Source organism: Oncorhynchus keta, chromosome 6 (assembly GCF_023373465.1).
Source record: "Oncorhynchus keta strain PuntledgeMale-10-30-2019 chromosome 6, Oket_V2, whole genome shotgun sequence".
NCBI lineage: Eukaryota > Metazoa > Chordata > Actinopteri > Salmoniformes > Salmonidae > Oncorhynchus > Oncorhynchus keta.
Window position 1 is genome coordinate 14490517 of NC_068426.1, and position 121896 is coordinate 14612412.

The 121896-nt window shown below is 42.9% G+C and overlaps 3 protein-coding genes across 5 annotated transcripts; 1 reads left to right on the forward strand and 2 right to left on the reverse strand.

Moving 5' to 3' along the window:
- Positions 1–57060: 57060 nt before the first annotated feature.
- On the forward strand, positions 57061–75757 carry LOC118385007 (uncharacterized). 3 transcript variants are annotated; one of them, XM_052520816.1, is made up of 2 exons: positions 57061–57148; positions 71207–75757. In XM_052520816.1, the coding sequence occupies exon 2, from the start codon at positions 71215–71217 to the stop codon at positions 73315–73317; it is 2103 nt and encodes a 700-aa protein (XP_052376776.1). In that variant the 5' UTR covers positions 57061–57148; positions 71207–71214; the 3' UTR covers positions 73318–75757. The 3 variants fall into 3 exon arrangements, with proteins under 3 accessions (XP_052376776.1, XP_035627672.1, XP_052376777.1); XM_035771779.2 differs by lacking the exon at positions 57061–57148 and adding an exon at positions 63759–63846; XM_052520817.1 differs by lacking the exon at positions 57061–57148 and adding an exon at positions 70559–70704.
- Positions 75758–82008: 6251 nt separating this feature from the next.
- LOC118385008 (GDNF family receptor alpha-4-like) lies at positions 82009–112239 on the reverse strand. The gene is made up of 8 exons (XM_035771780.2): positions 111668–112239; positions 100579–100842; positions 100384–100476; positions 99809–100160; positions 96535–96644; positions 96094–96228; positions 92289–92446; positions 82009–87627 (listed from the first exon to the last, which is right to left on the reverse strand). Exons 1-8 carry the CDS (start codon positions 111717–111719, stop codon positions 87430–87432), a joined length of 1362 nt encoding a protein of 453 aa, XP_035627673.1. The 5' UTR covers positions 111720–112239; the 3' UTR covers positions 82009–87429.
- Positions 112240–115136: 2897 nt separating this feature from the next.
- LOC118385009 (M-phase inducer phosphatase 1-B-like) lies at positions 115137–121085 on the reverse strand. Its single transcript, XM_035771781.2, has 15 exons — positions 120647–121085; positions 120259–120375; positions 119930–120015; positions 119538–119580; positions 119190–119217; positions 119028–119093; positions 118167–118355; positions 117823–117906; positions 117527–117733; positions 116861–116956; positions 116719–116781; positions 116526–116624; positions 116280–116413; positions 116031–116142; positions 115137–115940 (listed from the first exon to the last, which is right to left on the reverse strand). Exons 1-15 carry the CDS (start codon positions 120721–120723, stop codon positions 115800–115802), a joined length of 1542 nt encoding a protein of 513 aa, XP_035627674.1. The 5' UTR covers positions 120724–121085; the 3' UTR covers positions 115137–115799.
- Positions 121086–121896: the final 811 nt, after the last annotated feature.

The following is a 121896-nucleotide window of genomic DNA, read 5'->3' on the forward strand; positions in this document are numbered from 1 at the left end:
CAGTGATTTAGCAGATGCTCTTATCCAGAGCAACTTACAGTAAGTAGTGTGTGCATACATTTTCATACTCATCCCTCGTGGGAATCAAACCCACAACCCTGGCATTGCAAGTGCTATGCTCTACCAACTGAGCCACACAGGAATGCATATCTTCAAGAAGATAGAGGATTACCCGGTGGCACAGTCCTAATCTAATCCACATTTTGATCTCATGGGCCTAAAGTTTTCAGCTGTATTTGAATGATATGCAGAAACAACAAGGGTAGGAGTGGTTTTATCTATTTAGCCTATTTCTGGCACAAAGGCAGTAGTTAATTACTGTACCTTAAGCAGGTTAGTCCAGGAGGACCGTGAACACCTGACCACATCTACAGCAGGCAGCCCTGGAGACATGCTGGGAGGATCTCAATGAACTTCATAATGGACATAAGCTTTCTGGTCCAGTGGTTTAACCACTGGTATTGACCACTAGTCCGTTGTGTAGTTGGGTACTTCAGATGAAAGGTATAAGGTCATCAGACCTCAGATAATGACACCAGCGCTGAGCTCCACTCTCTTCTGCCATCGACTTGAGAACATTTTTCTGCTTCTCCTAATCCTTTTGTGCCCCTCCATGCGAAAGTGCAAGATGCTAATGGACAGTGTAGCAGTGTAACACGTGTGTGTGTGTGTGTGTGTGTGTGTGTGTGTGTGTGTGTGTGTGTGTGTGTGTGTGTGTGTGTGTGTGTGTGTGTGTGTGTGTGTGTGTGTGTGTGTACGTGTGTGTAAGAGAGACAGCGAGACAGACTTCTCGGCAGGATTACGTCTCTAAAGCCCCTGGCTCCATCTTTACCCCTGAGATACCCCATCTCCCCTCCTCCTTCCTCTCTCTCTCTCCCTTGCTTGCATCCCTTCATCCCCCTGCAACTCTCTATAATCCCCAAAAATGCGGTGCTTTCTCTCCATCTCAACAGAGAAGCACAGAGACGGGTCTATTCAATTGTTGAATTTACCCACAAAGCAAAAAGTCTCAATTCCATTCAATTGAGTGCATTTCACTACTGTAAATGTGCTTTTGTGCACCACTTACCAAGCTAGGCAGGAAGATTTAAGGTGTAGCATTAAGGCCAACCCTCAGACATGGAAGCCAAATCCCCACCCGGCCACTCACCCCATCTTCACAGAGTACGTAATGCTCACACAGAGATGAAATCACTTATGGCCCAAGTTTGGCACAAATTGATTTCACAATAGAAAATCACGGGGTGTACAATAGCAACATATCCTTAGAGCAGTATAAGGAAAGTGTGTGTGTGTGCGCCTGTGTGTGTGTAGCACATGGGGCTGTGTGAAACTCCTCAGCCTGAAATCTCCCCACTTCCGCCATCAAATTATAGATTTTTGCGCGGTGCCAACTGATAAGACGCTTCAGGAGGGCAGTTACGTGTGCTAGCAAGGCAACGGTCCTGGGTTCGAGCCTTGGTGTGAGCCAAATCAGTGGTCCTCGCTTAACAAGCCATACCATGATGTCCTTTACATATGTATACTCTAGTATAGTGGCGTGAAATCTTTGGTGACAGGATGACGCTGACGTTCCTGTGAAACACATTCCAATAGAACCAAGTGCACCATCACACTGGCCTTTAACCATACCATCACTCACACTGGCCTTTAACCATACCATCACTCACACAGGCCTTTAACCATACCATCACTCACACTGGCCTTTAACCATACCACCACTCACACTGGCCTTTAACCATACCATCACTCACACTGGCCTTTAACCATACCATCACTCACACTGGCCTTTAACCATACCATCCCTCACACTGGCCTTTAACCATACCATCACTCACACTGGCCTTAACCATACCATCCCTCACACTGGCCTTAACCATACCATCACTCACACTGGCCTTAACCATACCATCACTCACACTGGCCTTTAACCATACCATCACTCACACTGGCCTTTAACCATACCATCACTCACACTGGTTTTTAACCATACCAACACTCACACTGGCCTTAACCATACCATCACTCACACTGGCCTTTAACCATACCATCACTCACACTGGCCTTTAACCATACCAACACTCACACTGGCCTTAACCATACCATCACTCACACTGGCCTTTAACCATACCATCACTCACACTGGCCTTTAACCATACCATCACTCACACTGGCCTTTAACCATACCATCACTCACACTGGCCTTTAACCATACCATCACTCACACTGGCCTTTAACCATACCAACACTCACACTGGCCTTAACCATACCATCACTCACACTGGCCTTTAACCATACCATCACTCACACTGGCCTTTAACCATACCATCACTCACACTGGCCTTAACCATACCATCACTCACACAGGCCTTTAACCATACCATCACTCACACTGGCCTTTAACCATACCATCACTCACACTGGCCTTTAACCATACCATCACTCACACTGGCCTTTAACCATACCATCACTCACACTGGCCTTTAACCATACCATCACTCACACTGGCCTTTAACCATACCATCACTCACACTGGCCTTTAACCATACCATCACTCACACTGGCCTTTAACCATACCATCACTCACACTGGCCTTTAACCATACCATCACTCACACTGGCCTTTAACCATACCATCCCTCACACTGGCCTTTAACCATACCATCACTCACACTCACTCACACTTTAACCATACCATCACTCACACTGGCCTTTAACCATACCATCACTCACACTGGCCTTTAACCATACCATCACTCACACTGGCCTTTAACCATACCATCACTCACACTGGCCTTTAACCATACCATCACTCACACTGGCCTTTAACCATACCATCACTCACACTGGCCTTTAACCATATCCATCACTCACACTGGCCTTTAACCATACCATCACTCACACTGGCCTTTAACCATACCATCACTCACACTGGCCTTTAACCATACCATCACTCACACTGGCCTTTAACCATACCATCACTCACACTGGCCTTTAACCATACCATCACTCACACTGGCCTTTAACCATACCATCACTCACACTGGCCTTTAACCATACCATCACTCACACTGGCCTTTAACCATACCATCACTCACACTGGCCTTTAACCATACCATCACTCACACTGGCCTTTAACCATACCATCACTCACACTGGCTTTAACCATACCATCACTCACACTGGCCTTTAACCATACCATCACTCACACTGGCCTTTAACCATACCATCACTCACACTGGCCTTTAACCATACCATCACTCACACTGGCCTTTAACCATACCATCACTCACACTGGCCTTTAACCATACCATCACTCACACTGGTTTTTTAACCATACCATCACTCACACTGGCCTTTAACCATACCATCACTCACACTGGCTTTAACCATACCATCACTCACACTGGTTTTTAACCATACCATCACTCACACTGGTTTTTAACCATACCATCACTCACACTGGTTTTAACCATACCATCACTCACACTGGCCTTTAACCATACCATCACTCACACTGGCCTTTAACCATACCATCACTCACACTGGCTTTAACCATACCATCACTCACACTGGCCTTTAACCATACCATCACTCACACTGGCCTTTAACCATACCATCACTCACACTGGCCTTTAACCATACCATCACTCACACTGGCCTTTAACCATACCATCACTCACACTGGCCTTTAACCATACCATCACTCACACTGGCCTTTAACCATACCATCACTCACACTGGCCTTTAACCATACCATCACTCACACTGGCCTTTAACCATACCATCACTCACACTGGTTTTTAACCATACCATCACTCACACTGGCCTTTAACCATACCATCACTCACACTGGCCTTTAACCATACCATCACTCACACTGGCCTTTAACCATACCATCACTCACACTGGTGTATTAACCATACCATCACTCACACTGGCCTTTAACCATACCATCACTCACACTGGCCTTTAACCATACCATCACTCACACTGGCCTTTAACCATACCATCACTCACACTGGCCTTTAACCATACCATCACTCACACTGGCCTTTAACCATACCATCACTCACACTGGCCTTTAACCATACCATCACTCACACTGGCCTTTAACCATACCATCACTCACACTGGCCTTTAACCATACCATCACTCACACTGGCCTTTAACCATACCATCACTCACACTGGCCTTTAACCATACCATCATCACACTGGCCTTTAACCATACCATCACTCACACTGGCCTTTAACCATACCATCACTCACACTGGCCTTTAACCATACCATCACTCACACTGGCCTTTAACCATACCATCACTCACACTGGCCTTTAACCATACCATCACTCACACTGGCCTTTAACCATACCATCACTCACACTGGTTTTTAACCATACCATCACTCACACTGGCCTTTAACCATACCATCACTCACACTGGCCTTAACCATACCATCACTCACACTGGCCTTTAACCATACCATCACTCACACTGGCCTTTAACCATACCATCACTCACACTGGCCTTTAACCATACCATCACTCACACTGGCCTTAACCATACCATCACTCACACAGGCCTTTAACCATACCATCACTCACACTGGCCTTAACCATACCATCACTCACACTGGCCTTTAACCATACCATCACTCACACTGGCCTTTAACCATACCATCACTCACACTGGCCTTAACCATACCATCACTCACACTGGCCTTTAACCATACCATCACTCACACTGGTTTTTAACCATACCATCACTCACACTGGCCTTTAACCATACCATCACTCACACTGGCCTTTAACCATACCATCACTCACACTGGCCTTTAACCATACCATCACTCACACTGGCCTTTAACCATACCATCACTCACACTGGCCTTTAACCATACCATCACTCACACTGGCCTTTAACCATACCATCACTCACACTGGCCTTTAACCATACCATCACTCACACTGGCCTTTAACCATACCATCACTCACACTGGTTTTTAACCATACCATCACTCACACTGGCCTTTAACCATACCATCACTCACACTGGCCTTAACCATACCATCACTCACACTGGTGTATTAACCATACCATCCCTCACACTGGCCTTCAACCATACCATCACTCACACAGGCCTTTAACCATACCATCACTCACACTGGTGTATTAACCATACCATCACTCACACTGGCCTTTAACCATACCATCACTCACACTGGCCTTTAACCATACCATCACTCACACTGGCCTTAACCATACCATCACTCACACAGGCCTTTAACCATACCATCACTCACACTGGCGTATTAACCATACCATCACTCACACTGGCCTTAACCATACCATCACTCACACTGGCCTTAACCATACCATCACTCACACTGGCCTTAACCATACCATCACTCACACTGGCCTTTAACCATGCCATCACTCACACTGGTGTATTAACCATACCATCACTCACACTGGCCTTTAACCATACCATCACTCACACAGGCCTTTAACCATACCATCACTCACACTGGCGTATTAACCATACCATCACTCACACTGGTGTATTAACCATACCATCACTCACACTGGCCTTTAACCATACCATCACTCACACAGGCCTTTAACCATACCATCACTCACACTGGCGTATTAACCATACCATCACTCACACTGGTGTATTAACCATACCATCACTCACACTGGACTTTAACCAAACCATCACTCACACTGGCCTTTAACCATACCATCACTCACACTGGTGTATTAACCATACCATCACTCACACTGGCCTTTAACCATACCATCACTCACACAGGCCTTTAACCATACCATCACTCACACTGGTGTATTAACCATACCATCACTCACACTGGCCTTAACCATACCATCACTCACACTGGCCTTTAACCATACCATCACTCACACTGGCCTTTAACCATACCATCACTCACACAGGCCTTTAACCATACCATCACTCACACTGGCGTATTAACCATACCATCACTCACACTGGTGTATTAACCATACCATCACTCACACTGGCCTTTAACCATACCATCACTCACACAGGCCTTTAACCATACCATCACTCACACTGGCGTATTAACCATACCATCACTCACACTGGTGTATTAACCATACCATCACTCACACTGGACTTTAACCAAACCATCACTCACACTGGCCTTTAACCATACCATCACTCACACTGGTGTATTAACCATACCATCCCTCACACTGGCCTTCAACCATACCATCACTCACACTGGCGTATTAACCATACCATCACTCACACTGGACTTTAACCAAACCATCACTCACACTGGCCTTTAACCATACCATCACTCACACTGGCGTATTAACCATACCATCACTCACACTGGCGTATTAACCATACCATCACTCACACTGGTGTATTAACCATACCATCACTCACACTGGCCTTTAACCATACCATCACTCACACTGGCGTATTAACCATACCATCCCTCACACTGGCGTATTAACCATACCATCACTCACACTGGCGTATTAACCATACCATCACTCACACTGGTGTATTAACCATACCATCACTCACACTGGTGTATTAACCATACCATCACTCACACTGGCGTATTAACCATACCATCACTCACACTGGTGTATTAACCATACCATCACTCACACTGGTGTATTAAACATACCATCACTCACACTGGCCTTTAACCATACCATCACTCACACTGGTGTATTAACCATACCATCACTGACACTGGCCTTAACCATACCATCACTCACACTGGTGTATTAACCATACCATCACTCACACTGGTGTATTAACCATACCATCACTCACACTGGCGTATTAACCATACCATCACTCACACTGGTGTATTAACCATATCATCACTCACACTGGCCTTTAACCATACCACCACTCACACTGGCTTATTAACCATACCATCACTCACACTGGTGTATTCACCATACCATCACTCACACTGGACTTTAACCAAACCATCACTCACACTGGCCTTTAACCATACCATCACTCACACTGGCGTATTAACCATACCATCACACACACTGGCGTATTAACCATACCATCACTCACACTGGTGTATTAACCATACCATCACTCACACTGGCCTTTAACCATACCATCACTCACACTGGTGTATTAACCATACCATCACTCACACTGGCCTTAACCATACCATCACTCACACTGGCATATTAACCATACCATCACTCACACTGGCCTTAAACCATACCATCACTCACACTGGCCTTTAACCATACCATCACTCACACTGGCCTTAACCATACCATCACTCACACTCGCGTATTAACCATACCATCACTCACACTGGCCTTAACCATACCATCACTCACACTGGCCTTTAACCATGCCATCACTCACACTGGCCTTAACCATACCATCACTCACACTGGCCTTTAACCATACCATCACTCACACTGGCCTTAACCATACCATCACTCACACTGGCCTAAACCATACCATCACTCACACTGGCCTTAACCATACCATCACTCACACTGGCCTTTAACCATGCCATCACTCACACTGGCCTTAACCATACCATCACTCACACTGGCCTTTAACCATACCATCACTCACACTGGTGTATCAACCATACCATCACTCACACTGGCATATTAACCATACCATCACTCACACTGGTGTATTAACCATACCATCACTCACACTGGTGTATTAACCATATCATCACTCACACTGGCCTTTAACCATACCATCACTCACACTGGCGTATTAATCATACCATCACTCACACTGGCCTTAACCATACCATCACTCACACTGGTGTATTAACCATATCATCACTCACACTGGCCTTTAACCATACCATCACTCACACTGGTGTATTAACCATACCATCACTCACACTGGCCTTTAACCAAACCATCACTCACACTGGCGTATTAACCATACCATCACTCACACTGGTGTATTAACCATACCATCACTCACACTGGACTTTAACCAAACCATCACTCACACTGGCCTTTAACCATACCATCACTCACACTGGCGTATTAACCATACCATCACTCACACCGGTGTATTAACCATAACATCACTCACACTGGTGTATTAACCATACCATCACTCACACTGGCCTTTAACCATACCATCACTCACACTGGCCTTTAACCATACCATCACTCACACTGGCCTTTAACCATACCATCACTCACACTGGCCTTTAACCATACCATCACTCACACTGGCCTTTAACCATACCATCACTCACACTGGCCTTTAACCATACCATCACTCACACTGGCCTTTAACCATACCATCACTCACACTGGCCTTTAACCATACCATCACTCACACTGGCCTTTAACCATACCATCACTCACACTGGCCTTTAACCATACCATCACTCACACTGGCCTTTAACCATACCATCACTCACACTGGCCTTAACCATACCATCACTCACACTGGCCTTTAACCATACCATCACTCACACTGGCCTTTAACCATACCATCACTCACACTGGCCTTTAACCATACCATCACTCACACTGGCCTTTAACCATACCATCACTCACACTGGCCTTTAACCATACCATCACTCACACTGGCCTTTAACCATACCATCACTCACACTGGCCTTTAACCATACCATCACTCACACTGGCCTTTAACCATACCATCACTCACACTGGCCTTTAACCATACCATCACTCACACTGGCCTTTAACCATACCATCACTCACACTGGCCTTTAACCATACCATCACTCACACTGGCCTTTAACCATACCATCACTCACACTGGCCTTTAACCATACCATCACTCACACTGGCCTTTAACCATACCATCACTCACACTGGCCTTTAACCATACCATCACTCACACTGGCCTTTAACCATACCATCACTCACACTGGCCTTTAACCATACCATCACTCACACTGGCCTTTAACCATACCATCACTCACACTGGCCTTTAACCATACCATCACTCACACTGGTTTTTAACCATACCATCACTCACACTGGCCTTTAACCATACCATCACTCACACTGGCCTTTAACCATACCATCACTCACACTGGCCTTTAACCATACCATCACTCACACTGGCCTTTAACCATACCATCACTCACACTGGCCTTTAAACCATACCATCACTCACACTGGCCTTTAACCATACCATCACTCACACTGGCCTTTAACCATACCATCACTCACACTGGCCTTTAACCATACCATCACTCACACTGGCCTTTAACCATACCATCACTCACACTGGCCTTTAACCATACCATCACTCACACTGGCCTTTAACCATACCATCACTCACACTGGCCTTTAACCATACCATCACTCACACTGGCCTTTAACCATACCATCACTCACACTGGCCTTTAACCATACCATCACTCACACTGGCCTTTAACCATACCATCACTCACACTGGCCTTAACCATACCATCACTCACACTGGCCTTTAACCATACCATCACTCACACTGGCCTTTAACCATACCATCACTCACACTGGCCTTAACCATACCATCACTCACACTGGCCTTAACCATACCATAACTCACACTGGCCTTTAACCATACCATCACTCACACTGGCCTTAACCATACCATCACTCACACTGGCCTTTAACCATACCATCACTCACACTGGCCTTTAACCATACCATCACTCACACTGGCCTTAACCATACCATCACTCACACTGGCCTTTAACCATACCATCACTCACACTGGCCTTTAACCATACCATCACTCACACTGGCCTTTAACCATACCATCACTCACACTGGCCTTTAACCATACCATCACTCACACTGGCCTTTAACCATACCATCACTCACACTGGCCTTTAACCATACCATCACTCACACTGGCCTTTAACCATACCATCACTCACACTGGCCTTTAACCATACCATCACTCACACTGGCCTTTAACCATACCATCACTCACACTGGCCTTTAACCATACCATCACTCACACTGGCCTTTAACCATACCATCACTCACACTGGCCTTTAACCATACCATCACTCACACTGGCCTTTAACCATACCATCACTCACACTGGCCTTTAACCATACCATCACTCACACTGGCCTTTAACCATACCATCACTCACACTGGCCTTTAACCATACCATCACTCACACTGGCCTTAACCATACCATCACTCACACAGGCCTTTAACCATACCATCACTCACACTGGCCTTTAACCATACCATCACTCACACTGGCCTTAACCATACCATCACTCACACAGGCCTTTAACCATACCATCACTCACACTGGCGTATTAACCATACCATCACTCACACTGGCCTTAACCATACCATCACTCACACTGGCCTTAACCATACCATCACTCACACTGGCCTTAACCATACCATCACTCACACTGGCCTTTAACCATGCCATCACTCACACTGGTGTATTAACCATACCATCACTCACACTGGCCTTTAACCATACCATCACTCACACAGGCCTTTAACCATACCATCACTCACACTGGCGTATTAACCATACCATCACTCACACTGGTGTATTAACCATACCATCACTCACACTGGCCTTTAACCATACCATCACTCACACAGGCCTTTAACCAAACCATCACTCACACTGGCGTATTAACCATACCATCACTCACACTGGTGTATTAACCATACCATCACTCACACTGGACTTTAACCAAACCATCACTCACACTGGCCTTTAACCATACCATCACTCACACTGGTGTATTAACCATACCATCACTCACACTGGTGTATTAACCATACCATCACTCACACTGGCCTTTAACCATACCATCACTCACACAGGCCTTTAACCATACCATCACTCACACTGGCGTATTAACCATACCATCACTCACACTGGCCTTAACCATACCATCACTCACACTGGCCTTAACCATACCATCACTCACACTGGCCTTTAACCATACCATCACTCACACAGGCCTTTAACCATACCATCACTCACACTGGCGTATTAACCATACCATCACTCACACTGGTGTATTAACCATACCATCACTCACACTGGCCTTTAACCATACCATCACTCACACAGGCCTTTAACCATACCATCACTCACACTGGCGTATTAACCATACCATCACTCACACTGGTGTATTAACCATACCATCACTCACACTGGACTTTAACCAAACCATCACTCACACTGGCCTTTAACCATACCATCACTCACACTGGTGTATTAACCATACCATCACTCACACTGGTGTATTAACCATACCATCCCTCACACTGGCCTTCAACCATACCATCACTCACACTGGCGTATTAACCATACCATCACTCACACTGGACTTTAACCAAACCATCACTCACACTGGCCTTTAACCATACCATCACTCACACTGGCGTATTAACCATACCATCACTCACACTGGCGTATTAACCATACCATCACTCACACTGGTGTATTAACCATACCATCACTCACACTGGCCTTTAACCATACCATCACTCACACTGGCGTATTAACCATACCATCCCTCACACTGGCGTATTAACCATACCATCACTCACACTGGCGTATTAACCATACCATCACTCACACTGGTGTATTAACCATACCATCACTCATACTGGTGTATTAACAATACCATCACTCACAAGGGGCGTATTAACCATACCATCACTCACACTGGTGTATTAACCATACCATCACTCACACTGGTGTATTAAACATACCATCACTCACACTGGCCTTTAACCATACCATCACTCACACTGGTGTATTAACCATACCATCACTGACACTGGCCTTAACCATACCATCACTCACACTGGTGTATTAACCATACCATCACTCACACTGGTGTATTAACCATACCATCACTCACACTGGCGTATTAACCATACCATCACTCACACTGGTGTATTAACCATATCATCACTCACACTGGCCTTTAACCATACCACCACTCACACTGGCTTATTAACCATACCATCACTCACACTGGTGTATTCACCATACCATCACTCACACTGGACTTTAACCAAACCATCACTCACACTGGCCTTTAACCATACCATCACTCACACTGGCGTATTAACCATACCATCACACACACTGGCGTATTAACCATACCATCACTCACACTGGTGTATTAACCATACCATCACTCACACTGGCCTTTAACCATACCATCACTCACACTGGTGTATTAACCATACCATCACTCACACTGGCCTTAACCATACCATCACTCACACTGGCATATTAACCATACCATCACTCACACTGGCCTTAAACCATACCATCACTCACACTGGCCTTTAACCATACCATCACTCACACTGGCCTTAACCATACCATCACTCACACTCGCGTATTAACCATACCATCACTCACACTGGCCTTAACCATACCATCACTCACACTGGCCTTTAACCATGCCATCACTCACACTGGCCTTAACCATACCATCACTCACACTGGCCTTTAACCATACCATCACTCACACTGGCCTTAACCATACCATCACTCACACTGGCCTAAACCATACCATCACTCACACTGGCCTTAACCATACCATCACTCACACTGGCCTTTAACCATGCCATCACTCACACTGGCCTTAACCATACCATCACTCACACTGGCCTTTAACCATACCATCACTCACACTGGTGTATCAACCATACCATCACTCACACTGGCATATTAACCATACCATCACTCACACTGGTGTATTAACCATACCATCACTCACACTGGTGTATTAACCATATCATCACTCACACTGGCCTTTAACCATACCATCACTCACACTGGCGTATTAACCATACCATCACTCACACTGGCCTTAACCATACCATCACTCACACTGGTGTATTAACCATATCATCACTCACACTGGCCTTTAACCAAACCATCACTCACACTGTCCTTTAACCATATCATCACTCACACTGGCATATTAACCATACCATCACTCACACTGGTGTATTAACCATAACATCACTCACACTGGTGTATTAACCATACCATCACTCACACTGGCCTTTAACCATACCATCACTCACACCAGTGTATTAACCATAACATCACTCACACTGGTGTATTAACCATACCATCACTCACACTGGCCTTTAACCATACCATCACTCACACTGGCGTATTAACCATACCATCCCTCACACTGGCGTATTAACCATACCATCACTCAGACTGGCGTATTAACCATACCATCACTCACACTGGCATTAACCATACCATCACTCACACTGGTGTATTAACCATACCATCACTCACACTGGCCTATTAACCATACCATCACTCACACTGGTGTATTAACCATATCATCACTCACACTGGCCTTTAACCATACCATCACTCACACTGGTGTATTAACCATATCATCACTCACACTGGCCTTTAACCATACCATCACTCACACTGGTGTATTAACCATACCATCACTCACACTGGCGTATTAACCATACCACCACTCACACTGGTGTATTAACCATACCATCACTCACACTGGCCTTTAACCATACCATCACTCACACAGGCCTTTAACCATACCATCACTCACACTGGCGTATTAACCATACCATCCCTCACACTGGCCTTCAACCATACCATCACTCACACTGGCGTATTAACCATACCATCACTCACACTGGACTTTAACCAAACCATCACTCACACTGGCCTTTAACCATACCATCACTCACACTGGCGTATTAACCATACCATCACTCACACTGGCGTATTAACCATACCATCACTCACACTGGTGTATTAACCATACCATCACTCACACTGGCCTTTAACCATACCATCACTCACACTGGTGTATTAACCATATCATCACTCACACTGGCCTTTAACCATACCATCACTCACACTGGTGTATTAACCATATCATCACTCACACTGGCCTTTAACCATATCATCACTCACACTGGTGTATTAACCATATCATCACTCACACTGGCCTTTAACCATACCATCACTCACACTGGCGTATTAACCATACCATCACTCACACTGGCGTATTAACCATACCATCACTCACACTGGTGTATTAACCATACCATCACTCACACTGGACTTTAACCAAACCATCACTCACACTGGCCTTTAACCATACCATCACTCACACTGGTGTATTAACCATACCATCACTCACACTGGTGTATTAACCATACCATCACTCACACTGGCCTTTAACCATACCATCACTCACACTGGTGTATTAACCATACCATCACTCACACTGGCCTTTAACCATACCATCACTCACACAGGCCTTTAACCATACCATCACTCACACTGGCGTATTAACCATACCATCCCTCACACTGGCGTATTAACCATACCATCACTCACACTGGCGTATTAACCATACCATCACTCACACTGGTGTATTAACCATACCATCACTCATACTGGTGTATTAACAATACCATCACTCACAAGGGGCGTATTAACCATACCATCACTCACACTGGTGTATTAACCATACCATCACTCACACTGGTGTATTAAACATACCATCACTCACACTGGCCTTTAACCATACCATCACTCACACTGGTGTATTAACCATACCATCACTGACACTGGGCTTAACCATACCATCACTCACACTGGTGTATTAACCATACCATCACTCACACTGGACTTTAACCAAACCATCACTCACACTGGCCTTTAACCATACCATCACTCACACTGGCGTATTAACCATACCATCACTCACACTGGCGTATTAACCATACCATCACTCATACTGGTGTATTAACAATACCATCACTCACACTGGCGTATTAACCATACCATCACTCACACTGGTGTATTAACCATACCATCACTCACACTGGTGTATTCACCATACCATCACTCACACTGGACTTTAACCACACCATCACTCACACTGGCCTTTAACCATACCATCACTCACACTGGCGTATTAACCATACCATCACACACACTGGCGTATTAACCATACCATCACTCACACTGGTGTATTAACCATACCATCACTCACACTGGCCTTTAACCATACCATCACTCACACTGGCGTATTAACCATACCATCACTCACACTGGCCTTAACCATACCATCACTCACACTGGCATATTAACCATACCATCACTCACACTGGCCTTAAACCATACCATCACTCACACTGGCCTTTAACCATGCCATCACTCACACTGGCCTTTAACCATGCCATCACTCACACTGGCCTTAACCATACCATCACTCACACTGGCCTTTAACCATACCATCACTCACACTGGCCTTAACCATACCATCACTCACACTGGCCTAAACCATACCATCACTCACACTGGCCTTAACCATACCATCACTCACACTGGCCTTTAACCATGCCATCACTCACACTGGCCTTAACCATACCATCACTCACTGTAGTGGCTTCCTTTCGTCTTTACCATAGCCACTGCCCAAGCCTGAAGCGGGGTTGTTTGGTACGCATACAGTCCACACTCAAGGTTTCCAAACGGCCAAACATTCCATGACATCCAGGGATATGGTGCAACAAAAATGTTTATTCTTCTTATATCTAACAAATAAATGATTCTCCAATCAACTTAAAGCACAAAATACTTGATATGGAAAATACATATTATGACATGTCTGTATGTCTGTATGTCTGTATGTCTGTATGGTCAAAAAACTATACCGCTCCCGCATCTAGCAAGGACTCCCTCTCCCGAAGGCCCAACTTCCTGCCTTTATCCTAACACACTTACCACAATACAATGAATAGGCAAGAGGGGGGGCCAAAAACTAAGTTACACTAACAACAAATGAATATATCTCAATCAGGTAAATATAAATCATAAAGGTACGTACCTAATATTTAATCATTTACATTAATATTTAATATATTTACACAAATATACATGGAGCTCCATATGTTCGGTCTTTTATACAAATATGTCCAAATCGGCTCTAACACTCACACTGGCCTTTAACCATACCATCACTCACACTGGCATATTAACCATACCATCACTCACACTGGCCTTAACCATACCATCACTCACACTGGTGTATTAACCATACCATCACTCACACTGGTGTATTAACCATATCATCACTCACACTGGCCTTTAACCATACCATCACTCACACTGGCGTATTAATCATACCATCACTCACACTGGCCTTAACCATACCATCACTCACACTGGTGTATTAACCATATCATCACTCACACTGGCCTTTAACCATACCATCACTCACACTGGTGTATTAACCATATCATCACTCACACGGGCCTTTAACCATACCATCACTCACACTGGCGTATTAACCATACCATCACTCACACTGGTGTATTAACCATACCATCACTCACACTGGTGTTTTAACCATACCATCACTCACACTGGCCTTAACCATACCATCACTCACACTGGTGTATTAACCATACCATCACTCACACTGGCCTTTAACCAAACCATCACTCACACTGGCGTATTAACCATACCATCACTCACACTGGCGTATTAACCATACCATCACTCACACTGGTGTATTAACCATACCATCACTCACACTGGCCTTTAACCATACCATCACTCACACTGGCGTATTAACCATACCATCCCTCACACTGGCGTATTAACCATACCATCACTCACACTGGCGTATTTACCATACCATCACTCACACTGGCGTATTAACCATACCATCACTCACACTGGCGTATTAACCATACCATCACTCACACTGGCGTATTAACCATACCATCCCTCACACTGGCGTATTAACCATACCATCACTCACACTGGCGTATTAACCATACCATCACTCACACTGGCCTTAAACCATACCATCACTCACACTGGCCTTTAACCATACCATCACTCACACTGGCCTTAACCATACCATCACTCACACTCGCGTATTAACCATACCATCACTCACACTGGCCTTAACCATACCATCACTCACACTGGCCTTTAACCATGCCATCACTCACACTGGCCTTAACCATACCATCACTCACACTGGCCTTTAACCATACCATCACTCACACTGGCCTTAACCATACCATCACTCACACTGGCCTAAACCATACCATCACTCACACTGGCCTTAACCATACCATCACTCACACTGGCCTTTAACCATGCCATCACTCACACTGGCCTTAACCATACCATCACTCACACTGGCCTTTAACCATACCATCACTCACACTGGTGTATCAACCATACCATCACTCACACTGGCATATTAACCATACCATCACTCACACTGGTGTATTAACCATACCATCACTCACACTGGTGTATTAACCATATCATCACTCACACTGGCCTTTAACCATACCATCACTCACACTGGCGTATTAACCATACCATCACTCACACTGGCCTTAACCATACCATCACTCACACTGGTGTATTAACCATATCATCACTCACACTGGCCTTTAACCATACCATCACTCACACTGGTGTATTAACCATATCATCACTCACACTGGCCTTTAACCATACCATCACTCACACTGGCGTATTAACCATACCATCACTCACACTGGTGTATTAACCATACCATCACTCACACTGGACTTTAACCAAACCATCACTCACACTGGCCTTTAACCATACCATCACTCACACTGGCGTATTAACCATACCATCACTCACACCGGTGTATTAACCATAACATCACTCACACTGGTGTATTAACCATACCATCACTCACACTGGCCTTTAACCATACCATCACTCACACTGGCGTATTAACCATACCATCCCTCACACTGGCGTATTAACCATACCATCACTCACACTGGCCTTAACCATACCATCACTCACACTGGCGTATTAACCATACCATCACTCACACTGGCCTTAACCATACCATCACTCACACTGGTGTATTAACCATATCATCACTCACACTGGCCTTTAACCATACCATCACTCACACTGGTGTATTAACCATACCATCACTCACACTGGACTTTAACCAAACCATCACTCACACTGGCGTATTAACCATACCATCACTCACACTGGTGTATTAACCATACCATCACTCACACTGGACTTTAACCAAACCATCACTCACACTGGCCTTTAACCATACCATCACTCACACTGGCGTATTAACCATACCATCCCTCACACTGGCGTATTAACCATACCATCACTCACACTGGCGTATTAACCATACCATCACTCACACTGGTGTATTAACCATACCATCACTCACACTGGTGTATTAACCATACCATCACTCACACTGGCCTTTAACCATACCATCACTCACACTGGTGTATTAACCATACCATCACTCACACTGGCCTTTAACCATACCATCACTCACACTGGCGTATTAACCATACCATCACTCACACTGGCCTTTAACCATACCATCACTCACACTGGTGTATTAACCATACCATCACTCACACTGGCCTTTAACCATACCATCACTCACACTGGCGTATTAACCATACCATCACTCACACTGGTGTATTAACCATACCATCACTCACACTGGACTTTAACCATACCATCACTCACACTGGTGTATTAACCATACCATCACTCACACTGGCGTATTAACCATACCATCACTCACACTGGTGTATTAACCATACCATCACTCACACTGGTGTTTTAACCATACCATCACTCACACTGGCCTTAACCATACCATCACTCACACTGGTGTATTAACCATACCATCACTCACACTGGCCTTTAACCAAACCATCACTCACACTGGCGTATTAACCATACCATCACTCACACTGGTGTATTAACCATACCATCACTCACACTGGTGTATTAACCATACCATCACTCACACTGGCCTTTAACCATACCATCACTCACACTGGCGTATTAACCATACCATCCCTCACACTGGCGTATTAACCATACCATCACTCACACTGGCGTATTTACCATACCATCACTCACACTGGTGTATTAACCATACCATCCCTCACACTGGCGTATTAACCATACCATCACTCACACTGGCGTATTAACCATACCATCACTCACACTGGTGTATTAACCATACCATCCCTCACACTGGCGTATTAACCATACCATCACTCACACTGGCCTTTAACCATACCATCACTCACACTGGCGTATTTACCATACCATCACTCTCACTGGCATATTAACCATACCATCACTCACACTGGCCTTTAACCATACCATCACTCACACTGGCCTTTAACCATACCATCACTCACACTGGCCTTTAACCATACCATCACTCACACTGGCCTTTAACCATACCATCCCTCACACTGGCGTATTAACCATACCATCACTCACACTGGCGTATTTACCATACCATCACTCACACTGGTGTATTAACCATACCATCACTCACACTGGCCTTTAACCATACCATCACTCACACTGGCCTTTAACCATACCATCACTCACACTGGCGTATTTACCATACCATCACTCTCACTGGCATATTAACCATACCATCACTCACACTGGCCTTTAACCATACCATCACTCACACTGGCCTTTAACCATACCATCACTCACACTGGCCTTTAACCATACCATCACTCACACTGGCCTTTAACCATACCATCACTCACACTGGACTTAACCATACCATCGCTGTCCGTGGTATGGGTGTTCTTGTACACGTAAGTGTTGTGAAAGTTACCATAACAACAGAAAGTGCGGTGAAGAAAAACAATGGATAGGCATGAGGAGTGATGCAATTATTAAATAGAGGAGATGAGGAAACTGGCTGATTACATCTTCATCCAGGACTCTCTACAAAAAGACTACACACTGTTTTTCTAGTCAGGATGCGTCAAGGTAAGATCATGAATAATGTAGTTAAATTACATTTTGAATTCACATCATTAGTCTTCAACTTCGACCCAAAATAGAGTTGAAGTTGGAAGTTTACATACACCTTCGTCAAAGACGTTTTTCACAATTGCTGACATTTAATCCTTGTAAAAATCCCTGTCAGTCAGGATCACCACTTTATTTTAAGAATGTGAAATGTCAGAATAATAGTAGAGAGGATGATTTATTTCAGCTTTCATTTCTTTCATCACATTCCCAGTGGGTCAGAAGTTTACATACACTCAATTAGTATTTGGTAGCATTGCCTTTAAATTGTTTAACTTGGGCCAAAATAAGTTGGGTGAATTTTGACCTCCTGACAGAGCTGGTGTAACTGAGTCAGGTTTGTAGGCCTCCTTGCTCACACACGCTTTTTCAGTTCTTTACAAAAATGTTCTATAGTATTGAGGTCAGGGCTTTGTGATGGCCACTCCAATACCTTGACTTTGTTGTCCTTAAGCCATTTTTCCATGACTTTGGAAGTATGCTTGTGGTCATTGTCCATTTGGAAGACCCATTTGCGACCAAGCTTAAACTTCTTTTTTATGGCGGTTTTGGAGTAGTGGCTTCTTCCTTGCTGAGCGGCCTTTCAGGCTATGTTGATATAGGACTTGTTTTACTATGAATATAAATACTTTTGTACCTGTTTCCTCCAGGTCCTTTGCTGTTGTTCTGAGATTTGCACTTTTCACACCAAAGTATGTTCATCTCTAGGAGACAGAACACGTCTCCTTCCTGAGCGGTATGACGGCTGCATGATCCCATGGTGTTTATACTTGCCTACTATTGTTTGTACAGATGAACGTGGTACCTTCAGGTGTTTGGAAATTGCTCCCAAGGATGAACCAGACTTGTGGAGGTCTACAATTTTTTTTTCTGAGGCCTTGGCTGATTTCTTTTGATTTTGATGTCAAGCAAAGAGGCACTGAGTTTGAAGATAAACCTTAAAATACATCCACAGGAACACATCCAATTGACTCAAATTATGTCAATTAGCCTATCAGAAGCTTCTAAAGCCATGACATCATTTTCTGGAATTTTCCAAGCTGTTTAAAGGCAGAGTCATCTTAGTGTATGTAAACTGCTGACCCACTAGAATTGTGATACAGTGAATTATAAGTGAAATAATCTGTCTGTAAACAATTGTTGGAAAGATTACTTGTGTCATGCACAAAGTAGATGTCCTAACCGACTTGCCAAAACTATAGTTTGTTAACAAGAAATTTGTGGAGTGGTTGAAAAACTAGTTTTAATGACCCCAACCTAAGTGTCTGTAAACTTCCGACTTCAACTGTATATTATGACCAAGGCCAAGATCTACTATATGTCATAAATCGGCAGGTTTTATTAGGCTTTATTTTGATGAAAAGAAGTGAATAATTAAAAGCAAACTTCCTATCTGAACAGCGTGACATTATTCTACTGACTCGGCAGGAGACCCAGACTGCTGAAGAGGATGATAGGTAGAAGTGGAGACCCAGACCCCAACAACACTGCTGTCTGTGGTAGAAGTAGAGACACAGACTCCAACAACGCTGCTGTCTGTGGTAGAAGTAGAGGCCCAGACCCCAACAACACTGCTGTCTGTGGTAGAAGTAGAGACCCAGACTCCAACAACGCTGCTGTCTGTGGTAGAAGTAGAGGCCCAGACCCCAACAACACTACTGTCTGTGGTAGAAGTAGAAGCCCTGACTCCAACAGCACTGCTGTCTGTGGTAGAAGTAGAGGCCCTGACTGCAACAACACTGCTGTTGTTGAAGTCACTATTGTTATTTACTGCTGCTCTTTAATTATTAGTTTTTCTTATCTCTTACTTTTTTTTGTACTTTTATTTTGTTGGCATTTACTTAAAACTGCATTGTTGGTTTAGGGCTTGTAAGTAAGCATTTCACTGTAAGGTCTACTACACCTGTTGTATTCGGCACATGTGACAAATACAATTTGATTTGATTTGTCTGTGGTAGAAATAGAGGCCCTGACTCCACCAACACTGCTGTCTGTGGTAGAAGTAGAGGCCCTGACTCCAACAACACTGCTGTCTGTGGTAGAAGTCAGAGGGGTTCCAGGGTTGGGAGTCCTGGACGCAGGGCAGGCACAGAGAAGCCTGCATTCCAAACGCAGCTGCCCACTGAATAAGTCAGGCCACCCAGAGGATAAGAGCAGCAAAACATTTCCACATATTATATTAAAGCAACAGCATGAGAGAGAAGGAGTGGGAGGGAAATAAAAATCCTTCTCTGTTTCTCAGACATTCATCAATGCAGTACATTGCCTCTGCATATACAGGTCGCCAAAGGTACAGATGTACCTAGTGAAAGACTAGCAGGAAGAGTTAATGAGACACGAGAGAGAGAGGGAGAGAAAGAAGTGATAGCGTGAGAGGAGTGAGAGACATGAGGTGACAGATGGAGTGAAACCAGCCAGAGGGCTGACAGAGAGGTGACTCTCCAGAGAGAAAGCAAAGGAGGGAGAGAGATTAAAGGAGTGAGCGAGAAAGAGAGAAAGAGAGAGCGAGAGAGTAAAGAAGAAAGAGAGAGAATGAGTAAAGGAGTGAGAGATTAAAGGAGTGAGTGAGAAAGAGAGAAAGAGAGAGCGAGAGAGTAAAGAAGAGAGAGAGAGAATGAGTAAAGGAGAGAGAGATTAAAGGAGTGAGTGAGAAAGAGAGAAAGAGAGAGAGAGAGTAAAGAAGAGAGAGAGCGAGTAAAGGAGAGAGAGAGTAAAGGAGAGAGAGAGATTAAGACCTAGATGTAGAATTATACAGAAAGGGAGAAGTCACAGCAGGTGAGGCAGTGAAACAGATCAGGTGTTTGAGTAGCGGAGAGAAAGAGACTAAATCATAAATGTCCTAAATTGTTAGGATAGATTTGTTTCACCTTATTACACACACCAGAGGAAACGAGCTTATTAAGAGAAAACAGAGCTGGTGGAACGCGTGGGAGACGAAGTATGTTTGTTTTAGAGACGACAGATGTTATAAACAAACACTTGAGAGATAACAGGGGTTAGCAAACACTCCAGAATTTACAATCTTAATAAAAAAATACCTGTCACGATAGGTGAGTTGTAATGATGGGGAACAATCCAAAACATCTGCAAATTGACAACTCGACTCCTGTTCCTATGGAGTGACTTGCCTCTACTCTTGTGCTGATACATTTATGAGTCATATATCTAGACACCTAGCAAACGAGTTGTTTATGTTGATGCCAGTATTGCAATGATATTACTATAACAATATCATTAGAAGCTACTCTGAGCTTGTATTAATAAACGGTTATGGCAGTAAAGTAGTAGTACTATAATGGATGTGTTGTAATCAGATTAATAGATTCATAATAAAGTAGGCTAGTCTTTATATTAAGCAAGTGACAGACAGCAATCGCATAGCTCTACAACTCATGTAATCCAAAAATTGCTAAAATGCAGAAAGCACCATTGGGTAAATACTGCAAGAGCAGAGCCTGGTGTAGCAGTGATGGCGTCATCTGAGGGGAGGGAACTCAGGTCTGGACTGGAAGTCATCACCCTCTAATTGAAAAATATATTCCATTCCAACCCAAGTCTTCTTTTGTGGGGGATTTGTATCTTGTCCAGGCAAGACGGTAATCTGAATGTGTAAAACATGGTTTTCTCCTGTTCACTGGTATTCACATGTTTAATCTCCCCTGGTTGAGTTTACAACACTCCAAAATAGGAATCAATATTATGGAAGTTGGAAAAGAACTGAGTCAGAGGTAAAGAGTTCATTCCAACTAGCAAGAGGTGAAGAAACTGCTTGCTTTTCATGGTTGTAGACATGACTTTTAGCTCTTGGCCAGTGGAGAGTTATATTGAGTTTTAGTATCAGGCATCCACTCAGAAAAGCAGTAGCGGAATCAGAAATGGTCATCGCTGTAGCTGTACTCAAATTTCATAAGATGTATCAAGTGATAGACAGAAAAACTGACCAAAAGCATGGGAACCAAGTAAGTGGCTGTTACAGCCCATCAAAACAGAACTGTGCTCTGTTGGGTATTACACATCCAGAGTAATGTGTGGCTAATTCAGTGTTGTCCCCATAGGAGAACCATTTGAAGAAGAGGGTTCAACATGGAACCCAAAATGGTTCTACCTGGAACCAAAAAGGTTCTCCTATGGGGACAGTCGAAAAACCCTTTTGGAACCCTTTTTTCTAAGAGTAGCACAGCATAGGAGCCACTCGGCTACCATGAACCAGCACCCAAAGGGTTACACCTCATCCTTCATATCGCTTTCTCCAGGCCCTAGTGGCTCTCTGTACTCCCCTCACCCCTCGCCCCTCACCCAGCTCCCTCTCTGAAGTAAGTTATTCGTTCACTTATTTATCTTTTTCTGCTTGCTCCAGCAGGTAAATTTAATTTCTTTACATTTTATCAATTTTGTTTTCTTCTGAGAATTTGTAAGGGTTTCACTTGGCGACTGCAAGGATAGATAACTCAAACCCTTTCACGTACACACTTGCAGGGCACATACTCACACACATGCCACACACACATGAACACATACACACACACACGTGCCACACACACACACACACACACACACACACACACACACACACACACACACACACACACACACACACACACACACACACACACACACACACACACACACACACACACACACACACACACACACAAACACACCCACACACACAGTTCCCCACACGTGCCACACACACATGAACACATACACACACACACGAACACACCAACACACAGTTCCCCTTGCTTTCTCCCTGGGACATGCATTTCCTGGTGGGAGTCGGTCTGTCTCTCCTGAGGTGATACAAAACATGTGCAGTTAGAAAACTTCATAAGACATTCACATGGTACTACTCAATTTAAGTTAAAGTGGAAACAACCCACTGGGCACACACTGATTGAATCGATGTTCTTTCCATGTCATTTCAATGAAATGACTTTGAAACAACATGGAATAGACGTTGAATTGATGTCTGTGCCCAGTGGGAATCTTTTACACGTGTGCCTCCCAGCCATTTCTGCCTGCCGTCATGAACAAGGGCTATGATCACACTACCCTCATCCTTTAACCTTCTTATTTTTTCCCGATTCCACTTTTAGTCTTTTCTGCATCCTGAATTAGCTTAAACAAAAATGACGATGTGAGCACTCATCCAAAAGGATACTTTGGAAGCTATGATTTGTATAGAATAGATATGCTCACCTATATTCTCATTGAAATGGGGGGGGAAAGGGATTAGCCTACCAACTGGGAACACCACCTCATTTAAACGTGGATAACATTTGGTTGACACGTTGATCAATGTGATTTCAACCTCTTTTCACCAACTCAAAATGCTGTTGAATTCCCAATGTGTTACCACTATGATTTCAACCATCTAAAAGCAAAACCAAATTCCAATTGAACATCTTTTTTTACGATTGCATAAGAACACATTTATTGTTACAGTAACCTCAAAGGCTACATTAAATAGCCTAAAGTTAAGGCCTTCTTACATTTAAGGATTACAAAAGTAATATTGAATTGTGTTTGGATGACAAAGCAATCAAATATCAACATTTAAAGGAATCTGAGCCACTGGCTTAATCCCATTCTTTAACTTTGATTTTTGGTTGAGATGTAGATGTGAATCCAACATATCATTTGTTGTATAGCTGAAAAGATAATAGGCTATTTACTGTATTGCAAAAGTTATGTTGAATTGTGTTTGGTTGTCAATGCAACAAAATATCAAGATTTGAACGAGATGTATTTTCTGTTTGGATACTTCCATCTGTGCCACTGAGTCTGGCTTTAATTCCAATTTATCTACAAATGAATAATTGACATGTTGGATTCACGTCTCCATTACAACCAAAAATCGGAGTAAAATGTAAATAAAATCAAATATCAAATCCAACTTTAAATGCACATTAAATACAGGGAATGCTGCTGTTTTACAGGCTCCTAACCAACTGTGCTATTTTGTGTGTCTTATCGCATTTTTGTAGCTTATTTTGTATATAATCTTGCTATGTATATAATGTTGTTCTTTTATTACCGAAAAGAGCTTCTGGATATCAGAACAGCGATTACTCACCTCGAACTGGACGAAGCAAAATATATACTTCTCCCCCGAGTCTAGGCCCAAATCCCTGTCATCGTGTGAAGAAAAGACGGAGATACAGGGGGCGGAGGTTGGGGTGTCTTGTGAGAATTCGTCGGCAAGTAGGTAAACCGCCTCTACCATCCGTCCTATTGGCCAATGTGCAATCACTGGGAAATAAACTGGATGATCTACGATCAAGACTATCCTACCAATGGTACATTAAATACTGTAATATTTTATGTTTCACCGAGTCGTGACTGAACGATGACATGGATAATATAGAGCTGGCTGGGTTTTCCTTGCATCAGCTGTCATGCCCTGACCTTAGAGAGCTTTTTATGTCTCTATTTTGGGTTGGTCAGGGTGTGATTTGGGTGGGCATTCTATGTTCTAATTTTCTATGTTTTCTATTTCTTTGTGTTTGGCCGGGTATGCTTCTCTATCAGGGACAGCTGTCTACTTCCCTTTGATTGGGAATCATACTTAGGTAGCCTTTTCCCCTGTTGGTTTTGTGGGAAGTTATCTTTGTTAGTGGCACTAATGCCCTGTTAAGCTTCACGGTCGTTTTGTATTGTTTATTGTTTTTGTTGGCGACATTATCAAATAAAAAGAAAATGTATGCTCACCACGTTACGATTTGGTCCGCTTCTTACGATGCCCATGACAGAACTTCCCACCACCAAGGGACCAAGCAGCATGGCCAGAAGCAGCAGGGATCCTGGGCCCGGGAGAAGAGAGAATGGAGGACATCTTGGACATGGGAGGAGGTTATGTCAGGGGACAAGACCCTGCCATCGAAACAGGCTGAAGTAGCGAGGGAGGAAGGAGTCACAGCAATGGAGCAGGCACGAGAGGCAGCCCCAAACATTTTTGGGGGGGACACGGGGGGTTTGGCAGAATCAGATTGGAGACCTGAGTCAACTCCCCGTGCTTACCGTGGCGAGCGTCGTACTGGTAAGGCACCGTGTTATGCAGTGGAGCGCAAGGTGTCTCCAGTGTGCGTTCACAGCCCGGGGCGCTACCTTCCAGCTCCCCGAATCGGCCAGGCTACAGTGGGCATCCAGCCAGGTCGGAGGGTGCCGGCTCAGCGCATCTGGCCGCCAGTACATCTCTACGGCCCAGGATATCCTGCGCCGGCTCTGCACACTGTGTCTCCGGTGCGTCTACACAGCCCAGTGTGTCCTGTGCCTGCTCCCTGCACGTGCCAGTGATGATTCATGGCAAGAAGCCTCCAGTGATGATCCATGGCACGAAGCCTCCAGTGATGAGCCATGGCACGAAGCCTCCAGTGATGATCCATAACAAGAAGCCTCCAGTGATGATCCATAGCACAAAGCCTCCAGTGAGGAGTCATGGCACTAGGCCTCCAGCGAGGATGCCCAGTCCAGTGCCTGCTCCACGGGCCAGTCCGGGGCCCGCAAAGAGGGTGCCCAGACCGGGGCCCGCAATGAGGGTTCCCAGTCTGGGGCCTGCAACGAGGGTGCCAAGTCCGGCACCCAAATTGAGGGTGCCCAGTCCGGGGCCCACAACGAGGGTGCCCAGTCTGGAGCCCGCAACGAGGGTGCCCAGTCCGGTGCCTGCTCCACGGGCCAGTCCGGGGCCCGCAAAGAGGGTGCCCAGTCCGGGGCCCGCAACGAGGGTTCCCAGTCTGGGGCCTGCAACGAGGGTGCCAAGTCCGGCACCCAAATTGAGGGTGCCCAGTCCGGGGCCCACAACGAGGGTGCCCAGTCTGGAGCCCGCAACGAGGGTGCCCAGTCCGGTGCCTGCTCCACGGGCCAGTCCGGGGCCCGCAAAGAGGGTCACGCCCTGACCTTAGAGAGCTTTTTACGTCTCAATTTTGGGTTGGTCAGGGTGTGATATGGGTGGGCATTCTATGTTCTGATTTTCTATGGGGGGGGGGTCTATTCATCAATAACAGCTGGTGCGCAATGTCTAATATTAAAGAAGTCTCAAAGCATTACTCGCCTGAGGTAGAGTATATCATGATATGATATATGATAAGTATATCACTATTTACTACAACATACCCATGCTGGCACTAAGACCGCACTCAACAAGTTGTATAAGCCTTTAACCTGTTACTCCTACCCCCTACTTTTTCAAACATTCTGTTAAAAATCGCGCAACATTTCAGCACCCTGCTGCTCATGCCAGGAATATAGTATATGCATATGATTAGTATGTGTGGATAGAAAACACTCAGACGTTTATAAAACTGGTTAAATCACGGCTGTGACTATAACAGAACGTGCGTTTCATCGAAAAGTGCAGGAAAATCTGATCACTGAAAATGGAAAAATATATCCATGCGCGACTTGAACCCATTGATAAAGGTGAACCACATTTAATGGGGCTGAGCTTGCAATACCTACAGCTTCCACACGATGTCTAGAGTCTTGTCATTTGCCTACTATTTGTTTCTTGGTCAAACAGACGCAAAGCAGTGCAGTTCTTCCGGTCTCCGACTGGATATTTTGGTTGAGATTTACCTGGACATTATTTCCAGACTGACAGCTAAAGAATATACATCGCCTCGTGATCAATTTGGTCGCTTATTAACGTGTACTAATACCTAAAGTTGCATTACAAAAGTATTTTGAAGTGTTTTGTGAAAGTTTATCGTCGACTTTTTTAATTTTAAAAAATGACGTTACGTTATATGACGCTATGACAGCTAAAGAATATACATCGCCTCGTGATCAATTTGGTCGCTTATTAACGTGTACTAATACCTAAAGTTGCATTACAAAAGTATTTCGAAGTGTTTTGTGAAAGTTTATCGTCGACTTTTTTAATTTAAAAAAATGACGTTACGTTATATGACGCTATTTTTTTTCGTTTATCACACAGTCTTCATAGATCGATATCTATATATATATATATATATATATCTAGGCTATATATGGACCGATTTAATCGAAAAAAAGACCCAATAGTGATTATGGGACATCTAGGAGTGCCAACAAAGAAGATGGTCAAAGGTAATGAATGTTTTATATTTTCTTCTGTGGCTCAGTTGGTAGAGCATGGCGCTTGTAACGCCAGGGTAGTGGGTTCGATTCCCGGGACCACCCATACGTAGAATGTATGCACACATGACTGTAAGTCGCTTTGGATTTAAGCGTCAGCTAAATGGCATATATTATTATATATTATTTTATTTGTGCGGTTTGTGTAGCGACGACTATGCTAATTATTTTGTTTACGTCCCCTGCGGGTCTTTTGGGGTGTTACATGCTATCAGATAATAGCTTCTCATGCTTTCGCCGAAAAGCATTTAAAAAATCTGACTCGTTGCCTGGATTCACAACGAGTGTAGCTTTCATTCAATACCCTGCATGTGTATTTTAATGAACGTTTGAGTTTTAACTAGTACTATTAGCATTTAGCGTAGTGCATTTGCATTTCCAGATGTCTAGATGGGACGCCTGCGTGTCAGGTAGGAGCAAGAGGTTAAGAAAACAAGAAAATGCTCATCCAGAAGCGACACTCCTAGTGGCCGGGGATGCAGGCAAACTTAAAACCGTTCTACCTAATATCTACCAGCATGTCACTTGTGCAACCAGAGGAAATATCATTCTAGACCACCTTTACTCCACACACAGAAAAGCATACAAAGCTCTCCCGCGCCTTCCATTTGGCAAATCTCACAATAATTCTATCCTCCTGATTCCTGCTTACAAGCAAAAACTAAAGCAGGAAATACCAGTGACTCGCTTAATACGGAAGTGGTCAGATGACGTGGATGCTAAGCTACAGGACTGTTTTGCTAGCACAGACTGGATGGAATATGTTCCGGGATTCATCCAATGGCATTGAAGAGTATAGCACCTCAGTCACCGGCTTCATCAATAAGTGCATCGACAACGACGTCCCCACAGTGATCATACGTACATATCCCAACCAGAAGCCATGGATTACAGGCAACATCCGCACTGAGCTAAAGGCTAGAGCTGCCGCTTTCAAGGAGTGGGACACTAATCTGAATGCTTATAAGAAATCCCGCTATGCCCTCAGACGAACCATCAAAAAGGCAAAATGTCAATACAAAACTAATCTCTGAGGCTCGTCGGATGTGGCAGGGCTTGCAAACTATTACGGACTATCTATTAAGTGGAGATTTCGCAACAATAATTTTCACGATAGCACATTGGTAATAGTTAGTGACAAATATCAAAGCTGAGCTTGGTTAAAATCCTGGATGGGAGACCGAAGGGATAGGTGTAGATAGATCAACTCTCCAGTAGGAGGTGCTGCCCAGCCTATTGTTTTTTTAAATTATAATGGATATTACGTTGAAGATCTGATGTTTTTTCAAAGGTAAAATTTCAACATATTTTATACAGGGTTTGCCAATATTGAAAATTGGGTACCATGTTACATAATCCTGTGGTTGAAATTTCACCCTCAAAACAACAGTTGATGGCTTTCCAGTGTATTTTCCACGTAGATTCCGTGTCACAATACGGTGACAAATTAAGTTGTAACAAAATTGATTTAAACAGTTTGTGCACAGTGGGTACTGTGTCTAATGTCTTCAGTGAAAGAGTCTGCCGGTGATGCAGATGATTCTGCAAGTGATGTTTTCCTCCATCCACCCGTTTAATCAGGCCAACTCCAACTACAGATGTACACACCTGGCTGGCTGGCTGGTTGGTTGGCTGGCTGTGTGCCCACCAATCCTTGGACTTTCCTCACCTCAGGCTGATAGTACAATATCTGTACAGAAAGACATACTGTCACAATAAAACATTTTTTAGGGAGTTATTCACCCAGTCTCTCACCAACACCTGAAAATCCCTACAATATTTGGGCTAGGATACTCCTTATGTGGTCACTCCCCCACCCTGCATGCATCAGAAAATGTATAGGCCCATTTGAATCTAAGAGAATGATATGCTCTTATTAAGGATATATAACCAAATAAGGGCCTATAACCTACATTAGGCACGTGATGTGGCTCTAAGGCCTACATCTAGTCTGAGAATTAGTCTCACAGATGCAGGCAGCTCTGATAGAATGGTGCCTATTACACAAAGCCATTAACGGATTAAAAGCTTTCTGTGGTCTTCTGGTTGAGTCACCTACCTCATGCTTTAGCACAGTCAAAGTAGAAGATGGACTCCCTGGAGAGTTGAGCAAAAAGTTAATCAGAAGATATTTCACTCTGAGCGAGGTGAAGACTGTTGATGGCGGGAGTAAATCAGCTCGAAAAGGGCGGGAGAGATCCCAGGTGTGGAGGCTCCCCCGTCTAGCAAATTACCATGATAAGTACTTATCAAGCACTTTCGCAGGGTAAATCATCATTCCCCACCATGGCAGCGATTTGGACGCGAGGAGATGCTCAGTAGTTGAATTAAATCCAGCTTCTCTGCATTCTAGAGCTATGGGTTGTAGATTGGGTTAGACTACTAGCAGAGTCACCACTTTGGGTACATGATGAACTTTTTCGTTTTCTACGTGGTTGCATTTGACACAAATTAACAGAGAATTTTTAGGTTGTTGTCAGTGCTGCACTGGCCAATAGTCATGGAAACAAACAGGATTTGGAAGGATGGCATTGGCCATGCGAGACTAGTTCTACACCTAGGCCTAAATAGGTTATCTTTCATTTTAGAGCTTACTAAGAACCAGTCAAGGCTTTGATTATTAACAGCAAACATACGAGTCAAGGCTTTTATGTGTAACCCTCTCACCAGGCTCAAATTTGACTCACTCATTAACTTACGTAGAATATCTCAACAGCATGGGATGTTAGGTGAGAAGGACATCTCCAATGAGAATCCCTATTGTAAACTATGATGACAAATAGGGTATCAACTTCAGATGGAATGATTATAGATTTTTGTTATTGTATAAGGATATCCTTTCCAATGCATTAAATTTAATTGAAACAGTAAATGACTCCACCAAGGCAACATACATAAGGTTCAAGATGTGTATTATTACATTTTCAAAGCACCATATCAACAAAAAAAAATAATAATAAACCCCAATGAGTCGTGCACAACCCATGTCCAAATTATTTCAAGCTTGCTTAACATGTTGGAGCGCTTTGGAGCTAAAAAAAAATAGACGACACATAAAGTCCCGAAGCACCCCACCGTTGTGGTTACTCACTACTGTCATGACGTTGGCCTGAGGGTAGGTTTATGACAGTCATAAATACCTCTTCCCCCCTTTTTCATCTCTCTCTACCCTACTGATGTTACATTTGCAAAACTCCTGGTTAACTTCGAGATTCCGGGAACATCAGAAGGTGGGGGGAAATGAACTATATTCTGGTAATCCGACCAATTGAACATATGCGGTGTCATCTGAGACATTCTCATCAACGATAAGATGACATAAAACCTACAGTGGAAAGTCTACACATTAGAGTTATCGGATTCACATGGAATTGTTGTTCAATTTATATGTTTGAATATGAAATTATTCGTGATGGGATGAAATGTGATTTTTGCTTCCAAAACGTGAGATTTGGGTTTTCATAAGTTAGGGCTATGCTCAATCATTGGCCAGCCCCTGTGAAGGGACATTGGCTATAAAACCTTTCAAACACGCCCTCCTCTCCCTTCCTATATAAAGCCTTGACGACAATATAACCTCCTGTTCCGAGAATGTGAGGACGACGGTCCGATGTCAGAATGGTTCAGATAATAACTACAGAACGAAGACAACATCAGCGTGAGCGTTGGTTGCGAATGGTATGAACTTTGAACTCTTATTCACTACAGAAGTGATACCTCCTAGCCGTTGAGTTAGCAACAGCTGCTGCAAACGAGGGTTAGGAAGGAACAGACAGAGTATTCCGTCTATCACACAATGACGTTACTACAACTTATCCAATTGACCACCAGAGACATTCTTCAATGGACAAAGGACTCGGTTTAGCAGCACGGTCTTCCATCTACCACCAACCTACTGAAGCGCAGCTCAGAGTAAATATTTATTGTATTTTCCTTTTCCAAATGGGCGGTAATTTAGAATGCATAAGATACTGTATTTACAATAGCGCAGCTTCGCCCCCTTTGTTCCTCAATCTTTTCGCTCTTTCACTCAAACCCAGCCCTTTTCTTTTGTGTAACAAGCTGTCATATCTGTTCCGCCCACTAGGGATTTTTTCCTTTATGACGTAATTTGTAATCAAGTTATGATTTAATTATGTGTATGTGTAATTCTGTGTGATTAGTTAGGTATTTAGTAAATAAATAATTAAACCCAATTTTGTATTGCTGATTCAACTTGTTAGCCAGGGTTCGTGCAGATAACCAAGAATTTACAACTTTCAGATGAGAATGAATTAAGATGAGGATAAATATTGTCTGCTATTGATGTAAAATATTACTAGGTCTTTAAGAGTTTATTCGGAAGATAACAGCTCTATAAATATTATTTTGTGGTGCCCCGACTCTCTAGTTAATTACATTTACAGGATTAGCTCAATCAGGTTATATTAATTATAGAGAAATGATTTGATAGAATAGCATGTCATATCACTTAATCCGGCATAGCCAAAGACACGACACTCCTTATAGATATTCCTTCAGCGAAGTTTGGCAGTTCCTTGCAGGTTTCCTCACAAGAACTACAGCAAGCACAACTATCAATGCAGACAGTACTCTTTAGGAGTAACCAAAATCCCATGGGAACATGAACTCGTTAGCTTTCCCAAGCAACACTCTCTCGGGTTTCACACGATGCAAGGCTAACCTCAAGGCTGTCAAATACCTCCACGATGAGACGGTAGCTTCAGTCTTTACTAAGTCCCTCTTAACTAAAATAAAATCAGCATTACCCTTCAAAACTCGGTAGGTATGGGTTTTGTTCTATTTTTATTGTCTTCTTTTATAATTTTTCTTCACCATCGGTCATAATGTAACATCCATCCTTTATTTATTCATTTATTTTTCACATTTTTTACAGCTTTACATCCATCCTTTTTCTCAATGTCTCCCTCCCTCTCTTTTTTTCCCCAGGCCTCCCTTTAACCAGGTCAACTCCCATTGGCCACAGCTTAACAAGCAACCTTATTTGTCAAAACTTAAAATTAAAAATAAACCAACCTATTCACTTATACATTAAAGAAAATTGTCTTCAAAAGAAATGCATTAACATTACAATTCAGAGCAATTCAATCACCTTTTAAATCTAATACCAATTAATTATAACAAATCAAATCAATACTTGGTTCTAAGAAGAATAAACTCAATACTTGGTTCTAACAAGGGTATTACATATGATTAACAATTAACATACTAGTCAAGCCTTGATGATTAACAGCAAAAATACTGGTCAAGCCTTGATGATTAACAGCAAACATACTAGTCAAGGCCTGATGATTAACAGCAAACATACTAGTCAAGGCCTGATGATTAACAGCAAACATACTTGTCAAGGCCTGATGATTAACAGCAAACATACTAGTCAAGGCCTGATGATTAACAGCAAACATACTTGTCAAGGCCTGATGATTAACAGCAAACATACTAGTCAAGGCCTTGATGATTAACAGCAAACATACTAGTCAAGGTATGATGATTAACAGCAAACATACTAGTCAAGGCCTGATGATTAACAGCAAACATACTAGTCAAGGCCTGATGATTAACAGCAAACATACTAGTCAAGGCCTGATGATTAACAGCAAACATACTAGTCAAGGCCTGATGATTAACAGCAAACATACTAGTCAAGGTCTGATGATTAACAGCAAACATACAAGTCAAGGCCTGATGATTAACAGCAAACATACTAGTCAAGGCCTGATGATTAACAGCAAACATACAAGTCAAGGCCTTGATGATTAACAGCAAACATACTAGTCAAGGCCTGATGATTAACAGCAAACATACAAGTCAAGGCCTGATGATTAACAGCAAACATACTAGTCAAGGCCTGATGATTAACAGCAAACATACAAGTCAAGGCCTTGATGATTAACAGCAAACATACTAGTCAAGGCCTGATGATTAACAGCAAACATACTAGTCAAGGCCTGATGATTAACAGCAAACATACTAGTCAAGGCCTGATGATTAACAGCAAACATACTAGTCACGGCCTTGATGATTAACAGCAAACATACTAGTCAAGGCCTTGATGATTAACAGCAAACATACAAGTCAAGGCCTTGATGATTAACAGCAAACATACTAGTCAAGGCCTTGCTGATTAACAACAATAATACTAGTCATGTCCTTGGTGAACAAACACACAAACAACCATTGGCAGGGAGTTTACTCTCTGTATGAGTCAGTGTTTACTTCAACAAACCACTTTTACTTTCACTCTCCAGTACTGGAAGCTTACTTAAACATTTCCAGTTTTCTGTTTTTGTTACCACATGATATCTACATTATGAGATTCCCTGATCAGCAACCGTATGTTTTCCTGGCAAAACAATAATTCTATAGGGCCCTCAAACTCAACTGGACCTCGAAGCAGGGACTGGTTTAGACCTGGGAAGGGATAGAGGGTTAACTTTTTTGGCAAAAACAACAGGCTACAAACCATAGACAACAGAATATGAGCTATATGTACCACTCTGGTCTGGCCTTATCTCCTGGTGACCAGGCCAGATTAAAACTGGATGTCAGTGAGGGACCATATCTCCTGGTGACCAAGCCAGACAAACGCCAACAATATCCAACTTATTACAAGGAATGTGCACGAGCTTCATGATGGCAAAAAAAAGCATAAGGTTCTTGAACATTTAAAGACATTGTCAGCAGATGTGGTTTGCCTCCAAACACTTTCCTGCAAGAACTACAATAACTAAATGAGAAATGTTATATTTAAAGAGGAGCTGGGTTGGAGCAGACATACTAGCAGAGGTATGGGCATCCTGATAAATAACAATACGCCCTTTTCCCTTATATCCCAGCACACGGAACAAGAAGGATGTTTTCAGATGTTTTATTGTACCTTACATGGGGAAAAATGCATATTGATTTCATTGTATATCCCCCCAGGGGCAAACCTGCAGTTTTTAGATAGAATTCAAGCTATATTAGATAAAAACCCAGACAATAACTATTATTTTGGCAGGTGACCTGAATCAAGCATTCAGCAAGTTAGACAGACATAGCAATACAAAAGGGAAATTCAAGGAGGCTCCAAAGAGGCTGAATATTTTCATCTCTACATATAATTTACAGGACATCTGGAGATTATGATTCCTAACTACAAAAGACTATTCCCTTTTTTCTCAAAGTATGAAAAGCTATTCAAGAATTGACTACATTTTTATTTCCAAAAATGCACTCAACAATATACTGTGTTCTAAAATCCACGATATAGTGATATCGGATCATTCTCCTGTATCGTGCTTAATTATACCAACAGAAAATACACTTATTGACAGAATATGGAGAATGAACAGTTCGCATTTTCAAGACCCAAAATTGATTAAATACTGTACGTAAACAAGAAATTAAGACCTTTACCTTTACAAATATAGACATAGAGGCCAGCGAAAAGCTGTGTCCGACATAATCTGAGATGCTTTTAAGGCGTACATCAGGGGAATGATAATCCCATACTTGGCTAAAGTTAAATCTGAGTTAGTGATTTATTTTCATTTCATTTTCATTTCTATCTTAGAAAAAGCCCACAAAAAAATCTTTACAAGGTAAAGAAGAAAATAAAATATCTGAATTACTAAAGGTTAAACTCAATTAAAGCATACTATTTAAAGGCTAATAAACTTGGTAAACACATTGCAGCCCTCACAAAATAAATACACGCCAAACCAGTTATAATTGTAAAAGATAAGGATGCAAATGCTTTAAATAGTAATAACAACGCTATTAATAAAAATGGTAAAAGCTTCTATGAAAATCTCTATAAATCATAATTAAATAACAGTTGGACTGATCCTACAACCTACTTAGACTCAATGACCCTGAAGCAACCATCAGCAGATAAAAGATCATCACTAAAAATGGAAATGACCCAAAACTAAATATTAGACACTGTTAAGACATTTGCGAAGAGAAAAGTACCAGGGATGGATGGCTTTCCCATACAATTTAATTTGGTATTCTGGGAAGTAGCCCCGCTATTTACAAAAATGAAAACAAACGTCATTCAATTCAGTGCTTCAGGGTTCAATGTATCAAACAGTTATTTCAGTTATTTCAGTGCTTCAGGGTTCAATGTATCAAACAGTTATTTCAGTTATATTAAAACCAGGAAAATCTGGAGTCTCCTGCAGATTACAGACCCATACATTTAATACAATAAAATAATAACAAAACTCATAAGCAACTGAATTGCAAAAATCTTACCAGACATGATACATATTAATCAAACAAGATTCATAAAAAAATAATAGACACAAACAAATAGAAGAATATGTTTCAGTATAATATAATACGCAAATTTAGATTCATCAATAATGGCTGTTGATGCCGAAGAAAGGCTTTCGACCATCTTGAGTGACCTTTTCTATACAAAACCTTGGAAGCATTCAACTTTCCAGATGAAATACTTTTCATAGAAATATTGTATAAATATCCTAAAGCAAAAATATACACAAATAATACATTACCTGATTAAATATCTTTAGAAAGGGGCACAAGACAAGAATGTCCTCTTTCCCCCCTCCTGTTTGCACTGAAGAAAGAATTAGACAGGACTCAAACTAACAGGTATCAGTATTGTTAAACATGAATATAAACTAAACTTATTTGCAGACGATCTCCTGATATATCTGACTAATATTGAAAACTCAATGCACCCTTTGTTAAAAATATTTTCACAATACTCAAAAATCTCAGGATATAAAATCAACGTGGACAAAATTGAAATAATTGCAATAGGAATAAGAAAAATAATAACTCATGATCTACAGCAATCCTTTAAGTGGACCACAAAACAATATTAAAGGATGCTTACTAAGTGACAACAAACAACTAATATATAAAGATAACTTTATCCCATTGCTCAACAACATGAAATCAGATCTAATTAAATGGAACAATCTCCCATAAATCTTACAGGTAGAATTAACCTCTTTAGAATGGCATGGCTCCCGCATTTTTTAAAATGTATTTTCGGTAATACCAATTACCCCACTAAAGACATTATTTTAGAAAGTATACTCGACCATAACAGACTTCATATGGGCAAATAAAACTCATGGAATAAATATGCAACGTTTTAAATCCCTAAGGAGACTGTTCTGAGGTCAAAGGTGGGTGCAACTAAATATTAGGAAGGTGTTTTTTACACTCAGTGTAAATGCTTTTTATGTAATCATATAAAGTGTGCATGTTCAAGATAGCATGCATAGGTCATTGCAGGTCTGTGGAGATCTAAACCATGTGCATTTAAATAGTTGAAAGCACAGTGATAGACATTTGGGTGAGAAAGCACAGTGATAGACATTTGGGTGAGAAAGCACAGTGATAGACATTTGGGTGAGAAAGCACAGTGATAGACATGTGGGTGAGAAAGCACAGTGATAGACATTTGGGTGAGAAAGCACAGTGATAGACATTTGGGTGAGAAAGCACAGTGATAGACATTTGGGTGAGAAAGCACAGTGATAAATATTTGGGTGAGAAAGCACAGTGATAGACATTTGGGTGAGAAAGCACAGTGATAGACATTTGGGTGAGAAAGCACAGTGATAAATATTTGGGTGAGAAAGCACAGTGATAGACATTTGGGTGAGAAAGCACAGTGATAGACATTTGGGTGAGAAAGCACAGTGATAGACATTTGGGTGAGAAAGCACAGTGATAGACATTTGGGTGAGAAAGCACAGTGATAGACATGTGGGTGAGAACTAAACCATTGGAAGTCAGTTGTGCTTTTAGATAGTTGAAAGCATGGTGATAACACATTGGAAATTCAACTAACTTTTGGCTTTCTTTTTGAGTGGGTAAATGTACTGTAGGTTGTAATCTCATGGATCAACGTCTCAACCACATATTTATTACTCAACTATCCACGTTGAAATGATGAAAGGTGAAATGATGAACTACTTCTACTCTCGAGTACTGGAAGCTTGCCTAAACATTTCCTAAGCAGTTTCTTGTTTTTGTTACCACGGGAGTTATAACGTCCTGATTGGCACGATCACGTTTACCTTGTTATGAAATGGTCCCCTCGGATGACGTGGTGTGCCCAGGGGGTAGTGTTTACTTCAACAAACCCCTTTCATTTTCACTGAAGGGAGTGGCCAGCAGAGACACGACAGCCCTCTGTAGAGTACATAGAGAGACTCACTAGCTGGTCACCTCATTTGATATCTGGCTTCTGACTTAAACAAGGTAAGAGTTTCGTGGTAACCTGTATTGTACATGTATTGTACATGTATTGTACATGTATTGTACCTGTATTGAACCTGTATTGAACCTGTATTGTACATGTATTGAACCTGTATTGTACATGTATTGAACCTGTATTGTACATGTATTGAACCTGTATTGAACCTGTATTGTACATGTATTGAACCTGTATTGAACCTGTATTGTACATGTATTGAACCTGTATTGTACATGTATTGTACCTGTATTGAACCTGTATTGAACCTGTATTGTACATGTATTGAACCTGTATTGTACATGTATTGAACCTGTATTGAACCTGTATTGAACCTGTATTGTACATGTATTGAACCTGTATTGTACATGTATTGTACCTGTATTGTACATGTATTGAACCTGTATCGTACATGTATTCCACCTGTATTGTGCATGTATTGAACCTGTATCGTACATGTATTCTACCTGTATTGTGCATGTATTGTACATGTACTGTACATGTTTTGTACATGTATTATACCTGTATTGTATGTAGACGTATGCTGTAGTTGTTCATGCTCATAGATACATTGAGTTTACAAATCATTAGGAACACCTGCTCTTTCCATTACATTTAAAAATAATAATAATAATAATTTAACCTTTTATTTAACTAGGAAAGTCAGTAAAGAACAAATTCTTATTTACAATGACGGCCTAGGAACAGTTCAGGGGCATAATGACAGATTTTTACCTTGTCAGCTTGGGGATTCAATCTAGCAACCTTTCGGTTACTGGCCCAACGCTCTAACCACTAGGCTACCTGTCGCCCCTGACCAGGTTAATTCAGGTGAAGGCTATGATCCCTTATTGATGTCACTTGTTAAATCCACTTCAATCCGTGCAGATGAAGGGGAGGATACAGGTTAAAGAAGGATTATTAACCCTTGACACAATTGAGAAATGGGTTGTGTTTGTGTGCCATTCTGTGGGTGAATGGGCAAGACAAAAAAGTGTATTTGAACGGGGTATGCTGGGTTTTTCACACTCAACAGCTTCCCGTGTGTATCAAGATTTGTCCCCCACCCAAAGGACGTCCAGGAAACTTGACACAACTGTGGAATACTTTCGACACCTTGTAGCGTCCATGCCCCTGACAAATGGAGGCTGTTATGGGAGGGGGTTCTTAATGTTTGGTACACTGAGTGTATATTACATATAATGTAGACACATAGCTTATAAATAAGTTAAAGGTCCAATGCAGCTATTGTTATGTCAATAAAATGTTGGGGTAACAATTAAGTAGCTTACTGTGATTGCTTTCATTTAAAATTGTCACAAATAAACAAAATAGCTTCTTAGCAAAGAGTAATTTCTCAAGCAAGAATTTTGTTAAGTCTGGGAGTGGTCTGAGTGGGGAGGAGGAAACTGAAAACTAGCTCTTATTGGCAGAGAGGTTTGGAACTCTTTCTTATTGGTCTGCTGATGATGTCACCAGGCAGGCCAAAACTCCACCCCACAAAACAGGCTAAAGGTTTTAGGCTTTTCAAATAGCTCTTACACTAAAACAATTTCAATTTGACAGTATTATTTCAACCTCATACTGAGGAAATATTTAATAAAATCTCATTTTTGACAGCACTGTGCCTTTAACATTTATTTGATCTATCATCATGCCAATACTGGTCCTATTCATAAGGGCACACTGTAGCAAAACATTATACAACGGGAAACAAAAATGAGCATTTCAGGTAGTCCCTCCCTGTTTCTGTCAGTTTCGTTTTGTTTGGTGCCTGTTATTCGCTATTCACTGATGTCATCACCAGGCCAAAACACCATCCCACCAAAACAGACAGAAATTGCAGGTGGTCTTTTCAAACAGCTCTTACATTAAAAGGACATTATCATAATTTTCACAATTTCACAGTATTATTTCAACCTGATACTGTGGAAATCTATAAAACACAGGGAAAATCATGTCAAGGCTTTTAAATATCAATTTGATTTTTTTCATGCGTTGACAGGGGGTCATAATGTGAATGAAAACAGTCATTTTCCTGGAGGTCCTAAGATTATTCCCAAAACCAAAATAATTTGCTTACAAAAATGTTGGGTCCTTACTGCTATTAGCCCATAGAAACACATTGAATAACAGATAGTCCTTACTGCTATTAGCCCATACAAACACATTGAATAACAGATAGTCCTTACTGCTATTAGCCCATACAAACACATTGAACAACAGATAGTCCTTACTGCTATTAGCCCATACAAACACATTGAATAACAGATAGTCCTTACTGCTATTAGCCCATACAAACACATTGAATAACAGATAGTCCTTACTGCTATTAGCCCATACAAACACATTGAATAACAGATAGTCCTTACTGCTATTAGCCCATACAAACACATTGAATAACAGATAGTCCTTACTGCTATTAGCCCATACAAACACATTGAATAACAGATAGTCCTTACTGCTATTAGCCCATACAAACACATTGAATAACAGATAGTCCTTACTGCTATTAGCCCATACAAACACATTGAATAACAGATAGTCCTTACTGCTATTAGCCCATACAAACACATTGAACAACAGATAGTCCTTACTGCTATTAGCCCATACAAACACATTGAATAACAGATAGTCCTTACTGCTATTAGCCCATACAAACACATTGAATAACAGATAGTCCTTACTGCTATTAGCCCATACAAACACATTGAATAACAGATAGTCCTTACTGCTATTAGCCCATACAAACACATTGAACAACAGATTCACTACATGGAAGAACAGATAGTCCCCCACAAAATCTAAAGGAAGTTTGTCTGAAGTGTCTGTCCTATTTTTACATGTATTTAACCCCTTATTTGTGTCACTAATTAGTCTCCATATACAGTATACCTCCATTCATTTTTCAACTGGTACCGGGGGACATTCAGACGAGTCTTGCGAGGCCTGTGGGCATCCTAGCGCAAAACAACTGACATGTACGTGTTAGTGAGAGTCTCACCTTTCCACAAAGGGGTATTTGTTTGTAGCCAAAACTGTTCGGACGCTACAGATGATTTTGTGAGAAGACCAATTTCGGGATGTCTTATGGTCTAACAAACATCGCTCTAGCTCTGTCACCTGTCACCGCAGATATGGAGGTGCATCCAATGCAAAAAATATAAGATCTCTCTAGCTTTAACTGATTTTTTATTATTATGCTAATGAAATTTCCGTGGGGGCGGGGACATCGAGTCTAGGGGGTTCTAATAAATGTTTCTTTGTGCGTTAGACCATGAGTTCGTTCAACCAGTTATATAACAGTAACCATCTGGAAACCATGAATAATGGAAACAGCCCTAGAGGAAAAGCATAGTTAGGATTTCTAAGCAGATATTATTGTTGGAACGACATTTATAACCATCGTTGACTGACTCCAGAGGAGTCTGATAATTATAACCAGAAGAAGAACTTTCAGTGTACTGTAATTCATTACTGCCATTTCCTGTTTTTTCCCCCATATCAGTCTTGAATGGTATGATAATGTTTCCCAAGCAGAACAACCAAACAGGCCATGACAATATTAGAGCATAGAACAGCACAACCACTTGCTAAATGAAGTGCATTGAAAACCAGATAAATTGGTTAGCTGCAGCATCCTCTTCACAATCGTAGGAAACATAAACATATGTGCTAAAGTCAACCGGCAAAAACTATTCTCCAGTTTGTGGTCTTTGTCATGGCATTGTCATGACAGATGCACCATTGAGAGCATCTTGACTGGCTGCATCACTGCACGGTATGGCATCTGCAACGCCATCGATCGCGTTGGCAAGCAAGCGGTACCAGAGCAACCAGTCTGACACCAACAGGCTCCTGAACAGTCTCCAAGCCATAACAAGCCATGACTTTTTGCGCTGACTCTGTGCACACTAACAGGACTCTACACACTCACTCACACTGACACTCCAACACACACACACACACATTCATCCTGACTCTACACACACACATGCACACACACTCACATGCAATTATCATATACGCTGATGCTACCCTGTTTATCATATATCCTGATGCCTAGTCACCTTACCCCTATACATATCTAACCGTACCACTCTAGTATCCCTGCACATTGTAAATATGGTATTAGCACTGACTCTGGTACTGACCCTGTATTTAGCTACTGACCCTGGAAGTGACTCAGTATTTAGCAACTGACCCTGGAACTGACCCTGTATTTACAGTTTTTTACAATCACTTTGGCACTAATTTCAGAACCTTGATGTAATTTTTCAAAACTCTAACCACAAAACTCACAAACAATGATCAAAATGCAAATTTTTCAAAATTCTAACAGTTTTTTCCAATTGCTTGGAAACCACATACATAAAGCTAAGATAATTTGTTCATTGAACTAAAATCATCTGTTCAAAATGACACAACTTAACATCAAAGTATTACCATTTCAAAATGCAATTCACACATTACATCTGAAATGACTGTCTACTCATTTCATTACAATGATCTAACTATCAATTGATACAACTGCTCAAAATGATAAGTAACTGTTGCATTACTCTTAATGCATAGTTTTGTGGAAACTGAGGAGCAATATTCTATGTTTAGATCATGAAAGTTTCAGGATAACGAGATCCATTGACACCAATTAACGTGGAACATGAACCAATTGGCGTACATTATCTATGGATGTATTATTTCATTATCATTCTTCATCACTGTCTCTATGGTCCCATGTACTACTTTTCCAGACCATGTTTTCAGATTTGACATTTAGTAGGTACACCAATCTAGTACTGGGTAGGACCCCCTTTTGCCTCCACAACAGCCTGAATTATTCACGGTGTTGTACGTTAAGAGATGCCCTTCTGCACACCACTGTTTTAAACAGCTGTTATTTGAGCATTTGTGGTCTTTCTTTTAGCTTGAATGAGTCTGGACATTCACCTCTGACCTTTTTCATTAACAAGGTATTTTTGCCTACAGAATTGCCGCTCACTGAATGTGTTTTGTTTATCGCACCATTCTCTGTAAACTCTAGAGACTGTAGTGCATAAAAATCCCAGGAAGGCAGCTGTTTCTGAGATGCTGGAATCACCATGTGTGGCATCAACATTCATACCACGGTCAAAGTTGCTTCGATAACGCATCTTGCACATTCTAATGTTTGGTCAAACAACATCTAAAGCTCTCTACTCTATATACACTATATATTGAGTTGCAGGCAGCCACATGATTCGCTGTTCGTATGTAACCTTCCTTGATGAGCTAAATCAGGTCTATAGAGCTGATGACATGACCTATGTCATTGTGTGGGATAATGTCAGGTTCCACCATGCTCAAATGGTGCAAGCATGGTTTCAGGCCCATCCACAATTTTACCACCCTGTACTTACCCCCAAACTCTCCTTTCTCCACATGGAGGTGGAAGGTGTATGATAGGCGCCCTCACGAACAAGCCGCCCTTCTCCAGGCAATGGATGACGCAAGCAATGACATCACGGCAGACCAGTGTCAGGCCTGGATTCGCCCGAAGATTCTTCCCAAGATGTTTGGCTAATGAAAACATCCATTGTGATGTGGATGAGAACCTGTGGCCAAATCCACAAGACAGGGATGAGGGAAATATAGAAGTACAGTAATCAATATTTTTTTTTTACTTCCCAAGATGTTTGGCTAAGGTGAACAAAACAGTCCATTGCAGTGATGTTTACAGTAAGAGGTGAGGAACACTGCAGTGATGTTTTACCCGGGTGAGGAACACTGCAGTGATGTTTTACACAGGTGAGAACACAGGGAGTAAGCCAGGTGAGGAACACTGCAGTGATGTTTTAAGTAACAGTGAGGAAACTGCAATATTTGATGTTTTTTTGCAGTGATGTTTTACAGTAAGCCAGGTGAGGAACACTGCAGTGATGTTTTACAGTAAGCCAGGTGAGGAACACTGCAGTGATGTTTTACAGTAAGCCAGGTGAGGAACACTGCAGTGATGTTTTACAGTAAGCCAGGTGAGGAACACTGCAGTGATGTTTTACAGTAAGCCAGGTGAGGAACACTGCAGTGATGTTTTACAGTAAGCCAGATGAGGAACACTGCAGTGATGTTTACAGTAAGCCAGGTGAGGAACACTGCAGTGATGTTTTACAGTAAGCCAGGTGAGGAACACTGCAGTGATGTTTTACAGTAAGCCAGGTGAGGAACACTGCAGTGATGTTTTACAGTAAGCCAGGTGAGGAACACTGCAGTGATGTTTTACAGTAAGCCAGGTGAGGAACACTGCAGTGATGTTTTACAGTAAGCCAGGTGAGGAACACTGCAGTGATGTTTTACAGTAAGCCAGGTGAGGAACACTGCAGTGATGTTTTACAGTAAGCCAGGTGAGGAACACTGCAGTGAACAGTAACTGAACAGTGATGTTTTACAGTAAGCCAAGAACACTGCAGTGATGTTTTACAGTGAGGTGAGGAACACTGCAGTGATGTTTTACAGTAAGCCAGGTGAGGAACACTGCAGTGATGTTTTACAGTAAGCAGGTGAGTGATGTTTTACAGTAAGCCGGGTGAGGAACACTGCAGTGATGTTTTACAGTAAGCCAGGTGAGGAACACTGCAGTTGACCTTTAACTGTTTTTTCTTTTTTGTTGCTAATTATTTTTGCTTTGATTCAAAGAAACCTATGTTGTGATTTTATTGTATTTCATCAATACATGTCATATCTTGTTCAATGATTCCTCTGTGCCTATAGTATTATCTCTACTAGTTATTTTACAGTGATGTATTTACGTGTAGTAGCATAATGAAACATGTATCACATATGTTGTACTACAATATTTAATGATTGTACGAACAACGACACAGTGAAACTATCGGTATCTTGTGTGTGGCTGATCTAAATGAATGTTCCTATGGTATTTCATGACAAATGAGTTATTTGAACCAATGATTCTGCAAGTGCAAGGTTTCTTTAAAGATATGAATGCACAATGCAATGTTTTGAACATTGGACAGCCTGTGTTACAAGTAATGACCGTTTTGAGTTTTGTGTCTAGAGTTTATAAAAATGACCACAAGGTTCTGAAATTAGTGCCAAAGTCATTGTTAAAAACTGTAACTACTGACCCTGGAACTGACCCTGCATATAGCTTACTTACTTTCTCGTGTTCTTCTTATTTCTATTTCTCGTGTGTTTTTGTTCTCCTTTACTTTATTTTATAGTATAATATATTTAATACTGATATTGATTACTACATTGGTTGGGAAGAAGCTTGCAAGAAAGGCACTTCACAGTTCTTGTGCACATGACAATAAAACTTGAAACTTGAAACTTTATCCAAAGTTTCCTGTCAATCTCATTCAATCTTCTTCAACAACATACAGTACATATACAGTACATGTCTGATTAATTATTTTTGGGTCATAATTTCTCACTGTTTCAATATTCATAATGTAAAAAATAATTAAAATATTTGTTATATCAAAGGCATCCATCAGAATTCAGTAGTCAACTGCTACCTACAAATTAATAAAGAGTCAACTTCAAATGTTAACATTTTCAGACACAATGAGAGATAACACTTGACTTAACTTTTTGTTCTTATTTTCTGTAGGTTTCACCATGGAGAGCGGAATCCTTATCTGGTCTCTCCTGTTGTTCTTTACCCTGACTACCCTCTATTCATACCCTAATAAAACCCTCAACTCAATCCAAGATCTAAAGGACTTAGATTTTGATTATCCCATCCCCCCACCTTGTCTCAGTTTGCTCTACTGGCTCACCAGCAACATCAACTACATAGACAACAACAACATCAACTACATAGACAACAACGACATCATGAAACTCCCTTTTGATCCAACCAGAGGAGACTATGGCTCTCAGTATTATGGAAACATAGAACAGGTGTTTCCTTCTCTTTCTAAGAACACCGGACAATACTACTTCCTGAGAAATTTCAAATTTGAAAACTCTCTACAATTCCCAGATTATGTCACTATAACATTTTACCATTCAGAGGGACCTGCTGAGAGGTTACAGAACAACTGATGCAGGCTCATCCTCAGTCAGAGAAAGAGGGAACAGAAAGAGTGATCAGAATACATTGATGTTCATCACAGTAGATCAGGTCTACCTCACTCGGCACTATCCACCCAACTGGGGGAGAGGTTCTGCGTACGACCCAGATAACACCTACCGCATCACCCCCAACCTCCTGAGGAGAGATCCAGACGTTCCAGACCCTCTCAGCGACTGATATCCAAAACTAATATGGCATACCAGACTATGATGCTTATGTATACCAGTCTTATCGAGCCATGTCTCCTGGTGTCCAGGCTAGATTCATACTAGATGGCAATGAAATGGCCCGTACTCTACCCTGGGAAATACAGAGACCTGCTGATAGTAAGTCTCCTGTTGATATAAACGGTTATGATGCCCTTCTGCAGCTCTTCATTAAAGGAAACAAGGCCTGTACATCAAGAAGTCCTTCTCTGACTGGGAGAGTAAGATTTACAACTCCTAGGTTGGTTTCTACTCAGATGAAAATAAATCTAAGCATGACTCCAAACACTGGCGATCAGCAAAGAACCTCTCCAAGGAAGCCTACTCTGACATACCAGATTATGATGCTTATGTGTATCAGTCTAACATGACCATGTCTCCTGGTGTCCAGGCCAGATTCCTACTGTCTGACAAGATTGAAAAGGCCCGTACTCTGCCTTGGAAGAATTAGGGCTCGATTCAATCTGTATAGCTGAAGTTCATCGCTAATGCACAATATGAATTTAAAGGCAACTTGCGATTGAGCCCACAAATGCAGTGTTTACTGTGAATGCAAACTCCGCCAACTTTGCCTTTAAATTTATATTGCGCTTTAGCACTGAACTTTGGCCATACAGATTGAATAAAGCTCTTGGAGGAGTCGCTTAGTGAGAGAGATGAGCTGTATCCAGAGAATCAACAGTTCTCTAAACCAGTTCCCAACTGGCTCATTCAAACCCTCTCCTCTTTACTGTAACTTTTTCATTTCTGCCATTTCAATGTATTTTACTTTCAAGCATTAAAATGATCAGAACTTGCTGTTATTTTAAGTAACTTATCTAGATTCAGAATGTGCAAGTGTGTGAGAAATGTACGCTTGCTACGAGGACAATGAGTAGTTGCAGATTATTCTTGTATCACATTTTTTAAAATAATTTCATATATATATATTTTTTTTTGTGTGTTTTCTATCTCAGCACTCCATGTGTTTTTATTTTATTTTTTACTAGGCAAGTCAGTTAACTTCTTGCATCGAGCCATCCCGGATCCGGTATCGTGACTACAGCCTCAAGCTCATTACCATAACGCAATGTTAACTATTCATAAAAATCGGAAATTAAATTAAATTAATCTATTTGCTCTCAAGCTTAGCCTTTGGTTAACAACACTGTCATCTCAGATTTTAAAAATATGCTTTTCAACCATTGCAAAACAAGCATTTGTGTAACAGTATTGATAGCTAACGTAGCATTTAGCGTAGCATTTAGCGTTAGCATTCAGCAGGCAACATTTTCACAAAAACCAGAAAAAGCATTCAAATAAAATCATTTACCTTTGAAGAACTTCGGATGTTTTCAATGAGGAGACTCTCAAATAGCAAATGTTCAGTTTTTCCTGAAAGATTATTTGTTTAGGACAAATCGCTCCGTTTTCTGCGTCACGTTTAGCTACGAAAAAAACCTGTATCCAGGATTGTGTAAATCTATCCGCAAGCTCATTAGCATAACACAACGTTAACTGTTCATGAAAATCGCAAATGAAATGAAATTAATCTATTTGCTCTCAAGCTTAGCCTTTTGTTAACAACACTGTCATCTCAGATTTTCAAAATATGCTTTTGAACCATAGATAAACAAGCATTTGTGTAACAGTATTGATAGCCTAGCATTGGATTATGCCTCTATTTCAGCATGCAACATTTTCCACAAAAACCAGAAAAGAATTCAAATAAAATAATTTACCTTTGAAGAACTTCAGATGTTTTCAATTAGGAGACTGTTAGATAGCAAATGTTCCGTTTTTACAAATATTATTTGTGTCGACTAATCGCTCCGTTTTGTTCATCACGTTTGGGTGAGGAAAAAAAAAAGTCATTAAAACGCTAACTTTTTTCCAAATTAATTCCATAATATCGACAGAAACATGGCAAACCGATGTTTAGAATCAATCCTCATGGTGTTTTTCACATATCTATCGACGATAAAATCCATCGTGGCAGTTTACTTTCTCTTCTGAAGAAATGGAACGCATGGACCTACAGATTACGCACACAGAACACCGGGCAGGACACCAGGTAAATGTAGTCTCTTATGGTCAATCTTCCAATGATATTGTCACGAATCCCGCTTCCTGAGTCTGTGTTTGCCTGTGTTTCTGTCCTGGAGTGTGTTTCCGGTGTCCTGGAACTCACCCTGTCTGGTTGCCGGGCGAATTAGCTTGTTGGGAGATCGATGTTCACCCGCACCTGTATCCCATCAGTAATCTGCACACCTGTCCTGATCATCACCTCTCCCCTTCAAAAGCTCTGACCTGACATCCATTCCCTGCCGGATCGTTAGCCATAGTATCAGCCTCAAGTTGGATAGAATTTGTTTTGTTGTTTTTTACGTATTGCTTGCCTTAAACTTACCTCCTCCGTTTGTTCTGTCTTCAGTTACTCACCCGGATCATTTACCCCATTCCCGCCTGGTCGTCGGAGGATTCCGCTACCCCATTGGATCCACCTATTTACACCCATCAACTCACCACCGCTGCCCGCTACGCCACCTGGATATATCTACCCATTCACATTCACTTGTAAATAAATACTCACCTTCTTCCTACTCTCCTTGTCCTGGTCTGCTTCTGGGTTCGATTTTGAAAGAACGTGACAGATATGCCTACAAACACGTCACAATGCTGCAGACACCGCGGGGAATAGACAGAAAGCGCGGGCTCATTCCTGGCGCATTCACAGCCATATAAGGAGACATTGGAACACAGCGCCTTCAGAATCTGGGGCATTTCCTGTATGAAACTTCATCTTGTTGCATTAGTTCTGGGGCACTCACAGATAATATCTTTGCAGTTTTGGAGACGTCAGAGTTTTGTCTTTCCAAGGCTGTCAATTCCATGCATAGTCGAGCATCTTTTCGTGACAAAATATTGCGCTTAAAACAGGTACGTCTTTTTATCCAATAATGACACAGCGCCCCCATAGGTTGAAGAGGTTAAGAACAAATTCTTATTTTCAATGACGGCCTAGTGGGTTAACTGCCTGTTCGGGGGTAGAACGACAGATTTTGTACCTGGTCAGCTCAGGGATTTGAACTTGCAACCTTTTGATTACTAGTCCAATGCTCTAACCACTAGGCTACCCTGCCGCCCCCCTTTACTCTCATTATAATCGTATTGCAATAACTGTTTATCTGATGTTAATTTGTATTTGGAGCATATTTTAATTACATCTTAATATCACTTCAGTATCATTTGTAGTTGATATTCATGTTAATGCATTCATTAGTCAATAGATCAGTGTAATTTATATTTTAATTTTTTTTATTTTTAAATTCAACAGATTTCATTCTTTGAAAAGTGAGGCGAGCGAGCGAATACAAAATTATAAGTAGACCCTCTATTTAAAATACTATACCAACCTCTTTAATGGAAATCTGAGGGCATTCTTTTTGCAATTATCATGCAATTTTCCAGTACAACTTTTGAAAGGTGACAGAGTTAGAGCCGTGTTTGTCAGACCATGAGGCATCCCAAAAATGTAAATTTTGAGTAAAGTGAAGATGAGCTTCAGTTTAAAAAATGCAATAATATTAATTTACCATTTTATAATTGACAGTGATTTAATTTCGATGTTGTAGAGATAACAGTTCATGCGTTAAAGGCAGTAACTGCTCATAGTGGAACTGAAAAAAATGGCTTCAGTTTTTTAATTGTCCAGCCAAATGAATTATAGGGAGATCATTGGAGATGTAATGATCTGTTGCCTTACTATGAGTACATTCTTTATTCATGTGGACCCTGGCCTCTGACATGACCTTTGACCCTTAAACGGCAGTTACTGGCTTCTTCCTTGGCATGATATGTTATAAATTGCAGGGTAATATCTAAACAAAGAGCAGTATCTGCAATTTTCATTTGTTAGTTTACTATACTTCTCATTTATGCTATTGATACAGGAGCAGTGTAATTACTGACAGTGTAAAAGAGTTGAAATTACATCCTTTGTGTGTCTTCCACTAAGATACCAGTTGCATCGACTTCTACCGAAGGTAACTCCTCGCCACCGATCCCTTTTTCCTTTTCTGGTTGTTTTGTCTGTGTTCCTTTTCACACCTGGTTTCAATTGCATTTATTTCTGTGTGTATATAGGGCACCTGTTGCCTGCCTTAATTCGTGCAGGATTGAGCTTGTGTGTATTTGCGTTCGAGGATCTATGATGTTTATTGTTTTCGCTATTACATAGTTGTAGTTAAGTTTCGGAACTGAGTTTGTTCCTCCGTGCGTTTGGCACAAGTTTCTGTATTGTCTTCACTATTTAGGCACCTGTATGTAGTGTCGGAACTCCACTGTTCCTCCGTGTATTGGCACGAGCTTCTGTTCCTTCGAGAGCGTAGTTTTGGATTTTCATCTGTGCCAATTTTGTATTGGTGGACTATGTATATATAAATATATATATATATATATTAAACACTCTTCTCAGAAATCCCTGCTCTCCTGCGTCTGACTCCTACACCTCTCACCGAGACGCACCTTATCACACCATGTCTTGTTATAAGAATAAATGTGAAAAGCAGCACTGCAATTGTTTGAATTACATGAAATAAATACAGGGAAATTCTTGAGGGAAACCTGTTTCAGTCTTCCAGAGATTTGAGACTGGGACAGAGGTTCACCTTCCAGCAGGACAATGACCCAAACCATACTGCTAAAGCAACACTCAAGTGGTTTAAGGGGAACATTTAAATGTCTTGGAATGGCCTAGTCAAAGTCCAGACCTCAATCCAATTGTGAATCTGTGGTATGACTTAATGATTGCTGTACACCAGCGGAACCCAGCTGGAGCAGTTTTGCTTTGAAGTATGGGCAAAAATCCCAGTGGCTAGATGTGCCAAGCTTATAGAAACATACGCCAAGAGACTTGAAGCTGTAATTGCTGCAAAAGGTGTCTCTACGAAGTATTGACTTTGGGGGTGAATAGTTATGCTCTTTTTTTGTCTATTTCTTGCTTGTTTCACAATAAAAAATATTTTCCATCTACAAATTGGTAGGCATGTTGTGTAAATCAAATGATACAAACCTAAAAAAAATGTTTTAATTCCAGGTTGTAAGGCAACAAAATAGGAAAGAGCGATCCTCAATGAAAACCTGCTCCAGAGCGCTCAGGACCTCAGACTGGGGCAAAGGTTCACCTTCCAACAGGACAACGACCCTAAGCACACAGCCAAGACAACGCAAGAGTGGCTTCGGGACAAGTCTCTGAATGTCCTTGAGTGGCCCAGCTAGAGCAGGGACTTGAACCCAATCAAACATCTCTGGAGAGACCTGAAAATAGCTGTGCAGGGACGCTCCTGATCCAACCTGGAAGATCTTGGTTCATGACCAGAGTGAAGTGTCGTCCCAGGAGGTAGTACTTTAACTTCTTCAATGCCCTAAGCTGTTTACCGGTGTATCCAACAAAATAAATAAATTCAACAGGCTTGACCATACTTGGGTCAGGTCTATGGCCAGGTAACATCCGGTACGTTCCAAAAAAACACCAAAAAACTGATTTGGTCAAAGCCAAGTTTAAACAGCCACCACCCAACTGCCAAACAAATTAAATGCAGGTGTGTGTAATTAGGCTCTTACCATTACGTGCCCTCTCTCCTGGCCAACAGACGTAGCCAACGAGCAGGAATATACCGGCCTTCCCACACCCACCCTCTCACTCCATCACACTATGCAACATTAACCTGTTAAAAAAAAAAGTTCTGTAGAGGCTTGTGCAGTAAGCTATATGCCCAAAACAGTATCACTGCATATTGGCTATGCTTGAATTGCCATGACAATGTTGTTCTTCTCAAACCATTTTGAAATAATTCATATTTTATTAATTCGTTTATGATCGCACTGGTAATAGATCATTTGTTGTAATATTGTGAGGCCCAGCTGAGTGAGCATAATACATTTTTTTTTTTTTTTTTTTTTACTGGACTGATGGTTTACATCTCATGGTCAGTTTGAGGGAGGGAGCAGTGGTGAGGCTGCCTCTCACCCAACCCACCCTCCCCCCCTCTCCCTCCCTCTGCTGAGAAAAGGGGACAGTCTTCCAGCTGATGGCAAAACTCAAGTTGCACTGCATTATTTCTGCCTCATGCACCAAGTCATGTTGTAACTCCTATGACCAGAGAAAGTGAAATATTCCTTGTTATTAAAAAAGACACAAGCCGCTAATAACAACGCAAGCGTATCAGAACACTTTGCTATAGACATTCATTGCAGTTGCAGTGCTGTCAGTAGCGTGAGTGGAGGTAGGGAGAATAATGTATTGTATTGCTTATAAAAGTGTTTAAAGTGCTGAATACCAACTTAAACATGAACTTAATCATAAAAACAACAGCTCTTTGCTGTATTTGTTGAGTCTCTCTAGTCATGGTTTTAAAAGTTTTGAATTCTCACAGTATCAACTTTGCTGTGCGTTCGAGGTCTCTTTTTACAGTCTGTTGCTCGAGGAAACTGTGCAGACACGGTGAGCTGAGCTTTCTGATTGGCCAGCAGTAGGCCTATAGATGCACTTGATTTGCGCTGGGCCTGCCGGGTCAGCGGAGTTCTACCTTCAGGCACATGAAATGGTTCAAAAAGGGAATACTTTGCCTTCCTGGCGCTAAGGCTGATGAATTAAGTGCACCTATCGTCAAAAATAGGATCGAAAGGCTTTATCATTGTTTTTTTTACAGAAATGTTGATGATCGACTAGGAATGCCTTGGAGGTCACCCATCGACTGGTTGGTGACCACTGCTCTAGGGCATTTCAGGCGGATGTCAGGAGACATTTTTACTGAACAATGTGTCTGTTTTTTATTATTGTGTTTAGCTTTTGATGTATTGTTGTGTATGATAATATGTATTTTAATGTGTATATGAATGTGTAGTTTAATGTGTAAATTGTAATTTGATATGTATTGTGGTGCTAATCTGGAAAAGAGTAAATAAAGGTTCAAACATTTTTTTTAAATCTAAAGTCTACGGGAAAACATGCTTTTTCCTGGGCTGGCCTAGACCATTGGCAGGGAGTTTACTCTCTGTATGAGTCAGTGTTTACTTCAGAAAACCACTTTTACTTTCACTCTCCAGTACTGGAAGCTTACCTAAACATTTCCAGCTGCCTCCTGTTTTCTTAGCACTGGATATTTGAGTTTGTCAAAAATGTGTTTCCCTTGCAAACAATAATTCTCTAGGGTAACTAGAGGGTAACTTTTTCAGACAACACCACAGGCTACAGACCATAGACAACAGAATATAAGCTGTATGTACCACTCTGGTCTCCTTGTGACCAGGCCAGATTCATACTGGGTGTCAGTGAGGGGCCATATCTCCTTGTGACCATTGCCAGATTCATACTGGGTGTCAGTGAGAGACCCTATCTCCTGGTGATTCATTCTGGGTGTCAGTGAGGGACCGTATATCCTGGTAACCAGGCCAGATTCATACTGGGTGTCAGTGAGGGGCCATATCTCCTTGTGACCAGGCCAGATTCATACTGGGTGTCAGTGAGGGGCCATATCTCCTAACCTTAACCCCAAAACCCTAGCCTAGCTAAACTTAGCATTCATAACATATTTTATTTATTTTATTTTACCTTTATTTTACTTGGCAAGTCAGTTAAGAACAAATTCTTATTTTCAATGACGGCCTAGGAACAGTGGGTTAACTGCCTGTTCAGGGGCAGAACGACAGATTTTGTCAGCTCAGGGATTTGAACTTGCAACCTTTCAGTTACTAATAATAATAATAATAATAATAATACTGTTGTATTAAACGTATGTATAATGTATTATACTAGTCCAATGCTCTAACCACTAGGCTACCCTGCCACCCCAAAATGAGTGATGGACATCCACATATTAATACATACCATAATAAACGTATCACACTAAATGGCATGTCTCAGATTTACATACAGAATCATATGAAATGCTCTGAGACCAAGTTGAAATAAGGCGTGCTATCACCTGATTTTATAGTAAGCCTTGAGTTGGTACCACCCAGCACATCTAGAAGGGAGTGTACTGAAGCCCTCCCTTGAGATGATGTAGAGGCACCTTCAACATCACGATTTCAGTTTAACCGGGCTAAAAGAGATAGATTTACTACTTAACAAATTATATCACTTTCGCAAGGAACTGTCAAGATTAAGACCAGAATTGACGTTTCACTATAACTAAGCCTAAAACATCTGGTTTTCGATTTTTTAAAATGTTTATGAAAGTTACTATTTAATCATATAATTTTACTATTTCATTTAAATATAAATATCTTGTATGTGTTGAAATATTAACTATATCATTAAAACTTAATTACAAAACATTTCCAGCAGTTTTTGTTTTTGCTACCAGAGGTTCTGAGTTAAATAAAATCAAATCAAACCAAATTGTATTTGTCACATACACATGGTTAGCAGATGTTAGTGCGAGTGTAGCGAAATGCTTGTGCTTCTAGTTCCGACAATGCAGTAATAACCAACAAGTAATCTAGCTAACAATTCCAAAACTACTACCTTATAGACACAAGTGTAAGGGGATAAAGAATATGTACATAAAGATATATGAATGAGTGATGGTACAGAGCGGCATAGGCAAGATGCAGTAGATGGTATTGAGTGCAGTATATACATATAAGATGAGTATGTAAACAAAGTGGCATAGTTAAAGTGGCTAGTGATACATGTATTACATGTATTACATAAGGATGCAGTAGATGATATAGAGTACAGTATATACGTATACATATGAGATGAATAATGTAGGGTATGTAAACATTATATTAGGTAGCATTGTTTAAAGTGGCTAGTGATATATTTTACATCATTTCCCATCAATTCCCATTATTAAAGTGGCTGGAGTTGAGTCAGTGTGTTGGCAGCAGCCACTCAATGTTAGTGGTGGCTGTTTAACAGTCTGATGGCCTTGAGATAGAAGCTGTTTTTCAGTCTCTCGGTCCCAGCTTTGATGCACCTGTACTGACCTCGCCTTCTGGATGATAGCGGGGTGAACAGGCAGTGGCTCGGGTGGTTGCTGTCCTTGATGATCTTTATGGCCTTCCTGTGACATCGGGTGGTGTAGGAGTCCTGGAGGGTAGGTAGTTTGCCCCAGTGATGCGTTGTGCAGACCTCACTACCCTCTGGAGAGCCTTACGGTTGTGGGCGGAGCAGTTGCCGTACCAGGCGGTGATACAGCCCGACAGGATGCTCTCGATTGTGCATCTGTAGAAGTTTGTGAGTGCTTTTGGTGACAAGCCAAATTTCTTCAGCCTCCTGAGGTTGAAGAGGCGCTGCTGCGCCTTCTTCACGATGCTGTCTGTGTAGGTGGACCAATTCAGTTTGTCTGTGATGTGTACGCTGAGGAACTTAACTTTATGAGACATTCCTATTGGCACAATCACATTTGCCTTGTTTTGATCCCCTCAGATGACCCAATGTTTACTTCAACAAACCCCTTTCACTTTCACTGGAGGGAGTGGCCAGCCGAGACAATACCACCCTCTGTAGAGTACAATATATATAGAGACTCACTAGCTGGTCACCTTATTTGATATCTGGCTTCTGACTTAAATAAGGTAAGAGTTTCATGGTAACCTACCTACCTGTATTGTACCTGTATTCTGCCTGTATTTTACCTGTGTTTTATGTAGATGTACTGTATATGTACTATATGTAGGTCAGGGTAAAACCCTGTTCAGAGGAGGTTTTAAAACCCTGTTCCTGGAGAGCTACCCTCCTGTAGGTTTTAACTCCAACCCTGTTCCTGGAGAGCTACCCTCCTGTAGGTTTTAACTCCAACCCTGTTCCTGGAGAGCTACCCTCCTGTAGGATTTAACTCCAACCCTGTTCCTGGAGAGCTACCCTCCTGTAGGATTTAACTCCAACCCTGTTCCTGGAGAGCTACCCTCCTGTAGGTTTTAACTCCAACCCTGTTCCTGGAGAGCTTATCACACAAAGATGTCTTTGTGTGATGTTGTTTGGTGTTATGTGTTTATTGTGACGCACCAGGCTGGTTTATTGTTCCGTGTTATTTTGCACAAAGATTGTTTATTTGTAAACAATCTTTTGTGGCTATTTTCGCGCCTTACACTTTTGTTGGGTGGAGGTTTAGACACAGCTGCGTCCTTCTGTTATTTCTCTCCTGCCTAAATAAAGTGCGTGCCAAAACCCTCTGAGTGAAGTGTCGTCCCAGGAGGTAGTACTTTAACTTCTTCAATGCCCACTGCACCGCTATGCACTCTTTCTCCACTGTTGAGTATTTCGTTTTCTCAGGGCAACAGCTTCAGGCTGATGCCTGACACTACCGGTCAAAAGTGTTAGAACACCTATTCATTCAAGGGTTTTTCTTTAATTTTGTACTATTTTCTACATTGTAAAATAAGACATCAAAACAATTAAACAACACATATGGAATCATGTTATAAGCAAAAAAAGAGTTAAACAAATCAAAATATATTTTATATTTGAGATTCTTCAAATAGCCACCCTTTGCCTTGATGACAGCTTTGCACACTCTTGGCATTCTCTCAACCAGCTTCATGAGGTAGTCACCTGGAATGCATTTCAATTAACAGGTGTGCCATCTTAAAAGTACATTTGTGGAATTTCTTTCCTTCTTAATGCGATTGAGCATTAAGTTGTGACAAGGTAAGGGGGCATTATTTGGTAAAAGACCAAGTCCATATTATGGTGAGAACAGCTCATATAAGCAAAGAGAAATCCCAGTCCATCTTTACTTTAAGACATGAAGGTCAGTCAATCCGGAAAATTTCAGTAACTTTGAAAGTTTCTTCAATTGCAGTCGCAAAATCCATTAAGCGCTATGATGAAACAGGCTCTAATGAGGTCCTCCACAGGAATGGAAGACCCAGAGTTTCCTCTGCTGCAGAGGATAAGTTCATTTGAGGTACCAGCCTCAGAAATTGCAGCCCAAATAAATGCTTCACAGAGTTCAAGTAACAGACACATCTCAACATCAACTGTTCAGAGGAGACTGTGTGAATCAGGCCTTCATGGTTGAATTACTGCCAAGAAATCACAACTAAAGGACACCAATAAGAAGAAGAGACTTGCTTCGGCCAAGAAACACAAGCAATGGATATTATACCAATGGAAATCTGTCCTTTAGTCTGATTACTCCAAATATAAGATATCTGGTTCCAACCGCCGTGTCTTTGTGAGATGCAGAGAAGGTGAACGGATGATCTCCGCTTGTGTGGTTCCCACCGTGAAGAATGAAAGAGGAGGTGTGATAGTGTGGGGGTGCTTTGCTGGTGACACTGTCAGTGATATATTTAGAATTCAAGGCACACTTAACCAGCATGGCTACCACAGCATTCTGCAGCGATACGCCATCCTATCTGGTTTGCGCTTAGTGGGACTATCATTTGTTTTTCAATGGGACAATGACCCAACACACTTCTAGGCTGTGTAAGGGCTATTTGACCAAGAAGGAGAGTGATGGAGTGCTGCTTCAGATGACCTGGCCTCCACAATCACTCGACCTCAACCCAATTCAGATGGATTGGGAGGACTAAGCCAACTTGAAGTTCACAGTTCCCTTGAGGGGTTGTTAGCTTCACCACTGCCATGGGATATTCCTTGGTGTCCCTGTGAATGCAGGACACTGCCAAGGGATTCTCTGGGGTAAGATTGTGCTCACCTACTAGCTGTGGCTGTATCAATGACACCATACTGCCGGGGTCCAACTGGGCTTCCGCATTTCTTCCATCCTTTGGTTGGGATTGTGCGGGCTGATGTCTCCTTATGGGCACAACAGGAGGTCATTAAACAGGGCCTCCCCCCAATTGTGTCGGTGGAGTGTGCCGTGGGCATGGGTTCCTCTCCACTGGTGCAGTTCTAGGCCAGGTGTCCACCCTCACCATACTCATAACACCTTCTTTGGTTGGGGTCCAGCCCGAACCTTCGCCTTCGGGGTGGCTCCACCTCTGGGAGTTTGGCAGACCTATTGGGCGGCAGGAGTCTCTCTGGTTGTTTCTTTAGCTTACCCTCCATCTTGTCCGTCTTACCAGACTTCAGCAACAACTGACGAGAGTGTGAAGAAACAACAGAATGTGCCACAGCGCAGGGTAACAATAAAACCAAACCAAAACCTAGCTCGTCTTTGAACCTTTCTACATGAGTCTTCCGGTCAATTTCTGCTACCGGACAGCTAAGCTGTTTACCGGTGTATCCAACAAAATAAATAAATTCAACAGGCTTGACCATACTTGGGTCAGGTCTATGGCCAGGTAACATCCGGTACGTTCCAAAAAAACACCAAAAAACTGATTTGGTCAAAGCCAAGTTTAAACAGCCACCACCCAACTGCCAAACAAATTAAATGCAGGTGTGTGTAATTAGGCTCTTACCATTACGTGCCCTCTCTCCTGGCCAACAGACGTAGCCAACGAGCAGGAATATACCGGCCTTCCCACACCCACCCTCTCACTCCATCACACTATGCAACATTAACCTGTTAAAAAAAAGTTCTGTAGAGGCTTGTGCAGTAAGCTATATGCCCAAAACAGTATCACTGCATATTGGCTATGCTTGAATTGCCATGACAATGTTGTTCTTCACAAACCATTTTGAAATAATTCATATTTTATTAATTTGTTTATGATCGCACTGGTAATAGATCATTTGTTGTAATATTGTGAGGCCCAGCTGAGTGAGCATAATACATTTGTTTTTTGTTTTTTTTACTGGACTGATGGTTTACATCTCATGGTCAGTTTGAGGGAGGGAGCAGTGGTGAGGCTGCCTCTCACCCAACCCACCCTCCCTCCCCTCTCCCTCCCTCTGCTGAGAAAAGGGGACAGTCTTCCAGCTGATGGCAAAACTCAAGTTGCACTGCATTATTTCTGCCTCATGCACCAAGTCATGTTGTAACTCCTATGACCAGAGAAAGTGAAATATTCCTTGTTATTAAAAAAAGACACAAGCCGCTAATAATAACAACGCAAGCGTATCAGAACACTTTGCTATAGACATTCATTGCAGTTGCAGTGCTGTCAGTAGCGTGAGTGGAGGTAGGGAGAATAATGTATTGTATTGCTTATAAAAGTGTTTAAAGTGCTGAATACCAACTTAAACATGAACTTAATCATAAAAACAACAGCTCTTTGCTGTATTTGTTGAGTCTCTCTAGTCATGGTTTTAAAAGTTTTGAATTCTCACAGTATCAACTTTGCTGTGCGTTCGAGGTCTCTTTTTACAGTCTGTTGCTCGAGGAAACTGTGCAGACACGGTGAGCTGAGCTTTCTGATTGGCCAGCAGTAGGCCTATAGATGCACTTGATTTGCGCTGGGCCTGCCGGGTCAGCGGAGTTCTACCTTCAGGCACATGAAATGGTTCAAAAAGGGAATACTTTGCCTTCCTGGCGCTAAGGCTGATGAATTAAGTGCACCTATCGTCAAAAATAGGATCGAAAGGCTTTATCATTGTTTTTTTTACAGAAATGTTGATGATCGACTAGGAATGCCTTGGAGGTCACCCATCGACTGGTTGGTGACCACTGCTCTAGGGCATTTCAGGCGGATGTCAGGAGACATTTTTACTGAACAATGTGTCTGTTTTTTATTATTGTGTTTAGCTTTTGATGTATTGTTGTGTATGATAATATGTATTTTAATGTGTATATGAATGTGTAGTTTAATGTGTAAATTGTAATTTGATATGTATTGTGGTGCTAATCTGGAAAAGAGTAAATAAAGGTTCAAACATTTTTTTAAATCTAAAGTCTACGGGAAAACATGCTTTTTCCTGGGCTGGCCTAGACCATTGGCAGGGAGTTTACTCTCTGTATGAGTCAGTGTTTACTTCAGAAAACCACTTTTACTTTCACTCTCCAGTACTGGAAGCTTACCTAAACATTTCCAGCTGCCTCCTGTTTTCTTAGCACTGGATATTTGAGTTTGTCAAAAATGTGTTTCCCTTGCAAACAATAATTCTCTAGGGTAACTAGAGGGTAACTTTTTCAGCCAACACCACAGGCTACAGACCATAGACAACAGAATATAAGCTGTATGTTTCACTCTGGTCTCCTTGTGACCAGGCCAGATTCATACTGGGTGTCAGTGAGGGGCCATATCTCCTTGTGACCATTGCCAGATTCATACTGGGTGTCAGTGAGAGACCCTATCTCCTGGTGATTCATTCTGGGTGTCAGTGAGGGACCGTATATCCTGGTAACCAGGCCAGATTCATACTGGGTGTCAGTGAGGGGCCATATCTCCTTGTGACCAGGCCAGATTCATACTGGGTGTCAGTGAGGGGCCATATCTCCTAACCTTAACCCCAAAACCCTAGCCTAGCTAAACTTAGCATTCATAACATATTTTATTTATTTTACCTTTATTTTACTTGGCAAGTCAGTTAAGAACAAATTCTTATTTTCAATGACGGCCTAGGAACAGTGGGTTAACTGCCTGTTCAGGGGCAGAACGACAGATTTTGTCAGCTCAGGGATTTGAACTTGCAACCTTTCAGTTACTAGTCCAATGCTCTAACCACTAGGCTACCCTGCCACCCCAAAATGAGTGATGGACATCCACATATTAATACATACCATAATAAACGTATCACACTAAATGGCATGTCTCAGATTTACATACAGAATCATATGAAATGCTCTGAGACCAAGTTGAAATAAGGCGTGCTATCACCTGATTTTATAGTAAGCCTTGAGTTGGTACCACCCAGCACATCTAGAAGGGAGTGTACTGAAGCCCTCCCTTGAGATGATGTAGAGGCACCTTCAACATCACGATTTCAGTTTAACCGGGCTAAAAGAGATAGATTTACTACTTAACAAATTATATCACTTTCGCAAGGAACTGTCAAGATTAAGACCAGAATTGACGTTTCACTATAACTAAGCCTAAAACATCTGGTTTTCGATTTTTTAAAATGTTTATGAAAGTTACTATTTAATCATATAATTTTACTATTTCATTTAAATATAAATATCTTGTATGTGTTGAAATATTAACTATGTCATTAAAACTTAATTACAAAACATTTCCAGCAGTTTTTGTTTTTGCTACCAGAGGTTCTGAGTTAAATCAAATCAAATCAAACCAAATTGTATTTGTCACATACACATGGTTAGCAGATGTTAGTGCGAGTGTAGCGAAATGCTTGTGCTTCTAGTTCCGACAATGCAGTAATAACCAACAAGTAATCTAGCTAACAATTCCAAAACTACTACCTTATAGACACAAGTGTAAGGGGATAAAGAATATGTACATAAAGATATATGAATGAGTGATGGTACAGAGCGGCATAGGCAAGATACAGTAGATGGTATTGAGTGCAGTATATACATATAAGATGAGTATGTAAACAAAGTGGCATAGTTAAAGTGGCTAGTGATACATGTATTACATGTATTACATAAGGATGCAGTAGATGATATAGAGTACAGTATATACGTATACATATGAGATGAATAATGTAGGGTATGTAAACATTATATTAGGTAGCATTGTTTAAAGTGGCTAGTGATATATTTTACATCATTTCCCATCAATTCCCATTATTAAAGTGGCTGGAGTTGAGTCAGTGTGTTGGCAGCAGCCACTCAATGTTAGTGGTGGCTGTTTAACAGTCTGATGGCCTTGAGATAGAAGCTGTTTTTCAGTCTCTCGGTCCCAGCTTTGATGCACCTGTACTGACCTCGCCTTCTGGATGATAGCGGGGTGAACAGGCAGTGGCTCGGGTGGTTGCTGTCCTTGATGATCTTTATGGCCTTCCTGTGACATCGGGTGGTGTAGGTGTCCTGGAGGGCAGGTAGTTTGCCCCCGGTGATGCGTTGTGCAGACCTCACTACCCTCTGGAGAGCCTTACGGTTGTGGGCGGAGCAGTTGCCGTACCAGGCGGTGATACAGCCCGACAGGATGCTCTCGATTGTGCATCTGTAGAAGTTTGTGAGTGCTTTTGGTGACAAGCCAAATTTCTTCAGCCTCCTGAGGTTGAAGAGGCGCTGCTGCGCCTTCTTCACGATGCTGTCTGTGTAGGTGGACCAATTCAGTTTGTCTGTGATGTGTACGCTGAGGAACTTAACTTTATGAGACATTCCTATTGGCACAATCACATTTGCCTTGTTTTGATCCCCTCAGATGACCCAATGTTTACTTCAACAAACCCCTTTCACTTTCACTGGAGGGAGTGGCCAGCCGAGACAATACCACCCTCTGTAGAGTACAATATATATAGAGACTCACTAGCTGGTCACCTTATTTGATATCTGGCTTCTGACTTAAATAAGGTAAGAGTTTCATGGTAACCTACCTACCTGTATTGTACCTGTATTCTGCCTGTATTTTACCTGTGTTTTATGTAGATGTACTGTATATGTACTATATGCTGTAGGTCAGGGACTAAAACCCTGTTCCTGGAGAGCTACCCTCCTGTAGGTTTTAACTCCAACCCTGTTCCTGGAGAGCTACCCTCCTGTAGGTTTTAACTCCAACCCTGTTCCTGGAGAGCTACCCTCCTGTAGGATTTAACTCCAACCCTGTTCCTGGAGAGCTACCCTCCTGTAGGATTTAACTCCAACCCTGTTCCTGGAGAGCTACCCTCCTGTAGGATTTAACTCCAACCCTGTTCCTGGAGAGCTACCCTCCTGTAGGTTTTAACTCCAACCCTGTTCCTGGAGAGCTTATCACACAAAGATGTCTTTGTGTGATGTTGTTTGGTGTTATGTGTTTATTGTGACGCACCAGGCTGGTTTATTGTTCCGTGTTATTTTGCACACAGATTGTTTATTTGTAAACAATCTTTTGTGGCTATTTTCGCGCCTTACACTTTTGTTGGGTGGAGGTTTAGACACAGCTGCGTCCTTCTGTTATTTCTCTCCTGCCTAAATAAAGTGCGTGCCAAAACCCTCTGCTCTCCTGCACCTGACTTCTCCACCAGCAGCGCACAACTGTAACACTTCCATTTCTAGAAAACAAAGGGCATATTGAACTTGATGTTACAATAAGAAATAGATTTCAAACAAAGTTATAAAAAATATGTATTAACAGGTGTAATGATGATGTCCCTTACAATTCCTACCTCATCCTGTATTAGAAGGAAACTCACAAAATAAATAAATGTCTGCAAGACAATAATATTAAATTGTCCTATTGGCATGTTAATCATTCACCAAGTCCTTTAAAAGGGACCAGTTCTTCCACACTGATATCAGTCCCACATAGATAACTGTTCTAAATGACGTTCTGACAGTCTGCCGGTAGTGAGGAATTATTCTTCCATTCTACTGGTTGATAAGGACTTCTCTAATGAACACTTCACTGATGATCTTGTATCATTTCATGTACAGTCCTTGGGTCAAGGAATATTGCTTCAGCTTCAGACTGTAGATTCTTATAACCTGTAACGAAGGAAACAGAAAAGTGAAAGTAACATGTCCTGGTTTCAAGAGAAATGGATATTTCACATAGATTTCCCTAAGTAAGCATGCCCCGATTTTCAGGAAAACGTTAGACATTTCACCTAGATATCCCTAATATGATGACTGCGATGTACAACATCGAAGCTTATCAGGTTCTGATCATTACTATGCTTCTTCACCCAAGATTGGCCCCCAATCAAAATGGACAATGGACAAAATGGACAAATGGACAAAATGGACAATGGCTAATCAAATGGACAACCTTGCAATGAGTGACATGTATCCATTGTGATTTTCCCTGGACTTTTATTGCTGACCTGATTATGAGCAAAACTTGATAAGGACCTTCCCATTTTGGCCCCAATGTGTCTGTCACATATTCCTTTACCATCACCCACTGTCCTGGTACTACGACATGTCCCCCTTGGGAGTTATTCCCCACGCCTCTTTTACTTGTCTGTCTGCTTGTATGCAAAGAAGGGGGTAGAGTGATAAATGGCAGATATGTGAGAGCAGAACTAATAAACGGGCTCTGCCCGATCACTAAAATGGCCACCCCTGTCAGAACTACAGATCACAAAATGGCAGACCGCCAAAACTACAAGTCCCAGAAGCAAGAACCCTCAGAAGGTGGAGCCGACCCACAGATAAAGGGTCAAGAAAAACCAGGAAGATAGAGTGCTGGAAGGACCTACCGAGAACCCGATTCGTGTACCGAACCCTGCTATCCTTGACCTCGCCTACGGCCTGGGTGGACTAGGACAAAGAAACAAACACACAGGTACTACTGTCCTGTTTGAAAGAACTCTCATTCTTGGGTGATTTGGTGACAGTTTACCACTTAATTTGTGACAAACGCTCCTAACCTTGAAGAGGTTTGCCACAAGTGGTGGAGAATGCGGGCAGTGACTAACCATACCACTGGTTAGGTAGAAGAAGAAAAAAAATGTTCAGTTAGCACTCCAAAGGGGAGTCAGGTTTTTTTTTTGTGGCTTTGTTTGGTTAGGACAGTTTCTCAGGAAAATGAGTATGGAGGGAGCCATACAGGCCCTGTTACAAGCGGCGGCCGCCCAACAAGAGGCAACTAGAGCCCAACAAATAGTTCATCAGGATGCAATGTGAATGTATCAGGACACGTTACAGATCCAGCACCGCACCAACCAGCTGCTCAGAGAAGAGCAAGAGAGAAACACCCGGGAGTTAAGAGAAGGCCTAAAGGGGCTAGCGGACCAAATTGGGGCTCAATTACCAGCTGCAAATACCCAGAGGAGGGCCACTCATTTTCTTCAAAAAATGACAGCGCAGGATGATGTGGAAGCATATCTTACCACCTTCGAAAGGATGGCAGAGAGGGAGAAGTGGCCGAAAGAAGAATGGGCAGGGCTTCTGGCACCATACCTGGCAGGGGACGCTCAAAAAGCGTATTTCGACCTGGAGTTGAAAGATGCACAGGATTACGATAAACTAAAGGGAGAGATCCTGACTAGACTGGGAGTGACTGATACCGTGAGGGCACACCGCTTCCACCAGTGGTCCTACCGACCGGGACAACCCCCACGAACACAGATGTTCGACTTGATTCACCTGGCATGGAAATGGTTGCGACCAGAGACCCGGTCATCCGCCGAGATCGTCGAGACCATCGTACTCAACCAGTTTCAGCGAGGTCTACCCCAAGAAGTGAGACGATGGGTTGGCCAGAACGAGGTACTTTCCGCCGACCATCTCGTGGGCCTGGTTGAACGGTATTGTACGGCAGGAACAGCTGAGCAGGCACAGAAGGAAAGATTCCCGTTCCCCAGGCATGGGCGAACCATCAGACAGGGTAAGGCTGTCCCAACATATAGAGGGGGAAGAGAGCAGCGTGGGGCCATGAGGAAAGAATCAGAATCAGGCCGAGACACGAAGGGAAAAAACAGAAACCGGGACTGGTTGTCGAGAGGGTCTCCCCCCGAACCCCTATTATCTGTTACAATTGTAATCAACCAGGACATATTGCAGCCTACTTGTCGTTGCAAGCCTAGTGCCGAATAATAAACTGGATACAAGACAGGATATCAGTGTTACATGTATTCATGGGGATACCCGTCTGTACCCCACGGCCTTAGTGAGCTTACAAATAGAGGACGGTCTGCTGGATTATGAGGTTGGCGTGGTCCCAAAGATGCCATATGATGTAATATTGGGTAGAGACTTTCCTAACTTTGTGAAGTTAGGCCACAAGAATGGCATATTTGAGAAGCCAACAACCCTGACCAAGCAGGAAGAAGCATGGGGCCTTCAACCAAAGCCAAGAAAAGAGGTCTCCCAGGGGACAACATCATAGGTGCTAGTAGGGGAGGAGGAGGATGAAGTGGCAAACCTCGCTGATAACGAACAGCCCGGTACTAGTGGGGCTGGGGTTGATCTGAATCCAGAGGATGACGATCTAGAACCAGCAGACCTGGCAGGGTCCTTGACTAATTTCGCGAAGGCCCAAAACCAGGATCCAACCCTGCAGCAAGCCAGAGCAGATGTGCAGGTCGTAGATGGTACTCCCATAGGATAGGATAAGTAATCCTTCTCACCCCCCCCCCTAAAGATTTAGATGCACTATTGTAAAGTGGCTGTTCCACTGGATGTCATAAGGTGAATGCACCAATTTGTAAGTCGCTCTGGATAAGAGCGTCTGCTAAATGACTTAAATGTAAATGTAAATAAATGTTGGGATGATGCCTAATAGTTTTCCCCACTTCATCATGAAAAAGGGTTTGGTGTACAGAGTCTCGAAAATAGGGGTTGATGTGGTGGAACAGTTGTTGGTTCCCACTCGGTACCGGAGGACAGTACTGGATCTAGCTCATGGGCACATTCTGGGTGGACACCTTGGTATCGATAAAACCCGAGACCGGATTGTAAGGAGGTTTTACTGGCCAGGAATTCAAGCTGAAGTGGCTCGGCATTGTGGAGAGCTGTTAGAAGCCCGTTAGTGCCACTCCCCATAATTGATACGCCATTTGAGAGGATAGCGATGGATTTAGTGGGCCCACTACCCAAATCCGCCAGAGGGCACCAATACATTCTGGTCATTCTAGATTATGCCACTCGCTACCCAGAAGCCATTCCCCTTCGGACGATGGCTTCCGAAAATATCGCAACGGAATTAATGCTCTTGTTCACCAGGGTAGGGGTTCCAAAGGAGATCCTTACCGACCAGGGGACCCCCTTTATGTCCCGCCTTATGGCGGACCTTTGTAAACTGTGGCAGGTGAAACAGTTGAGGACATCGGTTTACCATCCTCAGACGGATGGGCTGGTTGAGAGATTCAACCGAACCCTGAAGTCAATGCTCAGGAAGGTAATCGATAAGGATGGGAAAAACTGGGATTGCATGTTGCCGTATCTGTTTGCCATTGGAGAGGTTCCTCAAGCCTCGCTGGGGTTTTCTCCCTTTGAGCTGGTATATGGGAGGCATCCCCGGGGAATCTTAGACATTGCCCGGGAAACCTGGGAGCACCAATCCACCCCGTATACTAGTGTCATAGAGCACGTCACGGCAATGCAAGACAGGATAGCCACAGTCATGCCCATCGTCAGAGAGCACATGAGACAAGCACAGGAGCACCAGCGGCACACTTATAACCGGCAGGCTACCCTGAGGGAATTTCAACCGGGAGATAAGGTGTTAGTGCTGATCCCCACGGTAGAGTGTAAACTACTAGCCACATGGAAAGGACCATATGAAGTACTGGAGAGAATAGGAGAAGTCAATTATCGGATCCGACAGCCAGGTCGATGGCCCCAGGAACAGATTTATCACATAAACCTGTTAAAAGCATGGAGAGAGAGAGAAACATTAATGGTCACATACCCCACACACACTCAGGAGACAGCCGGAGTAAATATTTCACCCACCCCCGGCGCAAGTACAGGAAGTAAAGACCCTGATCCAGAAAAACAGAGATGTGCTTTCAGAGGTACCTGGCCGAACTGAGGTTACGGCTCATGATATCGTTTCCAGGGAGAAAATTGAGTATGAGGCCATATCGGGTACCCGAGGCTCGACGGGCCGCGATTAGAGCAGAGACGGAGAAAATGTTGACAGCTGGAGTGATCGAAGAGTCACATAGTGAGTGGTCTAGCCCAATTGTGATGGTCTCCAAGCCCGATGGGTCTTTGCGGTTCTGTAATGACTTTCGGAAGGTAAATGAAATCTTCAAGTTTGATGCCTACCCCATGCCCCGAGTAGATGAACTACTGGAGAAAATTGGTAATGCTCGGTACATTACGACCCTTGATCTGACAAAAGGGTCCTGGCAAATTCCTCTGACCCCCAGGGCCAAAGAAAAGACAGCCTTTGCAACACCTGACGGTTTGTTTCAATACACCGTCATGCCATTCGGCTTACACGGGGCCCCAGACACCTTTCAACGGCTCATGGACAAAGTCCTAAAACCGCACAAAGCATACGCCGCAGCTTATTTAGATGACGTGGGGATCTACAGCCCAGATTGGGAATCCCACTTACCCCGGGTACAGGCAGTGTTAGACGCTCTTAGAAAGGCAGGGCTCACGGCAAACCCTGCCAAGTGTTATGTGGGGTTAGAGGAAACAGAGTATCTGGGATACACTGTGGGAAGAGGGTTAATCAAACCCCAACATAAGAAGGTGAAGGCAATTAGAGGATGGCCGAAACCAGTAAATAAGAAGCAGGTTCGAGCCTTCCTAGGGCTGACCGGTTACTACCGGAAGTTCATCCGAAGTTATGCCACAGTGGCCGCCCCACCTACCGACATGACTAGAGCCAGAGGGTCAAACATGGTCAAATGGGATGAAAGGACCACCAAAGCATTTAGGACATTACAGGAGGCTCTCTGCTGTGATCCAGTGCTGGTGGTACCAGACTTTGAGAAAGAGTTTGTGGTTCAGACGGATGCCTCAGAGGTCGGCTTGGGAGCAGTGCTATCCCAAGAGGTAGAAGGGGTGGAACACCCCATCCTGTTTTTAAGCAGGAAGCTGGAACCACGGGAAACCAACTACTCAGTCATTGAGAAAGAGGCGCTGGCAGTAAAGTGGGCTCTAGAAAGCCTGAAGTACTACCTGCTGGGGCGCCACTTCACCCTCATCAGTGACCATGCCCCACTCACCTGGATGCATAGGGCTAAAGAGAAGAACGCTCGGGTGATGCGGTGTTTTTTTAGTCTCCAACCGTTTAATTTTGACTTGAAAAACAGAGCAGGGAAGGAAATGGGAAACGTGGATGGGTTATCCCGCATGCACGCATATTTTGCTGCGGTAGCCTGACCTAGGGGGTCGGATCTAGGGGGAGAGATGTGTGGCAAAGAAGGGGGTCGAGTGATAAATGGCAGATATGTGAGAGAAGAACTAATAAACGGGCTCTGCCCAAACACTAAAACGGCCACCCCTGTCAAAACTAGAGATCACAAAATGGCTGACCTCCAAAACTACAAGTCCCAGAAGCAAGGGGAACCCTCAGAAGGTGGAGCCGACCCACAGATAAAGGGTCAAGAAAAACCAGGAAGAGAGAGTGCTGGAAGGATCTATGAACAATAGAGAAAGAGACAATAGAGATTGGCTGGATTTACCTCGTATGAGCTGGATTGTTTTGGATTTACCTGTTGGCGTTTGGGCCTGGACCTACCGAGAACCCGATTCGTGTACCCAACCCTGCTATCCTTGACTTCACCTACGGCCTGGGTGGACCAGGACGGAGAAACAAACACATAGGTACTGTCCTGTTCGAAAGAACTCTCATTCTCGGGTGATTTGGTGACAGTTTACCACTTAATTTGTGACAAACGCTCCTAACCTTGAAGAGGTTTGCCACACTTCCCTTCAGAAAGGTTCAGTGTATTCAAGTTGCATTATAACATCAAGGCCTAAAATAGATTTATAACCCAGCCCTAGTCTGTGGTTGACCAATTAGAATTCCTTGCAATAAAACTGGGCCAATGGCCAAATAACAAGTATCCTATTTCAGACTCAAATTATAGACACATTTCTCCCATGTCTCTGAGCCATTGATCATTCATCCCCCTATTACAGAAAAAAACACTATTTCCTCTCGTCCTCCACGTTGTGTATTTATCTTCAAAATATTCTTACAGTAGTGAGCCACTATCTTCAAAGTAATTTCCAATGCAAAAAAATCAAACTTCAACAGTTAACATTTTCAGCCACAGAGACACTTTTAACCCTTGACTTTACTTATTGTTGTTCTTTTCTGCAGGTGTCACCATGGAGAGAGGAATCCTCATCTGGTCTCTCTTGTTGTTCCTTGCCCTGAATATCGCCTATTCATACCCTAATACAACCCTCAACTCAATCCAAGACCTAAAGGATCGTGTCCATCCCCTCTCCACATCTCAGCTCAGTTTGCTCTACTGGCTCGCCAGCGAAATCAAAAACATAGACAACAACAACATCATGACATTCAATTTTGATCCAACCAGAGGAGACTATGGTTCTCATTATTATAAAAACATAGAAAGGGTGTTACCTCCACTTTTAAATAACATTGGAAACTACTACACCCTAGGAAATCTCAATTTGACAAATGCTCTGGAATTCCCAGAATATGTCACTAAAGAATTTCTCATGTCAACACATATTGCAGAGAAGTTAGTGAATAACAGACAGAGGCTCATCCTCCATGCCATATGGAATCATCATTCAACGATGTTCATCACAGTGGATCAGGTCTACCTCACTCAGCACTATCCACCCAACTGGAGGAGAGGTTCTGAATACGACCCAGTTAACACCTACCGCATCACCCCCAACCTCCTGAGAGAGATCCAGACGTTCCAGACCCTCTCAGCAACTGATATCCAAAACCAATACGGCATACAAATAGGCCCAACAAATCAAATAGAAGATCCCTTGCAGAGATTAGCATTGTTTTTCAAAATGATTAATAATTTGAAAATATCTATTATCACATTTTGCTATTCTAATACCAAGCAACGCCGTCGCCGTGCAGTGAGTAAGGAAGAGTGTGATGATTTGAAGATTAAGCTGGAGGTAAAGACCACAAGTGAAGGGACAGCCAGGATCAGCTGGGATGACATCCCTAAGAGGCACTTGAACCAGGATGTGTTTGTGGTGCTTTATCAGAACAAGGACAGTGAGATCCAGCTAGCCACCACCAAGATAATCGAGGCCTCTGGGAATTTCACCACAACTGCAGCTCTGAATCCCGGCCTGCAGGTCAGGCTTCACAAGAGCAAAACCAAATGGCTGACACAGAAAATTCCCGGGGAGGAGATCTGGAGAGGTCTTGAGTTTCACGACACCAGGGAGATTCCTGTTGGCATAAGAGGTTATGACGCCAGTCTGCAGCTCTACGTTAAAGATGGCAAGGCCAGCGCTCGCCTGTACGTCAGGAACTCTTTCACTGACTGGATGGATGTGTTAAAGAGCTCCTGGGTTGGTTTCTACTCCAATGGAAACACAGGCACCTCTACGTGTTATACGTGGCAGTGGGCTGTGTATTTCTCCAAGGAAACCCGCTCCGACATACCAGAGTATGATGTGTATGTGTATCAGTCTAGTATGGCCATGTCTCCTGGCGTCCATGCTAGATTCATACTCTGGAAAAAATCTGGAGAAAAAGCCCGTACCTCAGACTGGGAAATACAGAGACCTGCCATTATAAATGTTAATATAAACGGTTACGACGCCAGTCTGCAACTATTTGTTAGAGAAGGCTATGCCTGCGCTCGCCTGTACATCAAGAAGTCCTTCAGTGATTGGATGGATGTGTTTCAGAACTCCTGGGTTGGCTTCTACTCCAACGAAAATAAAGCCACCATGGAGTATGATGAAAATATGTGGCAATGGACCATTAAATTCTCCAAGGAAATTCAGTCTGACATACCAGACTATGATGCTTATGTATACCAGTCTTATCGAGCCATGTCTCCTGGTGTCCAGGCCAGATTCCTACTGTCTAACAAGATTGAAAAGGCCCGTACTCTACCCTGGGAAATACAGAGACCTGCTGATAGTAAGTCTCCTGTTGATATAAACGGTTATGATGCCCTTCTGCAGCTCTTCATTAAAGGCAACAAGGCCAGCGCTCGCCTGTACGTCAGGAACTCTTTCACTGACTGGATGGATGTGTTAAAGAGCTCCTGGGTTGGTTTCTACTCCAATGTAAACACAGGCACCTGTTATACGTGGCAGTGGGCTGTGTATTTCTCCAAGGAAACCCGCTCGGACATGCCAGATTATGATGTGTATGTGTATCAGTCTAGTATGGCCATGTCTCCTGGTGTCCAGGCTAGATTCATACTGGATAACAATGAAAAGGCCCGTACTCTACCTTGGAAGAATTAGGGCTCGATTCAATCTGTGTAGCTGAAGTTCAGTGCTAATGCGCAATATATATTCAAAGGTAATTTGCGATTGAGCCCACATATGCAGCATTTACCGTGAATGCAGTCTCCGCGAACAGAAAGTTGCTTTAAAATGTTTTTTTTTGCGCATTAGCGCTTACTTCAGTGATACATGATTGAATAGAATTTACAGTGCATCCAAAAAGTAGTCAGACCCCTTGACTTTTTCAACATTTTGTTAAGTTACATTCTTATTCTAAATTGGATTCAATCGTTTCCCCCCCCCCCCCATCAGTCTACACACAATACCCCATAACGACAAGGCAAAAACAGGTCTTTAGGCATTTTTGCAAATGTATTAAAAATAAAAAACTGAAATATAACATTTACATAAGTATTCAGACCTTTTACTCAAATCAAATCAAACTTGATTTGCCACATGCACTGAATACAACAAGTGTAGACTTTACCGTGAAATACTTACTTACAAGCCCTTAACCAACAGTGCAGTTCAAGAAGAACAAAATATTTACCATGTAGGCTAAAAGAAAAACTAATAATAAAAAGTAACACAATAAGAATAACAATAATGAGGCTATATACAGGGGGCACCAGTACCGAGTCAGTGTGCAGGGGTACAGGCTAGTTGAGGTCATCTGTACATGTAGGTGGGGGCGAAGTGACTATGCATAGGTAACAAACAAACAGCGAGTAGCAGCAGTGTAAATTGTCTGGAGGTGATTTTTATGAATTGTTCAACAGACTAATGGCTTGGGGGTAGAAGCTATTGAGGAGCCTTTTGGTCCTAGACTTGGCACTCCAGGACCGCTTGCCGTGCGGTAGCAGAGAAAACAATCTATAACTTGGGTGACTGGAGTCTCTGACAATTTTCTGGGCTTTCTTCTAAGTACTTTGTTCTAGCACCTTTGGCAGCAATTACAGTCTTCTTGGGTATGACGCTATAAGTTTGGCACACGTGTATTTGGGGAGTTTCTCCCATTCTTCTTTGCAGATCCTCTCAAGCTCTGTCAGGTTGGATGAGGAGCATCGACTGCACAGCTATTTTCAGGTCTCTCCAGAGATGTTTGATCGGGTTCAAGTTTACTCCTGTGTTGTCTTGGCTATGTGCTTAGGGTCGTTGTCCTGTTGGAAGGTGAATCTTAGCCCCAGTCAGAGGTCCTGAGTGCTCTGGAGCAGGTTTTCATCAAGGATCTTTCTGTACTTTGCTCTGTTCATCTTTCCCTCAATGCCGATTAGTCTCCCAGTCCCTGTCACTGAAAAACATCCCCACAGCATGATGCTGCCATCACCATGCTTCACTGTAGGGATGGTATCAGGTTTCCTCCAGACGTGACACTTGGCCTTCAGGCCAAAGAGTTCAATCTTGGTTTCATCAGACCAGAGAAGCTTGTTTCTCTTGGTCTGAGAGTCCTTTAGGTGCATGTTCCTTTTACTGATACATGGCTTCCATCTGGCCACTCTACCATAAAGGCCTGATTTGTGGAGTGCTGCAGCAATGGTTGTCCTTCTGGAAGGTTCTCCCATCTCCACAGAGGAATTCTGCAGCTCTGTCAGAGTGACTATCCGATTGCTCAGTTTGGCCAGGCGGCCAGCTCTAGGAAGAGTCTTGCTGGTACCTAACTTCTTCTATTTGAGAATGATAGAGGCCACTGTGTTCTTTGGTACCTTCAATGCTGCAGACATTTTTGGGTACCCTTCACCAGATCTGTGCCTCGACACAATCCTGTCTCGGAGCTCTGCGGACAATTCCTTCAACCTCATGACTTGGTTTTTGCTCTGACATGCACTGTTTTTAAAAACATGTTTTCACTTTGTCATTATGGGGTATTGTGTATAGATTGAAGAGGGAAAAAAACATATTTAGTCCATTTTAGAATAAGGCTTGTAACGTAAAAAAAAATTGGAAAAAATCAAGGGGTCTGAATACTTTCTGAATGCACTGTATATTGTGCATTAGCTTTTACTTCAGCGATACATGATTGAATAAAGCTCTTAGAGGAGTAGCTTAGTGAGAGAGTTGAGCTGTAGACAGAGAATCAACAGATCTCTAAACCAGTTCCCAACTGGCTCATTCAAACCCTCTCCTCTTTCCTGTAATGTTTTCATTTCTACCTTTTCAACAACAACAAACATTTAAGCATTAGAATGATTAGAACTTGGTCTTTTTTTAAAGTAACTTATCTATTCAGAATGTGCAAGTGTGTGAGAAATGTATGCTCGCTACAAGGACAATAAGTCCTTTGCAGTAATCGCAGATTATCCTTGTATAACTTTTTTAAATCCTTTAATCGATTTATTTCATTTGTTATGTTTTTCAATCTCATGTGTTTTACTCTCATTATAATCATATTGCAATAACTGTTTATCTGATGTTAATTTGTATTTGGAGCATATTTGTATTAAATCTTAATATCACTTCAGTATCATTTGTGGTTGATGTGTTATTAATCTGTTCATTATTCAACAGATCAGTATAATTTATATTCATTTTATTTTTTTTTAAAGTATAAAATGTTTAATGGATTTCATCCTTTGAAAAGTGAGGCGAGCGAGCGAATACAAAATTATAAGTAGACACTCTTGTTAAAATAGTATAACAACCTTAGTTCAGCACCGACACATTAATCAAGAGATTTTAGCCACCTGGGAAAGCTTAGTTCAGCAATAATCCAAGAGGTCGTTTTTTTGCAGTTATCATTACATTTTCATGTACAACTTTTCAGATGTTTTTTGTAAAGTGAAGCAATAACATTTATTTACCATTTTATAATTGACAGTGATTTCATTAAGATGTTGTAAAGATAACAGTTCATGTATTAAAGGGACAGTAGATAACAGTAGATACTGGCAGATAACAACAGATAACAGTAGATATCAGCAGAAAACACCAGATAATGTCGTAGAAATATTTGCTCAATAATATTTCTCAGATTCCGGAACTTGTGAATTCAAATATACTTTATTGCAAAGTAACAAGCCAAGCTGGTCCATGGATTAACTGACTTTCCAGCCTCGGCACACACTTTCTATACAGTTTTCATCCTTCCGTCACACACAGTCACTCCACTTTATGTTGATGATTCATCCCCTTTACCATGATCTTTTTGTCTTGCACTTATTTCAGCTTGGCTTCCATTTTCTTATTGGCACAGACCTTATGGCATAGATTATATTGGTGGCATAACCATAGCAATGATACAAACAGAAACAGACATGCAGGTGCATGTCTTATGGTGCTTTGAGTAATACAAACCTATGCTCCTATTGCACGTCTAATAAACCTCACAGGACTAGGTAATGGCTTCCCTTAGCCTAATAACCTATTGATTAATGGTTTCCCTTAGCCTAATGACCCAGACACATATGGCTTCCCTTAGCCTAATTACCTACTAATTAATGGCTTCAGAGTGTCTATTGGCCCAGACACATATGGCTTGTATTGATTATGCTTACTACTCTTAAGATGTATAATGGCACACATGTACTGGACAATTCCCAATATATCCCTCCTATGGGACTTACTAAGTCCCAAACCTCAAAGGTTGTTCCAGTACAAGTGAGAAGGGAGGCACCTTCTATGTTGCTATGGAGACAATCTGACTCCCTTTCACCTTATCAACCTTTGCTTCACTTTCTCATTCAAACTGGGGAATCAGGACCAAATATCTATTTTCACATATAGCTAGAAAGAAGTAAAAGATCCATCCTCAAGTCAATTGTCCTTTAACATACAGCGTAAAAGCATGTGCATGCATTTCTTTGCCTTCCCCGATGTTATCTCAGTTATGTAGAATACAATAAAAATAATAAAATATTAAAGACAATAAACTAGAACCTTATAAATCCTTATAAGTCCCCCACCTGCTTCTCCTACTCCAGCTTCACAGAGGAGATGAAGAAAGTCTTTGACCCCGCGGTCTGCTGTAAGGATGCCGCTAAACGACTCCTGTCCCTCCGTAAAGGCACCCATAGTGTTGCTGAGATGGCAATTGAGTTTCGCACCCTCGCCGATGAGAGTGGCTGGAATGAGGAGGCCCTCCCTGGAGCATTCCAGAACGCGCTCACTGAAACCATCAATGAAGAGTTGGTGTCCAGGGATGAGCCTGATGAACTCATCTCTCTCGCCATCTGCTTTGACAACCGTCTTTGTGAGTGTCGGAGGGAGAGGGTAGGTGGGGTTGCATGCCCCATAACAACATCCGACTGCATCCCTTCCCAAGGCTCTTCCAGAACCTGAACCCATGCAGCTCGGCCGGGCCCGTCTCTCTCCAGAGGAGAGGCAGCTGCGAATTAGCGTTAAGAGCTGCCTATACTGTGGCCAGGTTGGTCACTTTGTATCCACTTGTTCCCTGCGTCCAGCAAAAGAGGACGCTCAGCAGCAGTGGGGGATATACTGTTGAGCCAAATCGCCTGCCAATCTTCCCCCAGACCCCTGCTTGAATGAAACCTTGTGTGGCAGAGCCAGGCTTTTCCTCTGTCTGCTCTCATCAATTCGGGCGCCGACGAGAGCTTCCTGGACCGCGATGTTGTTACCCAGTTGGGCCTGGACACCGTCCCAGTCAATTCACCTCCCGATGCCAATGCTCTCAACGGACAACTCCTTGCCTGTGTCTGTGAGAGAACCGTCCGTGTCATCCTGCTTCTCTCTGGAAACCACCAGGAAAAAATCAGTTTCCACATAATCGTCCTCACTCTCCCCTGGTTCTTGGCCATCCATGGTTAAAAATACAACCCACAGACTGATAGGACCGCCGGAAAGGTTCATTTTGTCACTCTAATTGTCTAAATTCTGCCTGGCCCCTGCCTTGTCTGTGCCCCAGTTCATTCCAGAACCTCCGGAGCTGTCATCAGTTCCTCCCGAGTATCACGATCTAGCTCCTGTGTTCAGCAAGCACGACGCCCTGTCACTGGCGCCTCGTCGGCTGTGTGTCTGCACCATTGACCTCCAGCCTGGAGCTCCTCTCCCCTGTAGCCGGTTATTTAACCGTTCTCACCCCAAGAAGGAGGCTATGGAGAGGTATATCCACAATTCTCTGGCTACAGGACTTATCAAGCCTTATTCCTGGGTGGGTGCTGGGTTTTTCTTTGTGAAGAAGGATGGGTCACTGAGGCCGTGCATAGACTTCCATGGGCTGCATAATATCACAGTAAAGAACAAGTACCCCTTGCCACTCATCAGCTCTGCTTTTTCCCCCCTCCATGGTGCTACGGTGTTCACCAAACTCGACCTCCGGAATGCCTACCATATTGTCCGCATCAGAGAGGGTGACGAGTGGAAGACGGCGTTCAACACACCACTTGGTCACTTTGAGTATTTGGTCATGCCTTTTTGTCTTACTAACACCCCTGCTGTTTTCTAGAATCAGTCAATGATGTGCTGAAGGATGTGATTGAACACTTAATTTTTGTCTACTTAGATGACATCCTGATTGTTTTTCCAAAGACCCTGAGGCCTACCAGCAACAATTTTTCCAAGTTCTTCAATGGCTGTTGGAGAATAAGCTTTTTGTTAAAGTTGAAAAGGAGTTCCATGCTGCCTCGGTGTCTTTCCTGGGTTATATTTTTGTACTGGGACAGTTACGTATGGACGACGCCAAGGTCATGGCAGTCACAGAGTGGCCTGCGCCCTCCAACCTGAAGCAGCTACACCGTTTCTTGGGGTTTGCACATTTTTACAGACGTTTCATTCGCAACTACAGCTGTCTGGCAGCACCTCTAACCACTCTCACCTCCACCTCCACTCCGTTCCACTGGACGCCTGAGGGAGAGGCAGCAATCCTGGATCTCAAGCGTCACTTCACTTCCACCCGGTCCTCACTCAGCCCAACCCAGAACTCCAGTTCATTGTGGAGGTGGAAGCCTCTGACACCGGGGTAGGTGCTGTTCTGTCTCAACATTCCCTCTCTGATCAGAAGGGTGGTCCACGTGGGTGGTCCACCCATGTGCATTCTTTTCCCGTAAGCTCTCACCTGCAGAAAGGAATTCTGACATTGGAAACCGGGAACTCCTGGCAGTTAAGCTGGCTCTTGAGGAATGGCATCACTGGCTGGATGGCTCTGTACCCCCCTTCATCATGTGGACTGACATCCAGACTGAACTCCTGGCAAGCCAGGTGGGCCTTGTTCTTCGGAAGATTCAATTTCACACTCACTTATTGCTCCGGTTCGAGGAATACCAAGCCTGATGCCCTCTCCCGCCAGTTCACCACCGGCAACATGGGTACCGAGCCAGAAGCCATTGTGCCATCCACCTGCATCGCTTTCGCCTGAGAGATCGCGTCCCGTATCGGCCAGGCTCAGCAGAACCAGCCTGACCCGGTTAACAGTCCTAGTAATGCTCTGTTTGTTCCAGATTGTGTTCGCTCTGATGTTCTTCACCTCACCTCACCTGTCACCCTGGTATGAACCGGATCCTCACCTTCCTGCGTCAGCACTTTTGGTGGCCCACAATGGTGAGATGTCCGGGAGTTTGTTTCAGCCTGCTCGGTATGTGCCCGGAACAAAACCTTCACTAAACCCCTTCCGTGCTGCTTCGCCCTCTTCCCATACCCAGTCGCCTCTGGTCACACATAGCTTTGGACTTTATCACTGGCCTTCCCCATCTAACAGTAACTCTGTCATCCTTACCATTATTGACAGATTTTACAAAGCGGCTCACTTAATTCCCCTCTCCAAGCTCCCGTCCTCCAGGGAAACTGCGGACCTGCTAGTATCCCATGTATTTCGTCTGCATGGCATTCCCACTGACATCGTTTCCGACAGGGGACCCCAGTTTACCTTCCAGGTATGGAGATCCTTCTGTTCAGCTCTTGGTATCAATGTCAGTCTTTCTTCTGGATATCACCCCCAGACCAACGGCCAGACCGAACGGGCCAACCAGGAGATTGAGACTGCCCTACGCTGCGTGAGTTCTGCTAACCCATCATCCTGGAGTGCTCAGCTACCCTGGGTTAAACATGCCCACAACACCCTCACGCCTCGTCAGGTATGCCACCTTTCGAATGTGCTCTGGGTTACCAACCCTCCTTGTTCCCTGCCGAAGAGGTCGAGGTTGCGGTCCCCTCTGTCCAGGACCATCTGCGCCCTTCTTCATGCCTCCGACAGGACCCAGTCCGAAACCAATTGTCACCGGGCCTCAGCTCCAGTCTACACCCCAGGTCAAAAGGTATGGCTCTCATCGAAGGGCCTTCCATTGAAGGTGGCAATGAAGAAACTTTCAATCCCGATTCATTGGTCCCTTTGAAATTGACCATGTTATTAACCCCTCTGCTTTGCACCTGAAACTCCCAGCCTCTCTCAGGATCCACCCTACCTTCCATGTATCCCTGATGAAACCTGTCTGCTCCAGCCCCGTCTCCTCCTGCAGCAGCTCTGCCACCCTCCGGATCGTTGATGACCATCCTGCATACACCGCCCGGCAGCTTCTGGACGTGCGCCATTAGGTTGTGGCTGGCAGTACCTGGTGGACTGGGAGGGATACAGGCCTGAGAGCGCTACTGCGTGCCCCGCTGTCACATTCTGGACCCCTCACTCTTACGTGATTTCCATATCCTACACCCAGATAAGCCCGGTCAGGCGCCAGGTGGCGTCCGTGGAGGTGGGGATACTGTTACATCTGCTCCTGCCACACCCTCTACTTCTCATCCTGGACCTCCCTAACCTGCCACCACTCCCCCAGTGCTCTCATTTTCTCTCTCCTCCTCTCTCTCTGTGCATGTGATTGTGTGAGGAGTCTGCATTTCTAGCTGTTTGTTCCTGCATAGATTTTGTTATCCTGTTGTGCCCATTTTCCCTGGCCTCACGCTGCTTTTTCTCTCCGCTACAGTTCGTCTGCTCTGACTCTGGTCACTGTCTCCAGTCACTCGTCTCCTCAGTCCTGCTTCCCTGCCCTGGATCCCTGCTCTACTCCTTCATTGAATTCCGCTCCAGACCTGCTTACCTAATCTCCTTGCCCCCAGCCTCAGTCCGGATTCCCTACTACAAAAAGTTTCATGACATTCGGAAATTGTCAAACCAAGCCTTTGATACTGGAGAAATCTGTAAGGTAGGGAGGGATGTATTTTCTGTTTGTCATGAGCTCGTCTATGGTGGTCGGCAAACCCTCAACCTTCTGGGCCGTAGCCCTGCGTGGCATCGACTGTGCCACAAAAGCATGCTGAAGTGGCAAAGTAAATCTCAATGTTTATAAAAACAGGGTCACCACAGTTATTGTTATTTGCAATCGTAAACATTATTTTTAGTTCATTCTATGAGGGGGAGGGTGTTCCATGTATTTTACAGTACAAGGGGAGGGTGAAAATCATGTGAAAATATTTGTAACCTTGGGGAGGGGGCATCTCGAATGAGTGGGTAATTATTTAATGCATGAATCTAAGCTGATGTCCTCGAGATTTGTCCTTAAAGCTTTTCGAAATATGATATTTCTCAATTCATTGATTTTGGGGTTTGGCAAGGTCCGTCCCCTGCCTTTGTCCTGAATAGTGTACTTAATGCACCTGCAATACAACTGCATCACCCAGTCATCAAACCCATCAATTCTTCTAATATGTAATCTGCTCAGATAAATCAGTGTTGATCTATGTTCCAGAGAAATGGGTAGGAATTTTGGTAAGAACATGAGCTTCAGATCCCCCAAAAAGGCTAAACATGCAAACGAATGCACATAGAAAACATTAGTTGATGATTTTTTTATTATTTTGTGTAGTTGTTTTTCACACAGCATTGTACATTTCTCACTCTTAATGAAGAACCACACAGAGATCACACCTGATTGTAAACCCATTTCACCAGCTAGGAATCGGGCCAGACTGAACTCATGGCCAAGGAGGTGGATGGATGGTGACACAGGTAGGGATGAGCAGTGCACTGTGTGGCTTAAAACAGCGCTGATGGCTGGGACATTTTGGCATTCCTGAACTCTCTGAAGTTCTAGAAAAACTCATTATTAAAACAAGGATTATTGTTTCTGCTAATCCAGTGGCTGTTTCATGTTCAACTCAGACCACCTAGAGTCCTTCGTTCCTCGCTCCAACTGAAGTATTCATAGGCACTTCAGTGCAATGCGCTTTACTATGTTACATTTATCATTTCTAAGTCTTTCACTGGCCTCAGCCATAAATAACGGGTCCATTTTCTAAATGTCAACCATTTTGATACTAATGGACAGAGCCCAAAACTGTTCTAGAAGGCTGGCAGAGAGGCAGGCAACTGCTCAAGTTGAATGTATTCACCAGCCTGCCAACTGAGGATCACGTTCAAGAAGTGGTCTTACACGGTTTCCACAGAGTGCAACAACTCTCAGGAGTGGTGAGATTCAGACCGCTAATCCTATTTCACACGACTGAGATGGGCTTGGTGGCATTGGCTGAGTAAATGAGCAGTTTGATTCTAATGTGGAACATGATGATCATCATATACTCGACTTAAAATGACCATCAACATGGACATCAAGGTCAAGCTATAGAGGTGCTGTCATTCCTGTTTTATACCTGTGCCAACGCCAGCAACACAAACAGAACACTGCAGAACAACAGGGTTACACTGTTACAGACACAGAGACTGAGACTGACTGACGCTTCACCGTAATCAGTGCATATAAACAGTTACAAGAGGAATTACATAAGATCCAATATGGGATGTAACAGGGAAGACACAACCCTATATGACACAGTCCAATCTCAAGGATTATAACGACAACAAGAGAAAACAAAACCACACAAATGTATATACATTTTTGGTTTAAAGTATACATAGCAACAATAACCAAGGCAATCTTTGCACGTATTTGATGGTGCAGTGTTTGTTGTTTCCACATGAAAGGAAAAGATGGGCAGAAGTAGTAGTAGATGTAGAGGCATGTTGTCTGTGAGGGGTAGCAGTTGATCGTAACATGGACCTGAGGACAGACAGTGATGGGAATGTACAGTATGTATGGGAGAGTGGCGCTGTCTGTCTGTGAGGAGAAACTGAGGTGAAGGCACATTAAAGCACAGAGGTAGTGCAGTGGAACAGACACTCACCTCGTAGCCACAGGCACCAAAATACATCTCAGAGGCTTGACGACAACACTAATGCTACTGAGAGCCTTAGAAGCCATTGCCGTCTTTCTCTCTCTCTCTAAGTCTCTCTGCATCTATGTCGGTCATTCTCCCAAATCCCCCACTCTCACTTTCTCATTCCCTCCCTCCCTACCTCTCCCTTTATCCGTGGATTTATTTTAGTACGAAAAAACTATATCAACTCTGCATTGGGTATGATAATAGAACGCAAAATCAGACATCTTTGGATATTATTAAAAGCATTTGGGCCGGGGAGGGAAATATGTGTACAGCTGTACAAACATTAAAAATTCAGAGTTGGCACGCTCGATAACTCTTGCTGTTTGCTTGTATGGCTTATGCTCATATTTACTTAGGATGTTTCAGTGTGTAAATCAAGGCTTGCCGCTCTCATATCCTCTCTGGTGCTGTCACTCACTTTGACGATCACTAGCATAATGATCCATTGCCAAGCAGTGAGAAATGACTGCCTATTAAAAAACAACAACAGTCATCATGAACGTCACTGTCCAGATTGGAGAGGGTGTTGAGCTCCACTTATGCCATCTTGCCTGCTTAATTAACACTCAGAATGAAGTCACAGCTACTCCCCTCACCCTGGTCCCATCCATTCTTAGACACTGGTGGCAGATGATGCAATTATTTATTTATTGACCCTTATTTTACCAGGTAATGTGGCTCTCCGTAGCCGATGTGAGTAAGACCTTTAAACAGGTCAACATTCACAAGGGTGCAGGGCCAGATGGATTAACAGGACGTGTACTCCCGAGCATGCGCTGACCAACTGGCAAGTGTCTTCAATGACATTTTCAACCTGTCCCTGTCTGAGTCTGTAATACCAACATGTTTCAAGCAGACCACCATAGTCCTTGTGCCAAAGAACACTAAGGTAACCTGCCTAAATGACTACAGACCTGTAGCACCCACGTCTGTAGCCATGAAGTGCTTTGAAAGGGTGGTCAAGGCTCACAAAAGCATTTTCCCAGTGACCCTAGACCCACTCCAATTTGCATACCGCCCCAACAGATGATGCAATCTCTATTGCACTCCATTACTGCCCTTTCCCACCTGGACAAAAGGAACACCTATGTGAGAATGCTATTCATTGACTACAGATCAGCGTTCAACACCATAGTGCCCTCAAAGCTCATCACTAATCTTAGGATCCTGGGAATAAACATCTCCCTCTGCAACTGGTTCCTGGACTTCCTGACGGGCCGCCCCCTGGTGGTAAGGGTAGGTAACAACACGTCCGCCACGCTGATCCTCAACACGGGGGCCCCTCAGGGGTGCGTGCTCAGTCGCCTCCTGTACTTCCTGTTCACTCATGACTGCACGGCCAGGCACAACTCCAACACCATCATTAAGTTTGCTAATGACACAACAGTGGTAGGCCTGATGACAGATAACGATGAGACAGCCTATAGGGAGGAGGTCAGAGACCTGGCTGTGTGGTGCCAGGACAACAACCTCTCCCTCAACGTGATCAAGACAAAGGAGAGGATTGTGGACTACAGGAAAAGGAGGAACGATCACGCCCCCATTCTCATCGACGGGGCTGTAGTGAAGCAGGTTGAGAGCTTCAAGTTTCTTGGAGTCCACATCACTAACAAACTATGATGGTCCACGCACACCAAGACAGTCGTGAAGAGGGCACTACAAAACCTAATCCCCCTCAGGAGACTGAAAAGATTTGGCATGGGTCCTCAGATCCTCAAAAGGTTCTACAGCTGCACCATCGAGAGCATCCTGACTGGTTGCATCACTGCCTGGTATGGCAACTGCTTGGCCTCTGTCTGCAAGGCACCAAAGAGGGTAGTGCTTACGGCCCAGTACATCACTGTGGCCAAGCTTCCTGCCATCCAGGACCTCTACATGTATACCAGGCAGTGTCAGAGAAAGGCCCTAAAAATGGTCAAAAATTCCAGCCGCCCTAGTCATAGACTGTTCTCTCTGCTACCACACAGCAAGCAGTACCGGAGTGTCAAGTCTAGGTCCAAAAGGCTTCTCAACAGCTTCTACCCCCAAGCCATAAGACTCCTGAACAGCTAATGAAATGGCTACCCAGACCCCTCTTTTACGCTGCTGTTACTCTCTGTTTATTATCTATACATAGTCACTTTAACACTTTAACTTATTTGTTACTTGTATTTCTTATTTTTTACTCATCTCATTTTTACTTAACACCTATTTTTATTAAAACTGCATTGCTGGTTATGGGCTTGTAAGTAAGCATTTCACTGTAAGGTTATATTCGGCACATGTGACAAATACAATTTGATTTGATGGCATGACATTGGGAATTTAGCCAGGAGACCAGGGTCACACCCCTCCTCTTATAATAAGTGCCATGGGATCTTTATTGACCACAGAGAATCAGGACGTTTTAAAGTCCCATCCAAAAGACAGCACCATATGCAGGGCAGTGTCCCCTTCACAGCCATGGGGTCTCCTTAGAGGGAAGAGCACCTCCTACTGGTACTTCAACACCTCTTCCAGCAGTATCTTGTCTCCCATCCAGGACCAACCGTGCTTAGCTTCAGAGGCATGCCAGCAGTGGGATGCAGGGTGGTATGCTGCTGGCAGAGACATCTGTAGCACTGATATGCCCAGTAAATATTTATCTCTTTTAAGCATCATGTATTATCTGTGAGAACATGAGTCTTATCTAACATCTCCCTCAAGAAGGGAAAGATGTCGATAAATAAACGTCACGTTCACAATTCCACAGTAAAGTAGGTCCCCCTTTACCAACAGTATTTTACCTACTTCCACTCAGGTGGGAGCTAATTCTCCATGTTCACAAGAAAATTAGTGATGCAAGAAAAAAAATCATTGACATCAGCAAAAGATTTATCAGGCAGAGAGAGAGAGAGAGAGAGAGAAAGGCTCAATGTGATGCTCAATGGTCAGAGTTGCCAGAGGCTCTATAGTACCCCATCTCCCCACTTTCTCCCTGATCAAACACAGTCAGGAAAAGCATGGCTAAGTGTGATATTGTCTCTCCAAAACTATAACAACACCTAGGGACAGAAAGCATTTGTGAACCTCAGACAGCAGTAAATTGGTTCCTCTCTCCCCTGAGCCCAAACCCAGACGGCCTCAGCACCTGCCCGCTGAGCTATCTGATTTCATGTTTTATTGCTTATTCCGCTTTCCTCGACCATTGTCATTAGTAGAATTTTGTCTCATTGTGCCCGTGGTGGAATTTTCAGACCTCAACTAAGCGAAGAATAAGTGGTGTATGAACTAGAGAGGGGAAACAACGGACCAGTGGCATCTAGTCTGAAGTGATGAAGAAGGAAGCAAACAAAGGGAGCAACATAGAGAAAACAACATCATCCCTCAATCTATGTTTTCTTTAGTTATTGGCTTATGGCAAAGACAACATAGACAAAGTGGCTTACCCAACAACCCTGCTATCCAAGGGAACATAGCATGATGAAATAAAATAAGGGAAGATAACAAAGGAGAGAGAAGATATGAAGATATATCAAGATATATCAAAAGGAATTAACTATCATGGTTCCACCAATCACTGGTCATGTTTTCTTTGAGATAGGTGTTGTTACTGGCCTTGGGCGATGTGGGTTCCTCATGAAGAGGGAGAGTGGAGCTGGATGCCCAATCTTGAGGCAGGCACTGGACAGACAGCCACATCGATTCCTCCAGACAGACCTTATTAATTCATCCATTTATTTATTTATCTGCACAGCTTGTTCAACTCCATGTGTACTGATGTGAGAGAGAAGAGCTAAGAGATGGGCAGCTAGGACTACTAAAGACCATGAGCAGTCGGAGCAGGAGAGATAGAGATTGCAGAAAAATAATGATGGAAAGTAACAAAGGAAAACAGAAAGCATGAAATGCATGTAAGACAGAGTGCCATAATAGAAAGGTGTAAATGTCCATTTCCTCATTGTGGTTGTTCTTCCCTCAGCCTTAAGTCTCCTCATCAGTCTCAGTGCCATGGTGGAGGTGACCCAGTGAATGTGATACTGTAGCTGATCGTAAGAGGGGTAGTAGGGGGGCTGGTTATACCGGACACCACCAGCCCAGCATAGCAGCAGGCAGCAGCAGCAGGGGCAGCATGGGTGCTGTCTGGCTTGCCGCTCCTCTACGGCCTCCTCGGGTCCCGGAGCCCACACTAGACTTCTCTTTCTCAGAATACAGTGGGATAACATTGAATTCCTGGCTTTCCTCCTCTACCTCCTCTTCGTCGCTGTCCTCCACCTGAAAGACAGAGGGGATGTAATATAATAAACCATTTGTTATTAAAGTAACTGCCCAGTGAAAATCTCACTTTTAATAGTTCATATTCTGTTCATTTATATCCAAATGATGCTCATCCTATACCCGTATTTGTGGCCAAAGCATAAATTGGAGAAAAACCACATTAAAAAAACCCAACTCAAACATGTATCTCAAACTTACCATTTAAAAAATGTTTGCTATTTCCTCATAGAACATGTCATCTCCCTGAGGAGGATGAGTTGGCCAATCAGCGCTCTAGAGGATGAGCTGGCCAATCACTAGTCTACTCGCGTTAATATTTTTAACGACCGGTATACGTCCGCAACATTCCAACACAGAAAAGCTGCTTTTTAATTCACGGAAATCTGGAAACACTGGGCAGTTAGTTTAAAATAAAGGTTGCAGCATAGGTCATAGTAATAAATCAGCTGTAAAAAAAAAAAAAAAATTTATATGGGCTGTGATACGAGCTATGATGGGACCAGATTACTTTTCTAATCAGGTTATATGGTTTTTAATAAACTCCTGGAAAAACCCCTCGTCCAAGGGAGGACGAAAACATTAAAACCCTTTACACAGACAAAAAGACAACAATTGCGATCGGACAAAAACAAACAAATAATGAACAGGGCTGAGCTGGCTGTATGCAGGGTTGCATCGTTAGGTCTTTGATGGGTAATTAAAAAGACACTCATACAGTATGTCATCACTATTGTGTTGATTGAATTAATCAATCTAATAATTATGACATACCCCTCACTATTGTCATTGGTTGCACAAGCACTCATGACATCACCCTGAAGAAGGCACAGTGATGCCGAAACGTTGGTGATTTACCCAATAAATTACTGGGAGTTTATATATATATATATATATATATATATATATATATATATATATATATGGAGTGTGCGACTCTCTTTGTTTTTTATAGCTTACGATTGATTCATTCCAGTCAATAACTTTGGATTAAAAAGGCCTGGGTCGCCTAGCCCCCCGAAGTGTGAATATAAACCACATTTGATCAAATTCACATTTTCTCAGAATACAAATAACTGGGCCTATTTTAGGCTATAAATACATACAGTTGAAGTCAGAAGTTTACATACACTTAGGTTGGAGTCATTAAAACTTGTTTTTCAACCACTCCACAAATTTCTTGTTAACAAACTATAGTTTTGGCAAGTCAGTTAGAACATCTACTTTGTGCATGACACAAGTCATTTTTCCAACAATTGTTTTACAGACAGATTATTTCACTTATAATTCACTGTATCACAATTCTAGTGGGTCAGAAGTTTACATACACTAAGTTGACTGTGCCTTTAAACAGCTTGGATAATTCCAGAAATTCCATTTGTGTCAATTGGAGGTCTCCTAGAGATGAACGTACTTTAGTGTGAAAAGTGCAAATCAATCTCAGAACAACAGCAAAGGACCTTGTGAAGATGCTGGAGGAATCAGGTACAAAAGTAACTATACCCACAGTAAAACGAGTTCTATATCGACATAACCTGACCATAATGACCATTGTTATGTTTGGAGGAAAAAGGGGGAGGCTTGCAAGTCGAAGAACACCATCCCAACCGTGAAGCACGGGGGTGGCAGCATCATGTTGTGGGGTTGCTTTGTTGCAGAAGGGACTGCTGCACTTCACAAAATAGATGGCATCATGAGGGGAAAATTACGTGGATATATTGAAGCAACATCTCAAGATATCAGTCAGGAAGTTAAAGCTTTGTCGCAAATGGGTCTTCCAAATGGACAATGACCCCAAGCATACTTCCAAAGTTGTGGCAAAATGACTCAACTTCACTAGGGTAGGGGGTAGCATTTGGAATTTTGGATGAAAAGCGTGCCCAAATTAAACTGCCTGCTACTCAGGCCCAGACGATAGGATATGCATATAAGTAGATTAGTAGATTTATTAGTAGAGTTGGATAGAAAACACTCTACAGTTTCCAAAACTGTTAAAATAATGTCTGTGAGTATAACAGAACTGATAGGGCAGGCGAAAACCAGAGGACAATCCAACCAGGATGTAACAATCATCGTATAAAGGAGTGGACCAAAACGCAGCGTGGTAAGTGTTCATGATCAATGTAATACTCAAAACACTCAAACAAAATAACAAAGAAGGAAAACCGAAACAGTCCTGTCAGGTGCAGACACTAAACCCAAATGAAACAGGACAACTTATATATGATCCCCAATCAGAGACAACAATAGACAGCTGCCTCTGATTGGGAACCACACCAACATAGAAATAAAGAACCTAGAATGCCCAACCTAGTCACACCCTGGCCTAACCAAAATAGAGAATAAAAACCTCTCTATGGCCAGGGCGTGGCACCGAAAGTACTATTATTTTGAAAGGCTGTTTTTCCATTGAAAGCCTATCCACCATACAACGACTCCAGTTCATGAGCTCTATGGCTTCTTCTACATGTGGCCAGTCTTTAGGCATTGTTTCAGGCTTTTACTCTGAAATATTAGGGAGATACAGCACTTTCAATCAGTGGCCAGAGGAAATTTCCAGACATCAGCCTGATCGGGAATGTGCCTTTATTGTTTATCTTTTTCTATTGACGAAGCTTTTGTCTAGTTGAAATATTATTGATTATTTATGACAAAAACAACCGGAGGATTGATTTTAAACATCGCTTGGCATGTTTCTACTAACTTTTATTGTACTTTTTAAAAACTTTTCGTCTGAGCATTCAGATTACTGGACAAAACGCACGAACAAAAAGGAGGTTTTTGGTCATAAAGAGGGACATTATCGAACAAAACAAACATTTATTGTCGAACATGGAGACCTGGGAGTGCTACCAGATGAAGATCATCAAAGGTAAGTGATTAATTTTAATGCTATTTCTGACTTTTGTGAGCCCTCTCCTTGGCTGGAAAATGGCTGTATGGTTTTCTGTGACTAGGTGCTGACCTAACATAATCGCATGGTGTGGTTTCGCAGTAGAGCCTTTTTGAAATCGGACACTGTGAGGTTAAGGACAACAAATTCAAGGTATTGGAGTGCCAATCACAAAGCCCTGACCTCAATCCTATAGAAAATTTGTGGGCAGAACTGAAAAAGCGTGTGCGAGCAAGGAGGCCTACCAACCTGACTCAGCTATTCCTCTGTCAGGAGGAATGGGCCAAAATTCACCCAACTTATTGTGGGAAGCTTGTGGAAGGCTACCCGAAACATTTGACCCAAGTTAAACAATTTAAAGACAATGCTAACAAATACTAATTGAGTGTATGCAAACTTCTGACCCACTGGGAAAGTGATGAAAGAAATAAAAGCTGAAATAAATCACTCTACTATTATTCTGACATTTCACATTCTTAAAATAAAGTGGTGATCCTAACTGACCTAAGACAGGGATTTTTTACAAGGATTAAATGTCAGGAATAATTTTTTACAATGACGGCCTACCGCGGCCAAACCGTAACCCGGATGTCGCTGGGCCTATTGTGCGCCGCCCTATGGGACTCCCAATCACGGCCGGTTGTGATACTGCCTGGAATCAAACCAGGGTCTGTAGTGACACCTTTAGCAATGAGATGCAGTGCCTTAGACCACTGCACCACTCGAGAGCCCCATATTAATCGAAATGAAGCCTGGTTTGTTGTAAGGTAGGCCTACTGTACTTTTCTATTTGTGTGAATAATCATAATCAATCATTCATTTTTGATAGGCTAACCGTACTTGATGAAGGCTGTCATAGTAACTCTGTGCTTTTGTCTTGAAGTTAAAATGTAAAGAGCGTAGCCTACAGACAACAAAAATAAACCCTTTAATTGTCTGCACACACATGCTTTTAATTGGTGCATTATTGAAGAGTGTACTATGGTTTGGTTGCATTATTCAAGAGTGTAATATGTTTTACAAGATAAGTTTCTGTCATTGTTGAATAGTTTGTGCTTACTGGCTAGTGGCTACTGTGATATTTACAGTCAATTTGAGCTGCATACCAAGAATGTTGTGTAAGGTAAGGCAAGGATGTAATGTGAATTGAAAAGTAGAATTCTCTTTTGCCACCCCGCTCCTCAGATGCTCCTTCATATCCTGTTGTGGGAATAGAGACTTAGAGGTTAGCAGTAGAGAAGAGAGGGAGGGATTGGAACTGTGTAAAGGAGAGGAGAAAGGGAGTGAGGAGGATTAGGATGGCAAGAGAAAGGAAGATAGGAGACAGATGGGTGTGAATAAATGAATATCAACAACTCAAGAGGATTGATGCTCCCTCCTGCAAACACCTCTGCCTAATCCTCACACACTGTGAGAGAGGGAGTGAGAGGAAGCTAGGGACAGAGAGATAGTGAGAAAAAAGGTAAGGAGGAAATCCTTGGGTCTCTGTTCAATGCGTCAGTAATGTGTTGACTGTGAGCCTTGTGTTGAGACAGATGTGTTGGGAGTGTATCTCAGGTCAGGTCTGTAAGTGAGCTTTGACACTCAGGCAGCTCCGTTGGCGCTCATGTCACACCATGGGTCATCATGCAGTTCACAGAGCATCCCTGACCCATGAGAAGAAACTTTAGAAAAACCCACGGAACAAGCTTTTTGTCCACCATTGTTTTTAAGTTAGTGTACAGCCTTTATGCAGACTGGGTTTGGTAAGGCAATGAAGAGTACTTACACTGTTGCGTTCTGATAAAATGTTGACGTTGACATTGATCTTGTCCTTGTCCTGAAAGATGTGTGGAGAGGGAGTGGCTGATGCGTGGTGACGAGGGGGCAGGGTGGTGCTCTCCACAGGGCGAGGGGAAGCGCCACCTAAATAACTGATAGCATTACCTGAGAATACAACAGACATCATCATTATCATCATCACCATCCATCATCATCATCACCATATCATCATCATCATCATCATCATCACAATCCATCATTGTCACATCACCATCATCACCACCAGGCCACCCTGAGGCGGCAGGGTAGCCTAGTGGTTAGAGCTTTGTACTAGTAACTGGAAGGTTGCAAGTTCAAATCCCCGAGCTGACAAGGTACAAATCGTTCTGCCCCTGAACAGGCAGTTAACCTACTGTTCCTAGGCCGTCATTGAAAATAAGAATTTGTTCTTAAATGACTTGCCTAGTTAAATAAAGGTTAAAAAAAGAAAGAAAAATTGTCATCATCCATCATCATCACAATCCATTAGCAGCATCATCACCTCTATTTTACCCACTGCTGATGATGTAAATGTCCTCAGAATTATTCATAGTAGTCATGAATTCATTAATCAACTGGGCATTGAACCCTTAAAGGTGGGGGGGGTTAATTGGTGTGTTCACTCGTGGGTGTGGCAAGCATTTGTACATTCACTCTGCCTAAACAGCACACAGTTACAGTCATTCACCCTTCTAAATAACTTGAAACAGTCTAAACAGGTATTGCGTCTTGAAGTCGCCTAGGATAGCTAGTGATAGCCAACTTCCTTCGCCAATTAGCTTAGCTGGCTGGTGTGTGATCGTGGCAAAGTTGGTTTAACATTGGATAGTCTATCTCTGGGGCTAGTCAGATACCGTCAATGTAAATGAGACAATGTTTTCATATTGCACATCTTTTGGCTGTATCATTAAATCCTTTAAATATTTGTATATGAATTTCTAGAATATACAGTTGGTTTGAGGTTTTCATAGAAATGTGGAGCTATTGACATTTGAAAGTATTGTCCCATGTACATTGTGTAATTTACTTATGGTCCCTAACGAGCCCCATAAGGATATCTTATGTCAAACCAAATTGACCATGAGCATTATGATCCAGTCGTGTACAGCTGTACTCTGAATTGATTATTATTTGGATGCTGCCAGCTGTGGATTGAAATAAACCCAACCAAAGGAAAACTGTCACGGTACGCTTCAATCTGTTACAGTACCCTTCATTCTGTTACCTGCATTCTGTTACGGTACCCATCATTCTGTTACGGTGGTACCCTTCATTCTGTTACGGAACCCTTCATTCTGTTACGGTGGTACCCTTCATTCTGTTACGGTACACTTCATTCTGTTACGTTACCCTTCATTCTGTTACAGTACCCTTCATTCTGCTATTGTACCCTTCATTCTGTTACGGTACCCTTCATTCTGTTACAGTATCCTTCATTCAGCTACGGTACCCTTCATTCTGTTGCAGTACCCTTCATTCTGTTACGGTACCCTTCATTCTGTTACGGTACCCTTCATTCTGTTACAGTACCCTTCATTCTGTTACGGTACCCTTCATTCTGTTACGGTACCCTTCATTCTGTTGCAGTACCCTTCATTCTGTTACGGTACCCTTCATTCTGTTACAGTACCCTTCATTCTGTTACGGTACCCTTCATTCTGTTACGGTACCCTTCATTCTGTTACAGTACCCTTCATTCTGTTGCGGTACCCTTCATTCTGTTACGGTACCCTTCATTCTGTTACGGTACCCTTCATTCTGTTGCAGTACCCTTCATTCTGTTACGATACCCTTCATTCTGTTACGGTACCCTTCATTCTGTTACGGTGGTACCCTTCATTCTGTTACGGAACCCTTCATTCTGTTACGGTGGTACCCTTCATTCTGTTACGGTACACTTCATTCTGTTACGTTACCCTTCATTCTGTTACCTGCATTCTGTTACGGTACCCATCATTCTGTTACGGTGGTACCCTTCATTCTGTTACGGAACCCTTCATTCTGTTACGGTGGTACCCTTCATTCTGTTACGGTACACTTCATTCTGTTACGTTACCCTTCATTCTGTTACAGTACCCTTCATTCTGCTATTGTACCCTTCATTCTGTTACGGTACCCTTCATTCTGTTACAGTATCCTTCATTCAGCTACGGTACCCTTCATTCTGTTGCAGTACCCTTCATTCTGTTACGGTACCCTTCATTCTGTTACGGTACCCTTCATTCTGTTACAGTACCCTTCATTCTGTTACGGTACCCTTCATTCTGTTACGGTACCCTTCATTCTGTTGCAGTACCCTTCATTCTGTTACGGTACCCTTCATTCTGTTACAGTACCCTTCATTCTGTTACGGTACCCTTCATTCTGTTACGGTACCCTTCATTCTGTTACAGTACCCTTCATTCTGTTGCGGTACCCTTCATTCTGTTACGGTACCCTTCATTCTGTTACGGTACCCTTCATTCTGTTGCAGTACCCTTCATTCTGTTACGATACCCTTCATTCTGTTACGGTACCCTTCATTCTGTTGCAGTACCCTTCATTCTGTTACGGTACCCTTCATTCTGTTACAGTACCCTTCATTCTGTTACGGTACCCTTCATTCTGTTACAGTACCCTTCATTCTGTTGCAGTACCCTTCATTCTGTTACGGTACCCTTCATTCTGCTATTGTACCCTTCATTCTGTTACAGTACCCTTCATTCTGTTACAGTACCCTTCATTATTTTACAGTACCCTTCATTCTGTTACGGTACCCTTCATTCTGTTACGGTACCCTTCATTCTGTTACGGTACCCTTCATTCTGTTACGGTACCCTTCATTCTGTTACGGTACCCTTCATTCTGTTGCAGTACCCTTCATTCTGTTACGGTACCCTTCATTCTGTTACGGTACCCTTCATTCTGTTGCAGTACCCTTCATTCTGTTACGGTACCCTTCATTCTGTTACGGTACCCTTCATTCTGCTATTGTACCCTTATTCTGTTACAGTACCCTTCATTCTGTTACAGTACCCTTCATTCTGTTACGGTACCCTTCATTCTGTTACGGTACCCTTCATTCTGTTACAGTACCCTTCATTCTGTTACGGTACCCTTCATTCTGTTACAGTACCCTTCATTCTGTTGCGGTACCCTTCATTCTGTTACGGTACCCTTCATTCTGTTACGGTACCCTTCATTCTGTTACAGTACCCTTCATTCTGTTACAGTACCCTTCATTCTGTTACAGTACCCTTCATTCTGTTACAGTACCCTTCATTCTGTTGCAGTACCCTTCATTCTGAGGACGTACCATTTCTTTCTATCATCTTATACATCTCAGTTTTGGACGAGACTGACTTTATGACCAAATTGAACCCAATTACTACTTGTAGTACATTTTAACACTAGAAAAAATACTTCTGGCTCATATCGATGCCACATAGGCCGTTTTTCAATACGAGAAGTTGTTTTTTAATAAAGCTTGGAAATAATTAAGTTATTTCGTTATTTACCTCAGTTGCATGCTCAATGTGTAAAATCATATGTGAATAAAACGTTTTCATTTAACAACGCTGTCCATCAACATTTGTAATTAAGCGCTGTGCTACAGTATACTATACAGAAAAAGTAAGCAGCTCTCTAGGGCTACTGGGCTACAGACCACCTGCTAATGTATTTGTGTAATCTGCTGATTTCAAGTAGGCTCACAGGACCAGTGCTCTTGCTGCAGCAGCAGCAGCCTGTAGGGGGTGTCATTGTGGGTGGGTGAGGAAGGGAGTATGACTCACGCAGACAGACGTTTCTGTGGAACATGTTCATGATGCGCAGACAGTCCTGCCATTGGTTCCCACTTCCCTCACAGGTGCACCACTGGGACACGTCCATACTAAGATTGTTGGCATAGTTGGGGGTCATGATGGTGCCTGGTTGACAAAGACACACACAGGAGCAGGTTGGGTTCACAGAGATGTGTCAGCAGACCTGACTTCCATACAAACTTGGAGCGTATGATGAAAAGCCAAACAAACCAATTGGCAATGAAATCAGTGCCTACCTACACCTTAAGGTTAGCAAAAGCTAACAACAATGACCTGATTAAAAGGCCCTTGAAGCCAACTCAGCACTTCTTCTCTAACATTGTTCCTTCCTTGTGTTGTTAATCCCTCTTCCATCCTCTCCCTCCGTCTCCTTTCTGCCTCCCCCTCAATCCCTTTCTCTCTCCAGCTCACCTATGAGCCCGGCGTAGGCCTTAAGGCAGACGGCTCCACTCTCTCTCATGCAGCCAGAGGGAGAATGTGACGAGGGCTGGCAGTTGTGCTGGAAATCAGCCAGACGAGATCTGATAGACACACACACACCAACACACACATTCACACAAACACACACCCATACACAAACACACAAAAAGAGAAAAACATATTTGTACACAGGTGCCAATACTGGGTTGGCAACTTGGCAGTGTAATTTTCTGAGGGCGTCTTTACAATTATGTTTTTTGGATGCAGTACCTAGCGAAAGGCAGAATCTGAAGCACAGGAAAATATAGAGGAGGAGAACGTTCAAGCTTGGAATCATGTGAGCACCCGCAATGTTTCTTAATACACATTTTTCAAAACATTGACCTGAAACATGAGACTCGAGGTGCTGCAATATTATTCTGAATATTCTAATTTTCCTGTATGTATGTATGTATGTATGTATGTATGTATGTATGTATGTATGTATATATATACACAGTATATATATATATTCAGTGGGGAGAACAAGTATTTGATACATTGCCGATTTTGCAGGTTTTCCGACTTACAAAGCATGTAGAGGTCTGTATTTTTTTATCATAGGTACACTTCCACTGTGAGAGACAGTATCTAAAACAAAAATCCAGAAAATCACATTGTATGATTTTTAAGTAATTAAGTTGCATTTTTTTTGCATGACGTAAGTATTTGATCACCTACCAACCAGTAAGAATTCCGGCTCTCACAGACCTGTTAGTTTTTCTTTAAGAAGCCCTCCTGTTCTCCACTCATTACCTGTATCAACTGCACCTGTTTGAACTCGTTACCTGTATAAAAGACACCTGTCTACACACTCAATCAAACAGACTCCAACCTCTCCATAATGGCCAAGACTAGAGAGCTGTGTAAGGTCATCAGGGATAAAATTGTAGACCTGCACAAGGCTGGGATGGGCTACAGGACAATAGGAAAGCAGCTTGGTGAGAAGGCAACAACTGTTGGCGCAATTATTAGAAAATGGAAGAAGTTCAAGATGACGGTCAATCACCCTCGGTCTGGGGCTCCATGCAAGATCTCACCTCGTGGGGCATCAATGATCATGAGGAAGGTGAGAGATCAGCCCAGAACTACACGGCAGGACCTGGTCAATGACCTGAAGAGAGCTGGGACCACAGTCTCAAAGAAAACCATTAGTATCACACTACGCCGTCATGGATTAAAATCCTGCAGCGCACGCAAGGTCCCCCTGCTCAAGCCAGCGCATGTCCAGGCCCGTCTGAAGTTTGCCAATGGCTATCTGGATGATCCAGAGGGGGAATGGGAGAAGGTCATGTGGTCTGATGAGACAAAAATAGAGCTTTTTGGTCTAAACTCCACTCGCCGTGTTTGGAGGAAGAAGAAGGATGAGTACAACCCCAAGAACACCATCCCAACCGTGAAGCATGGAGGTGGAAACATCATTCTTTGGGGATGCTTTTCTGCAAAGGGGACAGGACGACTGCACCGTATTGAGGGGAGGATGGATGGGGCCATGTATCGCAAGATCTTGGCCAACAACCTCCTTCCCTCAGTAAGAGCATTGAAGATGAGTCGAGGCTGGGTCTTCCAGCATGACAACGACCTGAAACACACAGGCAGGGCAACTAAGGAGAAGCATCTCAAGGTCCTGGAGAGGCCTAACCAGTCTCCAGACCTGAACCCAATAGAAAATCTTTGAAGGGACCTGAAAGTCCGTATTGCCCAGCGACAGCCCCGAAACCTGAAGGATCTGGAGAAGGTCTATATGGAGGAGTGGGCCAAAATCCCTGCTGCAGTGTGTGCAAACCTGGTCAAGAACTACAGGAAACGTATGATCTCTGTAATTGCAAACAAATGTTTCTGTACCAAATATTAAGTTCTGCTTTTCTGATGTATCAAATACTTGTGTCATGCAATAAAATGCAAATTAATTACTTAAAAATCATGTGATTTTCTGGATTTTTGTTTTAGATTCCGTCTCTCACAGTTGAAATGTACCTATGATACAAATTACAGACATGCTTTGTAAGTAGGAAAACCTGCAAAATCATCAATGTTTCAAATACTTGTTCTCCCCACTGTATATATATATATATATATATATATATACAGTGCCTTGCAAAAGTATTCGGCACCCTTGATCTTTGCGACCTTTTGCCACATTTCAGGCTTCAAACATAAAGATATAAAACTGTATTTTTTTGTGAAGAATCAACAACAAGTGGCACACAATCATGAAGTGGAACGACATTTATTGGATATTTCAAACTTTTTTAACAAATCAAAAACTGAAAAATTGGGCGTGCAAAATTATTCAGCCCCCTTAAGTTAATACTTTGTAGCGCCACCTTTTGCTGCGATTACAGCTGTAAGTCGCTTGGGGTATGTCTCTATCAGTTTTGCACATTGAGAGACTGAAATGTTTTCCCATTCCTCCTTGCAAAACAGCTTCACAAAAAAATACAGTTTTATATCTTTATGTTTGAAGCCTGAAATTTGGCAAAAGGTCGCAAAGTTCAAGGGGGCCGGATACTTTCGCAAGGCACTGTATGTATCATATTTTCTGAATATAGACTTGCTTTTAATTATTTGTTACTTTTATTTCTTATTTTGTAGGTATTTTTCTTAACTTAATTGTTGGTTAAGGGTTTGTAAGCATTTCACTGTAAGGGCTACCTACACCTGTTGTATTCGGGCGCATGAGACAAATTGAATTTGATTTGATTTGACTTGATAAGCACACTTGGACTTAGAGTCTGCTAGTCAAACCCAGTTGTGTATTCATAATTCCCATCTAGGTCACATTAACACCTCTCACCTGCTCCACAGGCATACTCAACCATACAAAACACCACTGAGTAGCCAGTGGAATAAAAACACTGCAGCCTGAGTCATCGCAGAGCCTTATCGACGTATCATCGGTGATTATTATTATTCTGGATGTTATCAATGATGAAGATTAGTGAACAACCTCTTCCCTGTAGGGAACTCAAACCTTGGAACTGTTTGTACTGTAACTATTTGTCTGAACCTCTTGCGCTGAGAGGATTGCAAACATTCAAATGGTTGATGAAATAGATACATCCAGTCCTCTCCGCCTCTGTCTAACCTCACACTCTATAACCTATTCGCATTGTGATTATAACTGTTAATGTGCCTCGATTAAGGACTTAATGTGGAGTGGAAAAGTTTAGCCTGATGTCACACACCTCCCAGAAACCATGTTTCCCCAACCTGCTCAGCTCACCTACAAAGCTCATCCCTGGCACAGTAGCCCTGCAGGCTGAGGCAGTTGGGTTTGCTGTCTCTCTCCTCATAGGAACACGACGGTACGATGGTCTTCCGCCGGCGCTCCCCACAGAGGGCATCAGAGCAGGGACAGAATAGCAGGGCGAAGCTGTACTCCTCTGGTACCCGCTCCAGGAAGCGCCGCAGTGCCCGGTGGCACTTCTGTCTGTTACAGCTGCCGTCGGAGCCCGGAGCCCGCTTGGTGCAGGCTACAACATACTCCGACCTCAGAGAACCACACTTCTCATACAGACCACAGTCCTGGGCTGCTTTCAGACACTGGTTCTGCCCATCCAGAGGAAAAGAGGAGGCTGGGTGGAGGGAGGAGTGGTAGGGTGAGGAGAGGAAGAAAACAGAGAGGAGAATGGAGGAAGGTGGGGGTTTGGAAAAAGGGGGCAATGAATAAGAGAGAAAGGAAGACAAAATCATGAAATACATGATTCTGGACATCCCAGACTGTCCTAGTCATTCTTCAGAGAGGAGGCAGATGTTCCAATAAGAGCGAGCTGTGTCGTGACGGGTGTGAAGCAGTACCTGCCATGATGGAGGCCATGCGTGACATCTCTATGTGCCTCACAAACTCCACCTCCAGATCTTCATACGGAGACACCTCGTACTCATTATACACTGCAGCAACAACACAAAGACATTCAAGAGAAAAACATCTCACATACACAGAGATACAATGAAACACATGAAAATACAAAAAACACACACAGTGAAACTCACCAGCGAATCTGACGGTCCAGTAGACCCTGAGGCACAGCTCCTCCCGGCGGGAGCCACGCTGGCACTTGCAGGCCTGGAGGGGGCGGTACTGCTGCAGGGCGCTCTGGGCCTCCAGACACTCCCCCCGGGCGTCTGGGCCCAGGGGCGACACGGCCTCCTCAGCAGCACAGTACTCCAGCACCCTGTACACTGCCGTACAGTCCTGATCCTGTACACAGCCTCGCTCAGCCTCCTGACAGTCTATGGAGCCTGACAGCACGCTGCCTGGAAGAGGTGGAGGATGGGGAACATGATTATAGTTGGTCACCGGTGGTCCTGACCAGTTATAGATGGAGTCGAGTGACAGTGTACAAAACACTTTAGAGTATTGATTATGTTCTGTGAAGAACTGACAGCCCCATCAGTTGTCAGGATAAAGGTCAGGCAGAGTCACAGACTGAAGAGGTTAAGTAAAAGAGTGGATAGCAACGTTGTTTAATTCACAACTGTTCAGTTAAGGGGAACTTCAATTCAGCTCATTCATGGTAGTATTGAAAAATGTTACTTACTTACTTGGCAAATGCAGCTTTTTCCCAGATGGTTTTAAAGGTCCGACTAGAAATGGGATCCGGATTTGCAGCCATATCCTCATTCAACATGTTATTCAGACTCTTTCTCTCTCTTGCTCACACCCACACATACCTGCAAACAAACAAACCATGTATATAGCTATAGGCCCACACACACACACACACACTAAGGGGCATCCTGATTAAATGGTCACACGCTTCAATTAAGCCCATGCTGGCTGGGAGCGCACAGTACAGCTGAAATCAGATTCCAGTGGCGTGTGGTTACAATCACAGACGCCCCATGAGGTCCACATCTCAATCGGGCAGGAGACACATCAAAACCAGAGGGATACGGTCCGTCATTGCAGGCAGGGGACCCTTGCAGATGAGACTGGCAAGGCTAGCGCTTAAACTCTGGATCTCCCACCAAGATACAGGACCACGAGCCATGTAACATTATATGGTAATGAGATCCACAATGTAAGTGTAACGGATCATATTAACGACACCAAGCACTTAAATACATTAATATTAAACTAACTGCAAAATGTGCATTTTTATGAACATCTAAAATGCCATATACATCCTAATGAAGCACAGTCAATGGAATAAATCACATGCATTCTAAGCTCATTTGATAGGTTGGGGAATATGGAGTCCTGTGGGGCAGCCAGCATGTTCATACAGATGAGAGCGCTGCCCTTTTCAAAGTCTTCCGGTTACAGAGAGAAGTTATTGAATAAATTGAAACGTGAAGAACATTAATTCCCAAAGAGTTTAACTCGTCAATTTGGAGAAGACATTGTTATTGTTGTCTTTTAGCTACTGCCATGTTCATGTCCCCGTGAAAAATGTGGTGGATGAGGAGTATTAGGAGATGTGGCACACACACACACACACACACACACACACACACCTCATAATAAGGTAGAATCACAGAAAAGCAGGCATGGCCCCCGGCTTAGGTTGTGCAATTAAACAGCCTGCCAGTAATCTCCATTATGGACAGTGGTTTGTTCATTACTCTCCACTCCAGCATGTACGCTCCCTAAGGCTGACCAGGCCCAAGATAGACACCATCAGAGGGCCTATCTTAATACACAAACACATCATTACAACCCATATCAGGTACAGACCAGCTCGGGTAAATCTTGTCAGCCAGAGAAGTGATAATTATGATAATGACTTGAGCGTTCTTTATTGACACAATGATGAACAGTCGCCACGCTACATTGGGCAGTTTCACTGACGACAAAATGGGTGGAGGGAGGGAGGGGTGTGATGGGGGAAAGGTAAGGCGTAAGAGGAAAGGACTGAACATCTTAAGAGTGAGGAGAAGAGATGAATACCTGTGATATGTAAGGCTTAATGCGCTCTATTGATTTCTCAGTGGGGCGAGTTATAGAATTTGTGAGGCAAAGCTGATGGCTTTCTAGCTCAGTGACCCGCTTGAGGTTAATGTCATAAGAGCAGCCACAAACCACATATCAACACATACACTGTTCCACATCATTTGAAGTTCACACACATTTATTTATTCATCCATTCTTACCCATACACAGTAAGTTAAACACACAAAAAAAACTACACTGACTAGTCACAGAGGGATCCTACTCCTCCTCTGTTCCTCTGGTGATGTAGAGGTTAATCCAGGAGCTGCAGTGTCTACCTCCACTCCCATCCCCCAGGTTCTCTCATTTGTTGACTTCTGCAACCGTAAAAGCCTTGGTTTCATGCATGTTAACATTATAAGCCTCCTCCCTAAGTTTGTTCTATTCACTGCCCTAGCACACTCCACCAATCCGGATGTCCTAGCAGTGTCTGAATCCTGGCTTAGGAAGAACACCAAAAACCTTGACATTTCCATTCCTAACTATAACATTTTCCGACAAGATAGAACTACCAAAGGGGGCGGTGTTGCAATTTACTGCAAAGATAACCTGCAGAGTTCTGTCTTACTATCCAGGTCTGTACCCAAACAATTTGAGCTTCTACTTCTAAAAATTAACCTTTCCAGAACAAGTCTCTCACCGTTGCCGCTTGCTATAGACCACCCTCTGCTCCCAGCTGTGCCCTCGACACCATACGTGATTTGATTGCCCCCCATCTATCTTCTGAGCTTGTGCTGCTAGGTGACCTAAACTGGGACATGCTTAACACCCCAGCCACCCTGCAATCTAAGCTTGATGCCCTCAATCTCACACAATTTATCAATGAACCTACCAGATATTACCACAAATCCGTAAACACGGGCACCCTCATAGATATCATCCTAACTAACTCACCCTCCAAATACACCTCTCAGCGATCACTGCCTCATTGCCTGCATCCGTAATGGGTCTGCGAGCAAACGACCACCCCTCATCACTGTCAAACGCTCCCTAAAAAACTTCTGCGAGCAGGCCTTTCTAATCGACCTGGCCGGGGTATCCTGGAATGACATTGACCTCATCCCGACAGTAGAGGATGCCTGGTTATTCTTTAAAAGTGCCTTCCTCACCATCTTAAATAGGCATGCTTTACTCCCTTATTTGACCTAATTTGCACTCCCTGTATATATACTTTGTTTTTCTTTTTTTTCTACTGTATTATTGACTGTATGTTTTGTTCATTCCCATGTGTAACTCTGTGTTGTTTATTGTTGTATGTGTCGAACTGCTATGCTTTATCTTGGCCAGGTCGCAGTTGCAAATGAGAACTTGTTCTCAACTAGCCTACCTGGTTAAATAAAGGTGAAATAAATTAAATAACAATTGAAAAGGGGAGTAGTTCTGCAACCCGTGGATTCCACCATCTAGCTTCTCTTGTCTACAACAATTCCTTAGGAGGCATTTTGGTAACCATTTTGGAAACATGGAGACACTGGAGGAGTTTCAGGATCTAATATGCTCAGTGCACATCAGCCTTGTTAATAATAATAACTGCTACAAACATACGGTGAAAGAGAAACAAAATGAAAGAAATTCGCCCAACTTTAGTGAACTCTGTAAAGTGGTGATGATGACAAACATGTTGGGAGGGTCCACTTCAGAGGTTCCCACTCCCAGGGTTGACATATCACAGGGCTACAAGGTCGGCCCAGTATGAGTTTTCAATAACAACTCTTTGTCGTGGGGAAAGACATAGATATACAATAATGAGCAGAACAAGCAGGCCTTCCTCCTATAGCAAGCCTTCAAATACCTAGGGTGAGTTGAGTTATTTTCTTTCAAAAATAAAAGCAAAGTAAAGTCATTAAACCTGTAGACATATACACAAAGGTAGATAATTTGTTTTGTCTTTTTGACCTGAACCATAAGGACGTTGAAAAATGATTGAATGAAAAAGAAAACAGCATCCTGAAATCACCGATCATTCATTTTATTTTACAGGCAAAGCCAAGATGGCCTATTTGCTTATTCATACCGACAAAGAAAGACGGGAAGGATAAAGATAAGAGGGACAGAGATAAGAGGAAGGGTAAAAAGATAATTACTCCTTTACTTTGTGTTCCTACCGGTCTTTAAAAAAGGGGGAGGAAATATGCATTGATTAGTCAGATGAAAAGAAACATGAAAATACATCTACTGGGATTTGTGGAAGTTGGTTTTGTGCTCTTGTAAGTGTTATACATACAAGACTTGTTGTTTTAATAAGACTGGCCAAGACATTACAGCAGCCCTTGATAGGGCAGGGAATGTAAGGTGCATCTTGTTGGGGGGGTCATACATAGCCAAATACTGGCACACACTCACAAGAGCACACAAATACTCACCTAGGCCTAATCTGTGAGCAGTGTGTGATGTGCACAAATACATACACGCAAAGATGGCAAAACATCTCTCAGAAAACACCTGACGCACAAACACATACAAATGCAAGACACACACACAAGGTACACACACACACACAGCCACTCTGGGCTACCCTCCCAACCATGGATAGAGCTCTGTGCCATCTGCTCCTGGAGTTCTAAATCAAGGTTATCAACAAAATACACATGCAAACGTTCCCTCTATCGACTGAATGCCTGACTGACTGTATGTCTTTTTCTCTCTACTGGTTAACTCATTTTCAAACATCTGAGTTTATTGGTTTACACATCATGTCAACATTACTGCCAGCTGCCACCCAGTTTGTGACTCAGTGGTGTCCAAGAAGTCTTTGATGGCACTCTTTAAAGGTGACATCATTTTGTGTATCAATCTCCAGAGATTAGTGCATATTGTACATGGCTCCTGGTAGCGTGCAGTGAAGTAATCGTATCACAGTGTGTGTGTGTGCGCGCCCCACCAAACCAAGATGTCCTGTCTGCGATAGACAAAGGGGTTTACGGATGGGATTTTTAGTCACTACGGCTGCGTTTAGACCGGCAGCCCAATTCAGATGTTTTTTTAAACAAATTGGTCTTTTGATCCATCAGATCAGCTCAGGAAAATATCTAATCTTTAAAGATCTGATGTGATTGGTCAAAAGACCAATTGGTGGGAAAAAAAAGATCAGAATTGGCCTGCCTGTATGAATGCAGTCAGATTACTGTTTAACAACAACAACAAATAGATACAAAGGAAGTCCTCATCGGATACGATGAACACACACTGCTGCTGCTGCTTATGTTAGTCTACTCTTCTGTAACAGGTTTGACTTTAAGAGATAGACAAGACACACTTACAGTATGTTGTTGTGGTGTTATTCTGTGTACTGAGGTGGTAGTGTTGCTGTGGTGTTATTCTGACGGTGTACTGAGGTGGTAGTGTTGTTGTGGTGTTATTCTGTGTACTGAGGTGGTAGTGTTGCTGTGGTGTTATTCTGACGGTGTACTGAGGTGGTAGTGTTGCTGTGGTGTTATTCTGACTGTGTACTGAGGTGGTAGTGTTGTTGTGGTGTTATTCTGACGGTGTACTGAGGTGGTAGTGTTGTTGTGGTGTTATTCTGACGGTGTACTGAGGTGGTAGTGTTGTTGTGGTGTTATTCTGACTGTACTGAGGTGGTAGTGTTGTTGTGGTGTTATTCTGACTGTACTGAGGTGGTAGTGTTGCTGTGGTGTTATTCTAACGCTGTACTGAGGTGGTAGTGTTGCTGTGGTGTTATTCTAACGCTGTACTGAGGTGGTAGTGTTGCTGTGGTGTTATTCTAATGCTGTACTGAGGTGGTAGTGTTGCTGTGGTGTTATTCTAACGCTGTACTGAGGTGGTAGTGTTGCTGTGGTGTTATTCTAACGCTGTACTGAGGTGGTAGTGTTGTTGTGGTGTTATTCTGACTGTGTACTGAGGTGGTAGTGTTGTTGTGGTGTTATTCTGACGGTGTACTGAGGTGGTAGTGTTGCTGTGGTGTTATTCTGTGTACTGAGGTGGTAGTGTTGCTGTGGTGTTATTCTGTGTACTGAGGTGGTAGTGTTGCTGTGGTGTTATTCTGACTGTGTACTGAGGTGGTAGTGTTGTTGTGGTGTTATTCTGACGGTGTACTGAGGTGGTAGTGTTGTTGTGGTGTTATTCTGACGGTGTACTGAGGTGGTAGTGTTGTTGTGGTGTTATTCTGACTGTGTACTGAGGTGGTATTGTTGTTGTGGTGTTATACTGACTGTACTGAGGTGGTAGTGTTGTTGTGGTGTTATTCTGACAGTGTACTGAGGTGGTAGTGATGTTGTGTTGTTGTTCTGACTGTACTGAGGTGGTAGTGTTGTTGTGTTGTTATTCTGACTGTGTACTGAGGTGGTAGTGTTGTTGTGGTGTTATTCTGACAGTGTACTGAGGTGGTAGTGTTGTTGTGGTGTTATTCTGACTGTGTACTGAGGTGGTAGTGTTGCTGTGGTGTTATTCTGACGGTGTACTGAGGTGGTAGTGTTGTTGTGGTGTTATTCTGACTGTGTACTGAGGTGGTAGTGTTGTTGTGGTGTTATTCTGACTGTGTACTGAGGTGGTATTGTTGTTGTGGTGTTATACTGACTGTACTGCGGTGGTAGTGTTGTTGTGGTGTTATTCTGACAGTGTACTGAGGTGGTAGTGTTGCTGTGGTGTTATTCTGATGGTGTACTGAGGTGGTAGTGTTGCTGTGGTATTATTCTGTGTACTGAGGTGGTAGTGTTGTTGTGGTGTTATTCTGACGGTGTACTGAGGTGGTAGTGTTGTTATGGTGTTATTCTGACAGTGTACTGAGGTGGTAGTGTTGTTGTGGTGTTATTCTGACAGTGTACTGAGGTGGTAGTGTTGTTGTGGTGTTATTCTGACTGTACTGAGGTGGTAGTGTTGCTGTGGTGTTATTCTGACAGTGTACTGAGGTGGTAGTGTTGCTGTGGTGTTATTCTGACAGTGTACTGAGGTGGTAGTGTTGCTGTGGTGTTATTCTGACTGTGTACTGAGGTGGTAGTGTTGTTGTGGTGTTATTCTGACTGTACTGAGGTGGTAGTGTTGCTGTGGTGTTATTCTGACAGTGTACTGAGGTGGTAGTGTTGCTGTGGTGTTATTCTGTGTACTGAGGTGGTAGTGTTGCTGTGGTGTTATTCTGACTGTGTACTGGGGTGGTATTGTTGTTGTGGTGTTATTCTGACTGTACTGAGGTGGTAGTGTTGCTGTGGTGTTATTCTGATGGTGTACTGAGGTGGTAGTGTTGCTGTGGTATTATTCTGTGTACTGAGGTGGTAGTGTTGTTGTGGTGTTATTCTGACAGTGTACTGAGGTGGTAGTGTTGTTGTGGTGTTATTCTGACAGTGTACTGAGGTGGTAGTGTTGTTGTGGTGTTATTCTGACTGTACTGAGGTGGTAGTGTTGCTGTGGTGTTATTCTGACAGTGTACTGAGGTGGTAGTGTTGCTGTGGTGTTATTCTGACAGTGTACTGAGGTGGTAGTGTTGCTGTGGTGTTATTCTGTGTACTGAGGTGGTAGTGTTGCTGTGGTGTTATTCTGTGTACTGAGGTGGTAGTGTTGCTGTGGTGTTATTCTGACTGTGTACTGAGGTGGTATTGTTGTTGTGGTGTTATTCTGACTGTACTGAGGTGGTAGTGTTGCTGTGGTGTTATTCTGTGTACTGAGGTGGTAGTGTTGCTGTGGTGTTATTCTGACTGTGTACTGAGGTGGTAGTGTTGTTGTGGTGTTATTCTGACGGTGTACTGAGGTGGTAGTGTTGTTGTGGTGTTATTCTGACGGTGTACTGAGGTGGTAGTGTTGTTGTGGTGTTATTCTGACTGTGTACTGAGGTGGTATTGTTGTTGTGGTGTTATACTGACTGTACTGAGGTGGTAGTGTTGTTGTGGTGTTATTCTGACAGTGTACTGAGGTGGTAGTGATGTTGTGTTGTTGTTCTGACTGTACTGAGGTGGTAGTGTTGTTGTGGTGTTATTCTGACTGTACTGAGGTGGTAGTGTTGTTGTGGTGTTATTCTGACTGTACTGAGGTGGTAGTGTTGTTGTGGTGTTATTCTGACTGTGTACTGAGGTGGTAGTGTTGTTGTGGTGTTATTCTGACAGTGTACTGAGGTGGTAGTGATGTTGTGTTGTTGTTCTGACTGTACTGACTGTACTTTTATTTAACCTTTCATTTTGACAGGGAGTTGATGCTGAGACCAAGGTCTCTTTTCCAGATAAGCGATATACAGCACCACAATGCACATCAAAATACAATATACTCATTAAAACTACACATTCATATACACAATAAAATCAACATTATTATACACAACACAAGAAAAGCAAACATAATCATAAAAAACTGACACATATTTCAGTAAAAATATCCCCTAAGTGTATTGTCGATCATTCCAAACATAAGGTACAAGGAAGATTCCTTTGGTGTCTTGGTGTCTGGAGAGGAAGGTGTGTCCAAAGTTAACCAACCCTGTGAACGCGTTTGGTAACTTGTCATTTCAAATCTTAACAGTGATGTTAGGGAAGTCTGAAGTTTGTGGAGCAGGACTTTGTAAACAAAGGTGGTAGTGTTGTGAGGTTATTCTTTATTTTAATTCTTGTTCTTTTTACCCTTTTTCATGGTATCCAATTGGTAGTTACAATCTTGTCTCATCACAGCAACTCCCGTACGGACTCAGGAGAGGCGAAGGTTGAGAGCCGTGCGTCATCCGAAACACAACCCAACCAAGCCGCACTGCTTCTTGACACAATGCCCACTTAACTCGGAAGCCAGCCGCACCAATGTGTCAGAGGAAACACCGTGCACCTGGCGACCATGTCAGCGTGCACTGCGCCCGGCCCGCCACAGGAGTTGCTAGTGCGCGATGGGACAAGGACATCCCTGCCGGCCAAACCCTCCCCTAACCCGGACGATGCTGGTCCAATTGTGCGCCGCCCCATGGACTCAAACCAGGATCTCTCGTGGCACAGCTTCACTGTGATGCAGAGCCTTAGACCACTGCTCCACTCCAGAGGCCCCACATTACAACTCGGTTAACCGTATTGGAGCGAACTTGCGTATGGTGTTTGCATTTTACACCAGTGACCCGGGTTTGCACCCCACTCCCACTGTTTGCTATATTGGCGTCAGAAGTGGGATGGTGGCCATGGCCAATGGGAATGCACAGCCCGGGATGTATGTGGGGGCTGAGTTTAGTTGAAGCACGGTGACGTGCCTTCCCGTTTGGAGGGATTCTAAGTTTGATTCTAGCATACTTCTAACTTTATTATATTGATCTCAGAGTAGGGTAGTGACTGATTTCCACATCAAAGAATCATGACAATGACAACATGGTTTATTGTTCAAGACTAATTGTAATCATTCCAAGAGAAACGTCCTGAACAAACACAGCAATTTGAATACTCTGAAATATGTGAATGTTGAAGGGATGTGATTTATGATGATTTATTGGGTCATTATAATGCATTCTTCACCGGGCTGTATTTATAGCCACAATCTAAACGATCAGTCTGGCAAGCGCCTGATAGCAGTGCTACCAAGTAAGTTTGTTTTGGGGTGGCAGGTAGTAGTGGTTAAGCGCATTGGGCCAGTAACCAAAAGGTTGCTGGTTCAAATCCACAAGGTGGAAGGCAAGGCAGTTAACCCCAACAACTGCACCCCTGCTCCCCCTCTCTGATTCAGAGGGGTTGAGTTAAATGCGGAAGACACATTTCGGTTGAATGCATTAGGTTGTGCAACTGACTAGGTATCCCCTTTCTCTTTAAGTCACAATACAATAAGAGCAGGCCTCATGGCCTCATGGCAGAATGCAGTTAAATTGTTTTATAAACTGGGTGGTTCGAGCCCTGAATGCTGATTGGCTGAAAGTCGTGGTATATCAGACCATATACCATGGGTATGACAAAACATGTTGGTAACAAGGTTATAATATAGCAATAAGGCACCTCTGGGTTTGTGATATATGGCCAATATACCACGGCTAAGGGCAGTGTCCTAGCACTCCGCGTTGCTTCATACATAACATATTTGCCATATACCACATCCCCTCGGGCCTTATTGCTTAATTATATCAGCCTTCTGGCTCACACCTTTGTGAGAATTTGTCTTGGAAGAGCAAGCCAGTGGTTTTTCCAATAAATCACAATTAACTAAGGTAGGTGTATAATGTTGATATCTATCTGGTATCTATCTAGATCAGTAAAACAACGCCATGAAAACAAGACAGAAAAGCAGGGTAAAACAGTTCAAGGATGAGGCAGAACACTTGTTCCTGTGTGGTTGTTTAAGGATAAGGGCAGGATAAACCTTCAAAATGATGTCATCGAGCTATGGTCATAACTATATCTATAACCATAGATCAGCCCATCTCGCTCTCTCGCATGCCTTGATTTAAGTGCTTCCGTTTCAGGTACAGTCTTGGTATGAAAGATGACGTTTTATAGGACCAGCAATTAAATACATAGCTCATGTCACCAATAGAAAGAGGGGACACATACATGAGTTTCCTAGACATGGAATATGCTAAATTAAAATGAGCACAATAGTGAATGCAATTTTGTATAGGCATCATGAACGTGAAACTAAGGACAACCCTTTATGCAATTCTTAAGTGACTTACAATTTCCTTTAAAAAAACAAACATGTAACACTTATCCATATTGCTCCTAAAAAGAGTACAAATGATAAAGCTTATTGATATATATATATATATATATATATATATGGGCTTAAATTAAATTGATATTGGTTTAGCTAAGACTACTGTAAATGATTCATATCGTCTTACTATAAAGGATGGTCGATACTCTAGCCAGGCCTGCATTGTTAAAAAGTCAAGTAAAACCATTGTAGCCTATTTAACGTTTGGTCTCATCCAATGAGTGCTTTCTGAACCATTGACCTGCTATATTTGGAAATAGAAGCACCGCAATTATGATCTCTGGAGATCCCTTAGAAAAAATAAGTGCCCTGACCGACTGTCCATCGGTAGAACCCCTATATTCGAAAGTGACAGACAACCAGAAATTGTGTTAATTAAAGACTTTTACAGCGTAACAGTTTAGGAGAGACTGGATTTTCTCAACGAGGTGCACATTGAAGTGCAAAATGCGCTGTGTATTTTTTTATCAATTCAGAATACACAAGTACAAGATGGAGAAAAAAAACTATTTGTGGCTGAGTGTGTCGAATTTCGCTTACCATGACTGAGGACATTCAAAAGTATTCCAAGGACAATCATCATGCACGGCATCAGGTAAGATAGGTCGGGAGTTGGGGAATTCGTAGAGGTACTTGGTCCTCGCGCTCACTGACCCACCGCCTGCAACATCCAGCCACACCGCGTTTGTCCCAGGATCGACTGAAACAAGGTAGCCGATACTTGCAAATGTGTGACAATTCCTAAACCTGGACTCGCAGGAATGCAGTGATTGCAGTTGTCACGTGTTTTTTTTAAGAGAGGGTGGCAGTACAATAAATTACATGTATATTTTGATTAGCCTGCAGTGGTCAAGAATACTCAAAAACCCGTGCAAGCGTTCCGTGGTCTTGTGTTACCACCAATTTAGAAAAATGTCCCTCCAAAGTTTCTAGAAGCTGTCAAGCGACACAGAGGCCAGTCCACTTGAATTCGTTTTGAATAATTATCAATTGCACTTGTGTCGCCTTGCGTCGTCGGTCCGTAGTTGCGGTTGCAAGAGTTGAAAATAGATTAGTCAGACTGCATGGCGCATCTCAAACATCAAGCAGTGTTGTGATTGGCCCCCAAGTATATGTAATACACAGACAGAAAAAGTGTGAATAGCCATACCCCGATGTGCAGCCTGGTCTCATAGACTAGACGTAATATAGTAAATGTAAATCCGGGACACTCAAATGTGTATGATATGTTACATTTGGTATGGTTGCATGAGACAGATTGTCACTTAAGGCAAAAACTAAAGTAGGGTGGTTGGTCAAGGTGGGCGTATAACAGGAACATCTAGCAACCCAAAGGTTGGGAGTTTGAATCTCACCAGACAACTTTAGCATTTTATCAACTACTTTCTACATTGCAACTACTTAGCATGTTAGCTAACCCTTCCCCTAACCCCAACTATTTTGCCCAATGGTGAAAAGTACTTAAGTAAAAAAATACTTTAAAGTACTACTTCAGTCATTTTTTGGGATAACTGTACTTTATTATTTATATTTTTTTACAACTTTTACTTTACTACATTCCTAAAGAAAATAATGTACTGTTTACTCCTTACATTTTCCTTGACACCCAAAAGTACTAGTAACATTTTGAATGCTTAGCAGGATAGGAAAATTGTCTAATTCATGCACTTATCAAGAGAACATCCCTGGTCATCCCTATTGCCTCTGATCTGGCAGATTCACTAAACACAAATGCTTTGTTTGTAAATGAGTTCTGAGTGTTGAAGTGTGCCCCTGGCTATTCATAAAAAAATATTTTAAAAATCAAGAAAATCATGCCGTCTGGTTTGCTTAATAAGGAATTTGAAATTATTTATACTTTTACTTTTGATACTTAAGTATATTTTAGCGATTACATTTAATTTTGTTCTGAAGTACATTTAAAACCAAATACTTTTACTCAAGTAGTATTTTACTGGGTGACTTTCACTTTTATTTGAGTCATTATCTTAAAGATACACTTCTTGTTAATCCAGCTGCTGTCAGATTTCAAAAAGGCTTTACGGCGAAAGCAAACCATGCTCTTATCTGAGGATAGCACCCCATAAAACAAAGACAATCATAATTCAACGCACCAGGCACGACACGAAACCCAGAAATTAAGATATAATTCATGCCTTACCTTTGACAAGCTTCTTGTTGGCACTCCAATATGTCCTATAAACATCACAAATGGTCCTTTTGTTTGATTAATTCCATCGTTATATATATCCAAAATGTCAATTTATTTGGCTCGTTTGATCCAGAAAAACACTGGTTCCAACTCGCGCCACATGACTTCAAAATATCTCATAAGTTACCTGTAATCATTGTCCATTGCTGCGGCTCAGAGTATTGAATCCAATAGCTTCAATGACTGGGGACGGGGGGACGACACATCACCAAATTCACCAAGAATGCATTACATAGTATGAAGAAACAACACTCAGAGCCACAGCTCTATACTACTTGCCAAACAGAGAACCGAGACGATATATTCATTTTTGAGGTGTGATTGACATGGGGTATGGGAGTTTCCATAGGTGGTTTTTGACAATTTCTTTGGATTCTTCTGGAATGTCTAGCTCATTGTTAGAAAAAAGTATGGTCCAAATCAGATGTTAGGTACTATAATAATTGAATATTATATGAATCCTATAAATTAAAAATGGCCAATCTGGGCACAAGGAATTATCTTAATTTCACAGAGAAAGTTATATTTCAACAAAAAAAATGTTGCAGGAATGATAATCTTATTGGTTTCTAACAGAAACGATTTCAGAACAATCTGAGATGAAGGGTGTGTAAATACTTTTTCTTGTGCTTTTTGAGGTGGAACTACCATACAGGATTATCACACCACTGCCACCAATCAACTAGTGATTGAGGTTTAACAGCAAGAGCAGGGCTTGAACCTCTTGGCAGAGGCCATAGTAAAATCTTACATACGGGATGTCTACAATTATTACAAACATGATGGCCTTCTCTATTGAAATGTAATTAGACCCTGCAGAAAAAAAGAAAAAACTAGCAAAATGTAGTCAGCTATTAGGTTGGATTTCCTCTCACTGTTAGCAGGTGGGCTTTTCAACTGGGCTTCCTGCATATTGTGCTGATGGACAACTAATCTCTCTATCACCGCCACAGTAATAATGCCACTTTAATAAAATGGAATGGATCATTTCCCTTTCCCTACTGCTCCATTCTGGACTGCAGGGCATGTGGACCAGGGATTAAGCAACTCTCAAAATCCATTGGCTCAGTGGAACTCAGCTTGTATATTCCATACATTACACTATGCCAAAAAGCACTATTAGACAGACAGTCATGGTAGCCTTCAGGATGATTTTGTTGAGCAGGTGGCTTTTGAAAGCTGCATCTTGAGACCCCCAATTGGACAAAGGTTGATAACATGCGATTTCATAATTGACAATCCTTTCCACCAATATCCTCATCTCCCCACTCAACAAGGCCGTCCTATGACTGCCTAGCCTGGGACTCGGAGTTGTTGCTGCCAGTGACTTTTGGCAGCAATCAGGGATCGGAGTATGTAGGCAGCCCCATAGGTGGTATTAAAAACCCACAAAAAGTTCTGACTGCCAAAAGGCCCACCACTCCAACAGCCAGCACCACTTCATTCCTCCTGGGACAGGACTGAAGTCTGAATCATGGCCATTCCCACCCTATCCGCTTTCAGCATAGCCAGATCCCACTTTCTGGGGCCTGTGAAATCCCACAGTTCCGCATTACAGCTGCTGTGCAAAGAAGAGGGGGAGGAGCTTTTAACAGAGAGGGGCATAGAGTTAACCCAGCTGTGTTGGGGGAGGAATCACAGCTGCAAACTAGACACACCTGCAGCACTGGCAGGGAGGGAACAGGACTAAGCATATTCACACAACAAAGCTTCTTCAAAAATACCACTCAAGATTTCTCTATTATGTTATGGTTTCTACAGTCCAGGGACCATTTCATATGATACCCATTAAAATAGTTACATTTTGTTGTGTTTTTTAATTATAAATCATTGTTAATGTAGCAATTACATTTTCAACTACCTGACAATCAAAACATTAAAAACATAGTTATTTAACAAATATTAAACCTAACCTCCAAGGTCATTCACCCTGGTAAAAAAAAAAGGTATTATTCAGAACAGTTCAAATAAAATCATTATTCATGATCCAATAATAATACAAATATATATCCATGATTGACACTGGAAATAATGCCACCCTTTCTGCGCTACAAGGTGGAAATGAAATGAAAACCATATCAAAAGCTGAAAAATGAAAGCCCTTAACCGGTGGACTCTACTGTAATTAAAATATACTACAGTGAGATTAGTGGATTACATATCCTGTTCAACTGGCAGGCAGTAATGAATATGCATGGACAGTGTTGTTATTATTCATGGCCATCCAAAGAAAATAGACAAAACTAGGCAGCAGTGATCATATGCACAGTTTCCATGGCAGCATATGAAAAAAGGTTATATTTGGAAAGTTAACAAAAACAACAACAAAAAGCCAATTTATCACATATGTTCTTTTGACAAAGATAATTAAATTGACAATCTCTAGGTCACCGTTTTGACTCAGCTGTCCCTCGGAGTGGCTGTTCTTCTCCTGCCTGCCCCCCCAACAACATGACTGCCTCAGAGTTTGACGAGAGTTTGAATGTGGTGGCGTCTGCGGCGCTCCTCTGCCAAGGCTCTGCTGTGTGTGCGGCACCGCAGAAGCTCCTCTCTGTGGTCCTCGTGGTGCATTGGGCAGTAGGCCTGGGGCTCACAGTGCTCCTGACAGACGAGACCAGGGGAGTGAGAAATAAACTGACTACAGCCTAGCCCAACAGACCACAGTCCATTTCTGTATTGTCAGGTCCATACCTGGTGAGAGTGGTAAAAGTCTCTGTAGCCACCCTTGAGGACATAGAGCTCAGGGTAGAGCAGGGCTGGGTACTCGTTCATACTGCGGTCCACACTGCGCAGGAGGTGACACCTACAGAGTGAGACGGACACTCATGAGGAAGGACTTAATCTCAAATGGTATACATGCAGAAAAGTCTAATTTCACTCACACTCTCTCACACACACACACACACACACACACACGACTGAAAGGTCTGCATGGCTCACGTTCTGGGTGCTCTTTCAGAGGAGAATTCACAGTGCAGCACTAGCACAAGCCTCTTATCAGGAGAGTGGGCTTTTAGCCTCTGGGATAGCAATTGATCCACTGCCTTGTCTGTGTTGGGAAGGCTCAGCGCCCCCTGCAGGTGAAGTCAGGGATAACACTACCTCAGAAGAACACACTCAGTACCATCTCCCACATTGAGATAAAAAGTCAGAACTGTCCAGGGACTTATTCTGTTCATCTCTCACCTTAATGTGTCCTCCCTGATACTCATATGGGTAGCGGCAGTCAACCACAACAAAATACTCAACCAAACAGCTGAACTTCCCTTCCAGAAGAGCACTCATCTGGGACAATGAGAGAATTGCATTTTTTGTTGTTAATATAATTGCTCTTCCTGTAACATGCACTGTTTGGCACACTACATATCATTGGGCTTACTGTGTCAACCGTGATGTACTTCAAGCCTTGATGTCTCCCTGTCACAGTGGGTAGGGCATGCACCTAAAATGCAACAGTAATTTTGTTTTGTGAAACTGTTTTTAGTGTGTATAACTAACTAGTTGTAGTCTCAATATACTACCTTGCTGAAGTCTCCAATGAGTTCTGCATTGATCCCATCCCCACCCAGCTGCTGCTCCACATCACACAAAGAGTGGGTCCTCTTATGCAGGTGGTGCTAGTGAGCGGAATACGAGTCAGAAAAGAAACTACCTTCACAACCCTCCTTCCCCCACCCCTTCTACCTTCACAACCCTCCTTCCCCCACCCCTTCACAACCCTCCTTCCCCCACCCCTTCTACCTTCACAACCTTCCCTCCCCCACCCCTTCTACCTTCACAACCTTCCCTTACCCACAACCACCACCCCTTCTATCTTCACAACCCTCCTTCCCCCACCCCTTCTACCTTCACAACCCTCCCTTCCCAACCACCCCTACCTTCACAACCCCCACTTCCCAACCCCCTCTACCTTCACAACCCCCACTTCCCAACCCCCTCTACCTTCACAACCCCCACCCCTTCTACCTTCAAAACCCTCCTTCCCCCACCCCTTCTACCTTCACAACCCTCCCTTCCCAACCCCCACCCCTTCTACCTTCACAACCCTCCTTCCCCCACCCCTTCTACCTTAAACCCTCCTTCCCCCACCCCTACCTTACCAACCCTCTTCCCTCCCTCCCTACCACTGCTTTCACAACCCTCCTCCCCTACCAATATACAGCGTAGCACTCCTGACCCACCCTTACCTTCCTATCATTGTTGATTCCAGCCCCTTGGTCTCCCTCTCCCTGGCCCACCTCCTCTGAGACGGCGGAGAAGGTGCAGTGTCGTTTGATTGGCCGGGGGTTGGCTGGGGAGGGGGAGGTGGAGGTGCGTTTCAGTGGACGTGCCAACCGCTCTGGCATGGAAGGGGATCGGAAGAGACGGCGTCCCCCCTGGCGACACACTGAAACCTAGTGAAGGTACATGTCCTGTTACTCCTCGCACCCAAGTAAAGTTCAAACCAACTGCAGGTTTGTGGATGTGAGAAGAGGAGACTTACAGAGGAGAGATCCACTTCCTGGTTCATGAGGGGATCAGACAGCAACTGTGCCATGCTACATGACATGGCAACAGCAATAGAACCCTGGGGGAGAGAATGGACATGAGGAAAGGGCAGGGCAGTGGAGATATTCAAAATAAAGAAAGGAGTCATGTTGTAAGACAGAAAAAAAACATAAGTAGTAGTAGGAAGCATTAAAGATGTCGCAACCGAGATTGAACCATGCATTGAATACAGGAGCAGGAGTCACACTGGTGCAGACCTCGCTGCATGAACCGTTCAGTGACATGGATTAACAGAATGGGACAAGAGGTAAAGACGTCCGTCTCTGAGACCCAAATCACCTCATCAGTTTCCTGCTCCAGGATTTCCATGAATCCATCTGCATCCCCTGGGGAGTGCTGGGTTCGGGAGGGAGGTGCAGGGAAGATGGGGCTCCCCAGGGCACAGGGCTCACCGTCACCTTGGAGCTGGGAGTCTGGAGCAGGCAGCAAACACTCTGGCTTGCCTTGCGCTCTCTGCCCTGGGGCCACCTAAACATTTTTTTTTTAAACACAGCAATGCAGTAATTGTAATTCAGGTGAGAGAGAGAGAGTATGCGTTGAGTAAGTCCTCAAAAAACACATCCACATGCAATTCTCTGTTACATGCAACAAGAGGTAGTCTCTAGAAAGACAGGTTGCCTCCCACAATGTTACCAATGAATGTTCCCGCATAGTGCTGTTACTCTAGGTCTGGAAGTCACATGGCTATACAAGAGCAAGAAGTGAAGAAAATTGAGCAATCACATACTGTCATCTAGTGGCCATAATCGAAAAAGCCACAAAGGGCACTGAGCTGTCACTAGACACTTTTTATTTAACTATGCAAGTCCGTTAAGAACAAATTCTTATTTACAATGACAGCCTACCGGGGAAGAATGGGTTAACTGCCTTGTTCAGGGGCAGAATGACAGATTTTTACCTTATCAGCTCAGGTTTTTGATCCAGCAACCTTTTGGTTACTGGCCCAATGCTCTAACCACTTGGCTACCTGCCGCCCCCTTTATTGATTTCAAAAATCTTGTACAGTATATGCCCTTGAGAGGTGCAATGACTGATGGCACAATTGAAATAGGGTATTGTAGTAGAATAAACTGGACAGCATTTGCATGTGAATATAAGTTAATCATAAATAACCCTGAATGTGAAAATACATCCGCTCACATTCTCCTTGTTACTGAATGGACGTTCACTGGGGTGAAGCTTTGGACTGCTACACAGCAATCTGGGCTAAGAGACAGAAGAAAGAGTGTGTTAATTAAACTCACACTGAGATAATCATACAAAACCCATTGATATGGAGAGTAAATCTAGTCTGTTCTTTACCAGGAAGGACCGCAACGTCTTCATGCGACTGTTCCAGGGAACAAAGGAGAACATTACTTTGGATGATGCAGGTAGCAACACAGTACCACTGTCATCCACAGGGCCCACGGGGAGCAGTTACTCATCCCTCCACAAATGATAACAATTATATTTGTGTTTCCAGAATGTTTGGAGCACGGGGCTTGCAATGCCAGGTTTGTGGGTTCAACTCCCGGGGCCACCCATACGTAGAATGTGTGCATGCATGACTAAGTCACTTTGGATAAAAGTGTCTGCTAAATGGCATTTTTATTTTAAAAACAGGCTTCAAGTTAGTGTTCTTGAAGGTGAGAGGAATAAGTCTGGTACCTTGGTGCAGGGGAGTCCAAGGCCACTGGAGAAGTAGGCTTGTCTGCAAACCAGCAGGAAATTATGTGCAAATAAAAATGGTGAGGACGGAGTGAAAACAATATGTTGCGATGAGCTCAAAAATGCAATGACAATCAAAGACAAACAAAAGTTTAAAAGCAGTGTCAACTGAAATTAAAAATGGTGCAAAAAGAAGCTGAAACTGAAAAGCCTCTGCGACAGTACCTCGCTAAATTGGTGGGGAGAATATGCATTGCACACCAGCATAGATAAAATAGTCACACTGAACTTCTACTCAGTCAAGAGGAGCCTGGTTCCTCCCAAGGTTTCCCCCTGGGTTGTTTTGTTATTATGAATGAATATACCTACAGTATGTAAAAAGCATTGCTCACCTTTGTGTGGTGATCCCTGTGCAGCAGCATCGTCTACACTCCCACTGCTGAGGTTGGACAGGTCCAGACATCTCCGAGGAGTGTCACTGAGTAATGCATAAGATACACATGGGTAAATATAGTAGTATAAAGGCCATGGGTGTGGTTTACTTCTGCAAGGCATTTTGGACTCTCAATCCTTGCCTAATCTTATTCACAATCCATGTAAACATGGCACATGATCATGGGAGAGTATGAGTGTCCGGTAGCTTTTCCCTCAAGTGTCAGATAGCCACCCACACTTGAAATCAGTTAGCCAACTAATGTAGTTCGAGGATAATAGCTTTTACCCTGTGTGAAAGGCGCGGAGTCCCGTAAAGCAGTTGGCGAGTTCTGACATTGGGGAGGCATGGTAGTCCGGTGAGTGAGGGCCAGGCATAGATAAACTGTAACCATCCATCGGTAGGCTTCGTGAGAGGGGGGAAACACATTATGTTGTGAGCTAAATATTTTCATTAGAGCAGGAGCAGACCTACATCAGTTAAACGTAGATAGATACTGAGTGATGTAGTTAGCTACCGTTAGCTAGCTAGCTACTGTAGATTTATGTTGTCGAGCTAGCTAGAGATTATTAGCGCGCTACTATAGCTTACTCATCATGACACAATTATTACATAAAACGTTAGTTATGTTATATAACCAAAAATGATATATAATATATTTAGCTAAATAACTTACGATTCAACAATATCCGTAGCTGAAGAGAGTAGACAAATGGATTTTAAATGTGTCACCAAAGAAACAACCAATGGCATGGCATCAAACGTCACTTCCGTGTTGCCGACTCATCGATTTGTCAGTGAAAATCACTCATCATCATCAAATCAAAAATGTGTCAAGCAAAAAGTTTTACAATGTAATGTTATAAGCTAATGGTAAAAATATGCATAGGTCATTTCAGGCAGTGCTGTCCAATCTCGAAAAGGTGCAGTCTTGTTAGAGACTGTCACAAAAGAAGCAATAGACTCTCATTCTAAAATATAAATGCAACATGTAGTGTTGGTCCCATGTTTCATGAGCTGAAATAAAATATCCCAGAAATGTTCCATATGAACAACAACAAAAAGCTTATTTTTCTGAAATTCTGCAAGCAAATTTGTTAACATCCCTGTTAGTGAGCATTTCTCCTTTTCCAAGATAATCCATCCGCCTGACAGGTGTGGCATATCAAGAAGCTGATTAACCAGCGTTAATCATTACTCAGGTGCACCTTGTGCTGGGAACAATAAAAAGCCACTTTAAAATGTGCAGTTTTGTCCCACAACACAATGCCCCAGATATCTCAAGTTTTGAGGGAGCATGCAATTGGTATGCAGACAGCAGGAATGTACACTGGAGCTGTTACCAGAGATTTGAATGTTCATTAACTTCCATAAGCAGCCTCCAATGTAATTTTAGAGATTTCGGCAGTACGTCTAACCGGCCTCACAACCGCAGACCACGTGTAACCACGCCAGCCCAGTACCTCCACATCCGACTTCTTCACCTAATCGTCTGAGACCAGCCACCCGGGCAGCTGATGAAACTGTGGTTTTGCACAACTGAAGAATTTCTACACAAACTGTCAGAAACCGTCTCAGGGAAGATCATCTGCGTTATCATCTTCTTCACCAGAGTCTTGACCTGACTGCAGTTCAGCGTTGTAACCGACTTCAGTGGGCAAATGCTCACCTTCGATGGCTTCTGGCATGCTGGAGAAGTGTGCTCTTCATGGATGAATCCTGGTTGCATTTTATTGATGGCAATATGAATGCACAGAGATATCGTGACAAGATCCTGAGGCCCATTGTTGTGACATTCATCTGCCGCCATCAGCTCATGTTTCAGCATGATAATGCCTTGCCCCATGTCACAAGGATCTGTACACAATTCCTGGAAGCTGAACATGTCCCAGTTCTTCCATGGCCTGCATACTCACCAGACATGTC

Coding starts and splice junctions, on each gene's coding strand:
- LOC118385007 (XM_052520816.1), top strand. CDS start 71,215: ATGGAGAGAGGAATCCTCATCTGGTCTCTCTTGTTGTTCCTTGCCCTG.
- LOC118385008 (XM_035771780.2), bottom strand. CDS start 111,719: ATGCCGTGCATGATGATTGTCCTTGGAATACTTTTGAATGTCCTCAGT. Junction 100,843..111,667: donor TTTGAATGTCCTCAGTCATG/GTAAGCGAAATT, acceptor CACCTCTTCCAG/GCAGCGTGCTGTCAGGCTCC. Junction 96,229..96,534: donor GGCCTACGCCGGGCTCATAG/GTGAGCTGGAGA, acceptor TTTGTCAACCAG/GCACCATCATGACCCCCAAC.
- LOC118385009 (XM_035771781.2), bottom strand. CDS start 120,723: ATGCCATTGGTTGTTTCTTTGGTGACACATTTAAAATCCATTTGTCTA. Junction 119,581..119,929: donor ACAGGGATCACCACACAAAG/GTGAGCAATGCT, acceptor GCTGGTTTGCAG/ACAAGCCTACTTCTCCAGTG. Junction 116,957..117,526: donor GAATCAACAATGATAGGAAG/GTAAGGGTGGGT, acceptor TCCGCTCACTAG/CACCACCTGCATAAGAGGAC.